At 38.1% G+C, this 119,305-nt stretch overlaps 1 protein-coding gene across 2 annotated transcripts; it reads left to right on the top strand.

Moving 5' to 3' along the window:
• Positions 1 to 5,927: 5,927 nt before the first annotated feature.
• DMXL1 (Dmx like 1) lies at positions 5,928 to 116,764 on the top strand. 2 transcript variants are annotated; one of them, XM_063295307.1, is made up of 45 exons: positions 5,928 to 6,283; positions 20,981 to 21,106; positions 22,179 to 22,256; positions 23,926 to 24,004; positions 25,073 to 25,199; positions 27,692 to 27,758; positions 33,338 to 33,513; positions 35,494 to 35,683; positions 35,927 to 36,092; positions 37,034 to 37,246; positions 42,391 to 42,644; positions 42,747 to 43,401; positions 43,652 to 43,773; positions 45,925 to 46,014; positions 46,262 to 46,364; positions 50,112 to 50,228; positions 51,120 to 51,341; positions 51,659 to 53,305; positions 54,151 to 54,261; positions 54,800 to 54,969; positions 56,591 to 56,688; positions 65,099 to 65,264; positions 66,068 to 66,320; positions 66,910 to 67,979; positions 68,608 to 68,799; positions 69,025 to 69,101; positions 77,642 to 77,769; positions 79,634 to 79,882; positions 80,717 to 80,830; positions 87,430 to 87,605; positions 89,135 to 89,268; positions 90,838 to 90,923; positions 92,058 to 92,259; positions 96,091 to 96,208; positions 97,041 to 97,103; positions 97,668 to 97,754; positions 99,836 to 99,957; positions 100,473 to 100,614; positions 103,786 to 103,846; positions 104,329 to 104,456; positions 106,584 to 106,676; positions 107,244 to 107,335; positions 109,896 to 109,948; positions 113,241 to 113,458; positions 113,782 to 116,764. In XM_063295307.1, the coding sequence occupies exons 1-45, from the start codon at positions 6,197 to 6,199 to the stop codon at positions 114,004 to 114,006; spliced, it is 9,147 nt and encodes a 3,048-aa protein (XP_063151377.1). In that variant the 5' UTR covers positions 5,928 to 6,196; the 3' UTR covers positions 114,007 to 116,764. The 2 variants fall into 2 exon arrangements, with proteins under 2 accessions (XP_063151377.1, XP_063151378.1); XM_063295308.1 differs by lacking the exon at positions 80,717 to 80,830.
• Positions 116,765 to 119,305: the final 2,541 nt, after the last annotated feature.

The following is a 119,305-nucleotide window of genomic DNA, read 5'->3' as shown; positions in this document are numbered from 1 at the left end:
CTTACCCAAAGAAAAACCTCTTCTACTCAATTTGGGGTAATTTACCCAGTTTTGGGAAGCACTGATCATGGAATTGGTTTACACAACATGTGAAACTAAAATGCTGGCTTAGTTTGTGGTACCTTGTTTTTGGGGGGACATAAGTACTAGGACTTGCCACTCCCCAAATTCCCAGCCAATGGGTAATCCCAACATATTTACCAGATTGGCAAAAGCTGCATTAACATTTTGTAGTTGAAGCTTCAATCTTATGCACATTTACAGGGGGGTAAAAGTGATTTGCTACAATAGCATAGGATTAATCTAAGAAGTTTTCACATATAAGTCCTTTGCCTACTGTAGTGAATATTCCATAAATCTTCATAATGCGCTGTGCAACACTTCCTTTTCTAAGGCAAAAAAGTGCTTTGGGGTGTATGCATCTCCTTAAAGCATAAATGCCTTTTCTTGGGATCACAGCTCCACAATTGGTGGTGTGAACCAGCCAATTGGATATATTTATTAATCAAGGTAAAGAAAACCATGGGTTACACTGCTGTATAAACATAGACTTACAGAACACAGCTGTGTAAAATTAAGGCAAGTTTGCTAATTGGTATTGTCCCATGTGAAACCAGAGTTGTAGTTTTGTATTTGTATTTTGTATTGAACATATTTGCAATGATTGCATAGTATGCTTAACCATAAATATAATCAACAAATGGAAAAAAACTGTTTGTACCACATACTAATAAAAAAAAAATCATATTATGGTTTAACATAGCCTGGTTAAAACAATATACTAAGACAAGACATGATCTGTTTGAGTTTGGATGAACCAGTATGAGCCTGAACATGATTTCTTGGTCTACTATTGTTTTTTACTCTTTTATAACATACGCTGCCCAGAGTTGTTTTGGATCCAGGTGACCTTAAATCTAATTAATGCTGAAACCATATATTCAGAACATTTTTAAAGCGAACACCAGACTGTTACCACTCTTGGGTCTCTGAATCTTAATCACTTTTTCTGTAATCTCATCTCATTCCCATCCACTTCATGTCATCTTCTAGAATATTTTTTCTCTTTAATTGCATTCATTTAGAATAATCCATGGTTCTTCTCAGTACCCATTTCTAAATATCCTGTCACTGTTCACTGAAGAATATGCTATTACCAATCTATAGATTCCTACTTTCACACACCCCACAGCAACCTAGATTGAAACTAACTCATGCTTCCTGACATACACTGTAGCCCTTTCACTCATAATTAAATCTGTATGTGTATTTACCAACTCAAGTTCAGACTATAATCAGATCTATTGTAGCCTTTTTCATTTCTTTATTTCATTTAACTAATTAATGCTCTTTACCATTTTACTTCTCTTATATTCCTAATATTACATCTGCATGGTTGTCATCACCTCGCAAGGTTGTTGCTGTGGGGAAAACAGGAGGAGGAAGGAGTATTAGGTATGCTCCACGCTTTGAGTTATTTATCAAAATAATAAAGGCAGGATGAAAATTAAATAAATAAATGCATGGATATTGACCTCTACTCCCATCATGCCTTTGGTCAAGGCTTTCACATATTTTTAATAATATATAGGTATAGAGTAGGTTAGGAGCCTTAGTCTTATTGTGCCGTATACAGCATTCCCATTTAACAGTAAGGCCTTTACCAGTCAACAAATGTCATCAAAGCCACTTTTATTGCAAGCATTATCAAGTTAGTCTATACAACTCCAATACAGAGACTACTTTGGAAGTCAACATACCACTATGTGCATCCCACCAACTAAGAACTATATGCGAATCACATTTAGGATGCATACTCATCAGCATAAAAGCTTGGCTACTACAAAATTCTCCGCAAAGGATCGTTACCTTGTCGTGGTGCTGGAGCTTGAGCACCTCAATGATGCCATGAGCTAAACCGTGAAGGGCCACCCAAGATGGGAAGGTCATGACAGAGAGGTCAGACTAAATGCGATCCCTGGGGAAGGTAATGGCAACCCACCCCAGTATTCTTGCCGTGAAAACTAAATGGATCAGTACAACCAGAGATATGTCGGTATACCATCGGACGATGAGACCCCCAGGTCGGAAGATGGTCAAAATGCTACTGGGGAGGAACAGAGGATGAGCTCAACTAGCCCCAGTCGTGATGACGCAGCTAGCTCAAAGCCGAAAGGACGGTTAGCGGCCGACGGTGCTGGTGGTGAACGGCGAATCCGATGTTCTAAGGATCAACACACCATTGGAACCTGGAATGTAAGATCTATGAGCCAGGGCAAATTGGATGTAGTTATTGGTGAGATGTCAAGATTAAAGATAGACATTCTGGGCGTCAGTGAACTGAAATGGACTGGAATGGGCCACTTCACATCAAATGACCACCAGATCTACTACTGTGGACAAGAGGACCACAGAAGAAATGGAGTAGCCTTCATAATTAATAGTAAAGTGGCTAAAGCAGTGCTTGGATACAACCCCAAAAACGACAGAATGATCTCAATTCGAATTCAGGGCAAGCCATCTAACATCACAGTGATCCAAATATACGCCCCAACCACAAATGCTGAAGAAGCTGAAGTAGAGCAGTTCTATGAGGATCTGCAGCACCTACTGGACAATACGCCTAAAAGAGATGTTATTTTCATCACAGGAGACTGGAATGCTAAGGTGGGCAGTCAAATGACACCTCGAATTACAGGTAAGTATGGCCTGGGAGAACAAAACGAAGCAGGACATAGGCTGATAGAATTTTGCCAAGACAATTCACTCTGCATAACAAACACTCTCTTCCAACAACCTAAGAGACGGCTTTATACATGGACTTCACCAGATGGACAACACCGAAATCAGATTGATTACATCCTTTGCAGCCAAAGGTGGCGGACATCTGTACAGTCGGTAAAAACTAGGCCTGGAGCTGACTGTAGTTCAGACCATGAACTTCTTCTTGCACAATTTAGGATCAGACTAAAGAGATTAGGGAAGACCCACAGATCAGCTAGATATGAGCTCACGAATATTCCTCAGGAATATGCAGCAGAGGTGAAGAATAGATTTAAGGGACTGGACTTAGTAGATAGGGTCCCGGAAGAACTCTGGACAGAAGTTGGCAGCATTGTTCAGGAGGCGGCAACAAAATACATCCCAAAGAAAGAGAAAACCAAGAAGGCAAAATGGCTGTCTGCTGAGACACTAGAAGTAGCCCAAGAAAGAAGGAAAGCAAAAGGCAACAGCGATAGGGGGAGATATGCCCAATTAAATGCAAAATTCCAGAGGTTAGCCAGAAGAGATAAGGAATTATTTTTAAACAAGCAATGCACGGAAGTGGAAGAAGACAATAGAATAGGAAGGACAAGAGACCTCTTCCAGAAAATTAGAAACATTGGAGGTAAATTCCAGGCAAAAATCGGTATGATCAAAAACAAAGATGGCAAGGACCTAACAGAAGAAGAAGAGATCAAGAAAAGGTGGCAAGAATATACAGAAGACCTGTATAGGAAGGATAACAATATCGGGGATAGCTTTGACGGTGTGGTCAGTGAGCTAGAGCCAGACATCCTGAAGAGTGAGGTTGAGTGGGCCTTAAGAAGCATTGCTAATAACAAGGCAGCAGGAGATGACGGCATCCCAGTTGAACTGTTCAAAATCTTGCAAGATGATGCTGTCAAGGTAATGCATGCTATATGCCAGCAAATTTGGAAAACACAAGAATGGCCATCAGATTGGAAAAAATCAACTTATATCCCCATACCAAAAAAGGGAAACACTAAAGAATGTTCAAACTATCGAACAGTGGCACTCATTTCACATGCCAGTAAGGTAATGCTCAAGATCCTGCAAGGTAGACTTCAGCAGTTCATGGAGCGAGAATTGCCAGATGTACAGGCTGGGTTTAAAAAAGGCAGAGGAACTAGAGACCAAATTGCCAATATCCGCTGGATAATGGAAAAAGCCAGGGAGTTTCAGAAAAACATCTATTTCTGTTTTATTGACTATTCTAAAGCCTTTGACTGTGTGGACCATAACAAATTGTGGCAAGTTCTTAGCGGTATGGGGATACCAAGTCATCTTGTCTGCCTCCTGAAGAATCTGTATAACAACCAAGTAGCAACAGTAAGAACAGACCACGGAACAACGGACTGGTTTATGATTGGGAAAGGAGTACGGCAGGGCTGTATACTCTCACCCTACCTATTCAACTTGTATGCAGAACACATCATGCGACAAGCTGGTCTTGAGGAATCCAAGGCTGGAGTTAAAATCTCTGGAAGAAACATTAACAATCTCAGATATGCAGATGATACCACTTTGATGGCTGAAAGTGAAGAGGAACTGAGGAGCCTTATGATGAAGGTGAAAGAAGAAAGTGCAAAAGCTGGCTTGCAGCTAAACCTCAAAAAAACCAAGATTATGGCAACCAGCTTGATTGATAACTGGCAAATAGAGGGAGAAAATGTAGAAGCAGTGAAAGACTTTGTATTCCTAGGTGCAAAGATTACTGCAGATGCTGACTGCAGTCAGGAAATCAGAAGACGCTTAATCCTTGGGAGAAGAGCAATGACAAATCTCGATAAAATAGTTAAGAGCAGAGACATCACACTGACAACAAAGGCCCGCATAGTTAAAGCAATGTGTTCCCTGTAGTAACATATGGCTGCGAGAGCTGGACCATAAGGAAGGCTGAGCGAAGGAAGATCGATGCTTTTGAACTGTGGTGTTGGAGGAAAATTCTGAGAGTGCCTTGGACTGCAAGAAGATCCAACCAGTCCATCCTCCAGGAAATAAAGCCAGACTGCTCACTTGAGGGAATGATATTAAAGGCAAAACCGAAATACTTTGGCCACATCATGAGAAGACAGGACACCCTGGAGAAGATGCTGATGCTAGGGAGAGTGGAAGGCAAAAGGAAGAGGGGCCGACCAAGGGCAAGATGGATGGATGATATTCTAGAGGTGACGGACTCGTCCCTGGGGGAGCTGGGGATGTTGACGACCGACAGGAAGCTCTGGCGTGGGCTGGTCCATGAAGTCACGAAGAGTCGGAAGCGACTAAACGAATAAACAACAAAACTACAAAATTAGGATATTGTTCCTTCCCACATGTACCTTGCTTCATTACTACATAGACCACCCTTTCCCAACTTGGTACCCTCTCAATATGTCAAACATCAGTTCAGGTAATTCCCAGCTAAAGTGGTTAGGTTAGGCTGGGAAAGGGATAGTAACTGACAGTTCAAACATATAATGCACTCCACAATAAAATGAGAAAATAAGTATTTCTATTTAGCATGCACAGTACAATAGGGAGAAACTAACACTATGAATTTTACAATTTCTCACTGTTTACTTTTTCAGTGAGGTACAGTAACAGACAATATAACCCATATGCAACTCCCAACTAAGGGTACATCCTTTACACGCGCGAAAATAAGTCCCACTGAACTCAATAGGACTTACTTCTAAATAAATACACATAGGACTGTGTGTTAATAGAGGCAGAAAACCCCATTTGTTCCCACATCGTGCGTTGCTGGGTCCCCTGATCTGAACATTGTAACTTTATCGACCCTCAGAATATAATAGCTCTTCCGCTGCACGGAACTAAACCGGCACCGCCACCGTCACACACATTTTAGTCACTGCACTCTCCTCAATCTGACGGTTATTCTACAAGCACAAACGTATCAACGCATCTGCACCATATGGCTTTCCGACCGACTGCCAATAACTGTCGTAAAACAGAGCCGCGTCTTAACACTGCGCCTGCTTCCAGACCCACGCGCACAACTACCGTCTTTCAAGACAGCGCATGCGTCTGTGCACTGTCGCCCAACCTAGTATGTTAGAGAAAGGGAAAACAAAAAAGGTTCGTCGGTTAGAGGACATACGTCATTGTTTCATTGATCTCGCGATGTTTCTCTGCATGAGCTTTCGGATCATTCTCTCGGACTGAGACCGCAGGAGAAAGGCGTCTTGACGCGGAAGGAGAGCTCGCGTGCGCGGTTAGTCCGAGAGAAGATCTTGGTCTGCCCACGGCGGGGAGGCGCCTCTGAGGAGGCCCGCCCCACGCTATGTGCGCCCGTCACCTCCTCCTGAGGGGCTGAGCATCGGCCGAGCAGCTCACAGCGGCTGGGCGGTGGGCTGAGGTGGTTGCGTGGCCGGCCAGCCGGCCTGGAGCAGGAAGGAGTCGTTCTGCTATGAACCTGCACCAGGTGCTAACGGGGGCTGTCAACCCCGGAGACAACTGCTTCTCCGTGGGCAACGTCGGCGGCCACCCTTTCACGGTGAGTCTCTGCCTCCCTGCCGGGGCCGGTAACGGATCCCCCCTGCGTACTCCCCTCGGCTTCGGACAGGGTTTGGCCCCAGCCAGCGGGGAGCCGGTTCGCAGGCAGCTGGCGTCCGGATGGCGTTGGCGGGGATGGAATGGGCTGGTTCAGCAGGTGCCTTATTAACCTGCGCGTGACCTGTCCGTTCAGCGGCGGCGCCCATGTTAGTTTTAAAAGCAGGGGGAATCCTTGTCCTTTCTGCGCTAGGAGATGTGGTTAGTTTGGGAAGCTTTTAGTCCTTTCGCTTCATCCCCGTCCTTCCCCGTCTTCCGTTTTAATGTCAGTATTTTTGTTCCTATTCATGCTGACTTCGCCCTTACAAAAGCAGATTCTAACCTGCTGAATAGTATTCCTTCCCCGCGACTAACACAAATACATGAAACATGATGAATATCAGAGTGAAGTGGAGGAAGAGATGTTAGAGCTCAAGCTTGTTTAGTTTCTACATGCCTTAAACCTAGAAAGGGGATCACTAAATGCTCAGATCTCATTTTCTGGGTTCACATGACACCCTTTTGAATTATAAGCTAACCACAGGCTGGCTTTGCTCAAATACTAGGGTAAAATCATCTGCATAGTTTGTGATTTACTATCTGAGTTCACACAATACACTTAATCCCCAAGCCTGAGTTAATGAAACAGTTGCTATCACATAGATGCTACGTCCAACTCAGTAAACCATATTGTGGCTTAATGTACTGTTTCACATAACCTGTTAAGGCAATGGCTAGGTTTCCCATAGCATTCTCTACAAACTACCCAATCACATTTTAATCTAGCGCAGTGTATTGGGTATGTGAATTACTGCATCTTGTGAATACAATTTCTCTCTGTTGACTTGAATCTTTTTTATTTACAAACTACCCAGTTTGTGTCTAGAGGCTGACTTCTGGTTCTGTATTAAGTGTGTAATGTATTTATATTTTTTTATAATTCACATTTCTAAGGCCTCTGAAACTCCTTGAGTTGGCTCTTGGTATACAGAATTAAAAACAAGCAATATCAAATGTCCATTAAAAGCTAGTAAAAGCTTTCACAGAGGGAGTCCACATGTCAGCCTTGTGGGGTAGTCCAGGCAAGATGCACACCCAGGAGTACTAGCTTTACTTTATAGTAAGGTTACATTAACAGAATCTTGCCAGTCTGAAAGTACATTCCCCCCCCCCCCATCGCCTTTACAAGAAACTAGGCAGAGTCCCTTCTGAGATGTTTGCCATGCCCACATTCTTTTTGCTGGCTAAGCTGCCACTTATCCAACCATTGCCCTGTCTTCAGCTCTTTCCCCTGTTTCCCAAGGTCATTCCCAATACCATTAAAACATCCCACCTTAGCCCAAAGCCTGGAGAAAGAGCCCAGTTTCAAGATATGTTTAAAGGGGAACATGCCATTCAAATCTTTAGGGGGATGCTGTTTCAAAGACAGGTGTCATGACAGGAGCAACCAAGCATCATTTGGTTGGCCAGCAGTTTAGATATATAGCTGAATATCTATATATACTGTACTGATGATACATGACCTTGTGCTGATGGATGACATCACCCAGTGGTTTCATGTAATGTAATGGTAAACCAGAAATACAAGAGTATTGAGCCCTGTGGTACCCCACAAATCAGGGGCTTTCAGTTCAATTCCTTATCCTCTGTCGACACCTACTGCAACTGGCCATGGAGAAAAGAGAACCACCACAACATTCTGCTTTCCATTTCCCATCCCCATAGTTGGATCAGAAGGGTACCATGATTAATGGTATCAAAAGTTACTGAGAAATCAAAGGAATGTTCTCATGAAATGAGAAAGAACCTGTTACTGCCTGAGTATGAGAGAATTTTTTAAAAATAATTTTTTGTAGTCACGAGAAATCTCCTGTGTTTCTTCCTTTAATTCTGAGGCTGTTGCTGATGTGGTATGATGTCATGACTATGGTCTGGATCAAGTAAAAAATGATTAGAAGTCAGATTCATGTAATTAGTTTGGAATGGTGCTTATATATTCAAGATTGAACTATAAAAGATTCCATTTTTGTACAGTTGTACTGATACGGAACTCAAGACATCTTGAAAATGTCTTTGGACCATATATATTTTATTTATTTATCTATTTTATTCAGTTGGTACACCACCCAACTCCCAATGACTTTTGGTGGATCACAAAAAACAATAAATATGCAATATATGCTAATCCCCATTTATCTCTCCAAGTTATATATAAAGCAGGGTAGGGTTTTAACAGTAAACAGGCACAGGATCTTAAATCCCTCTCCTTCTCCCCCCTCTTGTTTATTTGTTGATACTAAAAATGAATTGGGAATGGAGAAAATTATTGGAGCTGAGCTCAGGAACTTGATTCCATAGAAGTAAAAGTTGAGTGTCTTTTCCAGCATATGTGGTTTTTACTTTAAAACATCAAAAACTATCTGTGCACTGTTTCTAGTTTGTTATTTCCAGTGCTTTTTCACAGGAAACCTTAGAATAAAATCACAATTAAATAATGAGGTTTCCTCCATACTACTTCTAATTTTAACCTGACATCAATAATCAATAGACTATTACTTTATGTAGATAATTTTTTTTTTAAAAAACTTACTTTGTTGGTAGTAAGATATCATTTCAATATACTGCATGAAACCAAGTGCTTAGTTAATTCAATACAACTTTAAGTCATAATTATGGAACATTAAATAGCGATAAAAGAAATAGGTACATGTCATAATTTTCAGCATATGCTGTCACTGTCATCATGGTTTGTGCTATAATATATTGCTTTCCTGATAGAAACTGCATTGATGAAAATTACTGTTTTGAGTTTTTTATTTATGCTTGAGGGCCATTATTAATGAAAATATGAAACCTAATGCAAAGGTGGCTTAAAATTTGAAGATCCATAGGTAACATTTCCAGATACCTGTTGTATTCCTGAAAACGCCAGATGAATTATTGATCCTGCAAATTAAATGTTAAGCGCTCATATTAATTTCCTTAATATGTATTTGAGAGCAAGTGTGAGGTAGTGGTTAAAGCATCACACTGGAAACTGGGGGACCATGAGTTCTAGTCCTGCCTTTGGCACAAAGCCAGCTGGGTGACCTTGGGCCAGTTGCTCTCTCAGCCCTAGGAAGCAGGCTTCCGAAAAACCTTGCCAAGAAAACTGCAGGGACTAGTCCAGGCAATCGCCAGGAGTCAACACTGACTCGAAGGCACGTGCACGCACACACTACTTACATAGTTTCATATTTTAAAAGTGTATGAAGTTATTTCATGGGACACAGTCATTTTACTAATTATTGTAACCCAAGATGGGTGCAAGTCTGTAAGGCAGTTTTCCTTTGCCCCAATGACTTCCAGATAATGCAAGTCTCTATATTTCCAGCCTTCATGGCCAGTGTTCATCCTAATTTAGGCACTGGGCAATTGAAACATGTTTAAGGGGCACTGCATTGGGAAAGTCTGTTTTAACTTCATCTGCATATTTCCTCCTACCTGGCTAGCTGTAGTCCTAAATAGAGAAGATAGGAATTGAAACTGGGATGTTGTGCTGTGCAGAGTGTTAAGAGTCCTCCACCATGATTTTATTATGGCATCATCTTGTATTTTTCAAACAAAGAAGAATGTGACAGACCTTGAAGAACCAGAATTTTACAAGATGAACATAAGTATTGTTTACCAAATAGTCTAAGAATATGTTAATGTCAACAGAGAGTGATCATTGCTGGGAATACAAGGAAGCTTTTACCTCAGAAATATCTTAGGGGATTTTTGCCTCAGAGGTGACTTGGAAGGTGTTCTCTTTGTTTTAGATGAAGGTTCTGCTGTGTCTTTCTATGTGCTTCATTCTGATAAATTTCCATCAGTACACAAATTAAAAGAAACTTTTCAAGGGATTAGATTTAATACTTTAATAAGATAACTAGTGTCTTTTCTTCAGCAAAGGATAGTTACCTTGTCGTGGTGCTGGAGCTTGAGCACCTCAATGATGCCATGAGCTAAACCGTGAAGGGCCACCCAAGACGGGAAGGTCATGACAGAGAGGTCAGACTAAATGCGATCCCTGGGGAAGGTAATGGCAACCCACCCCAGTATTCTTGCCGTGAAAACTAAATGGATCAGTACAACCAGAGATATGTCGGTATACCATCGGAAGATAAGACCCCCAGGTCGGAAGATGGTCAAAATGCTACTGGGGAGGAACAGAGGATGAGCTCAACTAGCCCCAGACGTGATGACGCAGCTAGCTCAAAGCCGAAAGGACGGCTAGCGGCCGACGGTGCTGGTGGTGAACGGCGAATCCGATGTTCTAAGGATCAACACACCATCGGAACCTGGAATGTAAGATCTATGAGCCAGGGCAAATTGGATGTGGTTATTGGTGAGATGTCAAGATTAAAGATAGACATTCTGGGCGTCAGTGAACTGAAATGGACTGGAATGGGCCACTTCACATCAAATGACCACCAGATCTACTACTGCGGACAAGAGGACCACAGAAGAAATGGAGTAGCCTTCATAATTAGTAGTAAAGTGGCTAAAGCAGTGCTTGGATACAACCCAAAAAATGACAGAATGATCTCAATTCGAATTCAGGGCAAGCCATCTAACATCACAGTGATCCAAATATACACCCCAACCACAAATGCTGAAGAAGCTGAAGTAGAGCAGTTCTATGAGGATCTGCAGCACCTACTGGACAACACGCCTAAAAGAGATGTTATTTTCATCACAGGAGACTGGAATGCTAAGGTGGACAGTCAAATGACACCTCGAATTACAGGTAAGTATGGCCTGGGAGAACAAAATGAAGCAGGACATAGGCTGATAGAATTTTGCCAAGACAATTCACTCTGCATAACAAACACTCTCTTCCAACAACCTAAGAGACGGCTTTATACATGGACTTCACCAGATGGACAACACCGAAATCAGATTGATTACATCCTTTGCAGCCAAAGGTGGCGGACATCTGTACAGTCGGTAAAAACAAGGCCTGGAGCTGACTGTAGTTCTGATCACGAACTTCTTCTTGCACAATTTAGGATCAGACTAAAGAGATTAGGGAAGACCCACAGATCAGCTAGATATGAGCTCACTAATATTCCTAAGGAATATCCAGTGGAGGTGAAGAATCGATTTAAGGGACTGGACTTAGTAGATAGGGTCCCGGAAGAACTCTGGACAGAAGTTGGCAGCATTGTTCAGGAGGCGGCAACAAAATACATCCCAAAGAAAGAGAAAACCAAGAAGGCAAAATGGCTGTCTGCTGAGACACTAGAAGTAGCCCAAGAAAGAAGGAAAGCAAAAGGCAACAGTGATAGGGGGAGATATGCCCAATTAAATGCAAAATTCCAGAGGTTAGCCAGAAGAGATAAGGAATTATTTTTAAACAAGCAATGCGCGGAAGTGGAAGAAGACAATAGAATAGGAAGGACAAGAGACCTCTTCCAGAAAATTAGAAACATCGGAGGTAAATTCCAGGCCAAAATGGGTATGATCAAAAACAAAGATGGCAAGGACCTAAGAGAAGAAGAAGAGATCAAGAAAAGGTGGCAAGAATATACAGAAGACCTGTATAGGAAGGATAACAATATCGGGGATAGCTTTGACGGTGTGGTCAGTGAGCTAGAGCCAGACATCCTGAAGAGTGAGGTTGAGTGGGCCTTAAGAAGCATTGCTAATAACAAGGCAGCAGGAGATGACGGCATCCCAGCTGAACTGTTCAAAATCTTGCAAGATGATGCTGTCAAGGTAATGCATGCTATATGCCAGCAAATTTGGAAAACACAAGAATGGCCATCATATTGGAAAAAATCAATTTATATCCCCATATCAAAAAAGGGAAACACTAAGGAATGTTCAAACTATCGAACAGTGGCACTCATTTCACATGCCAGTAAGGTAATGCTCAAGATCCTGCAAGGTAGACTTCAGCAGTTCATGGAGCGAGAATTGCCAGATGTACAAGCTGGGTTTAGAAAAGGCAGAGGAACTAGAGACCAAATTGCCAATATCCGCTGGATAATGGAAAAAGCCAGGGAGTTTCAGAAAAACTCCAATAAAGTATCCTTTTCCAAATCATTCTCTTGGTCTTTCATTTGTAGTTCCGCATTCTGTACTTTACCTTATCGGATAAAATTTGTTCCACATCTGTCATTCCTTTAGTAACATCTTTTAGACATAGTGTATCCATAGAAGCAGACATCATTACTGACAGTGTTGATATTGTGGTTAGTAACTTCTGGCTCCATTTTTCAAAGATCTCCTTTAATATTTCTGATGTTACAACTTTTGTATAATTCTGTAAGTGCCAGTATTAATTGACATCAGGCTTGTATGTTTTTTTTCCTTCTGCTTAAAATCTTTAGTCCCCTCTAGTGTCTAGTTTCTAAAATCATCACTTACCTTTTGTTATGACTTACAATTGCCAGAATAACCAAAATAAGTCTGTTTCCCTGAAGTTTTTTTTATAGTTAATTACAAAATGTTATAGTAAAAGTCAATATTCCAAATTTATCTGGACCCTTAATCCATTTATAACTTGCTTAGATAAAAATCTTATTTAGTTTTTTGCTGTTTATTTCAAATTCAGTAAAACAACAGTAAAGATGGTGGTCCGGAAGTGTGGTGATTTCAGAGGGGCTTGCTGAGTTTGTTTTTTGAGATTAGGATACTGTCTTTAAGGGGGGGGTTGGTAAATTTTGTAACTATAACATCAGGGATGAATGTTTTAGTCTGCTACGTTTATTTACCCATTTGTTATGTTTACTCAACGAGCCACAACGCGCCGAGTACTCCTTGCAGAGAGGCAGCACTGCAGAGCTACTCTTGCGGTCATTTGTGCAGCTGCCAGGCTCCTGCTGGTGAGGGGGCAGCAGATCTTTGTGGCGGCGTGATGGCAAGAAGAGGCTGACAATGGTGGTGCCAGCTGGAGGCCTCAGTAGAGGCAGAGGTTGGAATCTCAGGGGCCATTGGAGTCATGGCACCAGGTCCAGAGGGGCAGAGTTGGAGGACTAGCAGGCCTGGGCCATGGGAGGCGCAGTGCCTAGAGTGGCGGGATGTCAGGGAATCCACTACACTGGAGCTGTGTAGGGCTTTGCTGGGCCAGGAGGCCACAGTTTGAAATTAGAATGCCGCAACAGAAGCAGGACTGTGGACATAGGGGATCTGCCAGCACAATTTTGAGGTCAGGCAGTGGTAGTGTTGTGGCTGCAGAAGGGTGGAGAAGCTAGCAGAGCAATGGCCTAGCAGGGCCTGGCTATGAGGATTGGAGGCCAAATGAGGCGTAGTGTGGGGAGGACTACCTTATGCCCCCTCTGCCCCCTGGATGTTGGCAAGTTGGGTATTGATCACCTACCTGAGTTGGGGGGCATTAGTGGGTTGACAGAGGCCTCAGGGGCACTCTGGGGGGTGCCCAGCTGCTTTAGTGCTGCAGAGTGCCTAGGGCAGAGCAGTTGGTAGGGCCCTGGGCCTGTGGGAAGACACATGTGGTCACAGTGGGGGTGAGTGTTTGTATTGTTGTATTGGTGGTAGTTGTTCAGTATGGGTAGGGAATTTGTTGGAGGGTGGGAGGTATGGATGTGGAGGCCTAGGACAGAGGAGTCCAGGTGGACTTGGGGGAGATAAGAGGGTGGGGAGTGTTATTGGTACTATGATGGGCAGAGGGAGATATGGCAGGAATCTGGGGCTAGGCCACACTCAGAGACATCGGGAACACTGTTTGAGAGTGACATACTGACATCTGGCCTCCAGCACTCACCCTCAGGACCAGGTAGACAGATCCTCGGTGGCCCTGGGCTCCAGCTGCTGCCCTCATCCACAATTGTGGATAAGGGTGCTGACCTGGCATGCATAACTGAGACCTGGGTGGGCTGGGGTGGTGGTTTCCTCTCTCAAAAATATACCTACCTGGGTTTCAGGTTTGGCACCAGCCACAACCTCAGAAAAGTGGGGAGTGGCTATTGTCATCCACAAATCGCTGAGGGCTCTTAGGCTCTGCTCTGCAGATAACTGGATGTGAGGCTCTCTGGCTTAAGTTAGGCCTTTCGGAACAGTTGGTATTACTGCTGCTGTACCGCCCTCCCTGCTGCTCAGCATCATCCCTGCTTTAGCTGCTGGATTCCATTGTGTCAGGCTCTGCCTGAGACCCAATAAAAACACAGACGCTAGAGTAGACTTTAGGTTCTGGTTTTACTTGGGAATAGAATGCATGCCCTTAGAAAAGCTGAGAGTGAGTGGAGCGCGCCAGAACGGGATTTAAATAGCCCGCGCCGGTCAGCGCTCCACCCCTTCTTACTTCGGGTGCGCCCCGAGCCCCGTCGGTTCCGTTGCCGGTAGGTGAGGGGTCGTGGAGCCCCTCCTGTGCTCCGGGCGTTTCCTTAATTTCTTCCCTGGCCGGTGATGGTTCATTGCCGGGCGATCAGGTTCGTAATCCCTTTGGCAGCTCGGGCGCGCCTCGTGGTCTGGTCTTGTCAATTACCTTCTTTGCAACATTGTATCTCTCTCTTCCGCGCCTCTGGCTAGAGTTGATACTTTGTTGCCAGCACCTGTTGCTCTCTTTTGTTAGCTAGTTGCCTTTTCCCTTAATCCGCCCGGTACCCATTTCCCTGCATTGTCATGCGAGCCATTGCGATGTCACAAGCATCGCAACGGTGATCATGACACATTGCTGGGTTGATAGTGGTGTCCCTGAGGCTAATGGTTCTTGGGAACTTTAACCTGCCACCTGGCAGTGTTGAGTCCAGGGCAGCTCAGTTCATAGCCTCCCTGGTAACCATGGACCTGTCCCAAATGATAGAAGGACCAACACATTCTGGAGGTCACACACTAGATTTAGTTTTTGTCTCAAGGCAGTTGCAGTGCAATCTGGCATTGAAGGGCATTACAATCAGTCCATTGCCACAGAGAGATCATTCTCTGGTTGTTCTCCAACTTGCTGGGACCACCCACCTCCACAGGGAGAGAGGACCTATTTGGCTGGCCCACCCCAGGCGATTGATGAATCCTGTTGGGTTCCAGAAGGAGCTTGGGGTTTTTCTCGAGGACCTATCAGTCACTTCAGCTGTGGCCTTGGCTGCAGCCTACAATAGGCATGTGGTGGAGGCCCTGGACCAGATTGCTCTTCTGCACTCTCTCTCTCTGCGCCAGTCTTGGGATGCTCCTTGGTTTTCTCAGGAACTGCCAGAAGTGATGCCTAGAACGCCACTGCAGAAAGACGAAGAGCAAATCCGACTGAACTTGAGTAAGAGCCAATATTTGGGCCTACATAGTGGTGATAAGAATGGCAAAATATCACTATTCTCCACCCTTATTGCATCTCCGGATAGCTGCTCAGTGGCCCTGTTCAGGGTGACCTGCTCCATATTGGGGGGGAGGGCAGGGCCACAGGATTATCTCCAGGGGTCCGCTGAGGAATATTCATGCTATCTGGCAGATAACATTGCTCAGATTTGCTCAGAGTTAGAGTCTGGGCAAGTTCTATTGAGTTGCCCACGGAACAGTCTTGTGATGTATCTGGACTGAGTCCAATTCTGTTACGTCTGAGGAAGTGGACAAGATCCTTTTGTCTGTCAGTCCAGCCACCTGTTTGTTAGATCCTGGCCCCTCCTGGGTTATTAAAGCAGCCCAGGAGGTGACCGCAGGATGGGTTCATGCAGTGCTTTTGGCCTCTTTGAGAGAAAGGGGGTGGTCCCATCAGCTTTGAAGGAGGTGGTGGTATGCCCCCTCCTCAAGAGGTCATCACTGGACCCTGTTGGAGATTTATCAGTCAGTTTCCAATCTTCCCTTTCTGGTGAAGTTTGTAAAAAAGGTGGTTACAGAGGAGGTTACAGAGGTTACAGAGCTTGCTGATGACCTTTGGCGGAGCCAGGATAGGGTGGTGCATCCATCCTAGTGATCCTTGATCTTTCAGCTGCTTTCAATACTGTCAGCCACAGTAAACTTGTGGACCGGCTGTGGGGGTTAGGAGTGGAAGGCACTATGCTTCAGTGGTTCACCTCCTTCCTCAGCAGTCGCTTCCAGTCAGTGTTGACAGGGGGGGAGAAATCATGTCTGCAGCCTCAGGGCTCAATGCTCTCCTCTCTCCTGTTCAACATCTACATGAAACCACTGGGTGAAGTTATCCACCCATTCAGGGTGTGGTATCATCAGCATGCTGATACTCAACTTTCATCTCCACCCCGAGCAGCACAGGTGAAGGTGTGAGTGTATTTACCCAGTGTCTGGAGGTTGTTCAGGTCTGGATGGGGCACAATAAACTTCAGCTTAATCCTAACAAGACTGAGTGGCTGTGGCTGTTTGGACCCCCTGGGTCAGTGATGTCACCATCTGCGGTCTTGGATGGGGCTCCACTTCCCCAGTCCAGACTGGTGCACAACTTGGGGATCCTTCTGGACTCGCAGCTTCTGCTCGAAGAGCAGATAGCAGCTGTGGCCTGGAGGGCCTTTGCACGGGTTCAGCTTGTGTGCCAGTTACGCCCTTTCCTTTATCAGGAGGCCCTTCAGACAGTCATTCATGCCCTGGTCACCTCACAATTGGATTATTGCAATGTGCTCTACATGGGGCTGCCCTTGAAGACCACCCAGAAGCTACAGCTGGTTCAAAATGCACCGGTACCTCTCAGTGTGCCCATGTGTCACCATTGCTATGTGAGCTGCATTGGCTGCCAGTTGGCTTCTGAGTGCAGTTCAAGGTGCTAGTTATTACCTATAAAACCCTGTATGGCATTGGGCCTGGATATCTGAGAGACCGCATATCTCCAACTGTTTCTGCCTGCTGACTACAATCCAGCGTAGAGGGTGCTCTCCAAGTCTCCTCCATTAAACATTGGCATCCTTTGGGACCTAGGAAGCATGCCTTCTCCGTTGCAGCCCCCACCCTCTGTAACAGCATTCCCCCAGAGATAAGAATTGCACCCTCTCTCCTGGGGTTCTGGAAAGCTTTGAAAACCCAGCTTTGGTCCCAGGCCTGGTTTTGATGTTTATTAATTGTTCACTGGCCCCTGTTTTGTGTTGTTGTTTTTGCTATTAGATTATTTTAGCCTGGGCTGCCTGTATGATTCAATGTTTTTAGCTGTTTTTATGTTTATCTTAGTTTTGTCTGCCACCTGGAGTCCACTGGAGTTGGGCAGTCAATACATTTAAATAAATAAATATTTTTTAAAAAGTAAATAAATTCTTAAGCTTGTAATTAATTTTTCTTTTGTTCAGAGTTGAAGATAAATTCACCCGATGAAGATTTTTCAAACCTGTCATTCTGAAGGTTTCTAACAGCTTTAAATAGTTAATAGGTAATTTCTGAAAGTGATTAGAAAGTGAGGTTTGTGAACTTAGTATCCTTATCTGAAATGAATCCAGATAATCCCCTTCTTCCAGAGTCCTTTGCAGCTATATTTCAACTACCTTTCAACCTTCCCCCAAAAGGGTAGGTGGGAGACTGATGAAAATTATCCAGGACCATTGAGTCCTGGCTTCTTGAAGAGAGGGTACACGATTGCTTCTTTCGAGGCAGGTGGAACTACCCCCTCTCTCATGGGCGAATTTACCCCCATATGGATCTCTGGCATATGGGTTTTGGTGGCCTGTCACGGCTGCAGTTCTGCTGGTGTGAGTCGCATATGGGGTGAGAAAAAGGGAGAAGCGGCTCAATTCTGGCGTTGAAGGGCAGCTGTGCTGTCATGAGGGACTGATAAGCTGACCTGGCTGCTAGCCAGGGCTCTTATGGGGAGATGTAGAGACAGCAGTCCCATTGGTCCAGCCTGATATATACAATAGCTATAGGGGACTGGGTGGTGGGGGGAACACCCATTTCTTCAGTTGATGCGGGAAATGTTGATGATCTGACTAAAAATTGGAGAGAGAGAAAGAGAGAGAAGGACAGGAGAGGAGAAGACTGTGTGAAATGGAGTAGCTGTAGAGGAAAGTTGGAGAGTGAAGTTACATGAGTGTGCAGAGTAGTTGCTGGGTCCCGGTTGGGAAGGGAGAAGGTCCATGTGTGGCTTCCCTGGAAGAAGGGAAGACCCTGAGAGGGGAGATCTTCACACAAGACCTGAGATGGGAAGGAAGGGATTGTCAGTCACTGGTGAAGCTCTGGTCTCTGAGGAAGGACTGGGCAGAAGACTCCCCCAACAGAGAAGCAGTAGGTGTTTGGCTGAGCAGTTCCAGGAGAAAGTCAAACCATTGCTGACCATACGACAGTGAATCCATCCTATTCTTTTCTTTTCACTCTCTGTTTTGATAAGCCCAGAAGCTGGGGAGGGAGATGGAGTGAAAGAGGGAAGGAAGCAGGAGAGTGAGATGAGGTTAGTCTCTGGGAGGGAGACCTAAGAGGAAACCTGACACCTGGTGAACACCAGGATTGTGTTGTATATACCTGTTATAAATAGTTGTTGTAAATAGCTTCACTGTAAATAGTAAAAATGCATAAAAAGCCTCTCTGTGTCAGTTGCCCTCCTTGCAAACCAAACATAGCTCCAGTTCAAAAAGAACCCCATCACTATGACAGGATCCAACTGCATGTCACCTCCTGGAGGCCTTAATGAACCAGAAGGGGCAGGGATCTAATAAACAGATGGCTGGACCAACAGTTGTGAAGATCCTTTCCACTTCCTTAAGAGTCACAGGATCAAACACTTCCCTAAAACAGGCAAGACTATATCTCAACAGGACCTGCCCAGTCAAACTCACAGTGGAACTGAATGATTTTATTTGCCAGAGTTCTTATGTATTCCTTACAGCAGCCCTGCAGATATTCATGTGACATATCCATCCTCAGGAGGGCTGCTGGCTGGCTATCTGCTAATGTAGTAGAAGCAGAAAAATAACTTCATTTAGTCGCTCTCATTGCCACAGTGTAATCCCTAAGTGTGGCTTTTACACATGTCTGGTTGATTTTGTTGTTCATCTTCCAATGACACTCTAGGTATCTATTCTGTTGTTTCATCTCCCAAAGCCCTTCAGAATGCCCCATGGGATTGATGAACAGGGTCAGGCCATATAAGCACAATTCAAGGTGATTCCAGGTGAAGATTAAGGCCTCTGTCTAACTGCCCACCAGCTCCCCAGGAAAAACCCCAAGCTGCCTTTGAAACCCATCCAAGACCATTAGTCACCTTGAATGGACTGAACAAATAAGTCCTACTTCCCTGCCATGCCTGAGCTGATCTGCTTATGATAAACAATTGCATGAATATAGGAGTGATAATTGTGTATTGAATCTTTGAGATTTCACATTATTCTTCTGATGGTGTCACAGGAATGAGACTGGGAGGGTTTGTTTAACTTTAGTTAGCTATTGTAGGGTTAGGCCCAAATCTTAACTGTGGTTAATAAGAGGGAGATGAAATCATAATCTATAATTTTGAAGTTATGTTGATTCATTTTACCATAGCTATACTAGCCTCAGCATGAACAAATGTTTCTAAACTACTTCTAGCTATGTTAGAATAGGACAAGGAAATGAGACTGTGTTTCCTCCATCTTGTTTATCTGAATCATTGTTTATTCTGTACATAGTCAGGGTCTTGCCTGAGACACAGATTTGTTGCAGTAGTGAGGATATAAATGTGTTGATTTCTTTAATTCAAATTATTTATGTTTACAAGCCCAAATCTATTTTAAATAACCCCATTTTGAACTGTAGTTTTTGTTAAAAAAATACTGTATTAATTTGATTACAATAAGGTGAATATGGTAACCTTACATATACCCAATTTATACAATAAAGTCATTGAAAGGGAGAGTATTTCATAAATGTAATAGATAATAGTTTGACGTTTCTTCCTTACTAGGCAGTTGGTTCTAATGGCCTCTTAGATGGGAAGATGGGAATATATTGGAAAATGTCGAATGTGCTCTATGACATCAAATCTTTCTCATGAATTTTATTTTGAATGTGTATATATGTATAAATTATTTGTATAAATATATAAATGTATGTATCCAATGTGTATTGCATTTATAAGGACAAAGTGTCCTAACAACCAGGAAACACACTGAGACAATGAACTGGTCTCTAATATTTATTGCTAGTACTTAACAGGAATCCTAACAAACTGAAGAAGCGTGGGAAAAACCCAGACATATAACCCCCAAGGGTTAAGGCGGTCACGATCTGTGTCTCTTTGAATGGCTGAACAATTCCTCAGTGCTACGCATGCGCTTGACAGTCTGGATGGGAGCCCCCTGCTCGCCATCCTTACTCATGACACAAAGCTAGTCATTCAGTGCCTCCTGATGATCAAGTGATATGTAAAAACCACAGGAATGTTTACTCAAATAGCTTCCCCCACCCCGATGGTGGAGTCATAAACCTCCAATCTGAGGTCATGTTGTATATATCAGCTCTGTCTCTAGTGTGAGACCTCATATGGAAGGTGTATACTGCTCATAAATTGTTGATTTGCCCTTTGTAATTTTATCTTGATGAAACTAACATAAGATAAAAATTAAAGGTATTCAGGGAAGAAACATGTCTTATAAAGTGGTTGGAGCTGAAAAGCTCACTTTTTTATTCAGGTTAGTGATAGATTATTAAGGTAATCTTTTGCATTATGAAGACTAAACGTACATGTGTAGTCTGAGTTGCAGATGCTAGTTACTTAATTGTTCCTTTGGGCTGTTAACAAAAAATAAAAAGGACAGTTATTTAGTCAACTTTCCTTTTTTCTTTATAGGCATATGCATCAGGATGTGATATTGTAATATTGGGGACAGATTTTGAAAGATTACAAATAATTCCTGGAGCAAAATATGGAAATATTCAAGTGGGTTGTGTAGATTGCTCTATGCAGCAAGGGAAGGTAAGTAGTAATGGTACTTAGGTTATTGTGAGGAAAAATAGAAAAATGGAATGTGTTTAACGTTTTTACAGGTAGTCCTCAACTTACAACTACAATTGGGATTGGAACTTCCCTCACTTGTAAAGCGAGATGTCATGTGACCACATTGCTTAGTGACCGCAATCCCCATAGTCCTGGTTGCCATCATTAACTGGGAATCACGTGTCATTAAGCAAGTACCCACCCAATCCAAGCCATTCCAGGCTTGGTCTCTCCCAGGCACAAACCTCAGTAACTCCCCCCACCCACCTATCTCACCCCCATCTCTGCCGTTTTGGCCACCGTGCACCCTGCCTTGTGGGGCAGCAAGTAGCCCCAAAACCGCATAGGTCTGGGGCTGCTTGCCACACCCTAGGAAGCTGCAGCTGCCCCAGCCCAGTCCCAGCTGCAGTTACCCTGCCACCCTGCACTTTGAGACCTCTGCGCTCTGCTCCCCCAGCTGACTTTCGCCATCGTCTTGTTCCCGCTGCTGATGAGGCATGTCAGGCCGGGCTGGGCTTTGGCTGCAGAAAAAAGAAAGCCCAAAGCAGCCACTGAGTCGCAGCACCAAAAAGCCCCTTTGCTTTTTTTTTCTTTTTTGGCAGCATGAAGGGATGTTTTGGCACACTGCAGCTTAGGGGCTGCTTTTGCTTTTTTTTTTTCACAGCACAAAGGGGCTTTTTAGCATTGTGGCTCAAGATCTGTTTTCTGCCCCCCACCGCCCCCCCTCCCCCAGCAGCCAAAGCTCAGCCTGGCCTAGCAGCCAATCTGTTCTGGAGAAGGTAAGGATGGATGGATAGATAGATAGATAGACAGACACACACACACACACACACACAGACCTTTTTAAAATTTATTTTTTGTTTTTATGCTGTACGCCACCCAGAGTCACACTGTTTGAGTTGGGCTGCCTTATAAATCTTAAAAGTAAATAAGTAATTTTTTTTTTTTACTGGCTGATGGAACATGATATGGCTGAATATACTTCTGTGCCTTACAATTCTATGAGATGGAGACTACAAAAACTGCTGATTTAAATTGTAATTTGTTTTAGATTGCAGCTGCTTATGGAAATATAATTTGTATCTTTGAGCCAATCAAGCATCTAAAGCAGCAGAAGAATCATAATTCTGTAAGTGATTCATCTTTTCTGTCCTATTAAATAATAATATATGTAATGTGATTTGCTTTGATTATTTCTAAAACCTAGTAAACTTTGAGTGGGTTATTAATTATTACATAAATTTCCTTGAAATCATAATGGTGTGCATGGTATTCAGACATTGACAGGAGCTATATTGACTTCAGTTTAAGTTGGTATTTAAATTTGGTCAGGCTAATTTACCTGATTGTTTTTATTTTTATATTGTCCAATGTTGGCACTGTTATTGAATAGCAACTGATGGCCTTCAGTCTTGAGGCTAGAATGTGTTACTGTTTAGCTCCCATGGTTTAGATTAGTATAAACTACTTGGCAAGGAAGATAAAGCATTATAGAAATCATAGAAGTAGCACCAGGCTTTTATCAACTGTCTGAAAAAAGTCAGCTTTCTTAAAGTAGATGGGTGGAAAAGGAGAAAGGAGGTGTAGGAATTGTTTGCTGTGTAAATTAAGTTTGTATTCAGACTTAAAGTAAACGTAAAGACTATATTGAAAGAAGCTAATTTTTTAATGATAACATGGACACTTTTCATAACTACAATATGGTATATCACTGCCGACTTTGGCCATTTTTTTTCTTTTTTCTTTTTTTTCCCCTCTCTGCGTATAGTCCTGGAATTTCCAGGTGGCCTCCCATCAAAGGATTAACCTGGACAGGTTACAGGAGCATTCTAGGGAGTGGAAAGTTTAAGTCACATTTGGTATGATTGCCTTATCTTAATATTAAGATAACTGAACCTTTTAGCCATTTATTTATTCCATAAAATAATATCTCAGGTGTCCTGAAAACTAAAAATGGTAACCATGAAGTGCAGCACTGGGATGATGGTAACCATGAAGTGCAGCTCTGGGATGTTTGGCTTATACAACTGCAGTCTCTTTCATGATGCAACACTGATTACTGCTTTTCAATTATATTTCAAAAGCAATTGTCCACATGATGGGTTTTTAATGAATTTACTTGAAATAAATATTTTGGAAGATACTAAAATGAAGTTAGATTTCTTCGAGGGAAAAAAATCAAAGCCATACACATTGTAAAGTATCCTCTGAGTGCTAAAGATGAATGTTTTCCATGTTTACTCATTGGAGCTAGATGATTGGAAGAAATTGACAAGCTAGTAGTTATTTCCTCAAATGCTTAAACAAGAAGCTTGTGTAAATGAATAACTGACACATTGCAAAATAGAAGGAATCTTGCAGGACAACCTTTCATGCTTCTACACTGAAATAAAGCTTATTTAATTCAGTGGGACCTATTCCAAGATCAATATATATTGAATTATAAGTGAAACTTTGCTCTTAATAAGGTTCTTTCTGTGAAATAGATTAATATATTTGACACTTTTTCTATCAATGGTCTGTTATGCAAATCAAGAGTTACTACTTTGTCTTATTGCACTTATTTTTAGTTTTTTTCTTTCTATGATAATGGCTAACCAGAGATATAGCTTGTTTTCATTTATGGTAAAAGGGTACAAGTGATTAAAACATCTTTGACATCAGTATTCTGGTACAGATGGTTGAAGTAGATTTGATAAAAATATTTCTGTTAGATTTATTGCAATTTAATCAGCAAGACTTTTAACTGATTACATGCTAGACTTAAACATTTTACATTGCATTTTATGTGATTTTAGGGATTATCTTATCAGTGGCAGCATTCAGATCAGCTTTGCTTGGAACATGTTGTGCATAATTTAACTTGGGATCCTACAGGTAATTAAAGACACTTCCTTTCTCAGTTTTCACTCTGATCTAGTTCTATTTTAAACATTTCTGATCACTTTTCAATAAATTTCCAGATGCTCTACATTATCAAGACAAAGCAACTAGGGCATAAGATAAAGCTATACATGTACATATATGTATGTATGTGTATGTATATCTTACTTTTAACTGTTTAAGAGATTTCCCCCAGTTCTATAAACTAAAACAGTTCTTCTGTTATATAGAGTAGAACAATTAAAAGCTAGAATTTTAAAAAAAAGTTTTTCACAGGTATGTTATCAGGAGCAGTTTACTTGTTCATCAAGTGTACCTTCATTTTCATTTACTGTAGGTTTTCAGTTCAGATCTATCTCACGTGCCCAACCTCTATACATAGACACTTAGATGCTCCTTTGTTTATCTTGTAAATGGATTATTTATATTTAAAATATTTATGATACTTTAGAAAATTGATTATAGGAGGAAGATGTTAGGAATATTTCGATGTATAGATTGCAAATATATATACATAAGTTGGTATTTATATTATTTTAATATATGTGCTTATGATGGAACCTCCTGTGCTATATATTGTAATTTCAGTGTTACTTTATCAGTATTTTAATTTTAACTTTGTAAACATCCTTTCACCTTTATATCCATGTGAGGTAATCTGTTACTCAGTATTATACAGACCTATAAGGCACCTAAACATTAAAACTAATTGAATATGGTATAGTTAGAGCAGCTATGTGTAGACAGAACCAAACTATCTTTTATTTTCTTCCAAATGATAACCAATATAAACAGAGATTCAGACTCGTATTTCACACAGTTGATTACAGCCTACAATTCGAACATTTTCATGGGACAAAAAGGAATAATTTTCTTAAAGTGAAGTGCACTTGCTAGGGTGTTTTTGTTTTTGTTTTTTACTATATAAATATCCAGTATGGTATTCACCATTGTTTCATGGTACATAGTTCAAATTTTTCATCTAAATACCTTGAAATCCATAGTTAGATTTTTATCTATCAGATCTAAACAAATCTTTGCTTTTTAATTTGAAAAATCTAGGCTCTCGTCTATTGACTAGTTCCAGTTGTTTACAGCTTTGGTCTAATGTCAGTTTTGAAAATCTATCAGAAGATGAAAATCGTGAAAAAGCTGATTCTCAGAACTGGAGAATCATCTGGCAGAGCAAGTAAGAAATATATACATATTGGCTTAATCATGTTTTTAAACTTGATTTGAGTTGTGGTTTAGCATAAGATAGTACGTGTTGCTTTTTAGAAAATACAGTGAGAAACTGCATTTGATCTTATAATCTGTAAGGTTGTACAGGAGTTTCCTATCCTAGTGTATAGTATTGCTGCTTTCCATTTTCCACAAAAATACATAGCAAAAGAAACTCTGCCATGCTGTGCATGGGGTTCCACAGTACTTGGAGTAGCATCCAGAAACAAAACAAAAATGTCCTGATTTAATGTTCACATCCCTTAGTCATGTAATAACTGGAATGTTTATTTGTGGGTTTAACCTTTGTGAGATCCTCAAACACATACATGGTACATTTTTGTCTGACAGTAATAAAAAGCAGTGAATTACAGTAATAATAACAGTAATGAACTATAACAATATAAGACATCCATTAGAAAGTTGGGGATGGGTAAGGAGGAAAGCAAAACCAGAAGAGAAACATACAGGAAAGGAAGGACAAGATAAAGAGGTTCAACAGGTGACAAAAGATGTTATAGTAGGAACCTCTCAACTTTCAAGGAAGAAGAGCATTTCAGAGCATACTATGCTTATTTATAAGCAAATAATAAATAAAGCAACATCTGCTATTATCTCAGAGAAATGCCTGCCTATGAATAACTGCAGCAGGGCATGCTATCAATCTTGGCATACCCAGCAGGACCTCACAGTTTTTATGATTGATTCAGATCTGTAATAACAAAAGCAGACAATCAGGTTTTGTACTGCCATATTGTTGAGGGCCTTTATATATTGAAAGCAAAACCTTGAACCTGACTTGGTAGCTAACTGACAGACAGTGCAGTTGCTCTGGCATATATAACATGTGCACAGCCAGGTACCCACTTAGCCTTTTGGCCACTACATTATGCAGCTTCCAGGAAAGAAGAGGTCATTACAATACTCTAAAAATAGGACTACTAGTGTGTGAACCATGATAACTGGACTATCCGTCTCCAGCAAAGGGCATAGTTGTTATATCAATCAGGGATGGTAATAGGCTCTCCTGGCCACAAAGGTGGTTCTAAGGACAGTAATGACTTTAAGAGCATCCCCAACTATTTACCTCTTATTTCTGAGGCTGGGCAAACTCCATTCAGAATGGGCATCATTCAGCCAAAAGGCCTTCATCTTGTCTAGATTCAGTCTCAGGTTTCAGACTGCCTCTCCTCTGTTCACTGATGTTGGTTCAGAAAATGCACAATCTATTCCAATTCAGACTTTATAAAGAAATAGACCTGAGTGTCACCAGTATTTTGATAATCCTTATTTGGCAAACTCCTGACATTTGGGCCCTGATAGCTTCACATAAATATTAAAAACCATCAGAAACTAAGTAGTGTCCTCTGGCAACCCACAGTATAGCTGTCAAGATGCAGAGGTACAATTATCCAATACTGCTTTCTGAGGCCATCCTGAAAGTAGGAACTGGACCACTGTAGCATAATAGCCCCAACCTTTGACACACAGTGATGGTCCAGGAGAATATAATAGCTAACTGTATCAGAAGCTGCTGAGAGATTAATAAGATCAATAGAGTTGTACTTCCTCTGTGTCTTTCCTGCAGGAGGTCATATATTATGCCAACCAAAACTGATTCTATCCCCAAACCATTCCTGAACTGAGACTGAAAATGGTTGAAATAATCTGTATCTTCCAAGAATGCTTGCCAATGTATGGAAACTACTATTAAGAACATTGTCTTTAAAAACCGCTGTTATATGACTGATAAATGGAATAATCCTCTGGTTACAGAGAGGGCATCTTCAGGATTGTGGAGATCGTTGCCTCCCTTATGGCTGGCAGCACTGCTGCATCACACAAAATGTGTTCAGCACTCTCTGACTCTACCTAATACGGGTAGTCCTTATTTAGTGACTGCCTTGCTGAGTGACTATTTGCAGTTACAACTGTGATGAAAAAGTAACTTTGCAACCAATCCTTGCATTTACGACCTTCGTGGGTCTGGAAAGCAAAGTAAGATCAAGCAGAGTCGCAGTTTCACTTAGCGACCTCTCCACTTAACAACTGAGTTGCCAGTCCCAATTGTGGTCACTAAATGAGGACTACCTTTAAAGTCTCTTTTGTTAGCTAAAATAAACCAAGATGCTCCCAAGATAGATGGATGGACGGATGAAATTTATTATAGTCATTGATCAGGGATGCTCTCAAGATGAGTCAAAAGAGCATGTGGTAGCCTAGATCACTAGTTAAATATAGTTATCCTGTCCACATATTCAGGTGTCAAAAAATGAAAGGAATTCCTTCAAATTAGATCAATTGCATTTGGCACTTAAGTATGTATTACTCAGAAGCGGTATTTATGTTGATGGGAAAAGTGATTATACCCTTAAAGTGTCTCACAAATTTGCCACAACAAATTATTAAGCTTTTGACGTCTCAGTTAATTATGATTATGCTTCCCCCTTCCCTTTTCAGAACTGCTTCTCAAGTTCATCTGATGATGTTTTCACCAGATGGAGAATTTTTTGCTACTGCAGGGAAGGTATGATATGACTTTATTTCTCATTCCAGTTTATATCAGCTTCTGCATAGAGCATCAATATGTTTAGTAAAAGCAATAATAATTACGGTATAATGCATTTTAGTATTAATATATTTAAAGCTTTAGTTAGCAATAAGGTAGCAGAAAAAATAAATCAATTGAGGACCACAATAGATGAGAGAGAGAGATTGGATTTTAAACTTATTTAATAAAGAAAAAAAATTATACATACATAGAATAGTATTAAATTTGTAATGTAACCTCAAAATAATCATAATAATAATTAAAGAAAATAGGGAAAGACTAGAAAAATATATGCTATAAACTGAACAATAGTAACAAATTTTACTATAGTCATTGCAAGTGTTCTTCCTTGCCCCTTTGTCAAAAATTTTAAAAAACTGAAACATTGACAAACAATACATGCATTTATATTGCAGAGGTTTTAATTTATAATAAAATAAAATATAAATACAATACACTACATTAAAATAGAACCTATTCTTTTCAATGAACTAAGCCTTAGTTATAAGTGCATATAAGAGTGATAACACTACAAAGCTGTGATCAGTTATTGAAACTCTAAAAAATCTTTAAAATGCGATAAGAATCTGAACCATTTCCTTTTACAAGTTTGATCAACAATCTCAAGAATTATACAATTTGTTTGTTTATAAAGCTCAGTTATGTTTACAGGTAGTCCTCAGTTAATGACCACTCATTCAGAGACCATTTGAAGTTGCGATGGTGCTGAACGAGTGGTACTTACGACCAATTCTTGAAGTTCCGGCCATCCCAGCACCCACACGGACATGTGATCGCAATCCAGGCGCTTGACAACCAGCTCGCGCTTAGGATGGTTGCAGCATCCCACGGTCATATGATTGGTATTTGTGGCCTTCCCTGCTGGCTTCCCACAAGCAAAGTCAATGGGGAATCCAGCAGGGAAGGTTGCAAGTTGTTCTAGTAAGTAACTCCCACTCCCACTGCTTTTTCTCCCGAGGACCGCAGCTTTGGAGTATGAGATCCTGAGGATCTTGTACTCTGTAGCACACGCTCACCTGCAGCACCCACTACCCACACTCCATAGTGCATACCCATCCATGCTTGCATGCCATGGGAGCCATCTGCACACCCTCCAGTACCCTGCAGCAGCTAAGCTTGGCCCGATCACGCTTGCACAGCACCGTAGCATCTGTGATGGAATGTGAGGGTGACCTTGGAGAACAGAGGGAAGAGATGCTACCTAGGGAACAATCAGATAAAAGGAAAGGGAGTCCAAGAGAGGGTGACCGTCTAAAAAATAAACTTAGGAAAGACCCACCCTGACCATTCAAGCCATAAATAGGGAAGGCGGGAGATTTGTACTTTCAAGCTTGCAAGATTCTGTTAATGTAGCCTTTCAATAAAGTAGTATTAGTTCATCTAGTTGTGTTTCCTGTCTGGTCTACCTGGAAGGGCTGACAGCAGCCACCTGTGCACCTGCAGCAGCTACCCTCGGCCCCGCTGCACTTATGTGGTGCTGCGACTGCCCTGGCACACCCTCCCACACCTTGCAGTAGCTAACACTGGCCTAGCCGCACTCGTGCAGCACCTCAGAAGCCACTTACCCGCCCACCGGCCTACTTGTGAGCCACCCAGGACTTGCAACTTCCTGCTGACTTCCGCATTCACTTTGTTTGTTGGAAGCTGGCAGGAAGCTGTGAAGAAGTCCTCACTTAACGACCCACAATCCTTGCTTAATGATGGCAAGGGGGACTGCAGGGACTGTTCTTGCTAAGCAATGCACTCATGTGACGTTGCGCTTTACAACCATATTGCTTAGCAATGGAAATTATGGTCCTAATTACCCTTCTTAAGTGAGGACTACTTGTATAAGTAATTCTTTGTTGTTTTCCTTTTGCTGAAGGAATTTTGCTGAATCAGACTACAGGCTTTCTAAGCTAGCATTCTGTTTCCACTCTGGCAAGGAAGATGACAATGGGAAGCCTTCAAATAGGATAGGACCACAATAGATCCTTCATGTCTCTTTAGCAATCAATATGGAGAAACATACTGTATTACCTTTATTAGAAATAGTAGATACTGGCTTGCTTCCAATATGTGGCCTCTGTCAAACAGACTCCTTCAAGCTTTGAATGAGGTTTTTAATCTCAGATACCAAAATCCAGCATTAGAATTCCCTTCTGCTTCCATCTCAGTCACTAAGAATGGTTGTTTTTAAGGTGAAAGGGAATAGTTAAGATGGAATTGAGAATCTTTGTCATTTCCCATATATCTCTAGTGCTAATAAAACTACCTGAAAACCTCTGAAACTATCTGAAGATTCTAAATTTATCCCCTTCCATTGTACATAATATAAATATCCCCTCCGCAAACCCCCAAAGCAAACTAGCAAGGGGCTCCTATAAGCAGAGTATAGACTTTCTCTCTAGTGGCTAAAAGTTTCTTACATGTGATGAGAAAAAAAAACACACATTTATATGACTACTTGGTTATAAAAGCCTGTAATTGTATGAAAAGTGACATGTCCCAACTTACCCAGTCTCAGAACTCTTTTGATGTTACAGTATTATCTTAGATCTTGGGAAAAAGATAAGTTTTAGATTCAACAAATAGCAAAATTAACTTGTTAAAATTATGTTATATAATCTCCCGCTGCTCACCAAAATATATCATCTTAAGAAAAATCCATCTTTGTTAAGAGATCAACTATTCAGGTTTTTTTTTTAATTTGCTTGTATTCAGGGTTATATTCTTCAAATATATGTTTTCCACACAGAAGTCTAATAATTCAATACAGGTAGTTCTTGCTTAGCAACCACAATTGGGACCGGCAACTCCATCACTAAGCAAAACACATAACCATGACAGATTTATGACATCACTTCCCATTCGGTCATTAAGCAAGTCACTGTGGGTTGTTAAGCAAGACATCACATAACTGCAACTTGCAATTTTACTGCTGGGCTCTCCATTGGCTCTGCTTGTCGGAAGCCAGCTTTGAAGCACACAAGTGGTGATCACATGACCACAGGATGCTGCAATGGTCGTAAATACCTGCCAGTTGCAAAGCATCCAAATGTCGATCATGTGACTGCTGGGATGCTGTGATGGTCATAAATGCAAGGAGTGGTTGTAAAGTTACTTCTTCAGTTCTGTCGTAACTTTGAACAGTCACTAAACAGGGCAGTCATTAAGTGAGGTCTACCTGTACTCTATATATTGGTGTAGGCTTTCATGGCTGGTATGAGTGAAGCAGTGATGAGCTTTTGGGCTGAATGGCCATGGTCTAGTTTTCAGTTGCTTGTGAGCTGCAGAGAGGTATACCACAAAGCAGTTCTTTGTGCCTCTGAAGATGCCAGCCACAGCTGCTGGCGAAACATCAGAACAGAAGAAAACTAGAACATGACCATTCAGCCTGAAAGCTCTTCAATGCAAAACTCTTTTAATTACAATTAATACTAAGGCATATTTATGTGATAATGTTCAGTTTTTAGAGAAAATGATTTTCTATGAAATTGTCCTTGTCACAGGTTTAATTTAAGGTAAAAGGCAGCTGCTATTGTTGGAGCGCTATTTAAAGAAACACTTTTAACACTAAAGTGCTTAATGTAGTAAACATATTATCCTAACTATTTTGTCTTCAAACTTGGAGGTTGAGGTGAAATAAATCAAGTTTTGCTGTGGAATTTGAAGTGAGGACTTGTATAAAATAGACACCTAAGATGGAAATACAAAATAACAAAAATGGGACACCAAATTTGATCCAAGTGACTTCTGTCTGTTCATATTCCAGATACAAACATGAAGTGAGGTAGTTACAGAGAACTTAAAAAGGAAATGGTGATAGGAGAAAAGCCATCAGAAGTTCTTCTGAATGCTCATGGGCAGAGAGCTCAGGAAAAGAACTGTATTTCTTCTCTTTCAAATGCTTGCTGCCTTTGGAAAAAGGCAAAAGCAGTATGAGCCTTATGTTGTGGGTGACCTTCCTCAAGGGTAGTCAAAATGTATAACCACTTCTCCATCAAATCTTACCTTCAATCATAGGTTTGAGTAAACAAGTTCAAAATTGTTTTTCCTTTATTCTTAACCTGAGAGTTATTATTTCATTCCGCTGAAATCATGGTAGCTATTAGATGTCTTGTTTGTTCAGCATACTGTTTTTGATACTTCAAGATACGTATTTAGGAAATCTTAGATGATAGGTATTAGTTTGTTCGATTTTGTTTTTGGTGCTGTCACATACTAAGTTACTGGTCTCAACCGTTGATTTGAATTGCTGGATATAACTAAATCGGTAACTTGAGTCTATGGATTTGAAAATTAAAAGAAAACACTGTTACTGTTTTAGCTTTGTAAGTTTTAGAATAACTACAAAATCTATCTATTTTTATTGAGAGAGGCAAATTCTCTGGCCATAAGTGATCTTTGAGTACCTGATGCTATACCACCAAATTTCAGGAGCAATTACCAAATCCTAGTGATGCAGTTTCTCCAAATTTCTGACAGGAAACCAAAGAAATAAGGTATTTAAAAATTTTGGATAGGCTAGAGTATAGGTTCAGCCCTGCAAACTTTAAAAAAAGACACCCTCAAAATTAATTTCAAAAACTGAGAAAAATGAGTCCTACAGTATGTATTTTGCTGATGTTTTATGTAGGTCAACCACCAAAAAGAATGGGGAAAGCATATGATTCCTGAATTCAAAAGTCTGCATGCATTTTATATCAGTGCCAGACTATTCTGAAAATAGTGAAAATAAAATCTTTTTAAAAATGTTAAAATGTGATTAATACAAGAAACTTCTCTTTTGGATTTATACTTGATGATGGTGTGATCAGCTTGGAATTCACATAATTATGTAATGTTAATACAAACTTCCAAAACAATTGTTTAAGTAACTTGTTCATTTAGAATTTAGTGTTCTTAGCACACAGCCTCGTGTGGTGCAGAGTGTTAGGCGGCAGTATTTCAATCAAAAAAAACTCTCTCCACAACCCAAGGTCGATCCCAGCGGAAGCTGGATTCTCGGGTAGCCGGCTCAGGTTGACCCATCCTTCCATCTTTCCGAGGTTGGTAAAAAGAGTACCCAGCTTGCTGGGGAAGGTGACGACTGGGGAAGGCAATGGCAAACCACCCTGCTCTATAGTCTGCCAAGAAATTGTCGTGAAAGTGGCGTCCCCCCAGAGGGTCAGACATGACTCGATGCCTGCACAGGGGACCTTTCACCTTTTCATTCTTAGCATATAGAATAGAAAGTTAACAGGTGTTGGTATTTGTATTTGTATTTATTTTGACTCAAAGACAAGCAAGTAGGCTACTTGAGGCTCTTCTGGCATATGTGTCCATGCACTGAAATATTTACCATGATAGCTTGCAAAGAAGATTCAAGAAGTAGATCCAGAGGGAACAAGCTCCTTGCTAAATTATTTGCCTAGGCCTAGTACATGTTATAAAAAAAATAATAGGTTGAAAAGTGACTATGTTACCATTGAAGAAAGGTTTTCAGTAGAAACTACAGAAATTACATATAATATATGGTTTATGTATGTATATATGTATTTATTTATATGCAGGATGATTGTCTTGTAAAGGTGTGGTATAACACTGATAGCTGGAAATCAGCAGTTGCATCCCAAATTACAACACCAGAAACCACCATGCAGGAACTGGGTTTCTCATTTATTTATCTGGTTCATCCTCGGTCCGTTGATGGTTTTTCATGGCGAAAGACAAGCAACTACATGCCACGGTGAGAATAGCTACAGAGTAAATCACATTCAGTCACTAAAAATTGTGACTTATTTCTTTATGTATATAGTTTATACATCATAACCTATGTTCCCTCTAAGAAATGAGCATGTGCAGGTGCACATTTCTTTTTAGACCCAGGCACACAGAATATTAAGTTACCCCAAAATAATAATACATTTAAGCACCATAAAACTCTGGGCTTGTGAGGAGTCCCACACAAGCTTGATGCCTCAGTTTAACTGCATCGGCAAGATTGCTTGGTTGCCACCACAGTGCAGACTGAGTGGAAGCTCCTGGGCGAAATGCCTTTTGTCTGGGACAGTAAGCAGCCTTGAAGTTGCAGCCAACTTGCTGCAGACTGGACCAGCTAGAGACATGCCAGGCACAACCCCAGAGCTTCTTGCACATGAAGAAGCACCTTCATCTAAAAATGGTTTAATTAATTTGCTTCTTCCCTCCAAGAAAGGTTTAATCAATATCTGTTGAGTTTTCAGGCCACACAAGGTCCACGATCATTGTTACCTTTAAAATTTTTTTTTCCACACTCAGCATGTCAGAAATTAGAACTTTGATCGTAACCAGTGTGATTTAATTAGACATTTGTGATCAATTAATATTAAACTTTTTTAATGCATATACTTTTCTTAGAATTACCATACATTATTTTAATATTTGATTAAATACATTAAATATTAACATTTGATTAATATTGATAATATTTGAAATCAGTGTCTTCACTAATATTGCAAATATCGGTTATCTCCAAATATAGAATATAATGTTGGCCATAGAAAAAACAAAACTTACCTTGTGTTCTCTTACAATGAAGTATTATTGTTTCAGTTACCTAACATGTTGCACCCTCTCAAAAGAGAATTAGTAAGGAATAGTAGGTTGTCTTATAATGTAAACAACAACAATCCCTCTTTCTGGTTCCTAGTTCTCAACTCAGGAATCAGGTTTCCAGGCTGTGGGAGATCTTGGACTGATGCTTTTAAATGCTAGATTTTTCTGTAATAAGGCTGCTTTGATCCATTACTTAATCATGGATGAAAAGATAGACCTGGCATGTATTACCAAAACCTGGGCGAGCAAGGAAGAGGGGGTGCCATTTCTAGAGCAAAAAGCACTGGTGGCAATTACTCATGCCCTTTTTTTCTTGTAATTGGGCTGCTGCTTGCCCTGCATGGGACTTGCTCTGAAGACATCTGGAAGCCTCAGCTGGTATACAGTGTGGCAGCTTTTGTACTACCAGGAGTGTCTCAGTACTCTGACTTAGCAGCTGTACTGTGGGAGCTGCACAGGTTATCAGTTTGTTTCTGGGTATAGTTTACTGTGCTGGTAATACATGCTTTAGGACCTGCATATCCACAAGACCACTTCCTTTGAGTAGAATCTATCCACCCAAGGCATGTTAGTAGAAAGAATTAAAAGTCACCACCCTATAAAGACATGTGGTTGGGAACCTGGAGGCAACCTATTCTTTGCCAAAGCTCCTCTCCTGTGAAACAAGTTGCTATTAGTAGTGAGAACTGCATTCACAATATTAACCTATAGAAATTGTTAAAAACCTGGTTATTCACATGTGAACTGGGAACTAGTAGTGTGTACATTAGATACTTAGAAGGTACATGCACTGTTATTATCCTTTTATGAATTCATTGAAATGAATGTTACTTTTTATAGTTTTTTTGTTTTATTATACTTTGAATCTGCTTAGATTGACCTGATTGAAACAGCATAAAAGTAATAAATAATAAAATAATAATAAAGGAAAACTGCAATCCTGCTTTAAAAATCAACAGTGTTTCCAAGAATTCATCTTCAAGCGTCTGTTGTATAAAACAATTTATTTGAAGCCAAAGCATGTGATAGTGTAATGATACTGAAAGTCCTCTTTCTGAAATCTATAATTTCTTTAAATTCTATAATTATAATTTTGAAATTTATAATTGCTCAATTTGGCTTTTTTCCTTAGTGGTGCTGTATGTAATGTACTGCTGACATGCTGCAAAGATAATGTATGCCGTCTCTGGGCAGAGACTCTGTTGCCTAATGATAGCCTCTTGTATGAAGGTGGAGATAACCATTGGCCTGAGCCAGTGAAATTAAATAATAATTTTAAGAGGAATGCTTCTAGCAAAGAAAGCATGAAAAATGCTTTAGAGGTAAGAAGTGAAGTCTAGATATTAATAGTTGTTATCTAGACTGACTGACTTTAATGTTTAGTTTGTAAATGAGTGCTTTTATTAAGTATATATCTGTATTCTCTGGTTTTATAAAATAGATAGTTGTCAAACCTTATTTAAATGTAGTCAGGAAGTTCTATTCAGAATTGTACAGATTTTTTAGAAAATATTTTTTCTGCATTTTATTGTATTATATGAACAATATGTTCCTGATCTCAACAGTTAAATCTAAGACCTTTTCGACGAGGAAGAAGAAGATCAATAGCACTTGCACATACTGGTTACTTGCCCCATCAGCAAGACCCTCATGTAGTTCATCGAAACACTCCATTGCAGTCAAATGCACTTTGCCACTTCCATATTGCTGCTAGCATCAATCCAGCCACAGGTGATCAAGAATAAACAGACTTGAAGGTTAAGTGGGTGCAATTTAGATTTACAGTATCTCTATAAAGCACACTGTACTACAGTATAATGTTTACAAATACCAAAACTGCTGAAAAGGGAATATAATTTTAGAGTTGTCAAACCATTCAAAATGTTGCTTTGAAAAGTCTCCCTCCAACTATTCCAGTAGTTTTGTTAATAATATTTATGGTTGTATATATTGTGAATTGTTTTCATGGTGTTTTATGGATGCTTTTAGTTTCATATATTGCAAGCTGCTTGAAGAGGAACAAATAAATATATATGTAGTTTGCATAGCCCTAATAATGATACCATAGTGTTCAGTGACTTTTGTTATAACTCTTCATATGGCTTCGTATCAAGAATTCTGTCTGCTAATTTGGATTTTAAGATAACCAAAGTTAATTAGAGTGATTAAAGCAAGTTGGTCTAGTAAAAAATCAGTAACCTAATCCAAAATGTGCAGATGTAAATAAATCAATTTATTCCTATTTGCTAAATACTAAATGAAATTATGTATTTTCTTTAGGTTAGATCAATTGGCCTAATTAGCTCCTTCCTACTCCGTGACTAAGCCCACTAGAACTTTGCACTAACAAATATCTGTAGCATCATTAGTCCTAATGAATTTATTTTTTAAAAAAAATTGTTTAAGCAACTATACAAACTACTCATTTCTAAATGTTCTAGACACCTTACAGCATATTCTGAGCAGCTTTGTTCTGCTAAACAGATAGAGGGTGCTGGTAAAATTACATTACTAATTAATTATTTTGTAGTTGCTGCTGGAAAAGAAGTTAAAATTATCTGTTCTGTAATCTCTGTATGTGTCCCTTTCTAATATAGCTAAAGTGGTCTGTCTAAAATGTAAAAATAATTTAAATGTATGTTTCGGAACTGAATGTATATTTTTGTTTCTAGACATTCCCTTGCTCCCTTCTATCATGTCTCTGAGTCTTAATGAAAATGAAGAAAAAAGTGGTCCTTTTGTAGTGCACTGGCTAAATAATAAAGAATTACAGTTTACTCTATCAATGGAGGTTTTTTTACAACAGTTTAAACGAAATTTTGAGCATATTTCCTCAGAAGCCAGCACTGAAGAATCTAATCAGATGACTTTCAGATCTGATGAAGGTAAAATGCATATTGTTATCTTCTCTCACTATTTTCAACTTGCTTGTTAATTTCAGTATAAACTAAAAATTAAATTTCTGTATAGGTTAACAAATACTATGGGCCTTACCCAACAATCCTAACATTAAAAAAGTTTCTAGTTATTACAAAAAGAAGTATATTTAAAAGGTACTCCTGTTTGAAGATGCTTGTCCAGGATGAATAAAGGCATTTGACTGATAATTTCCATGTGTGTGTATTATCTTGAGCTGATTAGTGACAGCTAATCAATATTGGTTGGACTGTTGGTTTTCCCTACAGGTTTGTTTTCTTTGATCTCATTGCTCCATCTTCCCTCAAAGCCATTTTAGAGTATAGTAGGTCATGCATAGTGACTGATTACCACTTGTTCTTTGCCTGTCCCCTTCTCTTTTCTGGCTGTCTATTGTCTGCATACAGAAACATGCACATCTAATTTACTAAACTACTAAGTAAGTGAATAAGTGCGTGTGTCTATGAAATTTTATTATGTTAGTGACAAGTGAGATATAACAGAAAAGTAAAAAAATACGCAACATAGGAAATTTGGTATATTTGTCCAAAAATTATGAGACTCTTTTCCTGTGTTAAGTAATGGTGGCTGAAAGAAATTTTGTAGATCTCCTGGAAATATTAGGATTCTGGTTGTACAGTAAAAGCAAACATAATGGTCCTTAGAACAGGTGGAAATTCTTAGCAAGTGGAGTTATGAATAAATAATCCAATACAAAGTGAATTCCTATACAGAATTCCTATATGACTTCTTTGGGCAAAAAAAATGCTGGCCTAACAAAGCATTTTATGAAATGAAAAGTGAATTATATAGTTATTTCAGGAAGAAGATCATGTACTATATCTAAATAGTTCCAAAACCTAAATCTTTCAAGTACTTTGGAGAGTTAAACATACAAGGAACATGCACACATGTATGTGTTCTTATGTTGAATCTATTCCTTGGAAACATTTCATTTCGGTAAAATTTCCATTCACAAGTATGTCTTATAAGGTTTATAAAAATATTTTGTGCAAGTAATCCAGAGTTATAGTGGTGCTTAAAAGTTTGTGAACCCTTTTGAATTTTCAATATTTCTGCATAAATATGACCTAAAACATGATCTGTTCTTCACGCATGTCCTAAAACAAGATAAAGAGAACCCGCTGAAACAAATGAGTCGAAAACATTGTATGTATTCATTTATTTATTGAGAAAAATGATCCAAAACTACAGTCAGGACCAGAAATACTGGAACAAGGATAACTCTTGGCATTTGGCCTCTGTACACCACCACATTGAAGTTGAAAGGAAACACACCCAGATGGGAGCGAAGTCAAGACTTTCAGCTGTAATTCAAGGGGTTTGACAAAAGTGGGGAAGTACAGCCAGTGGCATACACACACACCCATTGTTGGTGGCTCATAAGTGATGGAACAAATGGCTGACAAGCAGCTGCATGGCCAGGTGTGGCCTGTTTCCTGGGTACCCCATGACCAATCAAGCAGATAAAAGGCCTGGAGGTGGTTCTGAGTGTTACATTTGCATTTGGTAGCTGTTCACTGGAACTCTAAATGACCGCAGAATTCTGCTCATGGTGAAGAGGAACACTTTCACAACATCTAGCCAGGTCAAGAACGCTCTTGAGGGAGGCATGTCATTGTCAACATCTACAGTCAAGAGACAGCTTTATGAATGTAAATACAGGGGCTTCACAACAAGGTGCAAACCACTGGTAACGCTCAAGAACAGAAAGGCCAGATTAGACTTTGCTAACAAACACCTAAAAATGCCTGCCCAGTTCTGGAATAAGATTCTTTGGACTGATGAAACCAAGATTAACTTGCACCAGAATGATGGGAAGAAAAAAGTATGGAGAAGGAAAGGAACAGCTCATGATCCAAAGCAAACCACATCATCTGTCAAACATGGTGGAGGCAGTGTTATGGCATGGGCATGTATAGCTGCCAATGGAACCAGGTCACTGGTGTTTATTGATGACCTGACTGCTGATCAAAGCAGTAGGATGAATTCTGAAGTGTATAGGGCTATACTTTCTGCTCAGAATCAGTCAAATGCTGCCGAACAGATAGGACACCACTTCATATTGCAGATGGATAATGACCCAAAACATTCAGCAAAAGCTACCCAAGAGTTTCTCAAGGCAAAGAAGTGGGATGTTCTTCAATGGCCAAGTCAGTCACCTGATCTCAACCCAATAGAGCATGCTTTTCACTGAAGACAAGACTGAAGGCAGAAAGACCCACAAACAAGCAGCAGCTGAAGGCAGCTGCAGTAAAGGCTCGACAAAGCATCTCAAGGGAGGAAACTCAGCATTTGGTCATGTCCATGGGTTCCAGACTTCAGGCAGTCGTTGACTGCAAAGGATTTTCATCCAGGTATTAAAGGCTATCCTTATGTTTGTAATGATGTTGGTTTGTTCCGTTACTTATGAGCCACCAACGATGGGGGTGTGTGTATGCCACTGCCCTACTTGGGCAGCAATAACTGCAACTAAACGTTTCCAGTAACTGTTGATCAGTCCTGCATGTCAGTTTGTAGGAATTTTAGCCCATTCCTCCTTATATGTAGCCTCCAGGCTTTCTCTCATGAACTGCTTGCTTTAGGTCCTTCGACAACATTTCTGTAGGATTAAGATCAGGACTTTGCCATTCCAAAACATTAACTTCCTTCTGCTTTAACTATTCTTTGGTCATGCAGCTTGTGTGTTTTGGGTCGTTGTCTTATCACCCACTTTCTCTTGAGTCTCATTTCATGGACAGATACCCTGACATTTGCCTGTAGAATTTGCTGGCACAATTCAGAATCCATAGTTCTATCAATGAAGGCAAGCCATCCTGGTCCAGAGGCAGGAAAGCAGTCCCAAACCATGATATTGCCACCACATTGTTTCACAGATGTGATAAGCATGCAGTGTTTGCCTTTCACCAAGCTTTTCATTTAAGCCCAAAAGTTTATTTTGGTCTCATCTGTCCACAGAACATTCTTCCAATAGACTTCTGGCTTATTCATGTGGTCTTTTGCAAACTGTAGACAGGCAGCAATGTTCTGTTTGGAGAGTATTGGCTTTCTCCTTGAACCCTGCTATGTACACCATTGTTGTTCAGCGTTCTCCTGATGGTGGTTTCATGAAGACTGATGTTTGCCAATGCAAGGGAGGTGTTTATTTCCTTAGACGTTTTCCTGGGATTCTTTGAGACTTCCTAGAGTATTACTTGCCTTGCTCTTGATATGATCTTGGTTGGCTGACCACTCCTGGGGAGGATAACAATAGTGTTGAATTGCCTCTGTTTGTACGTGATCTGCCTGACAGTGGACTGGTGGAGTCCAAAGTCTTTGAAAATAGTTTTGTAACTGTTTCCAGCCTGGTATCACCAGCTGTTTTTCAGAGTCCTCAGAAATCTCCTTTGTTTGAGCCATGATGCACTTCCATGCACTTGTGTTCTGAAGATCAGACTTTGAGAGTAGAATTCTATTCTTTAAATAAGGCAGGACATCCCACACTCACCCCTGATTATCATCCATTGATTGAAACACCTGACTCTAATTTCCTCTTCAAATAAACTGATAATCCTAGAGGTTCATTTACTTTTGCCACACACAAATATGTAGCTTCGGATCATTTTCCTCAATAAATAAATGAACAATTACAGTGTTTTTGACTCATTTGTTTTATTGGGTTCTCTTTATCTGGTTTTAGGACTTGTGTGAACAGATCACCTTTTAGGTCATCTTTATGCAGAAATATTGAAAATTCAAAAGGGTTCACAAACTTTTAAGCACCACTGTATTAAGCAAGTTGAGGTAAATGCTATAGATACTTGAGAAGTTGCACTGATCAGCAATTTTTTTAAATTCTGCTTTTTACCTCTGTTAGAAGTTTTGAGACACCTGGAAAATAGTGGCTACAATCCTGTAACCTTGGTATAAACGACACTGAAATAATTGTTTCTGAGTAAAAATTTATTGTGTTACATTTTGTTGTGCCTACTACACTGATTTCAAATGTATGTTATAAACTGTAGGTTATAGCTGCTAATAGTTGCTAGAGAATTTTCACAGATTTTCTATCTTGCTTCTGTTAAAGAAAGGAGCTTCTGTGCCTTATGCTATATTTATTTATTATCTTGCCTTTATTATTTTTATAATAAAGGAGGGATAATAAATATTTTTATAAATAACTCAAGGCGGCGAACATACCTAATACTCCTTCCTCCTCCTATTTTCCCCACAACAACCACCCTGTGAGGTGAGTTGGGCTGAGAGAGAGTGACTGGCTCAAGGTCACCCAGCCAGCTTTCATGCCTAAGGCAGGACTAGAACTCTCAGTCTCCTGGTTTCTATCCCAGCACCTTAACCACCAGACCAAACTGGCTCTCTCCATGCATAGTAGGAAAATAAATGTCTCTTTAAATTTAAACTTAGAAAATGTGAGAATCTGATATGGCCCTGTTAACTCAGTGTGTCTTGATTAGGGTTAGGGTGTTATGGACATGGGCAAAACATGGTCAGTTAATCAAGCTACTTAACTCTGCGAGAGTGAGATTTAGTTCTGAACAGCTCTGCATGTGTTTAAAGTTAAACTCCTCATCTGGTGTGCCATCCAATCCTTTTCCTCTCCATGATTGAGTCTGAGTTCTAACTTCTCTAGGCACTCTGTTTTAAGTTTTCACCCTTCATGGTCATAATGGGGGTGGAGAGGCAGAAAGGGATGGGTATGCAGGAGTGCTGACTTTTGGTCATACTACTAGGAGCAAGTTTCTTTTCTCTGCTGCAGTTTAAAAATACTTTCAGAAAGCTTGATAAATTTGGAAAGAAGTGATAGTCTCTCAGCTTGCTTTACACTGCTAGATGGTCTAAAAACACACAGCTGAGAGATGAGTATTCATGCCATCTGGCCTTGTACTGTGCCAGCTCACGGTAGTAGGTTAGCTTTATAGAAAGAGAATAACTCTGTTGCTGCGTCATTCAAATTCGTTGCATTTATGGATATAAATGGTGATACCTTTTGCTAGGATTGTTTCAGAGAAGCCAAAAAAAACCTGTTACCCCTAGATTTAAGAATGCATTTAATATGTAGATCTCTTCACAGTGTTTTTTATAATTCTGCTAGAAACTGATGACAATAGAGAAGAACAGAGAAGAAATCAAGAACAGAAAGAAATTCCTGGTGAAAAAACAGTTCTAAATTCAAGCTCTGTTCTCTTGTCTTCAGCTATTATTGATCATGAAATTGAAATACAACTAGCTGAATGGAACAAAAATGCAGACATGCTGTTTAGTATTCATCCTATGGATGGGTCACTGCTGGTATGGCATGTTGATTGGCTAGATGAATACCAGCCAGGCATGTTTCGTCAAGTACAGGTATTATGACTTTACTGGTACCATGTATTTAAAAAATGAAATCGTTTTGGAAGCTTAACTTGATTCTAACTTTCTTTTCTCTCCTTTTAAAAATATTTTTAGGTGTCATTTGTTTCAAGGATTCCTGTTGCCTTTCCTACTGGTGATGCAAATTCACTTTGCAGAAGTATAGTGATGTATGCTTGTACGAAAAATGTTGACCTTGCTCTTCAGCAAGGCAAACAAAAACCATCTGGCCTTGGTCGCTCCTGCTCTATGTTAATTTCTTCAGGTCATATTAAATCACCCAACAGTTTAAAACTAAGCATCTTCACCCCAAATGTTATGATGATTTCCAAGCATGCTGATGGATCTCTAAACCAATGGTTAGTCAGCTTTGCAGAGGAATCTGCTTTTTCAAACGTACTCAGTATTTGCCACAAATCACGATACTGTGGACATCGTTTCCATCTTAATGACTTGGCTTGCCATTCAGTACTTCCATTGCTACTTACAACCTCTCATCACAATGCAGTGAGGGTACCAGTTGTTGATAGCACAAAAGAGGCATCTCCAGAGCATCAAAATAAAGGTTCTGCCAGCACATCTCAGGACCTTACTGCTGTCTACAGTGAACTTATCCTCTGGAGAGTTGATCCAGTTGGCCCACTGTCTTTTTCTGGTGGAGTTTCTGAGCTTGCAAGAATAAATTCCCTTCATGTATCTGCTTTTTCAAATGTGGCATGGTTGCCTTCCCTCATCCCTAGTTACTGCTTAGGTAAGTTTTCTTCCTTATAAATAAAATTAGTGTATATAATAGAAAATACACTATGACTTTACAACATTTACAAGGGATTCTTGGAGATTGTCACATAATATCTGTCAGCAACTCCTTAAAACTGCATCTTTGTTCCTTCAGATATGTATAGCTGCATAGCCTTTGTTAAGCTCTTCATATCTGAAAAAAGCACTGGATGAATGTATTGGAACTTTATTTGTTACAGTTACATTTTTCTAATTGCCTCTAGGTGCATACTGTAATTCACCAAGTGCTTGCTTTGTTGCAAGTGATGGACAACATTTGAGACTCTATCAAGCCATAATAGATGCCAAAAAGCTACTCTGTGAACTGTCAAATCCAGGAATTTCTGTAAGTAAAGCCCAACTTTACTTGTAATATTGCCAGGTAAGTTCAGTTTACCTACCTGTTCATCTAACCAGAAGATTAATTTTGATTTATGAAAAAATATTTTCTAATCTCAGGATCATAGAACCTCCGAATAAACTACTACAGCATTTTACTGAGTAGGGTAGGTTTAACTAATGGGGACTTGGACACTGTTGCATGAATATATTCTGTTTGGCATCCTGATCATACTTTGCCAGCACTGAATTACATAATCTGTAGACCACCAATCTTTGAAGGAGACCATCAATCATTTCAAGAGTAAGAACATCTGAAATAAGAAACTAAACTTATTAGAATATATTAAGTGTTAAGTACAAGGAGACATAAATTGCCTATTATCTTAAATTCTTATTTCCCTGTTCCAGTATTCGATTATTAACAAGATTAGTATCATTAATCTATTTTTAGTATGCAGTAAGCATAGACAGTCTTGATAAAATAAATTTTAATTGATTTTTTTCAGACAATTTGTAGCCTTACAGTTGCTTAAGCTATGTACTAAAGACTCTCAAATATAAAATTAATTATAAACCATTACCAAAAGTAGTGGAATTAATTGCTTCTTCATATTTCCAAAATGATTTGCCATCTTCACAGACTTTCAAAATTTAGGATCAAGTTAAACAAGTTACATCATGCCTGACTTAATTGTTTATTTTAATTTTCATTTCCAAATTTCATCAAAAGTGGAAGTGTCATGTAGAGAAGGGAAGGTACCTGATACCCTTGGTGCCTGCCAGGTTGCTAGTTAACTTTATTGTTTTCTTTTAATTAAAAAAAGGGACGCGGTGGCGCTGCGGGTTAAACCGCTGAGCTGTCGATCGGAAGGTCGGCGGTTCGAAACCGCGCGGCGGGGTGAGCTCCCGTTGCTCGTCCCAGCTTCTGCACACCAAGCAGTTCGAAAACATGCAAATGTGAGTAGATTAATTGGTACCGCTTCGGCGGGAAGGTAACGGCGTTCCGTGAGTCATGCTGGCCACATGACCCGGAAGTGTCCTATGGACAACGCCGGCTCCAAGGCTTTGAAACGGAGATGAGCACCGCCCCCTAGAGTCGGACACGACTGGACTTTACGTCAAGGGAAACCTTTACCTTTACCTTTAATTAAAAAAGGAAGCTGTTATCAACCATCAGCATCATCTTTATTTACAAGAATGTCTATGCAACTCACGTGGGTCTTGTTGCCATTCTTTAAAATAATATGGCCCATAGGCAACTGGAGCCCAGTACTTTAGAAATATGCCTATCTAACTCCCTCAGCAAAAAAAACTCCACAAAGTTATATTGAATTATTGCAATTTAAGCAGTTTGCCTTCTGTTAAATAGGTGTTTTATGATTGGTCATATCAACAATGGCATCCATTTTGTGAAATCACTATTATATTCCAAATACATTCACCAGCATAAAGATACTGCCTATCTCCATTGAAGGCTATTTGCTAAAAATCTGCTTTGAAAGTTACTTCTCCCTCCCTCCCTTTCTTGTCTCTCTAACTATGTCTCTATCTGAGCAAAAGCTGCTTGAAAGAGGTAATTTTTATTAGGAATTAAAAATTATTGGACATTATTTTATTTTTTTCAGTATTGCTGCTGCCCAATTCTGGGCAGCTCACAAATAAAAAGCAACATAAAAACAACAAAATACTATAGAGAAGATTGGAAGATGCAGCACCACCCCGATAACCTATCAGATTTCATTGGAGTTGGGTGGCCAGTAAATTTAAACAAACAAATAAGAATTATAGCCTTCTGGCTATATTCAAAGGGGGAAAAAGTCAAATGTGGTTTGTCCTTGAATTTATAACCTGCAATTTTACTTATTCTAGATTTAATTAGTTAAATTTTCCTTGGTATGGAAAATAATTTATCCATTTTGTTTCACTTAAGTATTACATACATAAAACAAAACAAGAAGCAAATATACACATCATTAAAATTAGTTTTATTGCCGTAAGGAATTACTAGGTTGGTAGAAAAAGGAGATCCAATAAATATAGTGTAGCTAATTTCATTAAACTGAGAATCAGTAGATTGAAATGAAGAAATTATTGGTGAAATTAATGTTATAATTGCATGACAATTAATTACTGGCCTTTGTTACTAACTCTGCAGAAATACGTTGGCAAATTTTTTAACATCATAAGTCAGCAGTCTACGGCTAGACCAGGTTGCATTGTAGAACTGAATTCCATTACAGAGCTGGTAAGATTCACCATTATTTTACCTTGTTATGCCTTATTTTACCTTCTTCAGTAAAAATATTGATGAATAAAAGGTAGCTAAAACAATGTTAGCCATGTATTTATTGTTTTAATATTTAATAACAAAAAGCATTTAACATGAATCTTTATTTTAACTGTAAGATACCAAATATTTTATCAAAACCTAATATTGCTAGATTGTTGCCACTCTGTTTATTATATTTAAAATGTATTTGTTTTTAATTTAGCATGGTGAGAAAATACAGTTGCTTCATGTTTTTCAAGAAGATTTCATTTTGAATAATCTTGAGAATAGATTCTCAGAAAAAGAGACAATCCTACTTGATCCTGGTAAAGCATATACACTTAATAAATTTTAAGTACAATTTATCATGTAATAAGCACTTTTATTTGTAGCATTTTGTTGTTAGCCTGGGTTTTATTAACACACAGTTTGTAAAACAGTTAATATATTTTATAATCAGATACAGACATTTTGGTTCTATACTAACGTTATATTAATAATTTAGATCCAAAATAAGACTTTTAGTCATACTTGTTCTTTGTCATGGGAAGCTGTTGATAGATACAATTTTATACCTGATTTTAATTGTTTCATTTCTAGTTTTAGATTTTATAACTTGCATTGTAATCTCTCTTGAGTGCTGTGGGAACAGAAAGGAAAGATAAATTTAATAATAATGTAAATAAGTTTGTTCATTAAAAAAAAGATTTAATATCGAAAAGGCATGTCTGTCAAAGATTTCCTTTCTTCTTGGTTCATTTTTATTCAAACTGCATAGAAAAAGAATCATGTCCAGACAAATCTTACCCAAATTGAATATGCCATTCTGATATAAAACTGTAATAATTACAGCAATAAAGAAAGATATATAGTGCTTAGCCTATCCACATAGAAGAATGAGGCTGAATGAATTGCAGAGAGGATTGCACTACTTCTAATTACAAATTAAATATGTCATTGTTGAAAGTTTCCTTGAGTTTCAAAACAGAGGAAAGGAGAGAAAAGAAAAGAAGAATTTTCCTGGGAGGAGAAGGTTGTCCTTCAGGGAGAAATATCCATTCTTAGTGGATCCCTTGTTATATTAGTTTTATGTTTATGAAGAATTTATTATGAGGAGGACTTCAGAAGTTGCTTTTTGCCTACAATCTGAAATATAATCATTTTATCACCTCCTCCTTTTTACTATGTGCTATACATCAGTCAAAAACAAGAAGTATAAATAGGAACAAGCAGCTGATTTTTCTCTGAATGTAAAGGTTAGCCATGGTTCTTGCTGCTTTTCTGGAACTGGCCAGCAAACAGATAGCAATACCCTGTACTGCAGGCTGCCACTGATAGTGTTTATAAAATTGGTCCGGGAGCCATAGCAGCTGCTTTCTCAAATTGCACTTACTTCCTGAGCCCACTGCTGACATTGTCATAAAAATGGTAGCTACCCTTGTGTTCTGAATAACCCCTCCCCGCCCCCCAACTCTACTTGCCTTTAGGAAAGCCCTTAAGACTTGTCCTCCCCCCCCCCAGGCATTTAATAAAGGCGGGATAAAAAATTTAAAATAAATAAATAAAAATTTAGCCCATTTGAGTGGAGTCCCCTTTGGTTGTTTATATGTTAGATATATAAAATATAAAATCTATTAAATAAATACGGCTAATAATGATGCATCATGTAAACATTTTTATATGCCCAAAGGGGAATACTAGGTGAAAAGTAAATTGTAAACCGCCCAGAGGCCTCCGACGGGAAGAGATGGGCGGGGATAAATTAGATAGATAGATAGACAGGCAGACAGACAGACAGACAGACAGACAAAACAGTACATACCACTGCATCAATCCCTGTTTATTTGAAAATATGGGCTAAACTAAACATAATGCTCTGTGCATAATTTGAAAATATCAGTTGCTTGTTGGTCTTTAGCTGCAATCTCTGAAAATCTCAAGCACAGCAAAATATACTAAGCCAGGAATTGTTTTAATTGTGATTTGGAGTCTTACAGGCAGGCAAAGTAACCATTGTTTGTTCAGCCAATTCATGTTTTGCTTTCCTGCCATCTCACTTGCCAGTATTTAATTGGTATGCTAAACCTACACACAGCACTAAATGAGTGTTTTTCCTTTTAATGCAAGTGTGGGTTTTGTTTGGTGTGAAATGTGTTTTTTGCCTGTGTATTTCTGAGAGGACTTGTGGTGGTCCTTATGTGTTCAGGAATTAATTTTTTGACAGGTTTGTGTTTTTGCTTTTCTATTTAAAAATAATAAACAAAAAAATTAAAACACCATCACCCACTTTGGGTCTGCCAGCTTTTGGTGTATACCTTTGAAATGCTGATGTTATTTTTGAGCCAGTTGCACTTCCCTGTCCTACATCATGTATAGTTCTAAAAAATATTTTGGAAATATGCAAAGGGGTAACATAGATGAAAACTGAACTTTATTTTTCAAGTTTGGTCATTGCATTCTGTATCAGCTGTTTCAAAATCCTTAAAGTAGGCCCCACATAGTACATACTACAATAATATGAACCAGCTGTAAGTAATGCATATATTAACTGTATCAAGGACAATTTTCACTAGGTGGGTTCTGTTTAATGTAAAAGGTGAAAGGTCCCCTGTGCAAGCACTGAGTCATGTCTGACCCTCTGGGGGGACACTGCTTTCGCGACGTTTCCTTGGCAGACTATAGCGGGGTGGTTTGCCATTGCCTTCCCCAGCCGTCACCTTCCCCAACAACCTTTTTACCAACCTTGGAAAGATGAAAGGCTGAGTCGACCTGAGCCAGCTATCCGAGAATCCAGCTTCCGCTGGGATTGAACTCGGGTCGTGGGGAGAGTTTCGGTTGCAATACTGCAATAACTGCCGCCTACATTTGGTCTAATTTGATAAAAGGCATTTAGTCCCATTGATGCCTTTAGACCACCATAGTTGCACCACTAAGTCCAAGAAGATGTTTAAGTTATACACTGTCATGAGTACAGATGGTGAGCAGGAGGAGGCCCCTATCCAGTGGGGGAAACATATGCATAGTTTAGAGACTTTGAGCTGTCATTCAAAGAACAGACTCACCTTGAGTTTTGGGGTTTATCTGTCTGGGTTTTCCCACGCTTCTTCAGTTTAGTAGGGTTTTCTGTCTACAACAGCAGTTAATAAAACACTAGAGATTTTCTCCTTGTCTCGGTGTGGTCTTTGCTTAGTCAGGACATACACTTTTGGAGAAATGGAGCTCCTTTGAAAACCAATTTGAAACTTCCATCTGGAAGAGTGAGAGCAAGTTTGGTGTAGTGGTTAAGGCAGCAGGTCACAAACCAGAGACCGTGAGTTCTAGTCCTGCCTTAGGCACTAAGCCAACTGGGTGACCTTGGGCCAGTCACTTTTTCTCAGCCCTAGGAAGGAGGCAATGGCAAACCACTTCTGAAAAACCTTGTCCAGGAAACTGCAGGGACTAGTCCAGGCAGTCACCAGGAGTCAAGATTGACTCGAAGGCACCCAAAATAAATCTAGAAGAGCAGACTTCCTATCAACAGGGTCAAACCCCATACACCTAATCCATTATCTGGCATAAATAATCCACTAGGCTAAAGTGTTTCTGTTCCAAGGAAATTTGGGATAGAACCAAATTAATCCAGCTAGTTCAAAGCTACCTGAAAGCCACAACTTTCTCCAAAATCTTAGTTATAAATAGTAGATTAGGTAATGGATTTAAACTGAGTTTATTTAGTAGATTTTGCTTTCTTAAGGTAGAGAGTTAACTTAGAGAGTTAATGCTCTCTCTAACCGAGACATTAATGATCTCCAAAGTAAATACTGTATAATTCAGCCCTGACCAGTATGAGCATGTTTCCAAAAGCAGGTGTAAGGCTTCAGCCTCTGAACAGCTTATCAGTGTCTTCAAACAGACACTGAACATTATCTTAAACAACCTGACCTGGATGTTTTTGACAGCATGTGAGTAACAATGTGAAGGTTTGATATTTCACATATTTAAACTTAGCTAAAGCATATGCAAAGGAGTAACAGTAAACAGCTGGAGAAGTTCTTAATTGCTGCGTTGTACTGAAAACTTTTTTTGTTTTGCAGGATATCAGAAAAATGGTTTTTCTGAAAAATTCTATTTAATTGTAATTGAATATACTCAAAGCTGCTCACTGTTACATATGTGGAAATTACATTTGAAATCCATGCCAGTCTCAGTGGGTATGTTCTAAATGTTTGTAAAATATATGTAAGAAATTATACAGTATACTTAATTCATGAAAAATGTATTCATTTGATAATTGCAGGGTAAATTCATTAAGTATTCATTAATGAATTTCTCTAAGCTGTGTTCTAAGAATGTTCTATAAGCTGTGCATTATTTTTCAAATACATGTAAGTATCGGTTTTAGCTGCTCTTTGTCATTGTCTCATAATCTTTTCAGACTTTGCCTGAAGGCAAAGGCAAATTATTAATAAAGTAAAATAATGTTTCAAAACTCTTTTATGTCTAAGATTGAATAGACAGTGTGTATACTATCCTTTTGGTGGTGCCAGTAATTCATAGGAATTAGGAATAAGAAGGATATTAGAAGCACATAGAATCCCAAAAGTGCCAGTCTAAAGAATGAGGTAGTAAGTTCACTTTGTTGTCGCACTCAGGATTATTCTGCTTGAACCTGAATATTAGTGAAGAACACTATATAGGCATAATAAGCTAAATTCACTGTCAACATGTTTAATGTTTGTAGTTGTAGTTCAAGAGCTGGTAAAATAGTTCTATAGAGACACTAGATCCAGTCCTTAAGACCAACAGCAAGAAATATTGTGCTGGATACAAAAGGAGTCATGCTGAGCGGTGTCATGGTCCAGGTAAAGTTCAGTATGTCCTTAAAACTATTTTGCATGTGAGATGCAGGGCAGGCTGATAGGAATATTGTCTCTAGCAACGGCTCAGCCTTTGATACTGCTGGTTTCTAGTAGCTTCTTGTAGGAAAACAAATATGTTGGTATAAATACAGAATTGAGTTAATATTGTAATTTCACAATATCTTGAAATTTCATAGAACTGATTCTATTGTACTTCTAAATAAAATATCCCAATTTTTGTAGATGAAAAAATAGTTCCTAAGGCATCTGAAACAGCATCACAAGAAGAGCTTTATTCTTCTCCGGACCAAGAAAAGCTTCACAATTCCTTTACAAAGAAATATCAAGTCTGCAGAGATAATCTTCAGAGTACCAGCCAACTAGCTCTTTCTTCAGAAATTGTCTATAGTCAAGAATTGAATTTACCAGAAGGAGTGGAGATAGTAAGCATTAAACCATCAGCAGGTTTGTAAATTAAAAAAAAAATTAGTGTAGGAGAAAATTGTGTGTTAACTAACTTTCATGTCAGCTTTTCTTCAGAGTTTTCATTACATCTTAATGATAACTTGAAAGCCTAATATTTAAGAAGGAAAATTAATATAAAAATAACCATTAAAACTACTTTAAAAGTTATGCCATGTACTATAGTAAATTTGGATTTATAAACTATAAAGCAGTAAACTCCGCTCTTCTTAATTTCTGAAAAATTTGCTTGAAAAATCTCATGTTGAACTGATTTTTTTCTGGTTAATATCTTAAGGATTTTTGTTTCTTAATCTTAGGTCACTTAAGTTCCTCTTCAATTTATCCAGTCTGCCAAGCTCCTTATCTTCTTGCAACACTTTGTTCAGATGGGAAAGTTAGGTTTTGGAGGTGTAGAATGGCACTGGAAACAGATGTATTACCCAAACCAGAGAGTACTAAGAACAGTGATATGTATGTATGGGAAGAATGGCCATTGCTTATTGAGGATGGACATCTTAGTAGCAGTGCCCTTGAAGTGTCTGGTTTACCTCTTGAAATTAGCTGTGCTCATACAAATCGTTTAGCTGTGGCGTACAAGCGAACACCACCCCAAAACAATCATTCTGAAGATTTTTTGGTGAACGTTGGCATTTTTGAATGTGAATCTACAGGAGGCTCTTGTTGGAACTTGGAACAAACACTTCATTTAGATGAACTAAACTTAACACTGGATTCTTTGAGTGTTAATAGTAGCTCAGTAGCAGAAGGAAATAAGAACTTAACACTCAGAACACAGCATTTGGTTCACTTAGACTGGATGTCTAGGGAAGATGGCTCTCATATATTAACAGTAGGCATTGGTTCAAAGCTTTATATGTTTGGTCAGTTGGCTGGAAAACGGGAACAAAGTGCTAAAGAAATGCTTGTACTGCCCGTATGGGAAAATGCTAAAACCTCTTGTACATCTAGATTTATACTGTTACAATGTGTGGATTTGGTCTCATCAGTAGAAGGATCACCTCCTCTACCAGTTTCTTTGTCTTGGGTTCGTGATGGCATCCTTGTAGTTGGGATGGATTGTGAAATGCATGTTTATTCTCAATGGCAGCCACTTTCAAAGCAAGATCCCATTACTGTAGACTCTTATAATGGGAGTACACCATCCATAACAAGTTTAATTAAACAAAGCCAGTTGTCTGGTGTTCCCTCACCAAAACGAACATTAACCAGATCCATGACTAGCTTTGCTCAAAAACTTGGTGGGAAACGAACTGTATTTGATCTGTCACTGGAGATGGAAGATTCTGGTCTCTTCGAAGCAGCTCATTCATTATGTCCTACTTTACCTCAGTATCATCCTGTGCAACTTTTGGAACTCATGGATCTAGGGAAAGTACGTAGAGCAAAGGCCATTTTATCTCATCTTGTCAAATGCATTGCTGGAGAAGTCATTGCCATAAATGACCCCTACCATGAGAAAAGGTACCGTTCTCTCTCAATCTGTGCTAGTGGGAGTAGTACAAGAGACCCTATGACATTTAACAGATGTGTGATAACAGACTATACAGAAATAGATTCTGTTCCACCTCTTCCTTTGTACGCATTGCTTGCTGCTGATGAAGAATGTGTCTATGCTTGTACTGAAAAGTCAAATACTCCAAAAAACCTTAACAAACATGTGGTTGATGAAAATTACGAGGATCTGTTTCAAAATTCCAGCCTATGTACAGATGAACTGTCTACAATTGAAGTAGATGAAGATGACAAAAAGCCAAAAGTTATAGATCTTTCTCAGTATAGTCCAACTTACTTTGGACAAGAGCATGCCCAAGTTCTTTCTCGTCACTTGCTTCACTCTAGCTTACCAGGACTTACCAGGATGGAACAGATGCTATTGATGGCATTGGCTGATACAATTGCCATTACCAGCACTGATATAGGAGAAAGCAGAGACAGAAGCAAGGGTAAGTTTTATAATGACCCATTCAGTTTTTCTTTTTAACAGCCCTGTGTACAGTTATTAAATAAATAAATAAATAAATAAATTGCAGTGTATTTAGAAACAAGCCTCTTTAAATTTTTGTAACAAACTGCAACACTTTAAAATATTATTAGATAATGCTCACAAAATACATCAATTTAATTACGAAGGGGATTGGCATATATGAAATGTAATGATACAGAATAGACTAAGTTTGGTAATTAGAGGTTTGATTTGGGAAGTATCCAAGGAAGATTAATGATATAGTTTATTTAGAAGATAGTAATATGATTCTTCAAGTTCTTTTTCTACCTATGCTCCATAGCTACTGTTTTTTTAACACTAGGTTTACTACTTCCTGGGAAAGTATTTTACTGTGTGTACCAAATAGAAACAGCTTTTGCTTAATTTTTTGAAGTTTGAAAATTAGAAAAGGAAAGAACCACCCTCAGCTACCTCTTTTTCTATATGTACTGGCAAATTTCCTTATACTATGGTAGTTATGGGGCAGCTTCACTGTGAAGCAACATTTTCTTCTGAATTTAGTAATATTTAACTCAAACATATAAAAAACAATAAATATTGTAAGGCTTTACTTGTCTGCTATAATCATGCTACTTAATATTCTGTAACATTGTAGAACCATTAACAGTTCTTGATTGCTTAAAAGTTCGTTTTACTACATAAAATTTGTTATTGGTTCCTGCTACTTTGGAACTATGCCCAACAGATAAGACTTAAAATATATAAAATAATGGAAAATATGGCAAATGGTGGTAGACTCTTGTTTGAAGAATTACATTTTGTAGACTGAATCTTCATTCATAGGAGGAGAAACCCTCGATGAATGTGGTTTGAAGTTTCTTTTGGCAGTTCGTCTTCACACTTTTATGACAACTTCTCTGCCACCTGCTCACAGAGCCCAGCTATTGCACCAAGGTAATACTTTCTTCACTCTTTGTATGATCCTAATGCAAAATAGGACAACATTTTTGGAATTCTTAGGTACGAATAGGATGGTTTCTGAGGAAATGTTAGTTTCTGACATGAAGAAACTTTGGAGTAATGCTGATCATGAAGAGATCCACTGAACAGTTGATATTATAGGATAGCTAGATGTTTCTGGCGGTCAACTGTTTTGGCTCTAGTGTGGGATCATCAAAGCTTTATGGGTATAGGTGTATCTTTAAACAGTTAAGTACAGGGGGAGGGTGTTGATTTTTCTTTTATTTTCGGCATACAGGCTTAACTAATAAATGCTTTGTGTTTTAAAACTTTTTAACTGTAGCTATTTATTTGCAAGTTGTTAGTTACTCATGCAAATTATAATAACTAATATGACATCTTGTATGATACTTCATATCACCAAATTTTTTAAAGTATCAGAAAAAGTCACTAAATCTTTTCAAGTTAATATAATTATCAATAATCAAGTAAATTGAATAATTATAAAGCTAATCATTTGTGGTTATTTCAGGTTTGTCTTCGAGTCATTTTGCCTGGGCATTTCACTCTATTGCAGAAGAAGAACTTCTAAACATGCTTCCTGCAGTACAAAAAGGTGATCCAACATGGTCAGAACTTAGAGCTATGGGAGTAGGATGGTGGGTTCGAAATACCCATAATTTGCGCAGATGCATTGAAAAGGTAAATGCAATTTATAACAAACTAGAACTTTTGTTTAGATAATAGAGTGCATGAAAAAAAATCTGATTTTTTTAAGCAGAAGAACAATGTTTTGAGTATGGATTAGAAAGAAGAATGAAAAGGAAAACAGGTATATCAATTTGGACAAAGAGAAATGTTTGCTGTTCCACACTGCCATGAAAAAGCTTCCCATGGGAAATTTTTCTGCCTTTGTTACTATTGGATTGTAAATAGTTCATCTTATTTAACCACAGGTTATAATTCTTATAAAATCATATTGCTTCAGATGACAGCAATTGGCTGTTTTTTCTTTGTCTGCCTGTTTTACATCTGTTGATTAATATTAAAGGAACCAATGTATCAAACACTTTGCTTTGAGCAAGACTGAAGTTTGCACTTGAAATATTGACATCATTAAATCTGGCTTTATTTTTATATAGAGGGATGGAGTAAGTAGAAACTTAAATTCTATTTTATTTTTTAATGGATATACTTTGAAGAAATGCCAGTGAACAACCAGATGTACTAAACAGGGCTTAATCTCTTAAAGTGAAAGGCTCTTTTTATATTTACTAAACTACTGATTCGCCTAATCAGTAATTCTGATTCAGTAAGCTGCCCAGAGTCACTTGCTGAGATGGGCAGCTATAGAAATTGAATGAATGAATGAATGAATGAATGAATAAATTCTGTAAAGTAAAAGTTCCCTTTGAGTTGAGTTTGATTCCTGGTGACGACATGGACATAGTTTCCTTGACAACAGTTCAGAAAGAAATGGTTTATTCCAGTCTGCATTCCCAGATGATCTATACAAGTAAGAACAAGGTCTCACCTCCTTAGAATCAAACCCAAACAAGGTGGGCCAAGTAGTGCCACCTGCTGAGATTTCCTAGGAGAATGTCCCACCTAGACAGTTGAAGGGCAGATGTAATCTTTTGAACTAGCCCATTCATGGTTTGTCTTTAACCTACATGCATATGTTATCTGCAATGTTTATGTTGCTTTCTTTTTTTCAGCAGTAGCAGCAGCAATGTTAATTGGATTTATTTTAGTAAGCTGTTCAACTATTTCTAGACTCCTTCAGGTCAATTGGTACTCCCAGTGACCAGATGTGGGGTCCTCAACAATTTAAGTACAAGATGAAAATTATAATAACTCTGTGACTTGAAAATAGTTTTCAAAATTAGCAGACATGGATTCAGATAGAGTAAGCTTTTATTTTTCTCATATTTATAACTCCTCTTTATTTAAGCATTAGAAGAGTAGCTATGAGCTATCAGGAATTGCATTCAAAGGAGTGCATGAGATTCCATGCAAGCAGTTGAGCAAGGAGGTGAGCAAGAGAGAAAGTGCTCTCTGATTCTGTGCTAAGCCTGAAATCCAAGTGGGTTACTAGAAGGTAAATCTCTTAGTCCATAAACAACATAAAATTTACTTCTTATAAATAATGGTCTGTGGTTTTTCCTATAAATAAAAATCTTGTATGATTTATAAGTAGTATTGGTTTAGCTTTTTCGTCTATTAAACATAGACAAATTATTTCCAGGAATTGATCAAAATTTTCCTGGATATAACTATGGCTATATATTTATAACCACCAAATCTACTATTATCCTTTCAGGTCGCTAAAGCAGCCTTTCAAAGAAACAATGACCCTCTAGATGCAGCCATTTTCTATCTTGCAATGAAAAAGAAGGCTGTAATTTGGGGATTATACAGGTACAGTTTTGTAATAGAATTTAATTCAGTATACATTACAAGTAGTTCTCTTGTATTTCTACTGCTTAGTAGAATTTCTGAAGCTTCTGTCATTTAAAATAGCTGTTCAGTGCTGTTGATATAAAGTTATTTAGCAGAGTTGAGCTAACTTGAGTGCAAGAATTCAGAAACTCAGGAGCTGGAAAATTTCTGGAGGTATTCCACTGCTACGTAAAGGACATTTAAGGAGCAACTCACCTACCCCCAAATTCACTGTCTCTCCTTCATATGTATGCACTTTTCTTCTATTAATTTATTAGAGCCATGTCAGAAATATGTCAGGTTACTCTATTTTAATTAAGCATTCTAATTTGCAAACCATATCTTTGATCATCTCCTTCCAGGGCGCTCTACAACATATGAGGGTTGAATGAAAAGTAATGCCTTCATGTCCATAACTTAGTTAAATAGGAATAGTTTAGTAAATTAAACAGGGAAATAATCCCTGAAGTGAGATATTTTGTTACATGTGTTTACTTCTCCACATAAACACCAGTTTACTATATACTTCTTCTAGTGGTAGACAAACTTCTTATAGCTGCCAGAAAAGAACTCCATCCTTTGTCTCTCTAAGCAGGTTTTGTCAGTTCTTTCTACATCTTTTTCCTCTGCCATTTTGAAACAACACTGAACAAAGTTCAAAGCTCAAGATGGAAATTTAGCTGCAGCATAACAGTGCTAGGCCTCATACCTCATGAGCCACCCATTAGGCAATTGAAAAGTTGAATTTTACCCTCTTGACTCATCCGCCAGACAGTCAAGGCTTGACCCCATGCAACTTCCACATTTTCCAAAATTGAAGGCATACCATTGTGGGCAACTGTTTGGCATAAATGAAGAAGTAGAAAGACTGTCAGGACATGATTGAAGAGATATAGTGTGGGGTTCTTTTATGATGGTTTAAGAAGCTTTTCCATTGTTGGCAGAAGTTAGTAGTGAATGGTGGTGATTATGTGGAGAAGTAAATAGAGGTAACCAAGGAGCTCATTTCAAGGATTATTTTCCTGCTTTATTTATTAAAATATGCCTACTTAAACTGAAGTTACAAAGATGGAAACATTATTTTTCATACAACCGTCATATTATAATTTTTTTTTCAGAAATATGGTTTGTAGCATAGTAGAAGAACTGACATTAAAAGGTGGTTGTTGTTTATTCGTATAGTCGCTTCCGACTCTTCGTGACTTCATGGACCAGCCCACGCCAGAGCTTCCTGTCGGTCGTCAACACCCCCAGCTCCCCCAGGGACAAGTCCGTCACCTCTAGAATATCATCCATCCATCTTGCCCTTGGTTGGCCCCTCTTCCTTTTGCCTTCCACTCTCCCTAGCATCAGCATCTTCTCTAGGGTGTCCTGTCTTCTCATTATGTGGCCAAAGTATTTCAGTTTTGCCTTGAATATCATTCCCTCAAGTGAGCAGTCTGGCTTTATTTCCTGGAGGATGGACTGGCTTGATCTTCTTGCAGTCCAAGGCACTCTCAGAATTTTCCTCCAACACCACAGTTCCAAAGCATCTATCTTCCTTCTCTCAGCCTTCCTTATGGTCCAGCTCTCGCAGACATATGTTACTACGGGGAACACCATTGCTTTAACTATGTGGACCTTTGTTGTCAGCGTGATGTCTCTGCTCTTAACTATTTTATCGAGATTTGTCATTGCTCTTCTCCCAAGGATTAAGCGTCTTCTGATTTCCTGACTGCAGTCAGCATCTGCAGTAATCTTCGCACCTAGAAATAGTAATCTTCAGACCTAGAAAGTCTTTCACTGCTTCTACATTTTCTCCTTCTATTTGCCAGTTATCAATCAAGCTGGTTGCCATAATCTTGGTTTTTTTGAGGTTTAGCTGCAAGCCAGCTTTTGCACTTTCTTCTTTCACCTTCATCATAAGGCTCCTCAGTTCCTCTTTGCTTTCAGCCATCAAAGTGGTATCATCTGCATATCTGAGATTGTTAATGTTTCTTCCAGCGATTTTAACTCCAGCCTTGGATTCCTCAAGCCCAGCATGTCGCATGATGTGTTCTGCATACAAGTAGAATAGGTAGGGTGAGAGTATACAGTCCTGCCATACTCCTTTCCCAATCTTAAACCAGTCCGTTGTTCCGTGGTCTGTTCTTACTGTTGCTACTTGGTCGTTATACAGATTCTTCAGGAGGCATACAAGATGACTTGGTATCCCCATACCACTAAGAACTTGCCACAATTTGTTATGGTCCACACAGTCAGAGGCTTTAGAATAGTCAATAAAACAGAAAGAGATGTTTTTCTGAAACTCCCTGGCTTTTTCCATTATCCAGCGGATTTGGTCCCTAGTTCCTCTGCCTTTTCTAAACCCAGCTTGTACATCTGGCAATTCTCGCTCCATGAACTGCTGAAGTCTACCTTGCAGGATCTTGAGCATTACCTTACTGGCATGTGAAATGAGTGCCACTGTTCGATAGTTTGAACATTCCTTAGTGTTTCCCTTTTTTGGTATGGGGATATAAGTTGATTTTTTCCAGTCTGATGGCCATTCTTGTGTTTTCCAAATTTGCTGGCATATAGCATGCATTACCTTGACAGCATCATCTTGCAAGATTTTGAACAGTTCAGCTGGGATGCCGTCGTCTCCTGCTGCCTTGTTATTAGCAATGCTTCTTAAGGCCCATTCAACCTCACTCTTCAGGATGTCTGGCTCTAGCTCACTGATCACACTGTCAAAGCTATCCCTGATATTGTTATCCTTCCTATACAGGTCTTCTGTATATTCTTGCCACCTTTTCTTGATCTCTTCTTCTTCTGTTAGGTCCTTGCCATCTTTGCTTTTGATCATACCCATTTTTGCCTGGAATTTACCTCCAGTGTTCCTAATTTTCTGGAAGAGGTCTCTTGTCCTTCCTATTCTATTGTCTTCTTCTACTTCCACGCGTTGCTTGTTTAAAAATAATTCCTTATCTCTTCTGGCTTATCTCTGGAATTTTGCATTTAATTGGGCATATTTCCCCCTATCACTGTTGCCTTTTGCTTTCCTTCTTTCTTGGGCTACTTCTAGTGTCTCAGCAGACAGCCATTTTGCCTTCTTGGTTTTCTCTTTCTTTGGGATGTATTTTGTTGCCGCCTCCTGAACAATGTTGCGAACTTCTGTCCATAGTTCTTCCAGGACCCTATCTACTAAGTCCAGTCCCTTAAATCTATTCTTCACCTCCACTGCATATTCCTTAGGAATATTGCTGAGCTCATATCTAGCTGATCTGTGGGTCTTCCCTAATCTCTTTAGTCTGATCCTAAATTGTGCAATAAGAAGTTTGTGATCGGAACTACAGTCAGCTCCAGGTCTTTTTTTTACCGACTGTACAGATGTCCGCCACCTTTGGCTGCAAAGGATGTAGTCAATCTGATTTCGGTGTTGTCCATCTGGTGAAGTCCATGTATAAAGCCGTCTCTTAGGTTGTTGGAAGAGAGTGTTTGTTATGCAGAGTGAGTTGTCTTAGCAAAATTATATTAGCCTATGTCCTGCTTCGTTTTGTTCTCCCAGGCCATGCTTACCTGTAATTCCAGGTGTCATTTGACTGCCCACCTTAGCATTCCAGTCTCCCGTGATGAAAATAACATCTCTTTTAGGCGTGTTGTCCAGTAGGTGCTGCAGATCCTCATAGAACTGCTCTACTTCAGCTTCTTCAGCATTTGTGGTTGGGGCGTATATTTGGATCTCTGTGATGTTAGATGGCTTGCCCTGAATTCGAATTGAGATCATTCTATCGTTTTTTGGATTGTATCCAAGCACTGCTTTAGCCACTTTACTATTAATTATGAAGGCTACTCCATTTCTTCTGTGGTCCTCTTGTCCGCAGTAGTAGATCTGGTGGTCATTTGATGTGAAGTGGCCTATTCCAGTCCATTTCAGTTCACTGACGCCCAAAATGTCTATCTTTAATCTTGACATCTCACCAATAACCACATCCAATTTGCCCTGGCTCATAGATCTTACATTCCAGGTTCCAATGGTGTGTTGATCCTTAGAACATCGGATTCGCCGTTCACCACCAGCACCGTCAGCCGCTAGCCGTCCTTTCGGCTTTGAGCTAGCTGCGTCTTCACATCTGGGGCTAGTTGAACTCATCCTCTGTTCCTCCCCAGTAGCATTTTGACCATCTTCCGACCTGGGGGTCTCATCTTCCGATGGTATACGGACATATCTCTGGTTGTACTGATCCATTTAGTTTTCACAGCAAGAATACTGGGGTGGGTTGCCATTATCTTCCCCAGGGATCGCATTTAGTCTGACCTCTCTGTCATGACCTTCTCGTCTTGGGTGGCCCTTCACGGTTTAGGTCATGGCATTATTGAGGTGCTCAAGCTCCAGCACCACGACAAGGTAACGATCCTTTGCTGAAGATAAAAAGGTTACTAATACTGATACTGATGTGACCTCTAGGATAACTAAGGCCAATTCTATATCTATTGTTACATTATAGGAGAGCCTTTTTATAGGTACCAATGTGGCTGAATTTTGTTAATTCAGTACATATTTGGATTGGGGTTAATATTGTCCCAATCCTATACTTCAGGACTGTAAATTATGATATACTGAAACATTTTGTTATTCATTGTATTTATTACTACCTGTGGTTGCGTTGATCTTCCCAGTCTGGATACTCTGTTAAAAATTTTAGTTTTTCTTTTGGGTTCATTTATTACTAGCCTTCACACTCCACTACCAGTGATAGAACTCCTTGGCATATGCTCTATTCTATTCTTTCCTCTAGTCTAAATTATTTTGTATTTTCCATAGTATTTCAGTGACTATCTGATGGCAGGTAGGATCAAATGTGTCGTTTCTCTCCAAAGGGAGGTGACGAGATCTTCCCCGATCTTTCTACTGTTTTACAAAAGTAGGCTTGATTGAATTCCTTAACAGATGGAATTATTTGCCCTCTGTGAATGCTTATGTGAGGTTTCAGCCGGCTTCTGACTCAGAAAACGAAACTCTTTCTGAGTCAGAAGGGGAAACAGAAACTTACCAGGCAGAAACGGGAAAGCAAAACCGAGAAGTGACTCAGCAGCGCGGGAGAAGTTACAGACGCTGATTGGCCAGTCTTTGGAGGGAGGATTTGAATCCTCCAATCAGCGCACGGGAAAGGCGTACAGAGAAGCACGTGAAGAAGGCAGCCCAATTGGCTGCAGAGGGGAATAGGTGCGCAAGGGATTGGCATAAAAGGCAGGCATGTGAAGAGCAAGCTGCCGCAGCCCCAGCAGAAGAGTCCTTACCTGCATTGGAAACTTCGTCTGTAGCCGGAGGGGAATTAGTGCCTGCGTTTCCTATCATAGAGGACCTGTATCCTGCACATGCTGCCACAGAGAATCTTCTCCCAGCCGAATCCAACAACCTCAGCCTCACGTCCAGCTTCAGACCTCGCCACCGCCATTCTGCGCATTCCAGGCATGTTCCCAGTCTTGTTCCTAGCTCTCAGTCAAGCCCAGGATCTCCAGTCCAGTTTCATTGTGCTTCCAGCCTTGCCCAGAATCGCCAGTCCAGTTTCATCATGCTTCCAGCCTTGCCCAGGATCTCCAGTCCAGTCTAGTCGCACTTCGATTGCCCAGCCTTGTTCAGGAACTTCAGACCGATCTTGTTGTGCTCCAGATTCTCAACCCTGTCCAGGATCTACAGTCCAGTCCAGTCCTGTGTGTCCCAAGCTCCCAGCCTAGTCAAGAGCCTCCAGTCCAATCTAGTGTGTGCCAAGCTCCCAGTCTAGCCCAGACTCTCCAGCCAATCCAGCCTTGTTTCAAGTCATCAGCCTTGTCTTGAGTCTTCAGCCCAGTGTACCCAGTCTAGCCTGCATTGTCCAATTCAGTCCAGTCCAGTCCTCCTCCAGAGTCAAGCCTTACCCAGCGGTTCCAGTTTGGTCTTGCCTAGCTTCCAGATGCCAGCCTAGTTTGGGTGGTGTTCAGATCGCGGATACTCACCTCCAGTTCCAGTTTCACCACGTGCCCTAGCTTCTTCCAGTTTCCCAGCTCCACTCAGTGAAACCTGCCTAGCTGCTTTGCCACAGTCTCCTCCTGCAACCTTGCTGGTTCTCCTGTTGTTGCCTGGGTGGTCTTGATCAGAACCAGCCTACCTCATTGATCACAAGGACTTATTATTGTAAATAGTTGTATTAATAAAGAGTGTTTTTGATAATAACCCTGTCTGGCTGCCTCATAGTCTGAACAGGACAGCTTAGTGTCAGGGTGGCAGAGCTGAACAAATGATTGAGATGGTATATTTCTATACTTTTAAAATTAGAAAGGAATTAGATGCTTTTCCTATTTGATATATTTTATTTGGATGTGAGAATTGCTTGACAGATGGAAATGGTATAATTAGGAAGGTTTTGTGGGGGAAGGTAGAGAATTTTAGCTATTATAGCTAAGAATTGATGGACACTGATTTTGCTGAAGCCTAGAAATTGAATCATAGAATATAAGGATTGAACAGAACCTTGGAGATCATCTAATCCAACCCCTTGCCTAGTACAAGAATCCAGTCATCCCCAGACTCTCTGTAAACATCTCCAGTGAAGCAGAATCTACCACCTCTCAAAGTCATCTGTTCCATTGTTGAACAGTTTTTATCAATTAGGATTTTTTTTTAAATCAAAGTCTGCTTTCTCGTAATGTAAACCAATTGTTTCTTGTCCTTTCTTTTGGAACTCTGAACACTTCTTCATGTAGAATCTATGGCAGACGACATGGAGGACCAATTACTATCACTTGCACATACAAATTTTTCATTAAAGTTGGTTGTAACAACTGATGATCAGACATTGACTTAGCTCTGGCCTTCTGTGCAATACATATATATGGGACAAATGCTAGACTAGAGCATTTTTTGTTCTACTTAACAGCAAAAATAGAACTAATTTTGTGATTTGGTTAACAAATATTTTGTGACCTGTGATGTTTACTGGAAAGGGTGTGTTGGGATAAGCAATGATGAAGCACCAGCTAGTATGGAATAAGAAAGGGCACTGCTATTTGTGTGAAAGAGGTTGCTCTTCAATGAACAGCTATACTTCCATTTACACTTCCTGATTTAAAAAAGACTCCGTATTCTCAATTCAGTCATGAAGCAATTTGTGAAAATTATGAACTCAGTCATATTGCAACCTTTGAGCACATATCTTTTCAGCATTGTTGAGAAGTGGACAGCAAGTAGAACACTCTGCTTTTCTGCATGGAAGTACAATGGTTGCTGAGAGGCAGCTCCTAATAAGAATGTTTGAATGAGTATTAATTGATTACAGCAATGAGGCTGATAAAGTCATTTCTCTGTGCTCAAGTAGTACATCTCAGTAATATAATCAGTGCTCTCATTAGCCTTAACTTTTCCCTTCAGAATAAAGTATCACAATGTTTAATGTAGAAGATTAGATTTCAGTTTTTGCAGGTCTAAATATTGGTACAACCATGATTACCAACAAGAATTTGACTTTTTCCCTACTCTGTTTTTCTCTATTCTTCAAAGGAAAAAAATCAACAGTGTGTTAATAAGAACATTTGAAAGGCCCATCAAGCTGTGGCAACAGAACATTAAAAAATCTTTAAGGAATGAATCAGGAGTCCAGTCACAGCTGTCTTTCAACTTGAATCCTTCAACCGAATTTTTGTTGAATCTCAAGTTGAATTTCTCAGTTAGTGTGCTCTCTATCAATGCAGCTGTCAAATACTTGCAGATGTTTCCACTTAAAATTATAAGTTTAGATTTTCCTATCTAGTGGAAATAAAGAATAATAAAAGAAAGCAACTCAGTGTAGAACCTGAACTAAAGCTCAAGCTGTCTGCTCTCAAGCCAGATATTAGTCACCTGGTACAAAAGCAGAAACAGCATAATCCTTCTCACTGATATGAAAGACTTAGAGATTTCTGTTGTTGTTGTTACATGGTATGGAGTACATAAAATAATTCAAGTAATAGTTAAATTTGGATTAAAATTGTTGACGCAAAATTTAGTTTAAAAGAATGTTATATATGAAGGGAATGGAAAGACATAAACAAATGTGAGCTCTTAAAGACCAGAATATAGGAGGCTTTATTTAACTGGGTGATTGCCTCAGCTTCAGAATCTGTCTAGTAGTCTGTAACTGCAGAAAGTTTGAGAAACATTATTTTATGTCCCTTATCTCAATATCTTCTGGTGGCTTACTTTTGCCATAGCATTTCTGAGAGTTTTTATTGCATCATAAGCACTGGTACCTGAGTTAAATGTTGATTGTTTGTAATTGCATATGTAGAATTTTAGCAGCAATTTGACACTTTAAAATATGCCGTTTGATCTGAGTAGCATCTGTTTCTTTGATAAACATCAGTTTTTTTCTATACGTTGTGACTTAATAGATATAAATGATTACTTTGGCAGGTCCTTAAAAGATACCAAAATGACACAATTCTTTGGAAACAATTTTACTGAAGATAGATGGCGTAAAGCAGCACTGAAGAATGCTTTTTCGTTGCTAGGCAAGCAGCGTTTTGAACATTCTACAGCATTTTTTTTATTGGCTGGTCACTTAAAAGATGCAGTAGAGGTAACTAATATGTTTTCTTCAGGCTACTGAAAGAGTTTACAGTGCATTTATTAATATATTTACACATACTTCATGCTTTAATAGTAGAAGCAGGATTTGAATGTTATGGCTGAAGTCCAGTGAAATAGTTTTCTGGCTACAAGGGCAGCTATATGTCTAAACATGGTTCTGTCAGACCATAAATAGAAATGTGGTAATACACTTAAACTGATTGAAAATAGGAGTAGCCTTTTCTAATATCCATACAAAACAAAAGGAGTTGAAAGTGCATAGCATGGTAAACTATGGTTTAATACAGAATGCAGAAATTTCCAGCCTATGAACTGAGTATAACCATGGTGCCTTCAAATCAAGCCTGAGCCATCCTCCTTGAGTAAGCCCCATGTACTCTTTTAATTGCTGTATATGAAATAGAACATAATAAAGCTGGAAAAAATGCATAAGAGGTCAACCAAAATGATATAGGGGACTTGAACATCTTCCCTATGAGAAGAGGCTAGAATATTTGGAACTCTAGTCTGGGAAAAAGGGGTAGGATAAATTCATGAAGGACAAGTCTGTCAAAGGCTGTTGGCCTTGAAGATGCAACATTATCCATAGGTTGGGAGCATCATGCCCCCAAATACCAGTTGCAAAGGAACAGCAAGAGAAGGTTAACTCTCCAAATCATCCTTATAAACACTCCAGAGGCATCTGGATGGCTGCTATGAAAACATAATGCTTGACTAAAATGGGCCTTGCCTTCCTTATCTCCGATTGGATTCTTTTTTTAAAAAAAACACTACTTTGTTCATTTCAATTAGGTCTGTCTAGAGAAATTAAATGACATTCAGCTGGCTCTTGTAATTGCAAGACTCTATGAACCGGAATTTGAAATATCTGGTACTTACAAAGCAATTCTTCAGAAGAGAATTCTGGGAAGTAAGCCTCATTCCACTGAAAGTCCATCAAAACCACATTTTGATCCTTTTCTTCGAAGTATGGCTTACTGGATTTTGGAAGAGTATAGTCATGCTCTTGATACTCTTTTAAACCATCCCACTTTGAATGAGGAAGGTAAGCTGAAGCAATTTAGATAAACCTTTAGAATGTGTGCATGGTTAAATATAACTTTAAAACAGTAAACAAACTCTTCTAGTGTTCTGCATATTGTCTTGGGTAGTTTTCATGTATTGCTGAAGCACTGTGGCCTCCAAACAGCTAACTGTGATTTTGAAATGATTACATGTCATAGCACATTATTAGAAGCACAAATCGTTAGAGGTGCTGATTTTTCTCATTATCTGAAGTTTGTTTTTACAGCGTCACAATGCTCTCCCAAAGCACCATCTTGAAGCTTTCTGTGATTATTACAACACTGAATGTCAAGGAATCATACTGTGATGGAATAAAATATAAGAACTATGGGGAAAAGGCTTAAACATCTAATGATAAACCATTTTGTCATATTAATAACCAGAGTAGACTTACTGAACAAGATGATCAGTTATTAGACTGTTTCCTGTGTTCCTAAGATAAAAGGGGAATCTGTGTTGCCTCAGAGTATAAATGTTACTGTGTCATAATATTGACAGCAAGAAAATATCTGAATGATTTCTTTTAGAAAATAAATTATTCAGTATTCTTTTATGTGATATCTTTACAGATGAAGGAAGCTTCTCAAACTGTAGCCCTTCGGTATTTAATTTTTATAATTATCTAAGAACACATCCTCTCTTGCTGAGACGCCATTTTGGGTCTTCTGATTTATCTTCCACAAGGATTTGTGTAGCAGGAGAAAATGGGCTGGCAGATGAAATCAATTTAGAGGAAAGAAGATTGTTCTTCACTGCAGCATATACTCACTTAAAGTCTGGCTGTCCCATGTTGGCTTTAGAAGTATTATCAAAGATGCCTAAAGTGGTCAAAAAGTTGAAGTGTTTAGGAAGAACATTTAGTTTAAGGGACACTAGTAAAGGGTGTTCACCCTCTTCTCCAATGCCAGTGGAATCAAAAGATCACAAATTTTTCAGCACTGACTGGTCAGAACCAGTGCTAAATGGTTTAGGATCTTTATCAGATGCATCATCAGACAAGCATTCAAGTTCTGCTGCTTTGTTTGATTGGAGTCAGCCAGCTGCAGTCTTCCAAGATGACCCGCTGGAATTAAAATGGGACAGTGACAAAGATGAGAAAAGTGAGGATTCTTGTCTTGTAATGAAACCTTTGCAGAAGATAGCAAGTGAAAAAACAAATGAAGTTAGTTCTAGCTGCACTGAAACCTACAGTTCAGGAGGTGAAAATGATGTCTTAACTTCATCAGAAGACATCATTTGTGCACAATTGAAATTTAGGGCATGCTTGAAGATTCTTACAGAGGAGCTTCGTACATTATCCACTGGCTATGAAGTAGATGGTGGGAAATTAAGATACCAGCTGTATAATTGGCTTGAAAAAGAAGTGGTAGCACTTCAAAAGACATGTGACTACAGCATTGAAGCAGATGATGCTCAGAGAGGAATTACCTCAGTAATAGATGAAAATTCCTTAAATGAAAGAACTGAAGACCTGTCAGATGCACAACTAAAGGAAAATATTCAAAGAAGACAGTGGCTTATAAAATACCAGTCACTTTTGCGGATGTTTCTCAGTTACTGTATCCTCCATGGATCTCATGGTGGAGGCTTGGCATCTGTACGAATGGAACTGATTTTGCTTCTGCAAGAATCTCAACAGGTAAACAGATGGGGGTTTTTTTCTTGATTGATTGGGCTTGGCCTTAAATATTAATACATAATTGAAATAAATGATTAGCAAACTATTTAGTTTATACTAGTTTGATCATATATTTCTGGTTCAGTATATCTACAGTATATCTAGAATGATAGATTGATTTGAGCTATATATTTGTAATTTTGTCTTCAGATAAAAACCACTAAATTCCAGATAACTTTTTCTCTACAAAAAGTCTCTTAAGTTCTTGCTTTCAGTGTTTGAGCAAATTAAGTTATTGGCAATTTCCTGAAAATGGAGCTTGGAGTTTTTAAAAAAAGGAGACAGAAGCTTAACAGAGCAAGTATAGATTAAAAGCTAGGCTAGAAAATTCAAAGTTATGCTGCCTGCTAGTTACTGGGCCAATACTGAGGCACTGTTCCCAGACTATATTGCAACCTAAACAAACATTTCCCCACAAAAGACTTGGATTCCTTGTTTTCTTCTACCTTTAGTGGTATTTCTGGGTCAGAAAAGACAATAATTATTCCAATTAAGCATTGTGTTAGTGTGTGTGTGTATAAACAAATTCAACTCTGTAGGAAACTTGAAAACCAAAATATACTCTTTATTTTCCACCCTATTTATAAAGGAATTTTCAGAGCAATCCTATAGTAATATTGTATCTGAGCAGAGTGCAATACCACTTCTTTTCGCCTGTACTGCAAGTGCCAAAACTGTGGTGGCCAATCCATTACTGCATCTTAGTAACCTGACGCACGATATACTACATGCTATTATTTCTCTCGACTCACCGCCCCATCCAGACATACAGAATAATAAGGCAAGTATTTATAATGTAATAATCTTTTACTGAATATTTTAAGTTCTTTTTCTTACATGAATTACTGTAATGACAACCATATTAACGTGAGTATACATGTTGGGAATTCTTTATTTTAATTTTAAATGAATGGCCATATATACCTTGCATGAACAGATAAAATGAAAACACGGGATTCAAGATTATCTGAACAATTTTGTCTGAAAGATAATGTGTTTCTTCCAGGTACATGTAATGCACACATTAGCAGCATCTTTATCAGCTTGCATATACCAGTCTCTCTGTGGGGGTCATAACTGCAGGTAAATATTTTTTTAAAAAAGTAAGCTTTTCTGCACAATGAGAACAACATCTTTATTTTTACCCTTCTGTGCGATAGAATCATAATTTGGTATAAAAATACATAAAATGTTATCCCTTATCTGTAGTTTTGCTTCTGTTTTTCAAATATGAGGTTAATTATTCTCTAATGATCCAAAGCAGCCTTTCTCAACTTTTTGATCCTGGAGGAACCCTTGAAATATTTTTCAGGCCTTGGGGAACCCCTGCACATTCAGGCTTAAATATAGGCCAAAAGTTACAAAATTACTACATTCATTTCATGTATAGGCCTGTATATATGCATTAACAGTGTTCCTAAACTAAAAATAAAGAATGAAACTTACCTCTTCAATGTGAAGTTGCCTGAATTTGAAATTATTTTTTTAAATAAATCGTGATCTCCCAGGGAACCCCTAGTGACCTCTTGCAGAACCCTAGGACCTCAACATAAGAAATGCTGTAATTTAACAATTCATGGTTACTTTATGATATGGTATTCATTAAAAGGTGATGACCGTTGTTGTTATCAATATCCTTAGCTCCAGATTCCATTTCTATATTTTTGGAATCAGTACTTTTTAACATAAATACGTATTTTTAGCTAACTAGAGCAACTGACAAATACATTTGTTTTATATTGTTAGCTTAATCGTGGTCTACTGAGCTAATGTTATACTGCTTAAATTAGTGTAATGACTTCTGCAAGTACAAGAAAGGCTACAAATTCTGAGATCAGGAATAACAAGCAACTGTGGTTAAAGCAAACTATAGCCATTGAATGAGCTAGATCTGGCTTGCAGATATCCAAAAGCTGACTTTTCCCCCCTCATAATTATACTTTGCTATTTCCTTAACACCTCTGCTAACATCACATTGCTGTATTAGAAAACATTATGTGTTTGAGAATTGGCAAGCATGTAGAAGGTTCTTTATTCCACTCTTAATATCTCCTGATAAAGGCTGCAAAAACTGCCTGAAAAATTAAATAATTATAGTACCAGTAGAGGGTTAGGTATACTGGCTCATTTGAATGAAGTTTGAATCTATTTGCTGTTCGCTGCTGCAGAAACAGGTTGTAGAATACAAACATTCTTCCTTGAATTCTTCGGCCATTTCCAGTAAACATAAGCAGGGAAAAAGATGCTTTCACTATTTTGGGACATGTTTCACAAAGCAGTATTGGCCAGCTTATTAAATATTTCCTTCAAATCCTCTTAGCAACCCTTTTTTCTCAGTATGATCACTCATAACAAAGGTTAAGATTCTATATCATAACTACACTATGAGCAAGTGTTAAGAAAAATCTGGATCCTTTTATCTCCTAATATTTTGGCAATCTCACATGAGATTTCATGATGTTTAGTCAGTATTTTTAAGGGCACTTAGAATGTCATGTAATTATATCTGATACTAGTTGTCAATATTTTAAGGTTCAGATACATGCAGAACCATCCATAGTCTCATTTTGTATCCTTTGTGAATAAGTAGTACTAAGCCACCAAATTGAGTAACAAGAAAACTTAAAAAGGAGATACCCACCCCTCAGCTGTCCTTGAAGGCCGATATAGGAAAATTCCTTACCCGGAGAGACAATGCCCCTGTGACTCTGGTCACATAGAAACGACAGAGCATGTGCTTGTCCAGTACTTGTATTATAGAGACATTCGCACTAGCCTCATCTTACCATTATTGTATAAATACCCAGGGCACTCAGGACAAATTTACACCTCCCTGCTGCTGTCAGATCCCAACCCTGCTACAACATACAATGTTCCCAGGCTCTCAACAGCAGCGCTTAAAATCTGTCAGATGGTCAGTGCCATAAACAAGTTTAAATGAGTATCTAATTCATCACACTACAGTGTTCTGTACTGATAGACATACTAACCTTTATGCTCTCCTATACCCATCTAATGCTCCTATCCCTCCTTCTAGATTTTTTTTCCTTTTCTTTTATACTTTATATATATATATAATAATTTTAATTAAAATTCCCTTCTCACCCCTATGGGAGGTATGTGTCTTTCTCAACCTCAGGTCCTCTACCAGAGGCCTGGGAGTTTGAAGGTTCTTCACAGTATCTTAGCTGTTCCTAGCATTGCACTCTTCTGGACAGAGAACCCTGATGTTGTTCCTGGGATCTGTTGGAGCCACTCTCACAGCTTGGGAGTCACAGCTCCAAGTGCTCCTACCACCACTGGGACCACTTTGGCCTTCACTTTGCACATCTTCTCTAGTTCTTCCTTCAGGCCCTGGTACTTCTCCAGCTTCTCATACTCCTCCTTCCTGATGTTGCTGTCACTTGGTATCGCTACATCTATCACCACTGCTATCTTTTGGTCCTTATCTACTACCACGATGTCTGGTTGATTGGCCAGTACCTGCCTGTCCATCTCGATCTGGAAGTCCCACAGGATCTTAGCCCTGTTATTCTCCACCACCTTTTGTGGAATCTTCCATCTGAACTTGGGAGGGTCTAGCCCATACACTGCAGATATTCCTGTACACAATGCCAAGGTATGTGGTTGTGCCGTTCAGTGTATGCTGTTCCTGCCTGCATCTTACACCCTGCCACTATGTATTGGACTGTCTCTGAGGCGTCTCTGCACAGTCTGCGCCTTGGGTCCTGTCTAGTATGATAGATCCCTGCTTCTATGGATCTGGTGCTTAGTGCCTGTTCTTGTGCTGCTATGATCAGTGCCACAGTGCTGTCTTTTAGTCCAGCCCTTTCCAACCACTGGTAGGATTTCCCAAGGTCAGCCACCTCACCTGTCTGTCGATGGTACATCCCATGCAGAGTCTTGTCTTGCCATGGCACTTCTTCTGTTTGATCTTCCTCCCATGTCTGCTGCTGCCTCAGGGATTCTCTCAGCAGCTCATCTTTGGGTGCCATCTTACTGATGTACTCCTGGATACTCTGGGTTTTATTCAGGACAGTGGCTTTGACACTCAACAGACCCCACCCGCCCTCTATTCAGCTGGTGTACAGTCTGGGTGTTGGACTGGGGTGGAAACCTCTGTACATTGTGAGAAGCTTCTGGGTCTTCACATCAGCAGCCTTCATGTCCACCTTTGGCCAGCTCACTATACCGGCAGAGTATCTGATGACTGTCAGGGCATACCAGTTGATGGCGTGGATCTTGTTCTTCCCATTGATCTGGCTCTTCAGGACCTGTCTTATCCTTTGGTGGTACTTGGATATTGCTGTCTTCCTTGCTTCTGTCATGTTCACTGATTCAATGTAGTTTATACATCGTAACGTTTCACATGCCATGGCGCTGACCCGTTTTTCTGTTTGGGAGGGAGCTGCTGTGAAACCTTGTACCAAGCTCTGTATGTGAAATCAGTACAATGGAATGTGTTTGGGTTATGTTATCTGTTCAAGGCCTTTTCCTGCAGACCATCAGAAACCGTTAGGAGCACCTGGGATTGTGAACTTGAGAAGATTCTATGGGGGGAGGGATTTCATTTGCACCGAGGGTTTTTAGCTTGCATTTGGCGCGCTTTCATCATTCTCAGCTTTCTCTGTGATCCTGCATACTATTCTTTAATAAATCAGATATCTTTGAATTCCTACTTATGAGTCTGATGGTGTTTTAGAATAGGCAACCATTACATAAAGCTGAGAATCCCCAAAGTTGTACCGTTAGCTCCTACCAAGATCAGTTTCTTGCGAGGGAAAATAGTTAACAATGGCTGAGTACAAGCTCACGACCGGGGGACTTGAGGAGACAGCTAGCTTGATGCCTGAGTTGACAGTCAAGAGCGAAGAACTGAACCTCACCACAGAACCTTCAGACTCCCGGGATGGATCGAGTTCCAATTCTGATGTGGAGGAATCTAACGAGGGGGAAGAGCCAGAGCAACCGGCACCCGGCAAATTGCTCGCAGAGTTGATCACCTTGGATGAAGTAGAGGAACCCCAGCCAGGGACGTCAGGGGTGTCCTGGAGGTATCAGTTCCTGCTAACCCCAGACAAAGAATCTACTACAGTGTCAACAGAGAGAAAGCCGAACACGCGAGGGAGGGAGGACTCTCAAAGCCCTGAAAGGCTAAGAGTGATGGAGGCCAAAATAGAATTGATAGAGTACATGCTAAGAAACCTGTCTCTGTCATTGGAGGGGCAGGGGAGGCGCGGAGGAGATCCCAGCTTCCCACAACCATCTCCCATCCAGACCGCCGGCGGAGCGGGGCCGGAGATGGCTCCGGGATGAATCCCCACCCCGTAGGGCTCGATCACCAGTGTCCCCACCCCGAAGAGGGAAAGCTACTGTAACCTGGGGCCCAACCACTCAAGTGGCTGCCGATTCCGCTCCAACCGGAGTGGGGGTGAGAGACTTTTCTGTCAAGTTTGATGGGGATCCAACAAAGTTATTTTTCTTTTTAACTAATGCTAAAAGTTACATGAGGCAGTTCGGAGCATACTTCCCTTCCGAAGAGGCTAAGATAACTGCCATTGCCACCAAGTTGAAGGGTCGAGCGGCTGACTGGTATGTTCAATTAAGTGATGCTGACTCCCCTGCACTTGATTATTTCGATGAATTCATGTGGGCATTAAAGCTGCATTTTGAGTATCCTAACCAAGGCAAGAGATAAGAAGGCGCTGAAGGATCTCACCCAGGGCCAAATGTCCATAGCTGATTACGCCCTAGAGTTTAAGGCTCTAGCTGGGAAATCCCTGACTGGTCTCAGTCAACCCTAATAGAACGGGTTAAAGAGGGACTCAACCAGGACGTCCTACGGTGGGCGTTGTGTAGAGACAACCCAGAGTCATTGTACGACTGGATCTGTCTGGCAGGCAAGGCTGAGCACGCTCAGCATACCTTCATGCAAACCAGAAAATCTGAAAGACCACCCACCACCATGAGGGGACCCCAAAGTGCTGCGACTGCTGCCCGGCCAAGATATAGAGCCTGGGCTGAGGAGAGAGATTGGCGCTACGCGAGGGGTCAGTGTCTCCGATGCGGAAAGGAGGGCCACCGAGCAGCTGATTGCTCAAAAGCCAAAGCTGGAGAGCGAGCGGGGAAGCCGCCGGCCAAATCGCCCCCCCCCCCTCACGGCGGATGACAGCAGCCAAAGGTACAGCCGACACTGAGGAAGTAATCTACTTCTCGGAAGGAGCTGAAGACTCTAAGGAGCCAGCGGGAAACGCCAGCCACCTGCCATGAAGAGCGCCTGCGGGCATTTGGACGAGGATGGGCACGAAGATGCTATGGTGAGTGCTGACTGTCCCACTTTAGCAGTGAAAGTGAAATTGGGCTCCCGCACAAAAACTACAGAGGTCTGGGCTTTAGTGGACTCTGGGTGTTCCAGGTGTCTAATTCACCCTGATCTGGTTGCTACTTTGGACCTGCCTAGCTTCCCCCTCCAGCAGCCTTTGATCTTCACACAGTTGGATGGTTCAACGGCAGGAGGGGGCCCTGCAACCCATTTCACTGGAACTGTGGCAATGCAAATGGGCAGCCACCGTGAGACTTTGAAATTCGTGGTGGCACCTGTTGGCCACCCCTTGGTAATCCTGGGGATCCCCTGGTTGACCTATTGAAGCCCCTATATAAACTGGGAGCACAGAACTGTGACTTTTAAAGATGGATTTTACCAAGCTCCTACAGTGGAGATAGTTGCACGTGCGGGAGTTGGAAGGGCTGTGATCGCCACGCCGCGCCCTAACTTGGCACATTTAGAAGGCTTGCCTGATCAATACCAAGACTTTGCAGACGTATTTGGGGAGATGGAAGCAGATCAGCTACCCCCCCACCGGAAAACTGACTGTGCAATAGAGTTGGTCCCCAATGCTCAATTGCTCAAGCCAAAAATTTATCCAATGACTCAGAAAGAGCTTGAGGCATTACGGGACTTCATTGACAAAAATCTGTCCAGGGGATTTTTTGAACCTGCTAATTCCCCAGTTGGGGCCCCTGTGTTATTCCAGGAAAAGAAAGATGGCACGCTTCGACTCTGTACGGCCTATCGTGGGTTAAATTCCGTCTCTATTGTCAACAAGTACCCTCTCCCTCTCATGAAGGACATGTTAGCTCAAAGTACCGGACAAACCCCTTTTCACGTGGTTTCTGGTCACGACTTTGTTCCCATCCCTGAACTGCCACAGCCCCCTTCCCAAACATGTTCTGCATCTGACTGGGCTATTAAACTGTCTGATTCCTGGCCGGTAATTCAACAAGCTTTGGCTGATGCCCAGGCTGCTTACAAGTTGCAAGCTGATAAGCATCGTTCCTTACAACACGACTTCAAAGTTGGGGATCAGGTGTATCTATCTACTAAATTTATCAAATCACCTCAACCCTCTAAAAAACTTGCTCCCAAATTCATTGGTCCCTTTCCTATTGTTCAGCTTATCAATCCAGTTACCGTTAAATTGGACCTGCCTCACAATTTGAAACGCTTGCACCCTGTTTTCCATTGCAGCTTGCTTGAGCCTATGCACCACGCTGGCACCCTCAACCTCCTCCTCCTGCTCCACTCATGATTGACGGCCAACAACACTTTGAAGTCAAGGACATGGTTGATTCCTGCAAACGTCGAGGCACCCTGCAGTATCTAGTCTGATGGAAACATTTTCCTCATCCTGAATGGGTGTCTGCTCACCATGTTAACGCTCCTGATTTAGTTCACCGTTTCCACCTTGCCTATCCTTTAAAGCCTGCTGCTTAATGTAATCTTTATTTTGGGGGGGCAGTATGTCATGTTCACTGATTCAATGTAGTTTATACATAGTAACGTTTCACATGCCATGGTGCTGACATGCGTTTCTGTTTGGGAGGGAGCTGCTGTGAAACCTTGTGCCAAGCTCTGTATGTGAAATCAGTACAATGGAATGTGTTTGGGTTATGTTCTCTGTTCAAGGCCTTTTCCTGCAGACCATCAGAAACCGTTAGGAGCACCTGGGATTGTGAACTTGAGAAGATTCTACGGGGGGAGGGATTTCATTTGCACCGAGGGTTTTTAGTTTGCATTTGGCACGCTTTCATCATTCTCAGCTTTCTCTGTGCTCCTGCATACTATTCTTTGATAAATCAGATATCTTTGAATTCCTGTTCATGAGTCTGATGGTATTTTAGAATAGGCAACCATTACAGCTTCCTCATCATGGTTCCCCTGTGGCTGTGGGGTACCAAGGTACTTGTAGCTGGTCTGTATGTGGCCTGCTGGTAGTTCCACCCTATCAGACTTAACTACCTTTCCACTCCTTACTACCATCCAGCCACACTTCTCCAGTCCGAATGACATCCCAATGTCCTCACTGTAGATCCGTCATAGGTGGATCAGCAGGGCAATGTCTCATTCACTCTTAGCAAGGGTTGACTGTAGCTAGTTTGTCCATGATCTTATGCCTCATGTCAGCTTCTGTACTATGTAATGGAGGGGTTGGCAGTGACATTCCAGCTTCAGGTGTTGGCTTCACCTCCAGTTGTTCTTCCCGGTCTTCTTGAGTCTGGGATGTAATGTAGAATCAGTCTGTTTCAAGTTGTGAGAGCAGCTTCCTCTTCACTATGTTGAAACATTGGGTAACTAGCTGTTTCTTAGTTAGCATGGATGCAGGTCTTCTGTCCATCCATAATTCCCTTGTACGTTTTATATAAACCCTCTCATTAGGTCTACTGTTATAGTAGCATCCCATCAATTCCAGGTTCTCTTGTCTTTTCCATGTATGGTTTATTCCAGTAACCCACTTATCATCAGATTGTCCTGATTCCCCAACATCTAGCGCAGACCTTGTTAATCCTGGCAACCTCCGAGCCGGCATGACTCTCTTAGTTTGTGTCACTCTCATATTTTGAGGTAAGCAGGTGAAGCATTAGGGGATCTTTGCCCAGATACCCCTACTGGTAAGGTAGGTACCAGCCAGGATTTGAACCCTGGTCTTCTGCGTCAAAGGCAGTGCTCTAACCACTATGCTATCCAGCCACACTCGTGCGCGCACACACATGCTTTTGTATTTTTTTTTAGATTTTAATGCATTTTCTATGCTTTTAACTAACTGTACCCCATCCTCCTTATGCTGGTCTTTGGCCGTAATAAAGATTTGATTGATGTTAATAAGAAGGTGAGCACGGAAAGGTGTTTCTTTTTTTCCTGACAAAAAGATAAGGACTGAAGGACTTTTACAAAGTTCCAGTCAGAGTTACAGCGGTCTGTAGAAGACAGCAAATACCTTTATCAGTATCAACTAAAGAAAGTAAAAAAGCTGAAGAGATTTCATGTTCTCAGAAATTTTTAATCATAATGCACTCAATAGTCAATCTCAGTTTGAAGCTTACTTTAAATAGCAGGTCTCACAGTAAAAGTGCAACACAAAATTCCCAGATTAAAAAATCGGATTTATAATATCTGTTTTTCAGCAGCTAATCTGACTAGGGTAATCCTGATTAGAATATGTACTGCATAAAATAGTTAAGCTAAAGAAATCATGTTTCACCATTGTATTCAAATCAGATGCCTGAAAACCCAGATGTATCATAATTAATACTTGATTTTTTACAATTTTTTTTTAAAAAAATAGTTCATTGCAAGCAAACCAATTCACTGGAATGATTTATCAGACATTGCTGCTCTCTCATCGACATTCTCTAAGAACAGCAAGCTCAGATGAAACAGTAACTCCTAATACTACACCAGCTCAGTGGCCAGGTAACCATGATTTGTTTTTCTTCTTGGAGTTTTGAACTATCTAGCTACTTTGAAGTATATTGTTCTGTGTTACAACAGTGAGCTTAAATTAGTTTCTTCTCCTTTTTCTTCTTCTAGTGTGACCTTATGGCTATTAGTTTTTTCTTCCACTTTAGATTAAATGCAGTGTTAGGTAACCCCATGGTGATTAATCTTAACTATGGTTAGTGAACACAAATGTGCTTTAAAACTATGGACTAATCTATAGATAGAGGTAAGCCATAATGTGATTGGTTTTTAACTGGCTTGTTTAGTTATTTGGGATATATAGTTAAATTTAATTTCATTAAAATTCATTTACCTAAACCAGGCCTGCTCTGGTTTAGTTTAACCAGATTCACCAGGTCAGTCTGCCTTGGTTAATGAATGATTGTCAAAAATCTTGACTTTAGTGTTCACTATGAATATAGCTGATGACCACATTTATATAACATTCAAAGACACATTATAGTTTGGCTTACTTCGTTTTTCAGAACCAGAAACATGGACAAGATGAATTCTGGTGAAAGTCTGTTAGTATGAATCTGTAATCACGATTTTGTTCTTGGTTTAGCAGCAGTAGTCATGACTTATTTTATTATCCAAACCCATGAACGTTGAGTTATTTCATCTATTTACTTTGGCATTGCTATAGCAAGCTTATGGAGTTGACTTTTTGATCATGAATGGGCTAAAAAGTCATTTTGTAATTTATTGGAGTAATAAGGCAAATGTAACAATAATTAAAAAAGAGAAAATATGATATAAAATAATCAAAGCATAATAAGTTATTCAGTTGCAGTATAATAAAATCAGTCGAAGAGAATATTTGTAGCTTGGGGTTAAACTGTGGAGTCCTTGGTGCTCTCTGAGCCTTGTTGTTTTCTTGCAGACCTTTCATTGCCAGACTAGGCAACATCTTCAGTGCGAAAAGGGAGTGGGGTTTGCTGTCTGTTTATTTACAGTGGCTTGCCCTGCTTGTGTTGGTGGGGGTGTTGGAGAGAACAAAGAGAGAACAACAATTTTTTGTTTACCCACTGAAACTAATATTATATTGTTTTTACTGTAGGGACATGACCGTACTAATTTGTTTAACTCTAAGAATGATAGAGTTAAATAAATTAGTATGGTTATGTCCCTACAGTCAAAACAATATAATGCCAGGAGAGTCTTCATTTCTTTATGCGTCTAGATTCTCCTGGCAGTAACTGAATAGACAAGTTTTCCCAGGTGCACAAACTACGTATTTATGTATATGTGTATGTATTTTATCCCCATTTCACTTTCTACAAACTTAATCATGATTTAAAGCAACTCCACTATAAACAATTTTTGTTGAATGTAAACTAAAATTCATAACTAACATGGAAAGTATGGGTGATATACAGTACATAAATGCACAGTTTAAAATTGTAATATACAGGTTCCTGGACAACATGATTCAATCTCTGACTTAATATGTAATAAAAAGGTGGAGGTACATGCCTCTTATTGATTTGTCATGTCTTCTTTGCATTATTTATAGCATAACTGCCTTATTATAGTATGTGAACTACAATTTTAAAAACTCATCCTCATTTGTGAGGAAATAAATATTTTTAGCAATGGGACTATTACTTTGTTAAATATTTTTTCTTCAACAGGTTATAGACCACTCATTCCCACTGATTTAGATGTGACTGTTGTATTCTCTTCAGGATTCATCAAAGAATCAACTGTCCTAAAAAACTTACACTAATATTACCAATGCCTCTTTACTTAGTGATTCTGGAAATAATTGCAAAAGGCTTCTCTTGTGTTTCTTTGTATGTGTTTTAACACTAAATGGCAGTTCCTGTCTTTCCAGGAATAATGGATTTAATACAATTACTGAATCAAGCTGGGGAAGAAGCTCAGTCTGGGATCACAGTTTTGCTCTGTGAAATTCTTACAGCAGTCTACCTTAGTCTGTTCATTCATGGTCTAGCAACACATTCCAGTAATGAATTATTCAGGATTGTGGCCCATCCCCTTAATGACAAAATGTGGTTTGCTGTCTTCGGTGGTGGTGCAAAGATTCCCAAGAAAGGACCAATTCAAGAAACAACCAAGATGGGTTAGTACATTCCATTTTATTTTTCTTATGTAAATCTTTTCTGAACTCAGTTCCTTTCTAGTTTTTATAGTATATTTTTATAGTATATAATATGAGTATGTTGTCAGACAGTGACAGAGTTCCTACATAATACTAAACCTTAACTATTATTACATACGTGAGCAAAAATGATTTCATGTAAAACTTGAACATGTGCACTTTGCAGATCCATCTCTTCCTTCCAATCTAATGGAAAGAATAAACCAGAATTTAGTTTCACTTTATTGAAATGCTGATTTATTATTTTTGAGCAAGAAATTAAGTGTGAAAAGAAATCCTGGTTAAACAAGTTGGCAATATGATATACTATCTGTTGCTGGCTTGGTTAGCAATGACAATATTAGAATTTCTTAAAATAAAACTTGCACAAGGAAAAGAGTGAAGGATTGGATCCCAGTACAGGAGGTTTTTTGTTTGTGCACATGGCTTAATGTTGTGTGTAATATTCCTGTTTCAAAAAATGACATAAGTCTTCATTTTTAGTGCATGCCTACTTAGGGGAATACATTTCACTGTACTTATAGGAGTCTAGTGCAGTGGTAAATAATTATGCATAATTGTAATATAAGTAAAATGGTTGCCTTATGCATTTATGATGTATAAATAAAGAGTCCTAAATAAATTTGAAAAAGGTTCTCTGTTTGGAAAATTAAAATCGTTTTCCGTGTGTAACTTTGTAATGTTGTTGACAACATACTGGCTGAACATTTTAAAAAATGTTGAAAAGTTGTGTTCTATTATGTATGACAGCAATATTCTATCTAAGCGTAGTCTTATGTTTTCTCTCTTTGGCAGGTAGGCACTTCCCTATGCCTAGCCCACATCAGGTAGTAGTATTCTCTATGGAATGCGTGGGGTTTACCAAATCTCTAACAACCATCAGTACTCATAGTCCTACCAAACTTGCAGGCAAGATACTAGCTTCAGTTCTAGGCATTTGAATCTAGTGTTGATATGTGATGTGATCTTGCATAAAAAGCAATAAGGCAAAAAAAATCTGCTTGTAAGTCATGATCTCTGATTTAATTGTGGATTATTTATTATTGTCAGCAAAATTAACCAAATTTTCAATAATTACAAATCATGTTGCTGGGTATTTTCATACTAAATTAGTTTTAATAATGAAGGAAGACCATGACTTGCAGTTATCAGAAATATTCCAATATATTTTTGTCCATCAAGGCTGCTTGTTTGTGTCACATGACTGTATGCATGTGGCTATGAATTTCTGTTAGTTTAGCATACAAATATCTTTAATTTATAATTAAAAAGAATTTAATAATTGAAGATTAGTGCAGGCTAGCAAATAATAGAAAAGTATAACTTGGCATTTTCAAATGATAAGGTGATACAACTGATTTTATTTTGACTGCTTTATAATTTGATTTGTGATTAGCAGGGAGAGATTATTCTCTAATAGTTTCTACACTTTCGTGTTGAATATTTTTACCAAGGTAAAAATAATCTGCTTAAATATGTACAGTTTCAACACTGAATATATAAATTTTGAATAGGATCAGCTTTCTTTATGGCTTTAGTTCAAGATGTCAACCCTGAAATAGATTTATTGCGAAGTACATAAAAGTGATTTCAGTGAAACCCAGGTAAAAGAAATTAATCTTAACCTGTTAAGATTAATAGATTTTCATTGGACTGTTTGTTTCAGAGGAGAAGGAGGCATAATTGGTTGGTTTATACATTTAATCTGGATTGGAATTTTTGGTAGAATGTTTCTCAGCTTTTGTGTTTGGATAAAGACAAATAAAAAGAATAATACAACTTTTCAGAACAGACTGATATTATTTAAAGAAATGTATATATACTTTCAAGCACTTGTTTTGCTCAATTGAGTATTAAGCATTCTAAAGATTAGAATAAAAATTATTCCTTTTAAACTAGCTTGCATTCTTCTGGGTTGCAAGAGTGGTTACGACGCTGGCCTTGAAATAAGAACTGTGAGTTCTAGTGCCGCCTCAGGCATGAAAGCTGGCTGGGTGACTTTGGGCCAGTCTCTCTCTCTCAGCCCAAGAGCCAATCAGGCGTGGTATGAGAGTTCTAGTCCCGCCTCAGGCATGAAAGCCGGCTGGGTGACTTTGGGCCAGTCTCTCTCTCTCAGCCCAGCCCACCTCACAGGGTGGTTGTTGTGGGGAAAAGATGTGACAGGAGTATTAAGTAGATTTGCTGCCTTGAGTTTTATGTATATAAAAAAGGTGGGATAAAAATATGGCGACAACTACTACTACTAATGGCTTTCTCTTGGTTACTTAAATATATCTGTAGTTAGCTATTAAGTTCATATTAATTTGTTAATTATTTATGTAGTTTAGAAAATGGTATGATTGGCATAAAAAGGTAGGTTTTTTAAAGATGCCCAAGACATATCACTGTTGAGGTTTATTGTGCTGAAGGGAAGCACTAATTGTCACCAAATTAAGACATTAAATGCACAATCTTCTCCAAAATTCCCATTTCAGAGAAAGCTGATATTACTACAAACATTATTTAATATGAAGCCCATTCCCAGTTATTTAGGGATATCATCTAGGTTGTTAGCAGATTAGCATGCAGTACAGATCTTTAAGAACTGTACACTAGTTATAGTTTCCAGACCGCTTCCATGGACAGCCCCACAGAGAACAAATTCAGTAATCTACGTTTGAGATTAAGACATGAATTACTTTGGCCAAACTGTTTCTGTCCAGATATACTGTATCTGATGCACCAACCTAAACTGTTAATAGGCTGCATGCTACAGAGGAAATCTTGAGCCTCCAGTGATAATGAAGATGTAAGAACAGGCTCAAGCAGCAAACCTGTTTTTCTCTCCCCAGGAAGGATTGTAGCCCTATTCAAAGCAATCCCTCAGAATGCATTACCAGAATACACTTTATTGGCTACCTTCCAGCCCGCCTCTGCTAAAGCTCTGGTGTGGTCATAACAAATGTCCAGGTGTTATAGAGGTGTAGAACTGGGTGATACTGATATCCTGGTGAAACCTTTCCCCAAATCTGCTAATGTCTTTACCTAATGACTTCATATAAATATTAAGTAGCTTTGGAGACAACATATACTTGAGACATCCCACAGCAAGATTACCAGAAGTCCAGCTTAAGTTCCCCAATTCTGTTCCTGGGATTCTGATACGCAGATTAAAACAGAATCACTACACAACTGCTCCCTTCTTCTGAATCAATCCCAGATGATACTGTGGTAAATGTTGTCCAAATCTGCAGAGAGATCAAGTGAAAGCAAGAGAGTTACATGGTTGCTCTCACTTTCCCAATAACACTGACTATGGTCAATTATGTCCTGTGCCAGGCTGAACTGAAACTGAGTTATTAAATCAGAAAGAGCAAGCAAATAAGTAGTAAGCTGGACTACTACAAGCAACTTGTCCACATTGTTCACATACAAAACCTGAAATTGATCCCATAAAACTGGGCAAGGTGATGCATTGTATATATCACCTGGTACTGTAATAATAGCAGCATTTACATCATTATGAAACTAAGTGAATTTATCTATACATATTGTGGTATTATGAGGGTGTCAATATCTGAGTGTGTCAGCATTCTGCATTAATCTTCTAAGTGGTAGGATGTTGGCAACAGTATGCTGCCTTCGAGGATAGTGTTTAGATTAGAGATTCTGATTGCATAGAATAACATAGGCATGCTTAAATTGAAACTGGGATTTGGTTGCTCTCATAGAATACTGGCCTAAATGGGCCAAAAGTGACCAGCCAATGGTACTGTCTTTACCATTAGTGAGGAATGCTTCATGTGACACAAGTATGACTAAGGCTGGTAATCTAGTGTATTCCTATTCCATCCTGCTAAAAGGCATTGTATGAAAACCTCAGTTAACTAAAGCCATGGTGGACCATAGGGATCAAAACTGATGGGCCCATCTAGTGATGACCAGAGAGTGTGGAAGATTGTGACTTGGGATGTAAGTGGAATAAATGATAAAGAGTATTCATTAATGAATGAAATGAAATAAAAGTAGACTGTGCAATTGTGAATAAAAGAAATGAGAAGGATTTAATAGATCTGAACAAGGGTGACCCGATCTTCTGGAGTGGATTTTATGAATACATGTGAAAGTGTGGGTTTTCTTATAAACTAAAAGGCTAAAATATATGTCAGAAAGTTTGAATTGGCATTATCTGGATTTGTGGGAGCATATGAAAATAGGAAGTCATACTGTAGGTTGGTGGCAGTTGACTATTGTACTTCAGGGAATGGTAATAATGAAAGAACCCAGGATGAGAGTTAAACTGCAATTACAATGGGGTAATTGGGGAAATGTTAAAATAAAGATGTGGCGTTTTTTATGGAATGGCCTTGGTCTTGTTTAATATATGTGTGAAGACTATATTTGTGTCTGATGACTGGAAGAATGCCTTTATTGTTCCTTGTATAAAAGGAAAGGTAGGAAGAGTGAATGCAAAAACTATGGGAGGATTGGTTTGTTAAGTGTGCCTGGGAAGGTGTTTGGCACAATTCTGGTTGAAAAGATACAGGCGGTGACAATGAGCAACATTTGGGGACTGAAGTGAAGCTTTATACTGGGCAGGGGGTGCATAGACCAGATTTTTGCCCTCCAGCGATAATTGAGAAATATATGAATATAACAAGTTTATGTTTGTTGATTCAAAGAAAGCATGTGAATAAGCTTGAATAATGCAAAGCTTTGTGCAAATATGGACCTGAAGATTGGTTGCTGGACACAATAAGAACAATATGTGAGAGAAGTAAAGCATGCATAAGAATCATAGGAATGCTTAGTGAATGGTTCAATATTGAGCAGGGAAAAAGACAAGGATATGTGATGTCTCCCTGGTTGCTTAATATATTTATGGATGAATAAATAAGGAATGTATAAGCATTTCCTTGTATAAGGGAAATGGAGTGAATAGTTGTAAGTTATACATAAATAACAAAAAACTGGAGGACGTTGATGACTGTGTGTAACCAACAAAAATGATTTTCCTTACAAGGGCCATTTCCCTGGTATGGACTTAAGCATTTTCATACCACCACCCAGATTTTGCTGCAATCATATCAAGTGTGTCTTATTTTGTTGAAACAATGGTTGGGTGATTCTAGTAAGTGCTGTAAGGGAGTAGTGGAGAAACAGAATAAATATTCAGTATTTGTTCGGACATTTTATATGTCACATGAACGTTAAAGTTAAATATAATGATTTCTTATTTATTACAAAATGTATATTATGTATTGATCGCTGTTCTCTGATTATTTGAGAAATTATATAAGTTTTTCAGTTTATTTGATTGGATTGCTAAAAACCAGATCTGTTATGTGCCCAGACAACTTGATGTTTAGGTGCTATTAAAAAGGATTAAACAATTAGAGTTTTATGGAGGTCAGATCTGAAATTGATAAGCATATAAAAATAAACTACTGAATACTTTATACTTTAGAAGAATACCTCTAAATGATAGCATCTTCTTTGAAAACCTATATAAAATAATTTCCTGAGAATTAAATTGTAGTGAGAATGAGAATGTCATGTTATAAATAAAATGTTTGTTTATTTTCTATCAGTGAAATTTGTTAAATACTTTATTAGCATATTTTATTAATACACTATAGCATGAATTTTATATAAGTTGTATACCTTACTGTTTTGTGAAATAAGCAGGGGACATTTGTAAAGTGGTGATACAGATTAGAGAAGGATATATTTAGATTTACATATTATATTGCAAGCCAATATATCAGTAATTATGAATGTTGGATTTTTAATTCGGAAGAAAGATCCATTTAAAACGTAGCATATATAGGGCAATCCACAATTCTTTCAAGTAATAACATTTTACAGAATAAACTTGTAGCTTACTTTTTTTAAAAGCTGATATAATCCACATTTTTAATTTAATTCAATTAAACACATTTAAAAACAAAAAGACATGCCATGCAAAAATAGTTCTGTGATAGCAGTCAACTAAAATTATGTCAAACTATGTGGGGTTTCAAATGGCTAATGGAATGCAAATTGTGTTGATGGTTGCAACTTTCCAATGCAAGCTATGGAATGCTCAAAATGTTGCTGCTTGTCAAAACATGATACAGTTTATCATTTTAGATACTAAGAAAGTGTCATTTCAGAATGCTTTTTAATTTATTTTTATTTCAGTGTTTGGAACAGTATTTGACTAAATTGGGGTGGGCAACTTCTGAAGATTTGAGTGCTAAACTCAGTCTCCCAACCCTCTGGAAGACTGTAGGAGGCGATCTAGTGATGCAGTTGGTTTTCAGCCTCTGTTAACACCATTCTTTCAGAACAGCAAGACATCATGATTCACATCTTTAATCCTTCCTCCTCCAAAATGACAGAGTCAAAAATCATGTCAAGAAAATGTAGCACCTGTCTGCAAGTCCTTAAACTAAATGTGTCTTTTCACAGGGCCATATGATGGCTGTGGAAGGCAGCTGCACAATCCCTGGAAAGATACATTTGCTTTAAGGACTTGTAGACAGGTGTTATATTTGTACCCCACACATTTCAAAGAAAGTTTTTGTCTTTGACAAAGTAAACTGTTTCACACCTTTATCAACTAATAGTACAAGACTCCTTGTAACTGCAAAATAAGAGTTGTAAACCATGTTTAAAAGCACATTTCTAAAAAATCAGTGGGACTTTAATTTTCTGTAATGTGTTAAGCCTGGTTGGTAATCTTATAATTAATAGATTACTAATATTGCCTGCTTAAATCACAAATCTATTTCAAAATAGGAAAGGTTGAATAGAAACTAGAGATACGCATCTTTTTCAGCCTCTGTATCATGTAACATTTTTGTTCAGCTTATTATTCTGTGCCTCCATTTCAATGTAAGAGTAAGCTTTATTTTATTGAGTTCAAAAACTAATGCTCCATATTAAGCAATGCATGTGCATGCTTGTTGTGCTGGCTAAAAAGACTTTGAACTATAACATGTATATTTGATATGTCTTTAGCATTAAGGTAAGTGAGATTTTCATGCTTGTTCATTAAATAGTATGCTGACAAATATTTTGAAATAATATTTATTTTCAATAGAAATGTTTATCTATAGACTTAATCCAGAACATTAAAAAAGACAAAACCTGTATACCACTGAATATGTTTATATTTTCTATTATAAAGCCGCTCTGAGAATTTATAAAAATAAAGATATATTTGTAATATAAGTAGTGAAGATTTCAGTTCTCAGATCTATTCCAAAATAATGATTATGAATCATTTTCTTTAAAATGCATTTCAAATTTTCATGGAAACATAACCAACAAAATATGGGGGGGAATAAAAGATAGGTATTTTATTGTTTAATTTCAATAATTAAACATAACAAGTATTGGATTTGAAAGTTCTTGATTGTTTTTGTTGTAACTAAGCAGATTTTTCCTTGAAAGTTTTAATTGATTTGAAAGTGAAGATGATATCCTTAATTTATGTGGTAAGTTTCATTGTCCTATAAATATGAATGTGTTTCTCTTTGTAGCCTCTTCTCCTATAGATGATGGTGAGAAGCAAAATAAACGGTTTAGACTGTCATCAAAATCCTCATCAAAAGAGAATTCACCTACTACTTTACCTGGAAAAGAACAAGACTTTTCAAATTACAAAGAGAAATTTATTCCTCCTGAACTTAGTATTTGGGACTACTTTATAGCAAAGGTATTTTTATATATATATGCTAGAAATAGAACTTGTGATTTTTTTCTTGATAAATGGAGAATCTATCCCTAGATCAGCTCCTGCTTCAAACTTGTACACCTACATATGGCAATCTTCAAATAGTAACCTAACCTCTGCTGAAAAATACAAGGAATTAAGCCTGCATTCTTACATCATGCTAAGCCAAAACTGGTTTTCAAGATTTCAAGATCGACATGCCTTGTTTGGCCAATTCTTATGCTTATGAATTTTTGCAAACTATGCATTCATTAGAGGCGTGGAGCAGAATCCAAAACAAACCAGCAAACAGCAGGAAATCATGAACATAGCATTTTGCTTCATACATGGAGCTATAGATACAATCAGTAAGCCAGCAAAAACCTTTGATTTCAGACTGGTATTATGTAACTTCCCTGAAGTCATAGTTTATTGAGCCAACTGGCATAGTACAATGAGCTTAAAACAAATAAAACATGTTCTAACTTGTTTGGGCCTTTCAGAGGGAAAGTCTTCTATTGCTCCTTACTCATTGTCTGAATATTTGACAGGTAAACTGCTCCCCATCCAAACATACACTTGAATGAGAGAGGGATTTGCAGCTATAGGCCTTGGGTGGTTTAGGTATCACTTACGGATTTATATATGGGACATGAAAAGAGAATTCTTAGGATCCCACCTCCAAAATAAACATTTAATGGCATTGTTTCAGACTTCCCTGCCCTTACCTAGCAGTTATGGAAGCTCTATGACTTCCCATAAGTTTGTGTGTGTATATGTATATGTACACTCACACAGTTGTATAGAAAACATGTTTTATACTGTATATCCACGTATTAAGTACGCATGCATTCACACATGGAATATTCTTTTCCCTGCCTTTCCTCCCATGTTTGCACAGTTTCAGTGCTGGTGGCTGATACTCCATTGATTGACAAATCCTTCCTTACTCTCCATTATAAGTCTTTAAGTGAATCACCGCAGTCGTTAAGTGAATCCAGTTTCCCCAGTGGGCGTTTTTTGCCGAAAAACGGCAAAAAACATTGCAAAACGCAATCGTGACTGCAGGACGCTGCAACCAGTCATAAATGCAAGCCAGTTGCCAAGCGCTCGAAATGCAATCATGTGACCCTGGGGGGTGTAATGTTTTGCGATGCTCAGAAGTGCTTTACATGCCATAAAGCACCCATTCCAAGGCCTTTGTAACTTTGGACCATTGTTAAACGAATGGTCATAAGTCAAGGATTACCTGTGTGAGATGGGCGGACTATAAATTTACTAAATAAATAAATACAACAAGAATACCTTAAGAAATGCATAAAATGCCAATTCAGTATAAAAGAGAAAGAAAGGCTAGTATTTTTCTTACTCTTATTATAAGCAAAATAGTAACACTTCAACAATATACTGTATATAATAAATACATATTTAAATTTATATACTAGAAATTATCTACTATTTAAACAAACGTGTGTGCAGTTTTAGTTTTGACTAATATTTTGCAACGTTCTTAATCTGTATTCTTTTTTTAGCCATATCTTGCATCATCCAAAACTAGATTTGAATATGATTCAGAAGAAAGTCAGGAAAGCAGTGATGAAGATGAAGATGGAGCATTCTTATCAGATTCAAAACTTCAGGAACACTCTAATCCAAATTCATTTAGGTATAAATTATTACTGTGTTAAATCTAGTTTCTTCTTTACAAAATTAATGTAGGCAATTTTGCAGGCCCTTTTTCATTCATCTTCTCACAGTAGTACATACTTTGTGTGATGCTAATTTAGAGTTTCCCCTGTTTTGGTTGGGGCATCAGACTAATAGGAAGTCTTTTGATATTTCAGCAATGCATTGTATATTTTCCTTGGATCCTGCAAATTTAGCACATTACAGCAGCCTTTCTCAACCTTTTGACCCTGGAGGAACCCTTGAAATATTTTTCAGGCCTCAGGGAACCCCTGCACATTCAGGTTCAAATACAGGCCAGAAGTTACAAAATTATTCTATTCGTTTCACATGTAGGCCTGTATATATGCATTAACAATGTTCTTAAACTAAAAATAAAGAATGAAACTTCTTTAATGTGAAGTTGCCTGAATTTGAAATAATATTTTAAATAAAGCGTGATCTCCCAGGGAACCCCTAGTGACCTCTCGTGGAACCCTAGGGTTCCACAAAACCCTGGTTGAGAAATCCTGCATTACACTTATGTAAAGAAAATCAGGGTGTAATTTTCAGGTTCTAGTTCAGCATAGGTATATATATTAATGCAAAAGAATTTGTGTGGTTCTTTACCAAAGAAGAGAATATATGTAGCTCAGGGTTGAATTGTGGAGTCCTTTGTGCTCTCTGAGCTTTGTTGTTTGATTGCAGATGTTACATTACCTGACTAGGTAACATCATCAGCGCTAGTTGCTGGTTAGCACTGATGAAGTTACCTAGTCAGGTAATGAAACATCTGCAAGCAAACAACCAAGCTCAGACAGCACCAAGGACTCCACCTTTATCAAAGCTAGTTGTTGTTTATTCGTTTAGTTGCTTCCGACTCTTCGTGACTTCATGGACCAGCCCACGCCAGAGCTTCCTGTCGGTCGTCAACACCCCCAGCTGAAGATCAAAGCTAGAGCTTTGCTGAAGATCAAAGCTAGAGCTTCTCAAAATTTGCATTGCCATGAGTTCTTAAAATTAGAAAAATTAAAATTAGTGTGACATCATCCCCCCCCCACTCCATGGATATAACTAATGATTTTATTAGAGTTACGGCTGAGCAAGAATTAAATATATACTTCCTTTTTTTATATAAGAATTTTATTAATTTTGAAACAAAGATAAAAACTACAAAAAAGCAAAAAAACTACAGAAAGAAAGAAAAAAACTAAATTGTAAAACACAAGAAAAAATTATTTTGAAGATTACATAAAGAGGTGACTTTCAACAAGAATATACAGCAATTTCCATAATCAATTCCTTCCTTTATATCAAACCAAGATCACATTATTTCTATAAATCATTCTATTAGCACATTATAAAAATCACTAAACACAATTGCTCCTTCCCCTTATATTAAAAGAAGAAAATATATAAAAACCTCCAAATCAACTCCCCACCCCCCAACAGCATTTATTTAATTTTTTCCTTCCTACTGGTATTCTATATATTTCTGTCCACTATAATATGTCTGCAGCAATATGGAAATTGCTGGAAGAACAATAAAATCTTTTTTGTTGTTGTTTAGTTGGTCATTGATGCGCTTGGCTATGGTTCAGCTCGTTCTTCGTAACTTGAAAAATTTCTACCCTTTGGCTGGACATGATCTTATAGGTAATATATTTTTGAGCATTTGTGGTCATCTTTGTCTGTTTTTATATGTACATAACACTATGTTCATTAAACTAGAGGTATTGTATGCCAGGTATTTTGAGTAAACAGAAAGTCTTTTGACAGTTGTGGCTATTTGAAATAACCCAGTTTTGATTTGAAATATAGTGCCAAGCTTGTAACGTACTATTTGAGCTGGGGAATCTTTCAGAATGATGAGAGCAGAGTTAGAACATTGCCAGTAAAATTCAAAACTGTTTTCAACTTGAAGTAGAATGTTTTGAGTTCAAACAAGGTGTTACAAACTCGTAATGTTTCACATTTGAAATGTTTTGCACACCTCTAGTTAAAATCATAATTAGATATTGAAAACAAAGTAGAACACTGCCTTTCACATTAGTCAGAAACTAAACAAAGTAATTTTCCTGAATGTTGGGGCAGGTAAGAAAAACTAAATATAAGGACAGAGAATGAATTTCCTGATCTTTTTCCTCTTCAAAAAGTGTGGATTTAAACTAATACACCCATCAGCTGCTAAAATCTTAATGTCCATGAGCATTTAAAGGGTAACTAATGATATGATGTATAAGATAATAGCTTATAAGAATGTATTAGCTGCAAACATTTAAGTTCAGATGGGATACCTCTTTATTTTCTAAAATGTTAGCAGACATTGTTTTCAGGCACATCAAATGCCAGTTCACAAACCGTCTCATAATTCATTTGGCTGTGGGATAAGGGGGTATGGTGGGTGAGGGGGTAGGGTGAGGGAATAAGCATTTCTCCCTCTCCCAGCAATGCTGCTGCAGATGGCTATGCTTCCAGCTGAAGAGCTGCTAGGAGTAGGGAAAATGTTCTTTTACCCTTCTGTAGCAACACTTTATTGATAGCTAATGCAGACAGCCTAAGTATACTGATGAGAAAGTAGGTCCTATTTTAACAGTGTGTTTGCCAACTTCAGTTTTGATATAACTACTTCTGAAGTTCACAGATACCTTAACTGTCCAGCACTTTTTAATGTTATTAATGTTGTGACAGCTGCAACAGTTGTGGAAAATATTTGGTATAAAACATTCAGAGAATATAATACACCTTAAAGAAAATACTGCAGTAAATTAAAAACTAATCTGTCCTTAGAACTTCCAGTTTGCTCACCGCTGTGCCATGCAGTTCTGAAGGCTCTTCAGCGCTGGGAACAAGTTCTTCTCAGACGACTTGAAATGCATGGAGGCCCGCCAGAAAACTTTATTTCTATTCATATTTTACAAGATGCTTCCTCTTCAGGCCCTGCACTACTTCGCCACAAAGCCTTGCTGGAGCCAACAAACACTCCTTTCAAGTAAGTTTATACCCTGAACAGAAATATAAAATCAGTTATATTTCCTATATAATAATCTACTATTTAGTCAACTATATGGAATCTCTCGGAAATGCTTATTGTTTGTTCACAAATTCACGGTTTAGCCCTGCAACTTGTATCATTTAACTTTCCATTACCATGAACAATGCAAATTGTTAAGGTTTGGTTAAGTAACTAAAAGAAAACATAAGAGGTTTAGAACTAGGGCTTTACACATTTTGAAAATGATGAGGAAGGAGTTCTTTGACAGAAAAGAAGTCATGCAACGAGAACAACCATGGGTAACAGAAGTACAGCTATGGGGGAAAAAATTGGCTTTGAGTCTCCATGACAAGACCTCCAAAAGAAAGAAGGTTAATATGCTTGAGTGATTCCCACAGCAAGAAATAGAAGTAGTTATGTCTGGACCAGATACTTTGGCTTGCCAAATATGCTGTCTCCCAGGATTGGTAGATATGAAGTAGGGCAGAATGATTTCAAAGACTTATCAAGTTCTCTGTTACCTGCCGTTGCTTGTTACCAGTATATAAATGATATCAGTAGAGTGGTGACTGCATTATGCTATGCTATGCTATGCTATGCTATGCTATGCTATGCTATGCTATGCTATGCTATGCTATGCTATGCTATGAAGTTTTAAGAAGGATACTGAATAACTTAGAGACTAGAGTGTTGTTCTCAGCTATTCTTTCATCCCTTGATAAATAAATAAATAAATCATTAAATGAAGCTGAGGATAGAATACAAATACTATATAGAGACCATATAAACAATTAAAAAGCTAGGATATAAAAGAACAAACTATGTTAATTTTGGCATATAAAGCCCATATGTTACATAGATTTGTTATGTTTAGGAGCCTTGATCAGGTTACCATTCTCTAACATTTTGTAATGGTATTTGGGAATGACCTTGGGAGACAGGAGGAAGATCAGCAGCCTAGGCAATGGTCTGATAAGAGGCAGCTCAGTCTTCTGATAGGAAAGCATGGGAAGTGTTTCAGAAGGGACCCTCCCTAGTTTTCCAGAGGCTAAAAAGAAAGGTAGGGGGAAATACTCAGTCTTGCAAGATTATGTTTCATGTAACCTTACAATAGTGATAGTGCTAATGCTCCTGGTTGTGTTTCTTGTCTGGACTACCTCAAAGGGAAAAAAGGGTTTGCAGGTGAACAGCTGGCTGTGAAGATGTTATTAATAGGAGATTCTTGATTTCTAGAAACATGTTTTTCATTGGTGGCCCTCCATAAAAAATAGAATATATTTCAGTCAGGTTTAATTACGAAGACTAATTAATTAAATTCAGAATTTAATTCTGAATTCTGTGAGGAATGGAGATGAAGCCTAATCATAAGGATCTTAGACAAGGATCATGTATTGAGGAGGGAACTGGGAAAGCAGGTGAAGTAGAGCCTGTTAAACCTCTTCAGGTTGATTATTGGCTATTGGGACACTAAAATTCATGGCTTTTAGTGTCTTGGTAGTAATAGACAGTTTCAAGAGTTGAACTTTTAAAAACTAATGACACCACAAAACTAAGTGGATCCAGGAGTCAAAATTTTGGTGTGTGGAAGTTTATTATTGTTATTATTATATACACAACAATGCGAAATCACAGCTGCCAGTACTTTAGTTGGTGTTGGCCTTTGCAGCAAGCTCTTCCCAAGAACCTAGGGTATCATAATGTATCACTGTACTATATGTGTGGATCCAAGCAGTGTGGCCTTTTGTAATTGACAGATGGAAATTTTGTCAATGCACAGATTTTCTAAGTGCTGACCAAGGTTTTTTGATATGGCATCTAGTGTGTGATAACCACTGGGACCACCACGGCTGGTTTATGGCATAATCTTTCAACATTGATTTTCCGATATTGATAGTTTGTGATTGTCTCCAATTTTTTGTCTTCAATTCTGCTATCCCCTGGTATTGCCACATCAATTATCCACACTTTCTTCTTCTCTTTCTTCCTTTTTCTTTTTCAATTTTTCAGTTATTATTATTATTAATAGCCTCGTGTGGCACAGAGTGGTAAGCAGCAGTATTGCAACTGAAACTCTCCCCACGACCCGAGTTCAGTCCCAGCAGAAGCTGGAGTCTCGGGTAGCCGGCTCAGGTCGACTCAGCCTTCCATCCTTCCGAGGTCGGTAAAATGAGTACCCAGCTTGCTGGGGAAGGTGACAACTGGGGAAGGCAATGGCAAACCACCCCGATAGAGTCTGCCAAGAAAACGTCACAAAAGTGGCATCCCCCCAAAGAGTCAGATATGACTCTGTGCTTGCACAGGGGACGTTTCACCTTTTTTTTCACATTATTATTGTTATTGTTATGATTAGCTTCTTCCTCCCTTTTTTTCTGGGGGATCAGGTTGAATATGGTTTAAACAGAGAAATAACCATAATGTATTCCTGACTCATTCAAATAGGTAGAAGATATAGCAAACGTAAGTACTTGAAAGAAGCGTAAAGTAATGATAATGGGGGAATTTAATTGGTTTTATATCTGTTGGACCTCAAACTCTTTCATATGTTCTATTCCTGGGTTCCATCTCTTTATTAATTAATAACCACAATTTTCCATCAATTCTCAAATTTTGGGCATCACAAATAGAAATAAGTAACTTGCCTAAGAATAAAATAAAGAAAAAGGAAAACTGTTTTTAAAGATTTTATCAGAAATTTTGAAAAGCAAAAAGCTGAAATATCTTTATTATTCCTCAACAAGGATCATGCTAGTGTGCAAAAGTATATATAAATTATAATGGAAGAAAGCCAGCTTTTTATTCTTCTTCTCATAGTATACTTCTATTCATTCTTTGCTGAAACCTTGTTCTTTATTTAACTTGTGTTGTTATTCCCTTCTTTTGATAGTGAGTCCTGCTGTGTCAATATTTGCTAAGTCATAGCCTCTTCCATTGATTTTCCTAACTCCTTCTTTTGGGGGGATAGTTGCACTGATTTTTTCAGGCTGTATTATTTTATAACTTAGCTTCCTTGAAAATTCATAAGCTTAATTATTAAGCTCTGCTTCTCTGTGTGAAGGGTGAAGAAAAAATAATTAGGCAGTAAGCTACCACCCTTCCATTGCTCTGAGTCCACTTTGACATTCTGATTGAAGCAGGAGAAAAAGCTGAAATGCAACGGCTGTAGATGCAACTTCAATAATTAATCAATAAGCAAAGAGCAGCTGCTGGGAAAACAGGGTTTTGCTTATTTCTTCCTGAGTGTTCTGTTACCACTTTCTTGTAAAACAGCTCAATAATTACCTATTAATGGGGGTTGTACAGCAGACATGAAGATGATGTATGTTGGCCTGTAAAATATATTATCTCAATGGCTTCCTACAGTCTTGCAACCATCCCATCTTCCATGCCATAAAAAATCACATCACGTATGCAAATATTTTTGCAGTTGCTCAGTAAAATAACTCAGTGTGATCAGCAGACTCATGTTCCACTTATTACAACTACTGAAATTATTACTTGAGAGGAATAAAATAGATGAAGTATTGGATGAGATCAGATATATTCAGTTTTACTTGCACTTCTGCCATTTCCTTTCTGTGACTGAGGAATATTTGCAACAGATATCTGCAACCTAATTGTCATCACTCTCTAAAATACTGAGAATTTGATTCAAGAACTACATGAATAGCAGAGTACTTGTTAGAATGCAACAGTTATTGCTTCTTGTTAAAATTTCTGGATTTACAGTTTTCTTCTTTCATGTGTCTATATATACTAATGTATATATAAGTTATCAACTGTATTTATTTGAAATTATATCATGTGTTAAAAAATGTTTCTCATTTTTAGGTCCAAAAGTCATTATGCATTATCTGTAAAAAGACTTTGGCAGTACCTCATTAAACAAGAAGTGGTCCAAGAAACCTTCATAAGAAACATATTTGCAAAGAGAAAGTGTTTAAATGAGGTTTGTGTTGTATGCTTATGTAGAAATTAAAATCCATTAATTACAGTTTAATTAAGCTAATGTTTCTCAAACATTTTGAATTTAAAGTTTTCACTACTGTTCTGTATAAATAAATTCCAGGGCATTCTGCAAGGAATCTGATAACTGAAAAGGCAAAGATACTGCACATAACTACAAGCATCCCTCTGCTGTTTGTTGCATCATTGGATTGTATTACTGGCTATTAAGATGATGAAATATTCATAATTTTATCTATCGGTATAATTTACAAGATAATACATGGTTGACTACTTTGTCTGCTGCTCTCATGCATTATCATCTTTGTTTACTCCAAGAAAACAAATTCACCTTCAGAAGACACCAGTAATACTTAGTCAGCTATGCCCCTTAGCCTTTTTTTCATAGCTGCTGTACATACCAAGCTACGATTAATAATTGTTGACTCTTTGAATGTCATATCTGAGCTTTTACCTCTTTAATTCACTGTTAATCACAGATCTACAAATTATTTTGTCTGTCTACCTTTCACTTCTTAATAATTCAAAAGTACTCTGTTTTGGGGGAGAGGGTACACATAACTTTTTTTTCCTTTTAGACTTTTGAACAATAATACATGTAAACGCATATCCTCTGAAAAAGTTAGTACTTGCATTCACCTACAAGTTATTTTCCTGTTCTAAAAGGGGTAAAATTACACTAACTCCTGGTAATTTGTTAGAAAAATGTGTGCTAATATGTATGCTTACCTTGCATATTGTTCCATATTCATAAAATTAAAAAAATAATTTTTTACCTAGATCTCTCTGTTGTAATTTTTTTCTTTTGGACCTAGTCATTAGAAGACCAAGCTGAATATAACAAAAGTATTTCAGCAGAAGAACCAGGAATTAATAAGGTATATATCGTAACAACAGGAAAAGTATCTTAATTCTGCTAAGAGGTTTTTCCAAGAAGTCTTTCAGTACCTGATATGTAATATGTTAATCTAATTGAATTTGCTAAAACTGGACTTTTATCTAGGCAGTATACCAGTATATAGAATTATACAATATTGTACTCAATAATTTTCTGGTTTGAAGTTGTTGATTTTTTTATAAATGGCATGTAATAAATTTCAAATAATTTTCAATTTCCAAGCAGTTAAATGATCAGTACTGAGTAATAATTGAGATATTTCTTAGCCTCAGCTTATCTTTCAAGAAAATTTCACTATCATTTTCTAGTTTTTTAGATCAATGAACTGAATTTAGTCTGAATGAATGATTACATGGAGGTAGGGTCCCCACCAAAATGTTTTTTTACTAGACTATTTGAATTCATAATTAATAAACTTTTAATTAGGCCAGATGTATTCCTAATTAATATTTATCATTTATTTTTCAGCATCACCTAAAAGATGATAGCATTATATTGGTAAAATATTGTTTATGTTGCCTTTCCACTTTTCTTTTTAATACAGATAGAGAATGATGCAGGATACGCTGGAAGTAAAGCAAGAATTATCCATAAAGAGTCTGACATTATTACTGCCTTTGCTGTCAATAAGGTATACACAAATGGAGGACTTGGGGGAATATTTCTGTAATATTTTGAAATATTGTAACTTACACCCATATGAAGTAAATGCTATTGTACTACATCTACACTGTATTATTACTTTGCAATAAACGTTTTTGGTTCTACAGCACAAAAGGCAGTGGCATCTTCCTTGAAGTACATGAATTTAAAGAGGAGATAGCACCAGAACAGACTATTGTAGTTGAACTGTATGGGAAGTTTTAAATGGAAAGTAATTTATGTAAAAAAAAATCACATATAACTTATCAGTCTAACTTAAAAAACTGATGCAGCACAGGAAGTGGCAATTTCACTCAGGCCTTTTTTGTGAATTTTCAAAAACATGTGGCTACTTCCTTTTGGATTAGAGGGATTTATCTAGATCTCCTCCAGTCAGGACTTGGAACTGAAATTGCATTAGTTTCTCTGTTAGATGAACTTTGTTGAGACCTAGATGCAGGGAGTATGCCTCTCTTGGTCTTATTAGAGGTCTCAAAGCGTTTACTACCATCAAGCATGTATCCTTCTGGGCCACCTGCAAGGACTGGGAGTCAACCACCATGTTACAGTGATTCCGCTCCTACCTGAGAAGAAGTTCTTATTGATAGTCCCAGGAGGAAGCGTTCAAGCCTTTTGTTACTCCAATGTGAGTCAGGGTTTGGTACTCTCCTCTATGCTATTTAACATCTATATAACATTCTGGGAGAGTCATCCATCAATGTGAGACAAAATATTATCAATACATTGATGATAGCCAGTTATATATTACCAACCTAGGCTGAGCTGGAAATGCCATGGAAATCTTGGGAGGTCCTTAGGGACTGTATTGTTAAATTAAATCATTTCATGATGGACTTCTTGTTTGTCAGTAAACTTACGGGAAATCTGGTAACATCGGTCCTGCTGGTTACTCTGGATGTGGGTCATGTTCCCCCTCGAGGTAGTTCATGATTTGGGGTCTTGTGGAGTCTAGGCCCCCATTTAAGCAGTTAATGGAAGCCATGGCCAGTAGCAGCTGGTATGCCAATTACAACCTTATTTAGATGCCCTGGCAACAGTAACTCATATCCTGATTACCATCCAGGTGTACTACTGTAATACACTTTACATAGGGCTGCTGCCTTGGAGACAGTTTAGAAGCCTCAGCTACTCAGCCTTGTTTTAGTTTCAGATTACTACATATGTCAAATATTATACTTAAGGATCTCAACATGATGTTGAACTGTGTTTCTAAAATATGTAATTTGTCCTCTTACTAAGAACTTTGGCTCTAGTGAACATGTGACAGGCAGAGAGGATAATTTTATGTAACTGGAAAGAAACTTACTCTTCTTATTTTAAGGAATAAATCCAGGATATGAGTTTGTTACTATTTTTGAAAAGTCTTTGTGTTCTAAAAATGAGAAGATGACACAATGTGATGCTATATTCAATGGTAAAGCTTAAGGACTGAATCAATGTCATATTGTTATCAATAATTAATATATGGATCTTTGTTTCTGTTAGGGTTTTTTTTAAATTTCACTATTTTGAAAGTTTACAAAGTTGCTGGTGGGACAGTCCCACTGTTGCAGAATAACATCAATTTTAAGGTTGTTGCACTGGTTGCTAATAGTCTTGTGTGTTTCTTCAAATTGCTGGTCATTACTTAAAAGCCCTATATAGTATGGTAGTAGGCTGTATCAGGAATTATCTTGCTGAAATTTAATCTACCAGTCTTGCCTAAACATCCAGAGAGGCCCTGATGAAAGCACCCCCTCCCACCTTAACGAGCTCGGTGACAGGCCTTTTCAGCAGTAGTCCTCACATTTGGGAATTTGCTTCCTCTGCAAGTATATTTAGCCCCATCCCCCTTTACATTTCACAGGGCTGTTTAGATTCTTGTTCTAATATACCTTTGGTCCAAGTTGACTGTGTAACTATTGTAGCTTTGTATTATTGTTGTGCTTTGATTGCCCTTATTTTGATCGCTCATTTTATTCTTGCCTTGTTCATTGCCCAGGGTCTGGGTATATGGATTAGGGCCATATACAGATGTGAAATAAATAAATATGTATTTATGTATTTTAGGCCAACAGGAATTGTATTGCAATAGCTTCAAGCCATGAAATTCAAGAACTGGATGTTTCTGGAATTTTAGCAACTCAGATCTACACTTGGGTTGATGATGACACTGAAGTGGAAGCTAAAGGGTATTTTATTTGTATTTTTTTGCCTATATCCTTAACTTTAACTTTAGCATTTTAATGATATCCTATTAAAATACTGACTTATGAATATTAGGATCTACCTTCTGGCTTTTTCTGAAAACATTTAAGTCTCATGTCCATTTCCTTAGTACACTTCAGCTCCTACATCATTCTCTTTTTCTTGCTAACACTAACTTCCTGATAACTAGATCTGACTTGCTGTGTTATTAAGAGCATTTCTTTTGACAGACAGATAGCATTTCTCTTCTCTATCAGCCACTAACTAGCTTTGTCTTGATCCATCCACTGATTGGCTATGTAGTTATTACAGCCCATAAAATCTTAATTCTGAAGTACAGTGCATCACAAATCAGATAAATTACTGTCAGTAGTTCATGGGATATCCAGTGAGAATTCAGAGATATAGGCAGTGAAGCAGCCACCTGCTTTCAGTCTGAATATGGCATTTGTAGCTCGTAACACATGGCCAATATTCATTTAAGCATTTCGTTTTATAGAGCTGATGACTTCTTAGTTATACATGCTCGTGATGACTTGGGAAACATTCAAGGAACTACTCCTTATACGCACAGCACTCCTGGAACACCAATCAATATGCCATGGCTTGGCAGCACCCAGACTGGCAGAGGTGCTGCTATGGTGAGTCACTTGTTATGGAATAATAGTGATTTTAGCATATATATTTCATTGGCTTTTATTTTATTTGTAATATATACTTCTAAATAATTTATCAAGATTGAACAAATGCCTTGGATATTAATATTAGTTTAAATCAATCTGAAGATGGTTTATTTGAACAACTTTATTTGAACAACTTTTTTCTTTTCAGAACGGCTACTGTGTGTTTTCTACAAACTGTAGACTAGATAGGCAGGTGAAACCTAGAGGGCTTTCCTCCCTTTTTCCAAGTATTTTCTTCTCAGACAGCATACAGACTAAGTGAAGAAAGGAAGCAAAGCCAAATAATTTTTCATACTGTTGAGAATTAAATTGGTTAGGCTGATCATAGTGACTTCCTTGCTTCCTTCCCATCAAACTTGGCCAGTCAGTTCTAATTTTACAACGGAATCATTTATTATTTTTTGTTGTTCGTGGAACTTCTGTTTGTTTATATCCAGTTCTGTTTGAAGAATCAAATACTTTTATGAATTTCATCAGCTATTTCTCACTAGTGATAGGAAAAGATGTAAATTATACTTCTTGAAGCTTCTTTACTTAATATGAGCTTACTCCATGTCCTAAACTTGGTTTCAGAAACCACACTGAAATATCCTAAAATGTTGTGTCAGAAAATCTACTTGTGAATATACTAATAGGCAGTAATGTGAGTGAGAAAATAAGACTGACTTTTCTTGATAGTTGATTCATAAGAAACTCATCTGGAATTGGCCTTTTCTTTGCTTTCTTTAGATGCACCCTATACTATTTTTTCAAGCTGTCTTTTGGTTTGAGTGAGACTTAGTTATTTCTTTTGGTTACATTTGTTTTGTGAATGCTTGAAGCTTTAATAACAGTTATCTTCTGGAATTTTTGAAGTGGCTTAGGCTCACTTTATAATGTTATTTTATAATGAGATATTGTTTCTGATGCTTGTGAGGCATTTTCAGACAACGTATTAATTTATGAAATGCAATATAGAAACCTTTTAAATTAAAACATGAAACTCTCTTATATTTTATTGTTTACATTTTTCTGTCAGGTAGCAATGACAAAAAGTTTTCCTCAGCTTAAACTACAATATAATGCAAGATTTTTGGTAGAAACAATGAAGTTGTAACATGTGTTCATAGTCACAATTTTTATTCTGCCAAGTCTCTGCCAATCATATTTTTAGTTTGCTCTGCCTTTCACAGCTTAATCAACCCAGTTTATACTCAAACCTAGTATCTTTCATTGCTTAACAGATTTTCCCTAACAGTTTTCTTCGTATTTCTTTCAATAAGATTATATAATCAGCATTTACATTTTGTGATATAGTATGTTCAAAGTAAAATTATCGTATTGTAATCCTTACTGTAACTTGGCATAATAAATAGATGTTATACTCATTTTGGAGACAGATGGAAGGAATCTGACAAAATCGTACCAGAGATCAGCCAGTATGTTCCTTTTTTGACTCTTCCTGCTTTTCATTCAGATTCCCAATATTTCTTCAGTTGAGTGACTCTGCCAACAAAACTTTAAACTTCTCCCCCTCTTGAGCTCTATTTTGTTTTAACTTCTGTTATCCTTCTCTCCCTAGAACTCATGTGAATTTCTCGTTCAAGACTAATGCTCCTTTCTCACATGAGTATTTCTGAAAACTTTTGTTTTCACTATCCAGCACAAAATCTGAGGCATGTCAGCTCAATCACTAAAACTAAAAATCACTTCAGTGTCATCTTAGTCTGCTATAGTTCTGTTACATCAAAGATATGCAACAGTGTGTTAAAAAAAATGGATTTCAGCTTCCCATCAGCTCTAACTAGCATGGCCAATACTGTAGTAAGAGAGTATGGGAGTTCAAAACATCTAGAGGTCCAAGGGTAAACCAGTCAGTATGTCAACTAAGGCTGTGAGTCAGCCTTGTAGCAATTATCACGTGTCACAGTTTTCAAACAAATATGGACATGGAAAGGCTGCACAACTGGATTCTCACTCCAGTATAAGTATTCTGTGATAGCATTCAAAAAGTTTTTATGTGACATCCAAAAGAGAAATGTGGGTCTCTTTCCCATGTTGAAATAATGCATGAAATATAAATGTAGAGTTGTCCTTTCAAATATTGCACTAGAAAGAAATGTATAGTATTAGACATACTATGATATCAATTAAAAATAAGTACTGCTGATTCACCTTATAGTAATGAGAACACATTGATTGCATTTATATCTGAAATTTTTTTCTCTGAAAAATGGAGGTTATATAGGAGTTTCCTTTAATTCTGCTACCACACCAATATCCTTAATAATGATTTATCAATAAATAATGTTGCCTACATTTTCTGCAATATTTAAAGTAAATAAATTTTCTCCATTTATATGATAGAATTTCATCCACACACAAGTATATTTTCTCAATTTTTGAATCAGCCAAAACACCTAGACATAATTAAATTGCTGAAATATATTTAAAAATTTATTTCACTTTTATCAGATAAACCTTACTTTGTACAGATGAGCTGCTATTTATTTCTGTTTATATCCTTCATACATCATTTTAGATAAAAATACTCTTTACAGTACAAAGACTGATTAAAAAATCAGATTATGAAATAAGTTATGGCTATATTTAATAACTTTGCATTTGCTGCAATTTGTGCTTTGTCTCCTAGGATTCATTACATAAAACATTTTCCAATTAATGTATTTCACACCTAAATCTTCTGTGGATGATTAAATGCAAAACATAATTTCTTCACTCCTGCTTATTTTTTGTAAAAGTTTGTTTACCTCTCTCTTACATGCCTCTGCTTCTGCCTTTGTCTTACTTACCTTACAATATACAGGAATATTCCAATAAATTTAATGGAATCAGAAAGGAATTGGCAAGAAAAGAGGTAAGATTGAAGTCTAGTGTGTGTCTTTTGCAAACCCTAGATTTATGGACCAAAAGCTTCAAAGAACCTGGATTTAGATTCTGTTGATATGAACTTTGGATAAACACTGAAGGAAGGGCTTCGTTTTCATTTATTGTGATCCATATTGCAAACCTCAGATCATGAAGGGAAGCAAACATAGTAGTGTCTGCATTTTACATTACTGATAACTTCAACTGAATAGATTTCTGAATAATTCTGAACTATATCCTTTAATTTTGGACATTTAATAGATGATCAAGAAGAATCTTAATAATGTCAGACGAATGGCTTCTCACCCAACACTACCATATTGTAAGTTTTGTATTTCTAACTTGTAACATTATTGTAGTTTATAAATAATAAAATGTTAGATGAAATTGCAGCATAAAGTCCTGATTCAGAAAATTCAAAGCATTTTTGAAATGATAGATTAAGTGGAGTTAGTTACTTGCAATTATCTTTTTTGCAATATTATTTGAGTTTGTAATAGTATTTGACTGGGTTTGAATGAGTTAAGAACTTTCAGTATTATGTTAAGCTCCTTAATGCAATAGAGATCAAAGAATGCCCTCAATAGTGAAGAGCCAGCAATGATTACTTGCAAAAATATATGCAAAGGAGCAATAACTAAAGAATTTGTTACTTTAATAATTTAGGAGTATACTTCTAGATTATTATAATTGCTAGTCCAGGTTGAAAATAATTGTTCACTTCTTTTCTGAATTGCTGTAAATTCAATTTTTTTTTCATTTGTGTTTTTTTAAGTCTTGAAGTTCTATATTCTTCTATTGCAGATTTGACAGGTGCTCAGGATGGCAGTGTGAGAATGTTTGAATGGGGCCATTCTCAACAACTTGCATGTTTCCGATCTGGTGGCAACTCTAGGATTACACGGATGAGATTTAATTATCAAGGCAATAAGGTTCTATCCTTTAATTTCTTATAGGATGAAAAAAAACCTATTTAAATGACACCTATATCTCTATATTTCTTTAATTGGCTCACAAAAATGTTTATAAATTTATATTTTTGTCCCTTTACAAAATTTATGTTGTTTTTATCATTAAAAATAATCCCAATATTAAAAACACCCCCCAGTGAATATTTAAATTTCTTTTGTTTTTGAAAAGTTGTTAAATTAGATGTTAGCTATTGCATCGCAGTAATACAATAGCTAGTATCTTCATTTTTACTCAATATATAAGATCCTCTAAATTCACATACACATTGTGTCTAGCAAAGAGGACTGAACTAAAGTTTCTGCCACTGCTTGTGTGGCACGGCACTGCCTTTAGTTTGTTTAATCACTGTAAGAATAATGGTGCATGAGTTGGGAAGGATGGTTCCACTTCCACTTTGGGGCAACCTAGCCCAGCAGATTAGGCTACAAAGAAACTTTTCTTCTAGGTTTAAGTTTAGCATGAATCCTGACAGTAAATAAGAACATCTTTCATATTATTAAACCCTTTCTTTAGAAGATTCTAACTAGCATTAGAAAGATTATCTCATAGCTCAAACAGGTCCTTGAGATGTATCACTAGTGGAGTGGATTTTGTGTTGGACTTTGTAAGGGAGGGAACTCAGAATTGAAAAATATGTTAAAATGCTTCAAACAATAACATTGCTGATTACCGTTTTTTTGTTTGTTTTTTAAATGTATATTCCACTTCAAAACCTAAACACATATAGCCATATCTAATACTGAGATAAACCATGAACATGAAACTCCTACAAATGCAAAGACTTCCCTATTCACTTTAATATAAATTGGAAAACTTTTGCAATCCAATGTAGGATAAGTTTAAGACTCTGAATGAAGTTTACTTGAATAGCAAGGAAAAATAAATGCAAGGAAGTTTAAATATTGTTTCTGTAGGTAGGTTGTGTGCCTTAACCACAAAACCTGCTGAAATTCCTTGGTTCCAGCTTCATAACTTTCTTCAATAAATATTACTCATTGTCCCAGCAGCTGAAAATGAGCTTGAAAACAAGAGATTAGTATATAATTTCATCTAATCAGCTCTTCAAAATAATGTAGAAACTTCAAAAAAATCAGAACTTAATTTACACATAGTATTATATGCTTATGTTATAATTTGTTACTTGTTATATAGCTGGTAGGATTATAAAATAAGAGATTTATCTCATGCCCATGTTTTGTTTTTAAATAACAAGAATTATCCACCTTTAAAGTTGTGGCATCGTTTGCACAAGCTCCCCAATTGCTCCATATCACAATATATCTTTTGCAATATATGATAGTATTTTTCATCTTTAAAATTATATATATATTTTTTAATTTGGAATATTTCAGGTGCCAGTTTTGGAGGTGATGGATGCCTATGGCCTACAAGTGTATTATTGCTGACTCTTGCTTCATTCTTATTAGTAGATCCAATGATAGCTACAGTGTCAATGTTTCCAACTCTTTTCAACCTCCTATGATGTTTCTTTTGTAAGGGATTAAAAAAAGGAGAAAAGGGGGAGTTGTACTTTAGATTTTTAAAAATTGTAAGAGAGAGGAAAAACATCTCCCATACAAAGATGTCTTCTGTTTCATTTTAGAGATTCTTTTCTCAGTCCACTAGCAAATGGAATTTCATGAGCAAAAGTACACAGTGAGTCTTTCTGCTTATGAAATTATGGCTCAGTAAAATCTATTAAATCTCCTTCCTTCCCATACTTTAGTAGATTCCAATTCCTTGTGTATAGACCAACATTTTGTATTTTAAACTAGTTAGATCCTATTATTTTATTCTACAACAATGTAATGTTGCAAAAAGGTAAAATTTATAGTATGAAAGTGAATGAGGAGGCTCTTGCTCATGTGAATTCCATTTGCATTCAATTCTTGAGGGTATGCTAGGAATTGCTAATGACTTACTACACATGCATCTGGAAGAGTGCTCTTTCCATTGGTTTTATATATATATAGTTTTAATATCTAGACAAATCCTTGGAAGCATGCATTGGATAAAGATTTAACTATAAACGAATCAAATAGTATGAATGCTAATATAATGTAAAAACATGTATCTACTTCCTTTAGTTTGGGATTGTTGATGGTGATGGATACATGAGTTTGTATCAAACAAACTGCAAAGGTTGCCTACATAATGGAAGCACACCCAAACCATACCTGGTAAGTCAGAATATTTTCACCCTTTTTTAATTTACCTTTTTGTTTTTTATATAATTATGACAATTAGGTCCTTGTTTTAATTTGTTACATAGTTGTCTTATTTGAATATAGTTTCCTTCTATACAATGGAAAAATATTCTTGGCTGAACATTATATGGATTCCAAGTCTTCATTATACTTTTTATTTGGGATAAGGAGAACAGAATTTCCAAGCAAAAGTAGGAGTTTCACACTTCAAACATTTTTCCTCAAAGATCTAATACTCTTGAATAATCATTTGAAATCTGTAAACCATGATTTAAGGTTGTAGTTTTTAATGCAATTCAGGAAGTCATTGTGCTAATGCACAACCTAGAGATTCAGATTCACCTGCGAATAGAATTGGAGGCCCTACTGTTCTAATAAAAGAAATAGCTGGGAAAAACCTGTTAGGTGTACTGCAGCAAGCTTGAACCTAGAAATAATATATTACTTTCTTTTCTAGATAAATAAGAAGCTCTAATGTTACTGGCAAATTAATCACATTTTTGTTGCTTTACTGTACTTACTGTTCTTTGTTATTTTCAGACATGGCAATGCCATAACAAAACAGCTAGTGATTTTGTTTTCATCAGTTCTTCATCTTTGATAGCTACTGCTGGACTATCTACTGACAACAGGTATAAAATTTATTTTAAGATCACAGCAATAAACATTGTATAAATAAAACAGTGATTACTTTGCTTATCTAGTAGTGACTTTGTACAAAGGAAAATTCTTCCTAATGTTCATCATTTCCTCTTTATTTTAATATGCCCTGGAGAATCCTTCAATCTTTAAGAACAGTGTTTTAGGTTGAGCAGGTAGCAAGTGTCCCATGACATGAAAGGAGAAATTATGTCTAATTGTGCAAAATTTCTATTGGATACTGTCCATTTTGCAAAACTATAGTGTACATAGATAGTAATCATAATTACTGTCAGGATTCAGGCTATCTTATGGAAGAAATCACTCAGTTTTGTTCCACCTGGGACTCTGACTGTGCAGAGCAGGCTGAGGTGCCTGGGTCATGGTCTGGGAGTGTGATCTGAGATGAGTTTGAGTCAGTGATGCCTGAGGAAGTGGACAAGGTTCTCTGTGCTGTCAGCTCGGCCACCTGTTTACTAGATCTGGCCCCTTCCTGGATTGTAAAAGAGACCAAGGAGGTGGCCTGTAGTTAGGTGCGGGCTATGATGTCAGCCTCTCTGAGGTAGTAGGTGGTATCTCCTGTCTTGAAAGAAGCAGTGGTATATGCCCTCCTCAAGAAGCCATCCTTGGACCCAACAGTTTTTGACAACTACCAGTCTCCAACCTTCCCTTTTGAGGCAAGTTTGTGGAGAAGGTGGTCAATCTGCAGCTGATGAGAACTTTGGAGAAAATGTATTATCTAGACTTACTTCAGTCAGGTTTCAGGCCGGGATTTAGTATTGAGACAGCCTTGGTCATGCTTGTTGATGACCTGTGGCAGAGCTGGTGTGGTGGTGCATACATTCTTGTGCTCCTTGATCTCTCTGGTTTTTGATACCATCCACTATAGTATTCGTCTAAGCCAACTCCATGGGTTGGGGATTGGGGGCACCATTTTACGGTGGTTCTCTTCCTTTCTCTGGGGCCGATTCCAGTCAGCATTGGTTGTTGGGAGAAATTACTCCCTAGGACTCTCCTTTGTGGGGTGCTGCAGGGTTCTATTCTCTCTTCCCTTCTTTTCAACATCTACATGAAACTACTGGGTGAGGTCATTTGCTGGCTTGGGGTTCAGTATCATTAGTATGCTGACGATACTCAATTATATCTTTCAACTCTGGGCCAGCCAAGTGAGGCTATTGAGATTCTGTCCCAGTGCCTGGAGGCTGTGTGGGTTTGGATGGGAAGGAACCATCTCCAACATAATCCGACATAAACCAAATGGCTGTGGGTGTTTAAACTGATCTTTGACTTTGGGGGGGACAGCTCCTGCTTGAAGAGCAGGTGTCAGTTGTGGCTAGGAAGGTCTTTGTACAACTTAGTCTGGTGCCCTTATTGTATCATTTTCTAGATTGGGGGGCCCTTCAGACAATCACTCGTGCCCTAGTCACCTTGCAGCTTGACTACTGCAATGCTCTCTACATGGGGTTGCTGGAAGCTTCAATTGGTCCAGAATGCAGCATTGTGAGCAGTAATAGGCATGCCTTGGTATGCCCATGTAGCACCTCTGCTTTGCAAGCTACACTGGTTGCTGATTTGTGTCTGGGTATGACTGAAGTGCATAGGACCTGGTTACTTGAGGGATGGCCTGTCTCCCATAACATCTGCCCGGCTGATTTGATCTTGCAGGGTTGGCGCACTCTGGGTTCCTTCAATTAAATGGTATAATCTCTCAGGACCTGGAAGTGGGCCTTCTCTGTAGCAGCGCCCACCCTCTGGAACAAGGTTACCCCCGAGATCCAGATGGCTCCCACTCTGGTGTTGTAGAAGAGTCGTGAAGACCTGGCTCTTCACCCAGGCCTTTGGCGAGAGAGAGAGAGACCCTTCACTTCATCATCCTTGCCATCTTTTATCTTTACTTTTTATGTTTTATTGATTTTATTGTAATTTCTTCGATTGTTGCAAGCCACCTAGAGTCATTGGGAGTCAGGTGGCGTACAAGTAGTAGTAGTAGTAATAATAATAATAATAATAGGAGGAGGAGGAGCAAAAGGCAGCTTTACTTGAAACAGCTTACATCCTCCGACAATACCTTTAATATTATTAAACAACATGTGCCTATCCCAGGTCCTTCGGAAGGACTCAGTAGGTGGACAAGAATGCCAAATCCAGTGTAAACATCTGGCTGACTGTGCAACCAACCATAATAATATATCTGTGTTTAATAGCTTTGATTTGAAGTATAATTTTACCTGCCCATATCTTCACTGTATTATTTCAATGCATTGTACTATTTCAATTACTATCTTCCCTTTTTGCAGTTTTCTTCTTGGAATTACTATTAAACTGTAACTTCTATAAAGATATTTTAATAAAAATTGTTAGGTGTTGCTTACATTAAAAAATGATACAGGTATTATTTTCAAATTTCCTCTTTCTCATAAAAGCAAAATGTTTCATATGATTTCAAAGGAATTGTTCTTATTTGATGCTTATTTAATTCTAATTACTAATTCAGTTTGTTCTTACTTCATCATTATTAGATACATTATTATTGCTGTGTTTATTTCGTTTTAGAAATATTTGTCTGTGGGACACTTTGGTTGCCCCTTCCAGTAGCTTGGTGCATGGTAAGCTTATCTGTATAAATTGCCATCTATATAAACATAAAACTATATGTTTTAAAATTTAAAATCTTAAATTACACTTCAGTTACCTACTGGGAAATAAGATTTTGGCTAGAACTAGTCTTTTTGCTAATATAACACTATGCACTTGTACATGCAGTCGAGATACTTGATAAAAGCGATATATATAGTATTCATATTCATTCCACATAATGCTAAAAAGGGGGGATATAAAAAGTTTCAAATTTGAAACATTTTGAGCTCAAAACCAGTGGTTTTGAATTTGAAACAGGTTGTCCCAACCTTATATAATGTGTTCTAATACTGTTTCAGTCACTGCAGAGGTTTTAAAATTTGACACAGCTTTTTCAAAATAGTCCAAGTTTTGATAGGATGCTAAATCATGGCAGTATGTCTTGGCCAAGAATAAAAACTATATAATTTATATAAGCTATATAAATTGATTGACTGATTGAATAAATAAATAAATAAATAATAACTGAATAAATAAACTATGGCTACAATTTATGGTTTACAACCTTTCACATCAAAGCAAAACTATCATGGTTCTGGGTTGAGACAATATGCTGAATTTTACCACTATATAGCTTAGCATGTTTTGTGAACTAGGCCATAGGAAAAGTTGTGCTAGAGATTATAGAACCAAGCATCTTGCTATGGAACCTTTCCTGCAAGTAGAACAGATTGGCTTGGTCCACACACAACAGTTAGCCATAATTGATTATTTTTGGCCTACCATAATATTTTAGACACTCACTGTCTTAGCACTATGGTTCCTCAACGAATTATAATTTTTTAAAAAAAAATTGGATTAATTTTGAATAAGCAGATGCTGAATACATTTGGCCTACTGTTGCTGTTGTGTGAAATTTATTTATTTATTCATTCATTCATTCATTCATTCATTCAATTTATATTGCCACCGATCTCAAACCAGTGACTCTGGGCAGCTAACAACAATAAAATTATTATTGTACATATGATTATTGTTCAATAAAAGTTATCTTGTATGGGAAATATAATTATTTCCACTATATACAGTGGTTTTTAAAAGTTTGTAAACCCTTTTGAAATTTCAGTATTTCTGCATAAATATGACCTAAAATTTGATCTGTTCTCCACTCAAGTTCTAAAACTAGATAAAGAAAACCCAGTTAACCAAATGAGTCAGAAACATTACATTTGTTCATTTATTTATTGAGGAAAATAATCCAAAGACATATTTCTGTGTGGCAAAAGTATGTAAACCTTTGCTTTCAGTAATTTGTGTGCCTCCCTTAGGCAGCAATAACTACAACTAAATGTTTCCAATAACTGTTGATCAGTCCTGCACATTAGCTTGGAAGAATTTTAGCCTATTCCTCCTTACGGAACAGCTTCAACTCAGGGTTGTTGGTGGGCTTCCTTGCATGAACTGCCTGTTTCAGGTCCTTCCACAACACTTCTATAGGATTAAGGTCAGGACTTTGACTTGGCCGTTCTAAAACATTAACTTTCTTCTACTTTAACCATTCTTTGCTTGCACAACTTGTGTGTTTTGACTCATTGTCTTGCTGCATGACCCACTATCTCCTGAGCTTTGTTTCACAGACAGATACCCTGATGTTTGCCGGTAGAATATGCTGGTATAGTTCAGAATTCATAGTTCTTAGGCAAGCTGTCCTGGTGCAGAGGCAGCAAAGCAGACTCAAACCATAATACCGCTACTACCATGTTTCACAGATGTGATAAGGTTCTTTTGCTGGAATGCAGTGTTTGCCTTTCACCAACTTTTCATTCAAGCCCAAAAGTTTTATTTTGGTCTCATCTGTTCAAAGAACATTCTTCCAATAAGCCTCCTGGCTTATCCATGTACTGTAGTTTTTTGCAAACTATAGATGAGCAGCAGTGTTCTTTTTGGAGAGGAGTGGCTTTCTCCTTGCAACCCTGCCATGCATACCATTGTTGTTCAGTCTTCTCCTGATGGTGGTCTCATGAACACTGACATTCACCAATGCAAGAGAGGCCTTTTGTTCCTTAGACCCTGAGGTTTTTTGAGACCTCCCGGAGTATTACCTGCCTTGCTTTTGGTGTGACCTTGGTTGGTCAGCCACTCCTGGAGAGGGTAACAGTGGTGTTGAATTGTCTCTATTTGTATACAGTCTTCCAGACAGTGGACTGGGGGAGTCCCAACTCTTTGGAAATAGTTTTTTAACCATTTCAAGCCTGGTAAGCATCAACAACGGTTTTTCGGAGGTCCTCAGAAATTGTTAGCCTTGTGAGATAGTCCATACAAGAAGCACGACCAGGAGTACTAGCTCTAAGTTTATTGTAAGGTTACATTAACAGAATCTTGCAAGTCTGAAAGTACCTCTCCCATCCCTCACCTTTACTCTCCCTTCTGAGACTTTTTCGCCACCCCTCCTCTTTCAGCCTCAGATTTCATTTATCAGACCATTGTCTAGGCTGCAGCTCTTTCTCCTGTCTCCCAAGGTATTCCTACAAAGCATTACTGAAACCTCCCTTGTTCAAGCCATGACACACTTCCACATACCTGTGTTGTGAGGATCAGACTTCAATAATGAATATCCAGAATTCTGTTCTTTAAATAAGGCAGGACCTCCCACACTCACCCCTGAGTATCATCCCATTGATTGAAATACCTGACTCTAATTTCCCCTTCAAATGAACTGATAATCCTAGAGTTAACTTACTTTTGCTACACACAAATATGTAGCTTTGGATAATTTTCCTCAATAAATAAATGAATAAGTATAATGTTTTTGACTCATTTGTTTAATTGGGTTCTCTATCTAGGTTTAGGACGTGTGGAGAACAGATCACGTTTTAGGTAAATTTTATGCAAAAAATATTGAAAATTCAAACATTGATAAACTTTTAAGCATCACTGTCACTGATTTTCATCAATGCTCTTCATATGGAGTTTTCCTTTAGTCATTTACAAAGGTACAACAAGACTAAAGTGTGAGTTGTAGTTTTGCTAACTATTAAGTAAATTCTTTGGAAACTTTAATTACTCTAGCTAATACAGTTATGTGTGGATTGAGAAGGTTTCAAAAGTGAGATTCCATAAATAGTCAAGGTCAAACAGATTTTTGTATATTTCTAACAGATATTTTCCATTGATCTAATTCAAAATCAAGTGGATTTATCCAATAATTCAGTACTAGTGCTTTATTTATTTAACAGTAGCATATAATAAAATGATTGAAATTCAATAGTAATAGAATATTATTCATATTTTAATTTCTTTTATAATGTGTTTGGATTTCAGCCTTTACCTGTCATGATACTGGAGCAACTGTCTTAGCATATGCCCCCAAACACCAGCTCTTAGTATCTGGTGGAAGAAGAGGCTATACCTGCTTAATAGATCTTCGCCAAAAGCAACAGCAACAGTTCTTTCAAAGTCATGATTCTCCAGTTAAAGCAATTGCTGTAGATCCTACAGAAGAATATTTTGTTACAGGATCTGCAGAAGGAAATATCAAGGTCATACATTATAAAATTACATTTTGTTAACTTAGATAAGTAGTAGTTTCTTACATACTCTTTATAACATCCCTGAGCAGTTAATCCAAAAACTGTATTCTAAACTGTTTTATCCTTAGCCTTAACTTTTTAAAAATACTATTTATTTAAAAATTCATGTTTAATTTCTATTCTAAATTGAATTAATAAAAAGAACCAAAACTAAAGCACCTGAGTGTTGACATAATTGAAGTAGCAGAAAAAATAAATAGCGTATTTATAAAACTTCAGGGAAAACAACTTAAAGCCACAATCCATTGATTCTCTTTCTGTTTATGTTTTAGGTATGGAGTCTATCTAATTTCAGTCTTCTTCATACTTTCATCAATGAACATTCTAGGCAGTCTATTTTCAGAAATCTTGGGACAGGTGTCATGCAGATTGAGACAGGACCAGCAAATCACATATTCTCCTGTGGAGCTGATGGGACAGTGAAGATGAGAATTTTGCCTGATCGATTTAATTCATTTGGTGAAGTGTTGAAAACTGATGTGAAATATGTGCTCTAAAGTGCTGTTAGCACTTGTAAAATATTATAGAATATTATCAAGCATAACTGTACAGGTAGTCCTATAGTAACATTTCCTGTTGTTCATATTTATTTCTTGGAGCTTTAGTCCTTAATGCACTAGTGCCTTAAAGGTTACTAAGTTCCTTCTCATTCTGCATAAGAATAATTTTTGATGATCCAGTAAATATTTATTAATGTATTTCGTTGAGTACTCTCTGTTCTTAATTGCTGATAATGCCTCATTCCATGTTGATGAGCATGGTCTTTTTCACTTAACTTCTAAAGACCATTCCATAAAGAAGCCTTACGATGTCATCTCTTTTAGCTTGACAGAACAATCAGTTGCCAAATTCCTTATTCTAACAAACTATGGATATGGGTTGTACTTGTGCAAACTAAACATACTGACCATAAGCAGATACCCATGCTATACTGAGATTTGCTATAGGAAGACATGCTAATAGATGAGCCACTACTGATAATGGTTTCCTGATACCTAATTTGTTCACTTTTACAACTTGAACTCTGTCTTTAGAGTGAAGAATTAAAAGATAAAAGCTTGTCTTGGAACTTTTCATGCTTGAACGACTGCTATCAGGATGGCAGTCTTTTCTTTAAACCAATAGATATACAGTATATAGATATATATTTTTAACTGAGTCCTTATTTAAAAATATGCAAATATAGTGTGAATATCTAGCCTATAGATTATTTTAAGAATTATATTTAAAAATAATACATAAAGTTTAATATCCATGAAACAGAATTTAGGTATATGTTGCATAGGATAATTGTATAATCTGTTTTTGTTTTTTTTATAAAATTCTCTGTTTAAATCATTGGTAAAATACAGGAAGTGGACATATAATGTTGTTTACTCTTCCCACTGAATTTTGTTTTCATTTAACCCAAAGATGCTTATTTTTTCCCTGGCACTTAAATCATAGCATTTAGCTTTCATTTCTGAAGTAAACAAACTTAGAAAAGATTGCAAAAGAAAACTGTTCTAATGTATGATAAATAGTATAGATTTATATTTTAAAAAAAAATCAAGAGTTTGAAATTCCTTTTTGTCAAAATGTAGTAACTGTATACACTTAATTGTTTTGACCAAAATATAAAAATGCACAAAGCTTTCAGAATTTTCTATGCGTTAAAATAGGCCACGTAGTGTGATTATTTTGAGCTACTCTTATTTTAGACATGTAAAAGGCTTGGAAAATAATTAAAGTAGATTAGAGATTGATTACTTAAATGCAAATTATGAACAGTTTGCTAAAATATTTTTGTGTAAAAACAGTATCAGTACAATTTCATGTGAAACAGATTTGTCTGGGAATAGATGCTGTAAATAAAAATGAAGGGCTTGTATAATTAATTTTGTACTATTCTCAGGACACTACTTTTAAAATTAACATTTCTTACTTTTTTATATAGCATTTTAAATGTAATTTTAGAATATTTCTATGCAAGCATTAAATGAGGAAATAAGTGTTAACATAACCAGAAATACATTTGTGCAATAATCTATGCTATTCTTATAAAGAAGAAATACACAGCAGCATTTTAAAGAGCTAGTGCAGCTATTTGATGCAGTGAATTAAAATTTTAAGTCAATCAGTCTGCAAGTAATGCAGAGGGAAGATTATAAATTGCAGTGTTAAATCATAATAGTTAAATGATAATATTCAGTTGCTTGCTTGGAAGGTATACTGTATGTTTAATAGCCCAATCTTGTAATTGCTTAGGATGTACGTATACACTTGGGGTTCTGAGCCATCAAAAACCATAAGGTTCTGCTTAGTTCGTAGGAAAATTACACTGATATAACAAGCAGGTTGTACTTGTATTTGGGAGAAGGTATGATATTTTAGTGCTATAACCATTTATTTCATTTAAGAACATTAAAACAATTAATAATTCTGTTACCCTTCATATTTCATTCAAAAGATCAGTGTGGAAAAATCGTATCAATGGTTAGTATATAAAGCCTGATTCACTGAATTTTATATCTGAATTGCAAAATCACATATTATACCCCAAGTCTTAAGAGTTTAGCTTACTTGCAATTCAAACTCCTTTAATCAGATTTAACATGGAATTTTGAGAAGGACTATCATCTTTAGTAAACTTTCCGATAAGTCGCACTAAGTTTAAGACTCCAATATTATGTAAAACTCTGCATTTTTACTAGAACAACTAGTGTTTTCATTAAGAATATGCTTAATCTAGTATTTTGTAAGACTGCCATGTATTTAGTACATACATACAGACACACACACACAACCATGTACAGACTTTTAAAATGCTATAGTGGCTCTACACTTTATTTGAAGGCTTAAATATTTAAGTAATACTAAAATGTTATGTGCCTCTTTTTCCTGATTAGTGTCTGGAGAATCTTTTTATGCACCTCTCCCTTCTCTTTTGCTAGTATACGAAATGAAGTAGCTGGAATTTTGTGCTTTCGGTTTCACGACTGAGAGGGCATTAGAGTTCAATTTATTTCTTCTATACTTAAAAGGAGAGCAAAGTAATCAAGTGCTTAAGCATTCTACCAGTGGTGCAATTGTCAACATTATTCTTGCCATTCTTATTTGATTCTCTACATTTCCTCGTGTACAAAACAAATGACAAAGCATATGCATAGGTTGCCCTTAGACCCCCAAATAAAATTTATCTTAGGTAATTCGTTCTGTTCCATGTTGGCTTTTTAAATGATACATACTTTCACAAAAATAAACTTCTAACACTTACTGTTTGTAATGTTCTTCGGAAAAGATGCTCCAGCAGGCTTTTTGACTGTATTGGACCCCTCTCATGATTTACACTGAAGCCTAGGCGTTTTGTTTTGCTTCATCTTTTTTCAATATTGTAGGGTCTCGTGTATCCATTTTGTGCTGAACTGCTTTTGGAATATATGCCAATAGTATTTTTTTTTTCCTTTTAGCTGTATTATTCTGTTTGCTGTACATTCTGGTAGATGTATTCATCCTGAAATCAAATCATATTTTTAATTACTTCAATGGGTTCTGTTGTTTCTTAAAATCAGCTTGATGCTGTTTAAAAGAAGTCACAGTGGTATTCCAATACCATGTCATGAATTCTCCATAAATTCTTCTCCTTAAACTGATTGGAGGACATGCCACGTTTTATAATTCGTATTTGTACTAGCTATGCAATTAAAGAGACCAGAATTCAAATATAATTGGAAGATAATGGAAGTTTCTGCTTACCACATGGGCCAAGTGCCTCATCATTCATATAAAGGGAAATTATTTTCAGTCTGGACCAACCCCTAGCTTTCTTGGAAAATGGTAAAAAAATAATTTGCCCTCACATCAACTTGCAGATAACTTGATATTTGGAAATTAGAGATTAGTGTCCTGGATTGCTTACATCATTCACTCTACAAAGTTTTTTAAAAAGTAGCATACTGCTGCATATGTTTGTAATGGCTCCTGCCATTTTTGTGTGCGCTCTCGTAGAAATGTACAGTTTCTGCATTTTATGCTATCCCAGTACAAAAGTATTATAAAATACTATAAACACTGGTATAAAATGTTTGTTTATTATGCTTGTCTCTGTACACTCTCCCAGCTAACACCTGCCAGCTTAGAAGCCTTTGGGAAGGTATAGAATGCATTTAAATACCTTTATTTACCTAGCTGGAACTCAATGTGATACAGAAAGCTGGAAATAAGAGCCTCAGTTCTTTTCTAGTATAACCATTTCTTAAGTCTTTAATTTATGACTCTTAAATAAAGGTCTCCATGGTATGCACATAATTGCCATGGTTGTGAATGGAAATAGTCAGGATTTCAAAAGAGTTGGGGAAAGTAGCTACCCAGTACATGTAGTCCTTGGTTAACAAACGCTCATTCAGCGACCGGTTAAAGTTACGATGGTGCTCAGCAAGTGGTTACAACCAGTCTTCAAAATTCTGGCTGTCCTAGCACCCCTGCGATTATGTGATCACAGTCTGAGTGCTTGGCAACTGACTCGCACTTATGATGGCTGCAGGGTCCCAAAGTCACATGATCATAATTTGTGACCTTCCCTGCTGACTTCCCACAAGCAAAGTCAATGGGGAAGCTGGCAGAGAAGGTTGCAAGTTGCTTGGGTAAGTTTCCTACCCATGCCCCTTCCCCCAGCCGAACTTCTGCCACTTGCACTCACTGTGCATGCATCGTACCTCTCCGGTCACTTGCTGACCTCGCAGTGCACCTCCCTAGCCACATGTGTTGAAGCTTGTACACACTGCTGGAAAGTGTTTGGCCCCAGAGATCAGAAAGAAGACACCAGGCATTTCAACAAAATAATTGTATTCAAACAAGGCATAGAACAGAGAACAGAGCCCTGGATGGGTAAAGTCCTTAAATACAACAAAGCATATTTACTAGTACACACGCACACATAAGTGTGCTGAGCAGAAAGAGCAGCTGCTGACCAGAAACAGAAACCACTGGCAGCAAGTCCGGGTAAGTTCCCCAAGCATGCAGGCAGCTTTTCCTTATTTGGTCATTCAACACTTAACCTTTTCCACACCCCAACCTGAGAACAATGAAGCCTGACCTTTTCACCCTGCCAACACTTAAGGAACCATTTGTTACCATGGATACCTTGTGTTCCTCTGCAGCTTTCTTTCCAAGCAGAAACAATACCAACACTCCCCTTTTTTATGCTAAGGAATGAGCTGCAGACCAATTCTTTCTATTAATTCTCTGTGTCTTGGTGCAGCAAGAGGCTTGGTTAAAATATCAGCAATCAAATTCTTGATTCACAATATATTAACATGATTTCACCTTTAGTTATCAGAGCTTTACTAAAATGATATCTGATATCAATATGTTTTGTTCTATTCTTGTATCCTTCAGATTTTGCCATAGCAATACAAGCTTGATTATCCTCATAAACAGCTATAGGCTGGTACACTTCTATGCCTATATCTTTTAACAGCTGTTTAAACTGTAGAACCTCTTACAGGTTTGTGCTAGGGAATAAAACTCTGCTTCTGTAGAAAGAGCAACAAGTGTTTGCTTTCTAGAATGCCAGCCTAAGCTTGAACCAGCAAATTGAATTAAAATCCCAGAAGTTGATTTCCTGTCACTGAGGTCTGCTCCCGTCAGAATCCACATGTGCCTGCAATTCTTCTGTTCCAGAGGCTGAGAGCCTCAGGCAATAATTCTTTGTTGCTTGCAGATACCTAAACAATCTTTTCAATGCTGCTTTTCCAGTAGATGTAGGCTTTTCTACCTGTCTACTTAAAATTGATAACAGATATTTGAGATATCTGG

The sequence above is a fragment of the Candoia aspera genome, chromosome 2, assembly GCF_035149785.1.
Source record: "Candoia aspera isolate rCanAsp1 chromosome 2, rCanAsp1.hap2, whole genome shotgun sequence".
Lineage (NCBI taxonomy): Eukaryota > Metazoa > Chordata > Lepidosauria > Squamata > Boidae > Candoia > Candoia aspera.
Note: the sequence above shows the minus strand (reverse complement) of the source record. Positions and strands in the feature narration are given on the sequence as shown.

Bases quoted from the DNA above. Each gene is read 5' to 3' on its own strand.
- DMXL1 (XM_063295307.1), top strand. From the start codon at position 6,197: ATGAACCTGCACCAGGTGCTAACGGGGGCTGTCAACCCCGGAGACAAC. The intron at 46,365-50,111 runs GTAAAGCATATA...TTTGTTTTGCAG, and splicing joins GACAATCCTACTTGATCCTG to GATATCAGAAAAATGGTTTT. The intron at 89,269-90,837 runs GTATAAATTATT...GTTGTTGTTTAG, and splicing joins TCTAATCCAAATTCATTTAG to TTGGTCATTGATGCGCTTGG.